This window comes from Hyaena hyaena, unplaced genomic scaffold, assembly GCF_003009895.1.
Source record: "Hyaena hyaena isolate Hyena2069 unplaced genomic scaffold, ASM300989v1 scaffold_874, whole genome shotgun sequence".
NCBI classification, from domain to species: domain Eukaryota; kingdom Metazoa; phylum Chordata; class Mammalia; order Carnivora; family Hyaenidae; genus Hyaena; species Hyaena hyaena.
Genome location: NW_024081504.1, coordinates 658,809 through 802,987, shown reverse-complemented (window position 1 = coordinate 802,987; position 144,179 = coordinate 658,809). Strand labels below are relative to the sequence as shown.

The following is a 144,179-nucleotide window of genomic DNA, read 5'->3' as shown; positions in this document are numbered from 1 at the left end:
CTGCCCTTTCCCTTGAAACTCCCACAGCGATCCTAGCATACTTAGTCCAAAGTTTTGCTTTGTTTGTTTTGTTTTCACGGGACATGTATGTGTTTCAAATAACTTATTAATTTTTAACTAAACAAAGGAGCAAAGCTCTCCAAAGTGCACTGCTTTGTGAGAACACCCCATCCACAGATGCAAGGTATAATAATTAAAGATCATGGGGATTATGACCAATGATATATTGTCCTATTTTAAATTAGAAGTGGAACCAGACAGACTGACTCAAGAGAGAGCCTGTCCCCTCTTGCACCTCATGCTAAGCTCTACTGGGAAGGCTGTGACCACCATAACACAAAATGAGCACTCTGGAAGTATAGGAGAAGCAGTGATTACTAAAATCTAGGGAGATACTGAAATTGGGAACATGGGTACAGCTGGAACTTTAAAGTTGGGTAGGATTTCAAACAGTAAAGAATAGAATAAAGGGCCTCCCAGGAAATGGAACAACACCTCCAGCCTGACACCATGGTAGAGAAAGACCTGCAAAAAAATTAGTCCATCAGTATTGTTGGAGAGGGAAGCTCTGGGTGCAGAAGGGCATTGAAGGAGGAGAGGCTAGGTAGTTGAGTCAGAGAAGACCATGTAGAGCTCTAGACAATGAGCTGGATGTGGACTTTATTCTGTATGGATTCCCATGATAAGTGACAGGTTTTGGAACTTAAACTAGGACATTTGCTGGTGAGAGGAGAGGAGGGGGAGGGGAACTTTGTAGCAAAGTGAGCAGATTGAAGTCAGGTTGGATTGGTAGAGTAGAGCTGAAATGCTGGTATGAAGACACAGCCAAAGCCAAAGATAAGGCAGTCCATATCAAAATATTTTCCCAGTGCAAGACCTAAGGCAGTCACTCAACAAATATTTACTGAAATTGATGGTTCCAGGATTTGGTGTATAAGTCACTGGTGATCACATTCACTGGGATCAGGAAGAGAAAACTGGGCACTGGGAGGGAGATAATGGGGTGAGCCATGGGCATGTTGCATTTGAGGTGCTTAAGAAACATCCAGTTAGAGATGACTAATTGGCATTGGAATACAAATCTGGAGCTCAGGGGAGAGGTGTAGGACAGAGAGGAAATCAATAGTGTTTACAGCATAGGTGAAATCATAAAAATAAATGATATCTTCTAATAACCAGAAAGCTCATGGTTCTTCTGGGATTCTTGTGTTTGTTCCTTTAATTGATTAATTCATCATTTTCTAAGAGCCCCCACTGTACAACATATGGGAAGAAGACATGGCTCAGCCCACAACAAGCTTGACATACGGCTCATTCATGTGCACACATGTGTGTGAATATTTAACTGTAGTATAACCCATAAGTAAGCACTGCATTGTGATGACACATAAAAATCAGGGAGCCTAGTTCTAACTTAGAAGTAAAGATAAAGGTGGGAGATCATGGAAGTGTTCACAAAAGAAAAAATACCAAAACAGAGCCTTGAAATCTAAATGGGTCTTGGGGATTTTTTTTTTTTTTTTTTTTTTTTTTTTTTGTCATTGTGGTGGGTGTTTTTCCCAGGCAGAAGGGGCCACCTAAGCAAAGATGATGAGATACAAGGTGGCCTGAGTTTGAACTGTTTGAAAGGTGGAGCAGCAGCCCAGAAGGGTTTTAGTGTGACATGACTGGATGTGTGTTTTGGGAAGGCACTTCTGGCAGCAAGTGTGGATGGTGGATTAGAGCCTGGAAAGATACCTTAACAAAGAGCTTCATGCCAGGGTGCCTTCCTTTTCATCCCCTTGTCTGCTTCCCAAAGGCCTCATGAGGGCTGGGCTTTGAAGACCCACATTTGTGAATGAGTTGATCCATTAGAATAGGCTGTAGACCTGAGCATACACATGAATTCCTTTGTGGCCAGCAGAATGCCAGGGAGGTACAGACTCAGCATTGGAGTCAAAATAAGCCTTCTCAAGAAAGTAGCTCAATGATTTGGTCCAATTTGTACTTATAACTTGATTTATCATAATGAGATTTCTTCCAATCATTACTAGGTTTGACTTAACTTCTAAGTTCCCTTCTGTGTTCTAAAGAATTGTTTCATTTGTCAACACTGGCCCTGGCTCCAGCCCCAGCCCCAGCCCCAGCTATAGGGAAAACGTAAGCTCCTAACATGGAGTGACCCAAAGGGAGAGCGCCTGAGCTCAGCATAGATGCTCTTGCCAGGCTTTCCACTCAATAACTTGCATTTTAACAGCTGTTAACACGGAACATCATGCTACAAAATTCAGGGGGATTTGCAAAGAACATTTTTGGCCTAATACAGTCCCGAAATTATATGTCAGAATATGAGATCAAAATTCAAGTTTTAACTATCCAAAACCATTTTCTAAGTGCTGATTTAATTGCCATTGTGCTTAGCTGCATTTTCACACATGTGCTTTAAGCATTTTGTACATATGTAACCAAATGAACTGGAGACTGAATTTCTACAGTAATTTCTTAAGAGCCAAGAAATGAGAATGAGGGAGTTCATTCCACAGTTTGAGATGCAACAGCTCTAGCATGTCTGGCAACAGAGAGAAGCACAAAAGAGAAAAGCCACAGAAAGGACTGTCCTGGGGCACCTGGGTGGCTCTGTTGGTTGGGCCTCCTACTTTGGCTCAGGTCATGATCTTGCATTCGTGGGTTCGAGCTCCATATCAGGCTCTGTTCTATAAGCACAGAGCCTGCTTTGGATTTTCCATCTCCCTCTCCCTCTCTCAAAAGTAAATAAACATTTAAAAAAAAAAATCCTTTGCAGCGCTGGGATACCCCTAACCTATGAATTTTCTCTCCAAGCATAAAAATGCATTTTTCAATCTGGGCTTTAGAAAGTGACCTCCATCCCACAGTGGATGATGGTGTTAGGCCAGGTTCTGCAACAGAAAATTTTCAAACAATGATGACAGTCTAGCATGTGCCTTCTGAGTCCCATCTCTGCCTTCCTTTGTTCTGAGCATCTCCTCTCCCCTGGTCTACAACCAATGCCCCAGAGGGAGGTTTCTAAAATTTCCTACTAAGTAGCAACCCACATTGGCTCTCCAGAGCACTGCTATCTATCCACCCGGTGCAGAGTGTGGAAGAGAGATGTTTCTTCTAGGAACTCCCAGCAAAGCCTAGCAGACTGGCACTTTCACTGTACATGGGAGTGTATGCTGAGGGTCTCCCCAGTAAGAGGTACTAGTAAGAAAATCCACCCTGCTAACCAGTAGAGTCAATATTACCATTTACTCCCTCACAGGAGTTTTTTATTTCACAAAGCTTATTTTCACCTTATATCTGAATTAAAAAAAAAAAAATTTTAACTCCAGAAGTCTATTATAATGTTCACCAAATTTATTACATTTAAAAAATTTTGTATATAAACCTACCATTTGTAACAACAGATGAAAGTGAACTTATTTACCTCTTTCTTTCTTCTTAGGTTTTATTTTCCTCTGATGTTAGAACAAGAAAGAGCACTGGATGAAGAGTCCAAAGTTCTGTATTTCAGTCTGAAATGTGCCAATAATGCTGGAAACCTTCTAAGGTCAATTAGCTCTTCTAAGGTTCAGATTCCTGGCCCCTCAAAAGGCACAGAAACTTTCGGAGTCACTTGCCCCACAAGACTTTTGTGAGCTTCAGACAGGAACCATGTCTGTGAAAACAACTCTAAAACCCGTCATGAGCCAGGGCAAAGAAAGGGAATCTCATATTTTCCACAGATATTCGATATCAAGCATTATGTCGGTTCAATGTACTTAGTTTCCTTTGATATTGTCCATAGCTTTGGCCCTAAATAGTTCACATTCTTAGAATTAATTTAATAATAATCTGATAGCTGTGTGTGCTTCTTGTAATATTTATAGCCAACTATGAAGACAATAACTTTCTCACCTGGGAACTAAAGACTGTGATGGTTATTTTTGCATATTTAAGTCCATTTAAATCATGTAGTATCAGACCGTCATTGAAACCATTTCAGATCTAAGAGATTTGCCAATGTGTCCTCATGTACCGTCTACTCCTGCTGGATTATTCTTTGAGTCCACCCACACTGACTAAGCAAATAGTCCACAGAGAACTAGCTACAGACACCATGCAGCCGCTGGGTGCTAAGAAGTGAGTGAAAAGGAGGCTAATAAGGAGCTTACCTTATGGATAGTGAATCTTTAGAGCATTTTGAGGGAAATCTTTTTTTTACACAAACCCTATTTTCAGATGTCCATACTTTATCATTAAAACAACGATTGCCAAAATGTGTCCTTGGCAGTGGAGATCATATTTGGTTTAGTAAAAATCTTAGCAGCTTTCTCTTTTAACCAACAGCTCATCTAAAACCTTTTACTAAATTCAGAATGTAAAAGAAGTTATAATGAAATCTGGAGGGTAGGAGACCCTAAATCAGCTGATAGAAAACTAAGCTTTGCCCCAAGCAACCTCCTGTGCAAAATCATCTTCTCAGAGCAATGTCTGTGGCCCTGAATGCAAAAGCTCCAGGTACAAGGAGCAATGATTAAACTAGATCAAATCCAGGAATGCATTCTGGAACTAGAAAGAGGAGTATTCCAAAAATCTGAGTTTTGCTTTCATCTATTATAGTTTTGCAAAGAAACAGAAATTCTATTACATGGGCACCTATTTGGCTGCAAAAGAAGCATGTGTACAATTACTATGAGCTATTATACCTAGTCAATTCTAGATCACAGAGAAAGAAGTATAGATGCCTTGTATTGCTTAATGATCTCCTAATGAAGTATCATTTCTGCACTTCATTGATAAGGACAGTTTACTATTTATAACTGGAGACACCTGGGTGGCTCAGTCAGCTAAGCATTCAACTTCCACTAAGGTCATGATCTCACAGTTTGAGAGTTGGAGTCCCACATCAGCCTCTGTGCTGACAGCTCGGAGCCTGGAGTCTGCTTCAGATTCTGTGTCTCCCTCTCCCTCTGTGCCTCCCTCACTTACACTCTGTCTTGGTCTCAAAAATAAATAAAAATTTAAAAATAAATAAGTATTTATAACTGATTTTTGCATTTAATTTATCTGTTAAACAAGTATCTGTAATACTGAAGACTACGCTCCTGTTTGGGTTTATATCTTGAGAAAAATTTGAATTGTCTTAATATTTGCTAATCATGTCTAAAATTCAAGCACAATGTTTTCAAATTAAGCTTGCTTTTGTTTGAGATCTTTCCTTTAAAAATATATAGATTTAGCTGAGTAATGTATATTTTATTGTATTTTAAGCAAATACAGAAGGAAGTTTTTAGGAAAAAGTTGCATGCACTGCTTTCTTCTTCTCAATAGCTTTAGAGGAAAATAGTGTGATCAGTCAAAAGCAAATGACTGAAAGGACTGACAGGTTGTAAGACTATGGGTTTAGGAGTTGGGGAAGTAAAGCACACTGTCTTCTTCAAGGACTGCAGAGAAGAGATTAGCTCTCTTGCATTTCTAGCAGCATGGTGGATTCAATCCTCTGAATGAAACACCCTGATAAACATCACTAAAATTTCTGAATAAAATATTTTAAGCACTTTTTTAAACTTTACAAAAGGTTAGGAATCTTCAGAAGAAAAAAATGGGGAACAAAATGAATACCAGAGTCAGCTATCCGAAACCACATAAGCACTAGAACACATGTGTGAGCTCCATTTTAACTTCAATGGAGAAAAAAAAAATGTCTTGCTGCAACTCAAAATCCAGAGGAAATAAAACTGGGGGAAAATATTCAGGACCATATCACCAACAAAGATAATTTTAAAGAACTCCTAAAATTTGGGAGAAAAAAATGGGTAGAAACACAGACAATTCACCAGAAGAGTTATAAAAATGGCACCAAAACATATGAAAACGTGTCCTTACTCATGATAGGAAGAATAGGAGTTAAACCCACACTGAAATAGCATTTCTTACCCAATAGATTAGCAAAATTTGAAAATGTGGCAATGTGCTCTGTTGGCAAGGCTATGGGAAGTTGATGGTTTCATACATTGCTGGTTGAGCTTCAAAAGGGGAAGTACTCTGTAGGAAGAGGAGTTTGGCAACATCTAACAGAGCCTCATATGTTCCTTCAATCGAGAAATCTCTCTGCTAGAAATTTACCTAGAGGATACCCCTCCAATCACAAGGTGCATGTGCTCCTTTGAGTCAGCATTTTTGTATCCTTTGGATAAATACCTAGTAGTGCAATTGCTGGGTTGTAGGGTAGTTCTATTTTTAATTTTTTGAGGAAACTCCACACTGTTTTCCAGAGTGGCTGCACCAGTTTGCATTCCCACCAGCAGTGCAAACGCGTTCCCCATTCTCCACATTCTCACCAACAGCTGTTGCTTCCTGAGTTGTTAATTTTAGCCATTCTGACAGGTGTGAGGTGGACTCTCATTGTGTTTTTGATTAGTATTTCCCTGACGCTGAATAATGTTAAGCATTTTTTCATGTGTCTGTTAGCCATCTGTATGTCCTCTTTGGAAAATGTCTGTTCGTGTCTTCTGCCCATTTCTTCATTGGATTATTTGTTTTTTGGGGTGTTGCGTTTGATAAGTTCTTTATAGATTTTGGAAACTAACCCTTTATCCAATATGTCATTTGCAAATATCTTCTTCCATTATAATAGTTGCCTTTTTTGTTGATTGTTTCCTTAGCTGTGCAGAAGCTTTTTATATTGATGGGGTCCCAATAGTTAATTTTTGCTTTTCTTTCCCTTGCCTCCTGAGACAGATCTTATAAGAAGTTGCTGAGGCCAAGGTCAAAGAGATTGCTGCCTATTTTCTCCTTTAGGATTTTGATGATTTCCTATCTCACATTTAGGTCTTTCATCCATTTTGAATTTATTTTTGTGTATGATGAAAGAAAGTGACCCAGTTTTATTTTTTTTCCATGTCGCTGTCCAGTTTTCCCAGCACCATTTGCTGAAGAGACTGTCTTTTTTCCCACTGGATATTCTTTCCTGCTTTGTTGAAGATCAGTTGGCCATATATTTGTAGGTCCATTACTGAGCTCTCTATTCTGTTCCATTGATCTCTATGTCTGTTTTTATGCCAATACCATACTTACTTGATGATTACAGTTTTATAATACAGCTTGAAGTCTGGAATTGTGATGCCTCCCACTTTGGTTTTCTTTTTCAGGATTTCTTTGGCTATTTGGGGTATTTTCTGGTTCCATGCACATTGCACAATTGTTTGGTCCAGCTCTGTGAAGAATACTGGTGTTCTTTTTGATAGAGATTGCATTGAATGTGTAGATTGTTTTGGGTACTATAGACATTTTAACATTTGTTCTTCCAATCCATGACCATGGAATGTTTTTCCATTTTTCCATGCCTTATTTAATTTCTTTCATAAGCTTTCTATAGTTTTCAGAACTTTTACCTCTTTGGTTAGGTTTGTTCCCAGGTACTTTATGGTTTTTAGTGCAGTTGTAAATGGGATCTATTTCTCGATTTCCCTTTCTGCTACTTCATTATTGGTGTATAGAAATGCAACCGATTTCTGTACATTGATTTTATACCCTGTGACTTTGCAAATTCATGTATCACTTCTAGCAATTTTTTGGTGGAGTCTTTCATTTTTTCCATGTACAGTATCATGTCATTTGTGAAGAATGAAAGTTTGACTTCCTCCTTGTCAATTTGTATGCCTTTTATTTCTTTCTGTTGTCAGATTGCTGAGGCCAGGACTTCCAGTACTATGTTGAACAACAGTGGTGAGAGTGGACCTCCCTGTCATGTTCCTGACCTTAGGGGGAAAGCTCTCAGTTTTTCCCCATTAAGGATAATAGCTGTGGGTCTTTTGTATATGGCCTTTATGATGTTGAGGTGTGTTCCCTCTATCCCTACTTTCTTTTATTTATTTATTTATTTAAATTCAAGTTAGTTAACATACAGTGTAGTATTGCTTTCAGTATTCATCACTCACATATAACACCCAGTGCTCATCCCAATAAGTGCCCTCCTTAATACCCATCACCCATTTAGCACATGCTCCTACCTACATCCTCTCCAGCAACCCTCAGTTTATTCTCTGTATTTAAGAGTCTCTTATGGTTTGTCTCCCTTTCCATTTTCATCTTATCTTTCCTTCCCTTTATCTATGTTTATCTGTTTTGTTCCTTAAATTCTACATATGATCCCTACTTTCTTGAGGGTTTTTATCAATTAAGGGTGCTATATTTCATAAAATTCTTTTTCTGCTTCTATTGAGAGGATCATACGGTTCTTATCCTTTCTTTTATAAACGTGTTGTTTCATACTGATTGATTTGTGAACTAAGGCAAGCAACAAAAACAAGAAACAAAAACAATAGGGTTTCTATGAATCTTAAGGGCCTTGTCCCATTGGTTGCAGTCTCTCAGGGAGTCTAGGTAGAGGAGGGCATGTCTAGAGATTTGTGGGTGTGACTTTGGCCTAATGGAGAGGCTTACAAATCGATACAAAAAAATCTCACAACATTTTAAAGGAAGTATATCAACTTGGACAAAAAAGAGTGATACTCAGTGGAGTGTCTGAGTAGCTCAGTCAGTTGAGTATCCAACTTCAGCTCAGGTCATGATCTTAGGGTTCATGTGTTTGAGCTCTATATTGGGCTTGCTGCTGTCAGTGCAGAGCCCACTTTAGATCCTCTTTCTGCCCCTCCTCCACTTGCTCTCCGCCCCCCCCCCATGAATAAAAACATTAAAACAAAATAAAAAGAATGATGCTCAAGGAATTGTACCTGAGGGATGATACCCCACGGTGGACCTTCATCTGCACCTAGACCCCATCTAGATGGTGAGATCCTGACTTCAAGCTGACTTTTTGTTTTAAATGTTTTATTTATTTCTAGGAGAGAGAGAGAGAGAGAGAGAGAGCGTGAACAGGGGAGGGTCAGAGAGAGAGGGAGTCACAGACTGAAACAGGCTCCAGGCTCTGAGCTGGCAGTCAGCACAGAGCCCGACGCGGGGCTCGAACCCACGAACCGCGAGATCATGACCTAAGTGAAAGTCGGACGCTCAACCGACTAAGCCACCCAGGCGCCCCTTCAAGCTGACTTTTAAAGGGATGAGGATAGATGGTCTTAGGGATAAGGGATGGGCATATTCTGCACATGTAAGGGATGGCAACTCTTGTAGCCAGAGGGCAGACTGGGACAGGCAGTCTTTTCCAAATATGGGAGCAATAATACTCTCATTCCATTTGGCCCCCTTAGAATGTGACTTTGACTCTTCTCCCATCAATAGAGGAGGTCTATAAGAGGTTTGCCAGATGTAACCAGTGGAAATACAGAAAACCCAAATAATTTTTTAGTATATGTGTGCCCCAAAAGTTGCATGGGACACACATAAGACTAAAAAATATAGTTATTTACCTGAAATTCAAATATAACTAAGCATTTTTGTATTTATTTGGCAACCCTAGATTTTCTCCCTGTTAAGTCTGGGTGGGCTATGATGCTAAGATTATGCTTTGTGAGTTCCTGGGGTAGGTCATAAAAGGTGGTACAGCTGCCTAGTTCTCTCTCTTAGGTTGTTTGCTGTTGGAAAACAGTCACTATGCTGTGAACATGCCCAAGTAGCCTGTGGCACACATGGAGAGGAATGGGGCTGCTGGCCAAGAGCTCTGGTTAAGCTACCAGACAGCAGTTGGTACCAGCTTGCTAGCCATGTGTGAGAGTGATCTTAAACGTGGATCTTGGAGTGCCTGACTGGCTGGGTCAGTGGAGCACATGACTCTTGATCTCAGGGTTGCGAGTTCAAGCTCTGCATGGTGTAGAGATTGCTTTAAAAAAAATAAAATCTTGGGGCACCTGCGTGGCTCAGTCAGTTAAGTGTCCAACTTCAGTTCAGGTCATGATCTCACGGTTTGCGGTCTCAAGTCCCACATCAGGCTCTGTGGTGACAGCTAGCTCAGAGCCTGGAGCCTGTCTTCAGATTCTGTGTCTCCCTCTCTCTCTGGCCCTCCCCTGCTCATGCTGTCTCTGTCTCTTAAAAATAAATAAAATATTTTTAAAAAATTTTTAATAAAATCTTTACAAAAAAGTCAGTCTTTACTCCAACGCATCACTGAGCCAGCCCAGCTCTGCCACTAAGTTTTAGGGCTGTTAGTTTTTTGTTTTGTTTTGTTTTTAAGTTTTAATTATTTATTTTGAGAGAGACAGAGAGAGCACAAGCAGGGGAGGGAGGACACAGAGAGAGTGAGAAAGAAAGAGAATCCCAAGTAGTTTCCGTGAGCAATCAGTATGCACAGCCCAATTCAGCACTCAAACTCATGAAGCCATGAAATCCTGACCTGAGCCAAAATCAAGAGTCGGTTGCTTAACCGAGGGAGCCACCCAGGCACCCTGAATTTTAGGGTTGTTTGTTATGTAACAATAAGGTAACTAGAAAAACAGGTCACATGTTATACCAATCAGGGTTCTCCAGAAAAATAAAACCAACAGTATAAATATATACACATGACATATAGAGAAAGACACACAGAGACAGAGAAGGAGAGACAGAGAGACAGGAAGAGAGAGAGATACAAAGAGACCAAGAAAGATTGAGAATTCAAGGAACTGGCTTAAATGATTATAGAGGCTTGGCAGGTCCTAAATCTATAGGGTAGGCCAGAGGATGGGGACCCAAAGAAGAGTTGCAGCTGGCATCCAAAGGCCAATCTTGTGGCAGAATTCTCTCTTGCTTGGAGGTAGGAGGAAGCCAGTCTTTATTCTATTAAAGCCTTCATCTGATTAGATGAGGCTTACCTATATTACAGAGGGTAACCCAAGTCTACCAACTTAAATGTTACTCTCATCCAAATAACATCTTCACAGAAATTATCCAGAATAATGTTTGACCAAATATCTTGGCACCATGGCCCAGCCAAGTTGACATATAAAATTAACCATCACATACATTAAAGGCTTGTAGCTCATGATTTGTCTAAACCAGCACTTCTCTTCTGGGCCTTAGAGAGGTCTTGACACTTTTGTATATATGACTCTATAGGAAAAGACAGAGTACATGCTCTCTGCTGCCAAAATTTACCATGATTGGCATTGAAATTGCAACCCTGGGATGTAACATTCATTAGATGACAGAACAGGTTTGAAAAATCCCTTTAACACCATACAGAAAATGACCCAAGTGGCAGGTATCTTCATCAGAACCCCATACACTATGAGAGGAGGGCAAGTTATAGCATTGATAAAAGGCATATGTGTTTCCAGGCTTCGACATTAATGACCAGTGTCCAGAGATGAAAATGGATGGGAGGGTTAATTAGAACTTCCACCTCCCTCAGTACTTCCACTTACCGCTGACCTGTGGGGATGGGGAGGTGAGAACATGCAGTGCTACTCCAGCAGTATTTCTGCAAACTATCTCACAAGGGGTGAACATCACAAGGGCATCTCTTCCCATCTCGCAAGAGTCACATGGTGGGTGGAAGAGTGTGTTGATTCAAGGAGGCCTTTCTATTGATCTCTTACCTCTCTGCATTTGTGCCTTATTCTGGCCCCATTCCTTATCTTGCTTAGCCAAATCAATTTCCCGTCTTTGACAGAAAAAAACGGGAACTCTTTTTGTTGTATACCAGAAAATATTTAAAAGCCTAAACCCAAGGTCACAAGACTTTTGCTCTTACTCACCACAAGACTTACGGACAAGGACACTGGCTTCCTTCAGAGGGATTGCAGATACCTAGAACATCAAGTTACGAGGTATTTCCACACAATGTGATCAGGTAGAGTCCAATCAAAAGCTCTGGAAAGAAAGTCACAACTATTCCTGGTACCATTGGTAGCATGTTAACTAATGCAAGAGAAATTCTCTTTAAGAAGTTAGCCCAGTGAGCAAGTGTCTTGGCTCCTCAACCCCAGGGATACTCAAAAGGAGACAAGACATCCTGTGAATACCCTCTTAACTCCTTTATGGCACGTGGGTGGTGAATACCTTGGCTGTTTGCTCCACTCAGCACTGAATGTTCTCCAGATGCCATCTTCCTTCCTCTACCATGGTCCATCCCATTTCCCCCAGGTTCTTCCCTAATTAATCATATCTTCTGTTCTCTCTCAATCCTCCTAGCCTGAGGGATGCTTCCAAGCCTTCTCACCATACAGGCTTCCAGTCTACAGTCCAGGTCCTATAGGGGCGTTCCTTCCCTTTCACTGAGACTTAGAGTTTTGAAACACAAAAGCAAGGATTGACTTCTTTCTGCTTTCTGCTGTGTCTTTCCTACCCTGCTGCGGGGAATATGGAGTGTCCACTTAACTGAGTGGGAGAAGGGCCAGAAGAACACCCGGAACAAAACTGGATTCGTTATTATTTCAACAGCAGGATACCACAGCATGCTGGTTTGGAGAGCAGGAAGTAGGTATGAGACACCAGTGACTCGGTCAAGGTGAACAGTGACTTAGTAGAATCCATCTGCAGCTACACCTGGACCCAGTGTTGCTCCTTCAAAATGCTGCTCTTTCATTCACTCACTCACTCACTCACTCAATGATGTTAACATTTTCAAATTTATTTTGTTAGCTATTTTGAATAAAGGAAGTGTAATGCATAAAATGTCTAATAAAGTAACTAAAGAAAAACCACTTTGGAAATAAGCATAATTTTCAGAGTCAGCATAGGTCAGAAATAATTTTGAATGAGCGAGCTACCGAGTTCAAATCACCATGCTGAACTGAGCAAACACTTGTAAAGAACAAAGGAAAATCTCAGAACTGACTGAAGAGCACCAGGCCTTTCAGCGCAGTCAGTGCTGACAGAATCTAATGTTCATGCATAGGCAGGTAGGATCAGATATGGAAAACCCACAAGCCTCTGAATTGAGCACCTATTGTAGTAAAGGTATTTTCCCCTCAAAGCCTTAGTTACAAGTATAGTGAGATATCAAGGGAAGAAGATTACAGTGAAAATAAAAGCTACTTTCCTTCAGGAGAAACTGCTTGGTGGATGGAGTTAGGGAGTGAGAAGGACTTGTCTTTTGGAATCTCATTCACAGGAACTTGAACAAACACAGGAAGAAGTTATTAAAATTGCCATTCTCCATCCATTTACTATTTGTGCTATGGCTCATGAATGCCCTTGCAAATCTGATTATTTTAGGGGTGCCTGGGTGGATCGTCAAACTAAGCATCCAACTTTTGGTTTCAGTTCAGGTCATGATCTTACAGTTCACGGGTTCGAGCCCCATGTTGGCAGCAATGCAAAGCCTGCTTGGGATTCTCTCTATCTCTTTCTCTCTGCCCCTCCCTTGCTTGCTCTCTCTCTCAAAATAAAATAAATAAATTTTAATTTTTTTTGACTTTTTAAAAACACCTGCGGCTTTCTTCTCCATAAACATACACAAACATGCAATTTTTAAAATTAATTTTTTTCACTGAAAATTGATTTGTTCAGTAACCTGATATCAATATTGCATAGTGGAAAGAACCTTGGATTGGCCCTGGCACTAACATAGACAACTTCATGTAACCTCTGTGGATCTCAGGTCCTCATCTATAAAATGAGAAGGTTGGACTAACTGACCTCCATGTGCCCTTCTATTATGATGTGTTCCTAACTGAAGGGAAGTTCAGTATTCCTTAATGGAGCGTCTTGCATTGGAAGCAACACTCTTGGTGAAAGGTATCTGGCTCCTTAATTTGCTTTCCTCATTCTTTCCTCTTGAGTTCTCTCTTATTCTTATGGACCCTGGACGATTCTTGCGGCTACCATCATACTACTTCAGAAGGACTCTACATGGACACAGGCCCTTGCCTTGGCACCTCTGAATATTACTAAGATAGGGAAGAAACATTTAAAGTGGAAATACACAGAAAGAGGAGCATGCATCTAGAGTGAATCAACTTACAAGCTATGGCTTACTCACTTTTAATCTGTGATGCACAACGAGGGTCCCACTTAGTCTGGGTCCCCATATGTCTTCTCACCTGATAACATCCTTATGGAAACCTAAACTCCTCATAATTCAGGCTCAGAGAGGATAAGAAAGGCCCAGTTATTTATCAACTGAGTTCTCTCTTACATATGTTCTGGTTTTAACTGAAGACTTTGCCTGTTCTCTAGATGATAGACACCAAGATGACCTTCTGGGAAGTCTCCACTCTCACCAGCACCACCAATTCAAGGGGCATGCCCTGACAGAACTCAGCATGATAGTCCTGTTATATTAGAACACAACACAGTAACCGTGGCTCTCCTGTGAAATAACAGAGCAGGAGAGATGTATGTGATAATAGACCACTATTATAACTTTGGTTATATGCAGATGCATATAGTCAAGATTAGAGTTGGTGAATATAAGAGAACACCCAACTAAAGAGTGCATTCCACAAGCATATTTGAAAAGCATGAAGTAGATAAATAAACTTTAATCTCTCAGGTAAAAGAAGTTCAGAAGTACATAGTCCAAGGCTGTTAAGACAGCCTTACAGTGCCAGCCTCAGAGTTTTGCATCTTTTTGCCCCACCATCTCTAATACATGGTGTTCATTCTCAAGGGAGCCTTCTGGCTCAAGATGGATGCTGGAGTTCCAGCCAATACATCCACATTCCAAGCAGTATGTAAATATAAAAAGGGTCAGTGCCAGATAACTGTCTGCCTTTTGAGATTTCTTAGAAGTTTCACCAGCATATATTTGTAGTTCATTGGCCAGAGATTGGTCACTTGGCCATAAGACATTTGGGAACTGGGCAAAGTAACACCACAAATAAAATTAGAAATTCTTTATGAGGGAAGGAGAAAAGAATGGATATTGGATTGACAGTAAATTAGCCATCTCTGCTTCAGTAGGTGTGTAACAAAGTATAGTAGGAATTCTGGAAGATGTCCCAGGCAAGTAAAAAGGGCTTCCCTGTAAAGGTTTAGCATTTGACCTAAAACAAAAGAATTAATTAGCCTCCTCAGTTGGTGAAGGCCACCCAAGACTAAACACATAGATGTGTAAATACAAAGTCATCAAAATATAGCTTGCAGAAAAACTCCAGATTGTTTAAACTCCTAGAGCAAGGGAGAGAAGACCAGAATGGAAGATTAGGGCCAGATCATGGAAACCTTACATGCTGGGTAGAGGAGTGTGGGTTTCATCCTGTAGGTAAGAGAGAGACAATGGGCAATTTTAAGCATGGGAGTGACACAGTCTGATTTGCACAACTGTAAGATTATTCAGCATTTGCACTAGGATATGTCCATAGGTGAGTGGTACAGGGGAATTCTGCCTTACAAATGGTTCACTTCAATAGAGAGTTACTAACAGATGTAATAAGGACATCTTTGGTAATGGGGGTGGGGGAAGGAGGAGCAAGGCATACAACTGGGCTAAAAATACTTTGCAAAATTTCCTTGCAAAGACAACACACAGCCCAGAAACCCAGTATAAACACATTCCAAATCTGCAGAAGTTGACAGGGAGTCTTGGGACTCAGATAAACATAAAGGAGGGAAAAAAATTAAGAGATGGATAAAAAAAGTCACAGATTTAATTCTGATCTATTCCTTTGTGCAGTCTTTTACAGATCAGTCTTCCCCCACCACTTAAATTCTATCTCACTCTTAACATAATAGAGAGCCAATTTTTTAATCAAAAGCCATTTTTAGGATCAAAGAGAAACATATTTCTAGGCGGATAGTATGTTAGTTATATCTTGTAATATCACATGGTGAGGGGTATTCAACTAAAATTAGAGATGATATTTGCTGAAATTCTCAAAAAATCAAATGCCTCCAAATCCAGGGGAGGCAAATTGAATCTTTTTTCTTTCAGGATATTTTTCTCAAGTACTAGCGGAAGTGCTAATGAGAGACAGGCCTCCTTGCCATCCAGTGACAAATGTAATAGGTTACATGAAACCACAGAAAATGAGTCTATTTAAAAATGTCAGATACAACACTAAAGGAAAACTCAGTCTTGTATTTTTTCCTCTTGATCATGGCCTAATAGAGACAATTCAGAAATGATTTCTTCTGAACTTGGTGATATTCATGATTGAAATAGTGTTGCTAATGATAACAATGTGTAGAATTATTACATGGAAAGTACTAATAATGCAAATCATATGGTCTGTAGATGCAGTTCCCCGCAGATTATTTTTTCCTAGGCATATTTGATTACTCAGAGATTAGCATACTAGAACTCAGATTTGTACTAATATATTGAGAATTGGGGTTTATAAGAACAAAATTAGGCATTTAAAAATTGCTTCTCAGCTTTTTAGCTAAGATCAAGTGTAAAATTAGACATGTAACCAAAATTTTTTATGCCACCTTTGCCATATACTTTGACAATACAGAGAAGGAGGTATTGAACTAAAATTAATATTCTCAAGTATTTTTGGATCTTATGTTTTTGCTTAGATCTACCACAGTGTTCTGTAAACCATAATGTTAAAATAATTATAAAATTATATGAGTACTTGCTAAATAAAAGCACAACTCTTAATCTGTGGTTTCAAAATGAAATGCATATTTTGGAGTCTTTAAATATTACCTGACTTCTTGATTATTGCTTCAAGAAAAAATGTTTTCTGGGGCGCCTGGGTGGCTTAGTCGGTTAAGCGTCCGACTTTCGCTTAGGTCACGATCTCACGGTTCGTGGGTTCGAGCCCCGCGTCAGGCTCTGTGCTGACTGCCAGCTCAGAGCCTGGAGCCTGTTTCAGTCTGTGACTCCCTCTCTCTCTGACCCTCCCCTGCTCACGCTGTCTGTCTCTCTCTCTCTCTCCTAGAAATAAATAAAAAAAAAAAAAAAAAAAAAAAAAAAAAAAAAAAAAAAAAAAAAAAAGAAAAAATGTTTTCTTCTTCATATTCAGAGGAGTTTTTTAAAACTATCTTCACATATCATGCTGATAGTTACAGGAAACACGTTTCTTCTGTAAGAGACAACATTTATAAAAATATGTTACTATGATTATGGGTTATTTCCACTCGTTTTAAGGAATAATGAAATTAGAACTTTAAAACTGCAAACAAGTAGAGCCAGCGTTTTATTTTCTGTTCTTTTCTTTTCTTTCATATTAGTAGCTTTCTAGAACCATGTCCCTAAGCTAATGGGTATAGAACAAAGAATTTTCTTAAAGAAAAAAAGTTGTAACAGAGGAATTTTCTGACCAAAGACTTGGCATCAAACAAATCATGGATATGACTATAGATGTGTCATAAAAGCAAAGACAGAACTATAAATTTTTGTAATGATTTAATTAGCAAATTTGCATCTGAAGTCCCATAAAATTTACTTGTACCCTATTTTTCAAAAGATGTTCCTATATCATATTTAGGTGTACATGATATATAGTATATAGTACATGAAGGCACATATGAAGGAATATAGAATATATCCCTATACGTGTCTGTATATATATTCAGTACATGCTGTAACAGACAGTTTTAATAGCTTATGATACAATAGCAAACAAATTAAAAATCTCAGCAATTTACAACAACAAAGATTTATTTTTTGCTCCTATTATATATCCTTCACTAGTTGGTTGCACCTCTATTCTATATCTTCTCCATTCTGGGACCCTGCTCAAATGAACAGTCCCAATCTGGGACATAACTGATCTTGGAGTACAGAGGAAAGAAAAATGGCAGAATGCTTCAATGAACCATCTGTTAACATTTCATTGTCCAAAACAATCCATGTAGCCAAGCTTGATACCAATGGGTCACCAAAACCAAGTCTCTCCGTGGAAGGGCAGGAAATTATTGGGAATAACTTTGATGCTTACATGACTTCCTGAAAACATATTTATCCAAACAATAGATCATTCAACTATCTCTTTCACAGGACAATAGATCTCTCAACTGGGCACATCTGCTTGTTTATCAAATAATTTTACCTATCAGAGTCATGGGATAAAAGCAAAGCTCAGGGGAAAATTCATAACTAAAAAATTTATATTTACAAATAAGACTCAAGTTAGGAGAAAGAATGCCAAGGAAAGCAGAAAGAAAGAATCATAAATAACACATATTCAATAATGAATTTAAAAGGAGAAACATATAAATCAAGGAATGCTTTTTCCAAAAAATCTTAAACCTACATTAACATAAATCTTTAGGTCATCTGATCAAGTGGGGAAATGGGCAATACCATAAAAGCACAAAAGGTGGAAGTGATAATGGAATAACCACAAATAGAAGAAATTGCAAGATTCATAAGTGAACATTTTGCTCAACTCTTAGTAAATTAATTGGATAACCTGAATTATCAGGATGATTTTAAGAAAATGTAAATTACTGTTAGTTCCAATACTACTCAAATTGTTCCAGAGCATAAAAAATAAAAAGAAAGAAAATGTCTAAATTCTTCTTGTGAAGCTAGTGTAATCCTGGTAACAAACCCTAAATGAAAGCCACATGTTAATCCCACTTATGAATATCAATATAAAATCCTACATAAGATATTAGCCAATATAGTAGTGTATTAACATAACATTTTATGATTGTTTATATTTTTACTCCCAAAATAGTACCCTTCATTTCTATCAGGGTTCTAAGAAAAATTGAGAAGGCTAGGAATAGAACATATGGAGACCAAAACAGCATCTGGATTTCCAATAGAGGCTATATTAGCTTTTATGGACTCCATAGCTGACATGTGAGTCCAAAGGGACTGCACAGTGAACCATGATTAGATTTACCCAAATAGCATTCAGTTAGCAGGGAGACTTGCCCAGGTAATATCATGGAGAAGCAAAGACCTCCTACATCCTGTGAGAAGCTAGCTCGGAGAAGAGAACAGAAACGAGATAAGCTTGCACATCTTAAACTTATATATCAGGCAAGCCACTCCACTTTCCTGGGGCAGAGAGAGGAAGGGATTGAGAGGAGCCAGGAATACTACATTCATTTAGATCCTTCAACTTGGAGAGAAACATTGGGAATGGAAAATATATTTCAGCTTTTTTTAAAAAAATTCATTTGGTTTGACCATGAGTCTATGGTCTACGTCCCTCAAGAAAGAGACCCATAAGGAGAGTCCTGCTCTTACCCTGAGGAGGCTATTCTACCTAGAACAACTCTTTTGAGTGACCTGGGGCTCCAATGAACAAGATGGATTTCTCCCCCAAAAGGCTATGAACCAGCTCAGGAGAGAATATTATATAATAAATCCAAAGCCATGCTGCCTTCAAAGTTGAAATTTTATTCTCCATTCTTTTTTCTATCCTAATTTTTGTCCCTGCTGTGCTAAAACAGAGGTTCTGCAATCAGTTTAAATGACAGTCTTAAGGTATTCCAATGGTAAAGCACAAATCCTTATGTCATCCTAGAAGCTCCCAACTGGAACCTTGAGGATGTAGTAAGCTAAATCCATTTTAGAGAAATTCAAGAAATTGAATAAGAACTGGGTAATAAAAAGATATTACAGAGTTATTGTTAATTTTATGAGATGTTATAACAGTGCTGCTGTTTCTGGTATTAAAAGTCCTTATCTGTTAGAGACTTATACTAAAATATTTAAGGTTAAGGTAATATCATTTCAAGAATTTTTATTTTTTTTCATTTTTAAAAGGTTATTTTTTTCTTCCTTAGTTTATTTTCAAGTTGGTTTCCATATAACAGCCAGTGCTCATCCCCACAAGTGCCCTCCTCCATGCCCACCACCCCCTTCCCCTCTCCCCCACCTCCATCAGCCCTCAGTTTGTTCTCAGCATTCAAGAGTCTCTCATGGTTTGCTTCCCTCTCTCTCCCCAACTATTTTTCCCCTTCTTCTCCCGCATCGTCCTCCGTTAACTTCCTCCTAATGCACTTATATGTGTAAACATATGTTATCTGCCTTCTCTGCCTGACTTATTTCGCTCAGCATAACACCCTCTAGTTCCATCCATGTTACTACACATGACCAGATTTCATTCTTTCTCATTGCTATATAGTATCCCATTGTATAAATATACCACATCTTCTTGATCAATTCATCAGTTGATGAACACTTATGTTCTTTCCATGTTTTGGCTATTGTTGAGAGTGCTGCTATGAACATTGGGGTACATGGGCCCCAATGCATCAGCACTCCTGTATCCCTTGGATAAATTCCTAGCAGTACTCCTGCTGGGTCACAGGGAAGTTCTATTGTTAATTTTTTGAGGAACCTCCACAGTGTTTTCCAGAGGGGCTGCACCAGTTTACATTCCCACAATAAAGACCCTTGAGAATGTCAAGATAGAAGGAACTTACCTAAACATAAAAGCCATCTATGAGAAGCCCTCAGCGAACATCATCCTCAATGGGGAAAAACTGAGAGCTTTCCCCCTGAGATCACAACAGGAACACGACAGGGATGTCCACTCTCACCACTGTTGTTTAACATAGTGCTGGAAGTTCTAGCATCAGCCATCAGACAACAAAAGGAAATAAAAGGCATCAGAATTGGTAAAGAAGAAGTCAAACTTTCACTTTTCACAGACGACATGATACTCTACATAGAAAACCCGACAGACTCCACCAGAAGCCTCCTAGAACTGATCCATGAATTCAGCAATGTTGCAGGATACAAAATCAACGTACAGAAATCAGTTGCATTTTTATATACCAATAATGAAGCAACAGAAAGAGAAATCAAGAAACTGATCCCATTCATAATTGCACAAAAAAAAACCAAAAAAAAAACAACCCACAAAATACCTAGGGATAAACCTAACCCAAGATACAGGAGATCTGTATAATGAAAACTATAGAAAACTTATAAAGGAAATTGAAGAAGACACAAAGAAATGGAAAAACATTCCATGCTCATGGGTCAGAAGAATAAATATTGTTAAAATGTCATTACTACCACAGCAATCTAAACATTCAATGCAATCCCAATCAAAATTGCACCAGCATTCTTCTCAAAACTAGAACAAACTATCCTAAAATTTGTATGGAACCACAAAAGACCCCGAATAGCCAGAGTAATATTGAAGAAGAAAACCAAAACAGGAGGCACCACCATCAAGAATTCTTTTAAATGTTCCAGCAAAAAAAGCAAACAAACAAAAGACAGTCATATAAACATACTGTAGATGTAGTAAATGCTAGATGGTTAGACATGTTCAAGGTATCTCAAAAGCCCAGGAGCCTAATTCTGCTGCCTGGGAAAATTAAGGCAGTGCTACTTGAGTATTGGAAAATGTGTAAAGACTTCTCTGGACTATTTGGGGGTAGGTAACCAAGGAAGAAACCTGTTTGCATCCTAAATCGAGGACATGGGATATGTAAGGGCACACAGGTTTGGAAGAGGATGTTGAAATAGACATGGAAGAACTCAGGGCAATTCTTTAGTAAAAAATGTACACAACCCTAGTGAAAACACATAAAGGAAAAAGTGCTATTTGTTTTGATTGTGCAGAGTTGTGACTAGAATCAACTTTTTTCCACTGGACCATGCCATTTCAGACCAGCTAATTTTGTTAAATTATTTCCTCATCTATAATGCCATTTTCCTTTTCCTTTATGAAAATACCAGCTATCTTTCAAGCTAGGACTCAAGAACTCCCTTCAGTCAAAAGCTCTAATTACCCAACATATAGTTAACTGAATTCCCCCTTTTCTGACTTAAGAGCATGCTATTCGATGTGGCACCGGATGATGAGTTCATCTACCATATCAGGATGGGTTTTATATGGGATAATCTCATCTCCTTGGCTAGAAGAAGTCACCTCAAACCAAGTCTAGAATAATACTTAAGATCTTCTAGGACTTATCTGTGGGGCATTTCCCCAGACAAAGGGAGAGGGTCAGATGTGAGCAGTCAGTTCATGCATCCACTCAATTCCCACAGATGCTCTTTGGGGTTGATATCTCAGTTTTACTATCTGGGGGGAAGAATCACCCCCAAAGGAATGTGGTTCTTTGACCTTAAATGTTATAAAAATGGATAATGCGAGAACTAAAAGCTGAGATGCTCTAGTAATATTGGAATTTCAATATTTCTTTTAAAAATCTTTGTTTAATTTTGTCAATTTCAGTTAAGAATTCTAAAGGAAAGCATGAATAAAAATGTAATCTAAGAATGGATTTGAACTCTATGCTAATAATGTGACTACGTTTTTTGTTTTTTTTTTGTTTATTTATTTATTTATTTTTTTTAGGAACTAGATTATGAAAAGACAGACAAGCATGAAACTCTTTTAAAGGTATCTAAATCTGGGGCACCGGTCAGTTAAGCATCCGAGTTAGGCTCAGGTCATGATCTCGATCCCCGTATTGGGCTCTGTGCTGACAGCTCAGAGCCTGGAGCCTGTTTCAGAGTCTGTGTCTCCCTCTTTCTCTCTGCCCCTTCCCCGCTCATACACTGTCTCTCTCTCCTTCAAAAATAAATAAACATTAAAAATTTTTTTTTTAAAAGGTATCTAAATCCTGGGGCGCCTGGGTGGCTTAGTCGGTTAAGGGTCCGACTTTCGCTTGGGTCATGATCTCGCTGTTCGTGGGTTCGAGCCCCGCATCGGGCTCTGTGCTGACTGCCAGCTCAGAGCCTGGAGGCTGTTTCAGTCTGTGACTCTCTCTCTCTCTGACCCTCCCCTGCTCACGCTGTCTCTCTCTCTCTCCTAGATATAAATAAAAACATTTAAAAAAAAAAGGTATCTAAATCCAATAAGGAAAAAGTTTAACAGAGAAACCATAATACAGGGCAGTAGAATAGTAGACATTTTAGTAGCTCTGTTATGTGTTACCCAGGGTCATATAGAGGGCAGTATCTCTGGTGGATAATTAGAGAGCTGAATTGTAGGCTTGGATCTCATCAAAGCTATTAAATATGTTAGCTTGGTTGGTTTGGGCTGAGAATAAAATGACTTTGCAATTTTTAAGGTCACAACATAATCCATTTTTAAATTATAAATTAAAAAAAACTAACACATGTGGCTAAACCCAAAGAAAGCTCAATATTAGAGAAAAACATAAGTTAGCTGAGTCAGTTGGTTTTCTCTCTGTTGAGACTAAATATTTGTCTAAAGTCACATCAGACAGGAATTTTCAGTCAATAGCAGGACAGAGATGTAGTGAGGGAAAATATTCAGTGGAAGAGAAGGCATAGTGTTTTGGCAATAGCTAATACTCTGAAGCTTGAAATCTACTTGTTTAATATTGTTCACTTGTTTATAAAACAGAAATTATCTAAGCCTTTATTTAGTCGGTATATTCCTTTCCTATTGCTGCTGCCACAAATTACCACAAATCTGTGGCTTAAAATAACCCAAACTTACCTTCTTACAGTTCTGGAGGTCAGAACTTCAAATTTAGCTTCACTTGGCTAAAATTAAGGTGTTGACAGGCTTTTGTTCTTTCTGGAAGATGTAGAAGAGAATCCATTTTCTTGTTTTGTCCAGAAATTGGCTGCCTACATTCCTTGGTTTGTGGCCCCTTCCTGCATCAAGAAGCCAGTACCTTCTTATCCGTTTCTCTGACTAGGACTGTTGCTTCCACCATCGCATTCTTCTCTCTGATTCTGCCCCCCTCCACTTTCCTCTCTTGTGGCTCCTTGGTATTACATCAGGTCCGACTGGATAATCCAAAATACTCTCCCCATCTCAAGATCCTTAACACATCTGCAAAGTCCTTTTTGTCATGTAAAGTAGCATATTCACAGGTTCCAGAGACTAGGACATGGACACATCTTTGGAGTACCATTTTTCAGTCCCAGACTGTTCAATAAATGGATGGTATGGGAAGACATTTTAATTTATGAAAAATTCCATTTGTATTTTACTAGGGAATTTCCATTAAAGTCTCCATTGAAAAATAAGAAGGGATAATTTGTAAGAGTAACAATATGATTAGTCTACAAAAACTAGGTTGAACAGAGCAATTCGTTTCTGAGGAATCCAATAAAATGGAAACATACTGTACTCTAAAGGAATATTCATGTGTAGCCAGTCTCAACCTCTACTTTGTCTTTAATTTATAATGATAGCTCAACTACATCTCCCATATTTTTCTTATCCTCACCATACCCTTCCCTGCCATTAAAAGCTTCTTTATGATATGGGCTTCATTGAGGGGAATTAATGGATCCTATTGATGGATTAAAACATTTGGAGTTGCAGTTACCTTATATATGGTGAATGACTTCGAAAGTCTTAAAAATATTATTTTAGTCTCTCTTTAATGTATATGCATGTGATATGTATCAAATATCTAAATGTTGATGTTTGCCAGATTTTTAAAAATTCATTCTTTTTATAAGCAACGAAGGCAATGCTATCACTGAATGGTCCTTTCACAAGAATTTCCAAGTTTCACAGCTCAAATGTGCTGGATTTTAGGGCCATCTATCTCTTTGGGTGTCTGCATAATTAAATGTCAGCTGGTACAGGATAGCTATAATATAGGAGTTAAATATGGCTTTATCAATGATTTACCTATTGATTTTTAACTTATGTTTAAGATAAATCATTATGTGGATCACTTTTCTTGATCTAAGGTGTTTGAAAAGATATTAATGTGGATCTCAGGGTATACCAGAGCTATCCTATAGAGGCTGCATGAAGCAATCGTATGTTTTACAAGCTTTTAGAATTGTCTATACTTAAAAATTTACAAAGATGAAAATTCACTATTAGAGCCAATGGAAAAACATAATTCAAAAGTCACTGATATTTATGACTAGTGGTTGTATCTCTAGAACATATACTGAGAATAATTTTTAGTTGTCTTTTACACTTAGAAAAAAAATATTTTCTTCTGTGTTGCTCTTTTTCTTCCTCTTGTTCCTGTTTACATACTCTTCACTCTACATATCCTAGTTCAAAGAGCATCTAACCAAAAGTTTCAACTTCATGTGCAATGGAATAATGAGTAAGAGGGGAACATATTTTACAAGTAAGTGCAGGTCCTTCTGACATCCTTATAACATCCACCAGAAGTATTCCTTCCTATCATAAATATCTAAGTGTTACACTTTTCTCGGTTTCATTCTCACTGCTATTGTGGGCTCTCCATCCCTTCTGCAGTGCCCCTAACTACTCTCTTACTTCCACAAAAGGGTCCTTAACAACTGTGACAGTTTCTAGTTGTCGTCGTCAAGTGTCCCCACACAGCTGATTGGGCCATATCAGAAATGCAACCATTTCCCCTCTTTCTCATCAGCAACATTGCCCATGAAATGCCAAGAGACACTATCTCCACTGCAATTTCTTCCTTGTAAGGGCTGCATGTGGTTGACAGTCCCCTGAAACCATTTCATGTCCATGGGACACTGTACAGACATTTCTCTGCTCAACAAAAGACATATTTCCTTGGTATATACTCTGCCATGGTAGTTCCTGAAAGGCACTACCTTAGGATCCCAAAATTTCTCATAGATTGTGTGGGAAAATTACTTCTGTCTGCTTCCTGCTATAATCCTTCTCTCTCTAGAACTCAGACGTGAATTTGAATGGACAGAGAAAAGAGGAGACCATTATTTGAGACCATCATCCTGAACTTTGTCTTCAAATTTATCTTCTTCTTCCAGAACTAAAGTGTCTGGCACAAAACTTGGCATGTAGTAAATGTTCAATCAATATTAGTTGACAAAAGTCTCTCTCTTTCCTTTTGGTCACTTACATTCCTTAGAGTTCCATAATTAGCCTATTCTACATAAGCCTCAATTTACATTTTGAAGCTTTCTTTCCATAAATGATTCTTTGCCACTCAGTCATAAAGGTATATAATCAGAAAATCTTGCATCGCATCTTTTTGTGGACATTGCTACATCAATGAAATGTGGAGTCAGCTCTTAAATGCTCTTATAAATGAGCCCCCAGATGTGTTTAGAGTAGGTCAGCCACTGGCCAATGGCCAGTGGGGAACAGTGACTGGCCAACAATCACACGATTGAGCTCAGCTGTGGATTCCCCAGCCCCAGTGGGGCTTTGAGATGTCTGCATCCCTGACCATTGAGCTTGGCTGCAACATCATGAAAGACTTTGAGCTAGATCCTCCCATGTATGCTACTCCTGGCTTCTTGACCCTCAGAAACTCTGTGAGATAATAAATGTCTGCTGTTTTAAGCTTCTTTGTCTTGGGTAATTTGTTAAGCAACAATAGGTAACTAATGCATTCCTCGCTCTTCATTCTTACCCTTTTAGCTCCCCATCATCAGACATCAATGCATTTCTTTTTTCTTTTTTTTTTTTTTTTTTTTTTTTTTTTTTTTTTTTTTTTTTTTTTTTTTTTTTTTACAAATAGTTTATTGTCAAATTAGTTCCCACATAACACTCAGTGCTCATCCCCACAAGTGTCCTCCTCCATGCCCATCCCCCCCATCAATGCATTTCATTTGTTTATTGTGTTTCTGTGAGACCAAAAGTTTTCTCTTCAGATTGCCTTTGTGCCCTCAGTGCCTGGAGGAGTTTGGAATGTAATAGGTGGTCAATAAAAATTGAATGAGTAAGGAGAGTCTAAAATTTTCAGTGTTAAAATGTTTCCATTTCATATACTGTTTTTAAATCAGTGTACAATTGTCTAATTTTATAGCCATGTGTGTTTACAGTAGACACTCTTGTGGAATGTTCGCTTACTCCCTATGATCCCCTTCACTGTAGCAGAGGGCTCCTCTACATAAGGTACAATATGACCCCTAGCCCTTGTCATTGATGATTGGACAATTGCTAAAAACCAGATCCAAGATGAGCCAATCAGAAATTCTCCCCCTGAGTATTTGGAATTAAAATCAAGAGAGTGAGAAGGAAGAGGCTCCCTGAGGGGCTGTACCTGTGTCACTCTGCACAGGCTACATTGTACTACCATAACCACACCAAAAATAACACAGAGGTGTATTTCTTTCTTCTATGTGCTTATCCCAGGATGATCAGTAGGCTTTATGCAACAGCAGCTACTCAAGGATACAGGCTGTTGGGACAGACACCATCTTGAATGTTGTCATCACCTTGCCAAAGAAAAAGCTGAAGCTTTGGAGGCTCTCACATGAGGAATCAGCTACTCAGCCTAGAAGTGACATAATATTTTTCCTCACAACTCATTGGACTGAGCTGCTCACATCCTCTTGGTCCCTCTCCCTCTCTCCTCCTCCCCACAGCTATAAGGGAGGTACATTCCTAGCAACTGCCTAGAAGGTAGGAAGTAGAAACTATTTGCACAGCACTAATCACTCCTCAATCTACAACATACATTGCATGAGTCATAAACAGCCATATTCTTTCATGCAGCCTAGGGATCAAAGAATGATGACAAAACAGATGCCCAGAGAGAAGTGAGGTCAGGAGAGAATTCTACCTTGGTTCCCAACTGTTTTTTTTTTCTTTTTCTTTTTTTTTTCCCCAGATCCAATTCCTGTGTTTGTTACAGCACTATGTACAAGAGCCACATTAGGGAAGCAGTCCATGTATCCATTGACAGATGAATGGATAAAGAAGATGTGGTATAGGGGCGCCTGGGTGGTTCAGTTGGTTGGGCGTCCAACTTTGGCTCAGGTCATGATCTCACAGTTCGTGGGTTCAAGCCCCGCGTTGGGCTCTATGCTGATGGCTAGCTCAGAGCCTAGAGCCTGTTTCGGATTCTGTATCTTCCTCTCTCTCTGACCCTCCCCTGCTCACGCTGTCTCTCTCCCTCTCTCAGAAATAAAACATTAAAAAAAAAAAGATGTGGCATATATATACAATGGAATATTATTCAGCCACAAAAAAGAATGACATCTTACCATCTGCAATAACATGGCTGGATCTAGAGAGTATAATGCTAAGCAAAATAAGCCAGTCAGAGAAAGACAAATACCATATGATTTCATTTATAGGTGGAATTTAAAAAATGAATGAACAAATGAAAAAAAAAGAGAAGAGTCAAGCCAAAAAAACAGACTCTTAACCATAGAGAACAAACTGATTCTCTATCAGTTTGTTCTTACCAGAGGGGAGGTAGGTGGGAGATGGGTGAAATAGGTGAAGGGGATTAAGGGTACACTTATCACAATGAGCACTGAGCACTATATGGAACTATTGAATCACTATATTGTACACCTGAAACTAATATAACACTGTATGTTAACTATAATGGAATTAAAACGTTTTTAAATAAATAAAATACACACAGGGAATGAGAAGGAATGCAAGAATTATCTTCCACTAGATCTTCTGGCTGATTTCTTACCATCTAGGTAAGATGCTTGCCTGACTACTCAACCTAATTTAGCCCCTCTCTTTCACATTGCCATTTAATTTCCTTTTATTACTTTCTTATTTCTTACTTCTCACTTATTATCTACTGTCCTTCAAGAAAGCAAAGATCTTTCTTGGAGAAGATATTTACAAATGACATTTCAGATAAAGAGTTAGTATCCAAAAATCTATGAAGAACTTATCAAACTCAACACACCCCAAAAACCAAATAATCCAGAGAAGAAATGGGCAAAAGACGCGAATAGACACTTTTCCAAAGAAGACATTCAGACGGTGAACAAACACATGAAAAAAATGCTCAGCATCACTCATCAGGGAAATACAAATTAAAACACCTCACACCAGTCAAAATGTCTAAAATTAACAACTCAGGCAACAATAGATGTTGGTGAGGATGCAGAGAAAGAAGATCTCTTTTGCATGCTGGTGGGAACACAAACACATGCAGCCACTCTGGAAAACAGTATGGAGATTCCTCAAAAAGTTAAAATAGAACTACCCTATGATCCAACAATTGCACTACTAGATACTTACCCAAGGGATACAGATGCGCTGTTTTGAAGGGGCATATGCACCCCAATGTTTATAGCAGTATTACCAACAATAGCCGAAGTATGGAAAGAGCCCAAATGTCCATTGATAGATGACTGGATAAAGAAGATGTGGTACATATATACAATGGAGTATTACTCAGCAATCAAAAAGAATGAAATCTTGCCATTTGCAACAATGTGAGTGGAACTGGAGGGTACATGTTAAGCAAAATACGTCAGTCAGAGAAAGACAAGTATCATATGACTTCAATCATATGAGGAATGTAAGAAACAAAACCAGATGAACATAAGGGAAGGGAAGCAAAAAGAGTATAAAAATGGGAGCAAGACAAAACAGAAGAGACTCTTAAATACAGAGAACATACTGAGGGTTGCTGGAAGAGTTGTGGGTGGGGGGATGGGCTAAATGGGTGAGGGGTATTAAGGAGGACACTTGTTGGGATGGGCACTGGGTGTTATACATAAGGGATGAATCACTGGAATCTACTCCTGAAAACATTATTGCACTATATGCTAACTAACTTGGGTGTTTATTAAAAATAAATAAACAGAAAGAAAGCAAAGATCTTTCTTTCTTGTCCTTAGCACCTGAAACAATATCTAGCACATAACAGGCACTCAATATATATATATTTGCAAGAATAAATAAATGAATGCTGCAGTGCAAATCCATTTCACAAAAATATTTTGTGGATCATCTGTTGTAAATGCTAGAAATGATGACCACTATACATATTCTTAGGTACAAATTACTATAAATCAAGACTATTGCCCTCCCACCAAGCATTTTTTCTAGGACTACCATAAAAGGCAGCGCCATGAAAAGTATGACCTGAGAAATAGCAGTAGCAGCAACATTATCTCTGAGTTTGTTTGAAATGCAAATTCTAGGCCCCACTAAAGGCCTACTAAATCAGTATCCCTGTTTTAACACTCTGGATGAATCTTATGCACATGAAATTTCAGAGGCAGTGATGGAGGATAAAACTAGAAAAGATGATTTGATTTCAAAATAACTAGACCTTCAAATAAATGAATATATGCATAAGAACACTGCACAGTCTTTATTCAAGGACTGTATGAAGCATAATTTGCAGGGAAATCTCTTTTTTATTTTTTAATTTTTTAAATGTTTTATTTATTTCTTAGGAGAGAGAGAGAGAGACAGCGCGAGCAGGGGAGGGTCAGAGAGAGAGGGAGTCAGACTGAAACAGGCTCCAGGCTCTGAGCTGGCAGTCAGCACAGGGCCCGACACGGGGCTCGAACCCACGAACCGCGAGATCATGACCTAAGCGAAAGTCGGACGCTTAACCGACTAAGCCACCCAGGCGCCCCGGAAATCTCTTTCTTAAGTAGATCTGGAAACCAGTGTGGAAAAGAAGATACCTATATAAAAACCCCATGATGCAAGTTCACCTGGAATATGTGCCAAATGGATCCTATATGCCTCACAGCACATTCCACTCCCACTACTTGAGTGGAATGATTTAAACATAGATTTACAGAACGCTCATCATGTCTCATACCCTACTCTAGATCTAGGGAATACAAAGATAAAAGACGGAGGGGGGTACTTGTTAGTCAAGGGATGGGGGTGGCGGTGGTGGAGGGATTAGGGAACAGAGGGAGAAGAGCAAACCAGGCAGAGGGAATAGTGTGCACAAAAATATGAAAGCTTTAGTGAAGAGAGCATGAGCATTCCAGAACCAGCAAGGAGAGAAGACGTGGAAAACAATGAGGCTGCTTCAAGTAATCAGGTATAGAAGAGTAAGTGCTTCAACAATAGCAGAGGGAGTGGGAACTCTTCCAAGCACGATGTACCATATAGAGTTGTAGAATCCAGCTCTGCCAAGTGAGGTTGGGCAAGTTAATTTTCTGTGCCTTACTTTATCCTGCAGATAAAAATGGAGATAATCATAGAGTGGCCATCAGTCTAAAAAGAGAGGTTTTTTTTTTTTTAATGATTGAACTTTCTTGGTTAGGTTTTCTGGCATAGGCTTATTTAATGAAACCAGAGACATAAATCACTTGAGCAGAGCACCACAAATGCATTCACAAGGATTAAAAAGGCTGCATTAGTTAATCATGTTCATTGATGTGTGCATTAGTAATGAGAAAAAATACATTGATGTGTGCATTAGTAATGAGAAAAAATACTTGAATATATCAAGTAACGCAATTGTAATGTAATCACTCATTTAGTTTGTGTATTTGTGTTGCCAGATTCTATGGTCACATGTTAATACTAACCTCATTGGGCTGCTGTCAGGATTAAAAATGAGTTAATTAAAAAAAAAAAACTCTTAGGCAGTGAGAGGCTTTTTCTAAACTCATTGTGTTAACTATTGTATTAAAAAATAAAACTGAAAAATGGAGAGGTAAATGAACAAGAGGTACCAGTCCACTGTCAACAACTCATTGGAGGGTCGTCCTATCACTGAAATGCTCAATTCAATACAGAAGGATCAAGGCTTCTTTCCTAACTGTAGGTAAGATTAACTGGTTTGCCAGTCTACCTGTCTGCTCTTCCCCCGGCTATAAAGCAATGTCACATTCACTACTGCATTTTTGGACAGATGAACACTAATCAGCTACTACGCGCTGGGTGCTGAGAATGCAACAGTTCACAAGACTAGTGTGATTTATGTCTTCCTGGAGCTTGGATACGTTAAGTTCGAAATACCTCTGGAATCGACGGTTTCCACATTTTGCTAAAATGTGGAGTAGCAGAGCCTGGCCCTATTAATGCTAATAAAGAAGGTCAACTGAGAATCAACCGTTAAAGGAGGAAGGGGGGGAAATGAGCGTGGACAAAGGGGTAGGGGAAGCGGAAGTATACGAGATTGATTGAAACAGGAGGCGGATAGCGTTCAAATGAAAAGGAAGACAGAATTCCTGAATATCTACCCCGCTCCGACGCTCTCACTGGAACTGGAACACACGCCCCCAGCCACCCACAAGGACCTCCCAAACCTGAGCACACCACCCGTCTTCAAGGGACCGCCTCTGCGCAGTGGAGGGCTGCGCCGCGCCGCGCCGCGCGGCGCTGTGACGTAAAGGTAGGCGGGACTTCCGTTCCCAGTGCTGTCTAGGAAGGAGCGTTGCGATAGAGCCAGCTACTTTCTAGGCCGACAGGTGAGGCACGGCCTTGAGGGGACGACTTTGCGTAAGAACTAACGGGCAAGCGGGCACCTGGGAGCCAGAGCCCTTCCTCTGTGTGGCCCCTCGCAGAGCCTGTGCTGCCCTGGGCCAGACGGCCCACAGGGTGTAAATAACTGCTGCGACCTCTCGGGGTTCGGATCCACTCTGGTCCTATCACAGCAGTGGCTCCTCTGGGCGTGGTGACGCGCCATTTGTACTAAACTGCAGCCTGCCTGCGGGACGTTTATGGCGGCCCTTTTGGGGAGTAGGGGCTCGCACATTGGGCATTTGGCCGGGAAGAAGTGACTAGCTGGGCTGGAGACCCCAACGATCAGAGTTCTTGTACCTCTAGGAAGTTCTAAGAGTTCTAAGCCTCTTTTCCTCTGGAAAAGTCTCTGACTTCTCTCTGTGCCTCAGTTTCCCCCACTTGTCCATCGGCGGGGTCATTAAAGGCTGTTTTGGTTTGATCTCAGTTTTCTCCGTCGGATCAACCTCTTCCCCCATCCTCTTCCAAATTTGTTACACCAGGTACCCTTGAGTTTTGATGCGTGGGCCATTCTCTGAACTCGACACTCCCCTACCACATGTTTGATGTTCAGTATTAATTGCTCAAGTATTTTAACGTGGCACCAAGGTCGGAGCCGAGCTCCTTTCCTTGAACTTAGAGTGCAGCGTGTTGGGGAAACCTTTGGGGCTTTCACTTGCCTCTACCGCTTGCCTTGCATCATGGTATTTTAAGGAAGGAGTTTTTGCCTGAATTTTTCCCATGTATAAAATGAAATACATTGATATCCTTTTGTTAAGATTGTTTTATCAAATGAGATCACTCATGTGGCACCAAGAACAGTGTTTTACACACAGTAAGCACTCAATAAATATCCACTGTTATGAATGACACATCCATACAACACCCACCTCACAGCTAGTGCTCACACTTCTTTATAATCACCCTTTACCCTAAGGCCTTAACTGTAAACTCTCACCCTTGGGGCTTTTTTATTTTTTTTATTTTTTTATTTTTTCACACAAGGCAAGATGAGACATGTGTTCCTTGATTCATAAATTTATTTCTTCCCTCAGGAGTCGTAACAGCACTTGCTTTGTGTCTTGTATGCCACACTGGAAGAGTTCATAGTCTAGTATGTGAACCCATAGTTTTAGCCACTTTTGTTCTAAGAGCAAATCCCTGTGGAGAAAGAGGTAAATGTAACAAAAAGAAACCCAGAAAAGTTAGGGGAAATCTCTGAAATCTTTATTCATGGGATTTTTTTTTTTAAAGCTTCTTTCCAAAATGATAAATAGGAAAGTCTCTTTTGGATTTTTTCCCCCGTGTTTCCACCGAAAGGTGAAGGCCTGCAGGATTTTGTTATAATGTGCATCATGCCCATTCCTTCTCTGACTTTCTCCTACAATACTGTGCTATTTATTCAAATTCCATAGTACTGCATACAATTTCAGAGTGATTTGTGACTGGAAAATACTGGAACAGGAGTCAGAAGACCATAGAATTGATTTTGCCATTTAAAAGCCTCATAACCTTAGACAAATAACATAACATCAGCTGTCCTGGCTGTCGTGTAGCCATTGTTAAGATCAGATGAGAGGATGAGAATGTCCTGCACAAATGAACTACAAAGAAGGTGGTTTTGTTGCGACTGGTGAGATTACCATCAATTCAATATAGAAATTGATGACTTCCTCTAATATGTTATTTGGAAAAAGATGAATATAAATTTAATGGTAAGCAGACTAAAAAAGGTTCTGTTTATGCATCTGTATTATGTGTTGACTTGCAGCTGTATGTTTTGAAGCTTACACATGACTGTGTGGTAAGATTCCCAGTTTTTCTCTATAATTCCACTTATACCAATTACAATTAAATAAATGTTTCAAAAACCTTTTTATTCTGACATAATTATAGATTGAGAGAAAGTTGCAAGAAAAAAATGTGTGAAGAGGTCCCCATGTGCCATTCAACTAACCTTCCCTGATGGTAGTATCTTGTATAACTATAATATAATTTTTAAACCAGAAAATTGACATTAATATATTCACAGAATTTATTGAGATTTCCCCCCATTTCACAAGCACTCATTTGTGTGTGTATATAGCTTCTTGTAACCACCATTTTCTTTATAGCCACAACCATCTTTTCCTACCCCAGTCCCTCACACGTGGCAGCCACTAGTCTGTTCTCCAACTCTTTAATTTTGTCTGTTTCAAGAATGTAGTATAAACACAATCATACAGTGTATAACTTTTTGAGATTACTTTGCATTAATTCCTTTGAGATCCATTCCAAGTTGGTTTGAAGGTTTTGTGTGAACATGTTTTTATTTCTCTGGGATAAATGCCCAAGAATGCAATTGTGCTGGGTCACATGGTGTATATTTAGTTAATTTATATGATATGCTTTTTCTTCTTTACCACCTTGATATGGAAGATTACATTGATTTTTTGATGTTAAATGTACCTGAAATAGATCCCACTTATTCATGGCATATAATACTTTATATACATTGCTGGGTTCTTTTTGCTAATATTTTATTAAGATATAGATATGACAGGCATTGATATGTAGGGGTTTTTTTTGTGTGCTATCTTTGTCTCGTTTTATCAGCACACTAGTATTCTATAGTCTTTAGTGATAAACCTGATATTAGTAATTTGTATTTTCTCTCTTTTTATCTTAGTGGAGTTTTATTGATTTTATTGATCTTTTTCAAAAAACTGTTCTTTATTTAATTCATTTTTCTCTACTTCCAATTTTTAAAAATTTTTAATGCTTATTTTTGAGAGAGAGTGAAAGAGCATGAGCAGTGAGCAGGTGGGGGCCAGGGAGAGAGGGAGACACAATCTGAAGCAGGCTTCAGGCTCTGAGCTGTCAGCACAGAGCCCAGCGCGGGGCTCCAACTCATGGACTGCAAGATCATGACCTGAGCCAAAGTGGGACGCTGAACCGACTGAGCCACCCAGGCATCCCTACTGTCTTCACATTTTATATATAATTGTCATATTTCCTCTATATACATTGAGCACCACATCAAATGATGCTATGAACTTTTGGTTCAACCATCAAATATGATTTAAGAGGTTCATAAGGAGAAAGATAGTCCCTTATATTTGCCATTGCTTTTAATCATTCCATTGTTCCTCCTTGTCTGAAGTTAAACCTTATTCACTTATTTCTTTCTGTTTAGAGAACTTCCTAAGGATATGTCTGTTAGCGACAAATCCTTTAGTTTTTCTTCATTTGAGGATATCTTTATTTCACCTTCATTCCTTGAGAGGTTGTTTTTCCTGATACGAGATTTGGGGTTGATAGTTATTTTCCTTCAGCACTTGAAAAATGTTGTGCCACATTTTCCTGGCCTCCCTGATTTCTAATGAGAAATCTGACATTCTAATTATTGTTCCCTTATAGATACTATGTCATTTCTCTGTGGTTTCTTTAAAGAGTTTTTTCCTTATTTTGGTTTTCTGAAGTTTGACTATAAGGTGCTTTGTATTTCTGTAGGTAAGAAGCTGTATCCCAGTAAGTATAAAGATTTATTATATGAAAAAGATTGTATTTTAATTCAGCAGAGGAAAGATGATTTCTTTACTAAATGGTATTGTCTTGAAGAAAACAAAGCGGATACTTACAGGTGGATGCAGGTGGATTAAAGGTTTAAATGTAAAAACTAGAATAACAAAAATAAACATCCAAGAAGCTAGATGTAAAATATAGGAATCCAGAAAAGAGGAAAGGATCAGCAATATACAAAATCTCTTACAAGCCAATAATAAAAAGATAAACCATTGTGAACGTTGGCAAAGGATATGAACAGACAGTTCATAGAAAAGAAAGTCCAGAAGCCCAGCAAACATGAGAGGATGTTCAAATGCACTAGCAGCCAGAGAAAAGCAAACTAAAGAGTGAGATATTTTATACCCGAAGACTTAAAAGAATTAAAAATAATAGTACCACTTATTGATGATAGGATTATAGAGGGAAAGATAGCTTCCTAGATTGCTAGAGGAAATATGATTCCTACACCCTTTTGAAAAGCAATCTGGCAAAACCTATTAAAATTCAACTCTTGTAATTCCACACTTGGGAATCTGGCCATTAGAAACAAAAGAACTGGTGTATGTGGATATATGTAAGAACATGGGGATTTAAGAGTACTTATTCCAACATTGTCTGAAAATACTGGGAGTTAATTGAGTGCCTGTCAGCAGGGAAATGGTCACATGAATTATAGTGTATCCATGTTATAGAACCATTAAAAATAATGAATTAGATATACTATTTGACTTGGCAGGATTTTTGTGTGTTCTTATGAAAGTCAAATGCATTGAAGTGTGTATAATATGCTCCTATTTATCAAACACTGACAGTTCATATTTATCAGAATGCATATAAATGTTTATGTATATTTGCATGTGATTAGAGAAAGATATGGAAAACTTTATACTGAATTAGTAACTTGAGTTTAGAAGTGATACGCATGGACGTGAAAAGGAGAGGTAGAGATGAGGCATATAGAAGATTAAAAAGTAACTGACTATTTTTTAAGAATCCTAGGATATATTATATCACATTTATACATTCAAATAAAATTGTGTGTGTGTATGTAAAATTTTTCAAAGAACATGACTTCTGGAGTCATTCAGACATCTGGGTTCAAATTCTGACTCTACCACAGTCCAGATTACTAGTTGTGTGAACTTCTACAAATTCCTTAATATCTTTCAGTTAATTTTCTTCTCACATGTTTTGTTGGGGTAGAGAGAGGAAATAGTAGTACCCATCTTGTAAGATGGATGCGAGGGTTAAGTGATAATGATACGTGTAAAGTGTTTAGCACAGTGCCTGGTTTATAGAAAGTACTCTTAAAACGTGAGTTCTTATTATTGCCTCACTTCTTTTGCTCTTTGACATTTATATTTTTTAAAAAGTTCATTACCAGCTCCTAACTTTCTCAAAACATTCCCCTGTGGCTTATATGAATTTACGTATCTTCTCAGGTTCATGCCTCTTTCTAATTGTTCCTTTTTAGTCTTTAACTGGCTTCTTTTTTCTTGCTTAGGGAAATTCCCCTCCCCCCAAATTCCAGCACGAACTGTCAAAGAATCTTTTGAGTTAGGTGACTAGGTGAATAATGATACTCTGTATGATAACAGAGAAGTCAGGATATAGGATAGGATCTATAATTTTTGAAATAAGATGATTTTTAATTTTTGACACTTATGAAAATTTGGTGTTTCAGTGAGGCACCCAGATGAAAATGCTCAGTAGTTGGCACTCAAAGGGATAAGAGGGCCCAGGAAGGAACCTTTAGGTACAGGGAATGGAGGAGGAAAAGTTCTCAGAGAAGATGGGAAGGTATCATAGAAGCCAAGATAAGGGAGCTCTTTAAGAAGAAGCTGGGCAAATCATATCTCTACTGTGACCTTTCTGGAGCTTTAGTTCTGTGGCTCCCACTTTCTTCTGATCTTGTCCCTTATTTTCTTGAAATTTACTGTGTTCTTTTTTTTTTTAATGTTTTTATTTACTTCTGAGAGAGAGAGAGAGAGAAAGTGTGAGCAGGGGAGGGTCAGAGAGAGAGGGAGACACAGAATCTGAAGCAGGCTCCAGGCTATGAGCTAGCTGTCAGCACAGAGCCCAACACGGGGCTCGAACCCACAAACAGTGAGATCATGACCTGAGCCGAAGTGGGACTCTTAACCGACTGAGCCACCCAGGCGCCCCGAAACTTACTGTGTTCTTAATGAATCCGCTTCCTTTCCTCCAACTAACTTCCTTTCCCCAGTAGTTCCCTTTTATGTAGAATAGTGCTTCCATTCTCCTCATCTTTAGCATCAGAATTGAAGTCATTGTCACTTACCCTTCCCTAGTTTCTCATACAGAATCAGTAATAAGACTTTCGTCTCTCATTCATTTCCTTTATTCCCACCCTCATTTCTTGCTTAGGTTATTTTGATAGTGTCCAAACTTTTAGTGTATTCTTCTGGGGTTTTTTCCCCCATCTTTCACAATCTTTTAAAAGAAGTACATTAATCAAATCCTTCCCATTATTTTAAACACCATCAGACTTCCTGTGCCTTCAACACTTTCCCAAACTGTTCAGAAAAAGAAAGTGAAATGAAGAAAGGGAAAGGTTAATAGGATCACCATTGACAAATTGGTTAAATCAGCTTTTAGAAGGTTGTATGTATATTTTGTCCCTCTCTTCAAGGTTCAGAAATTCTTATTAGTGTAATTTAAAGGTTCTGCAGAACTAAAATATATGTGTCTTTGTTTAACCTATTTTGGTAGGTTGTGTTTTCCAAAGTTGGCCACAATAACCCCACACCACATATTCTTCTTGCAATATGACTTTGACATGCTTCACTTTGAGAGAGGTTCATTTTTCCTCCCTTTGAATATGGGTAGGCTATGACTAACATGCCACTGTTGCTATGTGACTTATGAGGCTAGGTCTTACAAAGTTACAGTTTTAATTTGATCCTCTTGAGACAATTGCTGTTGAAACTCAGCCATCATGTTCTGAACAAGCCCAAAGTAGTCCATGTGGAAAGACAGTGTAGGTGTTCCTGGCCAACCTGTCTGACAGCAGCATCTATCATCAGAGATGTAAATAGAGTTACTTTCAGATGACAACATCTCCTGCCTCCACTGAACATGTCACACACCCAGCTGTTGAGTCTTCTCAGCAAAGGTCCCCAACATTATGGATTAGGGATAGGCTCTTCTTTTGCTGTGCCATTTGTCAACTCCTGACCCACAGAATCCAAGAATGTAGTAAACTGGTTGCTTTAAGCCACTAAGTTTTGGAGTAGTTGTTATTGTAACGGGTAACAATATTATTTATGAATAAGGACAGCTTGCTTCTTATCCAATCTGCATACTTTTATTTCTTTTCTGTGTCTTGTATTGGCCAGGACCTCAAGTACAGCCCAGAATAGAAGTGTTGATAGCAGATTTCTTTGTCTTGATCTCAAACTTTCAGGTGAAGTGGGGGAGGTGGTTTGCAGGATTTCACCCTTAGTAAAATGTTTGCTGTAGGTTTCTTTTAGAGATACTTATATTTCATCAAGGAAGATCACTCTATTTCTCCTTTTTTTTAAAAGAGTTTTTTCATGATTCTTTATTGGATTTTATCAAGTATATTTTCTGTATTTTGAGATGGCTTTATGGCTTTTCTCCTTTATTCTGTTAATGTGGTAAATTGACTAAATTTTGAATGTTTAAACAATATCACATTTCTGATATATACACAGTTTGGTCATATGTATCACTGGATTTGGTCTGCGAATATTTTGAATAGAGTTTTTGCATCTATGTTCATGAGCGAGGTTGGCCTGTAATTTTTCTTTCTTATAATGTCCTTCTCAGGTATTGATACCAAGATATGCTGGGCTCATAAAATGAGTTAGGAAGTGGTCCCTCTTTTTCTGTTTTCTGGGCAAGTTAGATTGGTGTTATTTCTTCTCTAAGTGTTGACTCTGATCTGGACCAGGAATTATGGACTCAATGTCTTTAATAGCTATTGGACTGTTAAGAGTCTTCTAGCCTTTTTGTGTTTGTTTGTCTTGGAATTTGCCCAAATCAAATGTATAAAGTTCTTCATAATGTTCTTTATCATATTCATGATATAACCCCATTATATTTTTAATGTTTGTAGAATCTAGAGTGATAGCTTCTTTTCCCATCCTATTGATTATTTGTGTCCTTTTTCCTTATGAGTTTTCTCAGGGGGTTATTCATTTATAACTCTTTTGAAAGGCTAGCCTTTTGACTTTGTTAATCCTCTCAAATATAAACTTTTTTCCTATTCCATTAATTTCTCTTCTTTATTATTTCCTTTTTTCTATTTTTCTTATTTGGATTCATTTAGTTTTCCTAACTCCTTAAGACAAATGATTAGATCTTCAGTGTCCAGCTCTTTTCCCCTAATATGTTAGAAAACATTTTAAGGCTTTAAATTTTTCTGCAATAATACCTTTATCTGCATCCCATACATCTTGATATGTCTTATTTTCATTATTATTTAGTTTTCAATTACGTTGTGAATTCTTCCCCCACTCATCAGTTATTTGGATGTTTGTTGCTTAATTTCCAAATATTGGGGGATTTTCTTATTATTTTTACTTTTATCTTATTTCCACTGTGGTTAGAAAAAATACTCTATTATTTCATTTTTTTGCAAATTTATTGATACTTGCTGTATGGCTCAGTATATGGTCAGTTTCGGTAAATGTATCATATGCACTTGAAAAGTATGTGCATTTTGTAATTATATGATATAGAATTCTACACATGATGATTGTGTTAAATATGTTAATATAAATATATTATTCAAATTTTCTATATTTTTATTGACTTATTTCTTTATTATTTCAGATACTGAGGTATATCAGAATGTTCTACCATGTTGTGGTCCCATCTACTTCTTCTTTTACATTTGTCAATTTTTAATTTATCTCTGGAGGCTAAAATATGTACATACTTATTTAGAATTGTTATGGTCTCCTGGTGGATTGAATTTATATATATATATATATACACACACACATATATATGTATATGTGTATATAACTATACCACCTCTTCTTTGACTAGTATTTCCATGGTTTATTGTTTCCATCCTTTTACTTTTATTCATTATGTATTTTTATTCTTAATGTGTATTATTTATAAGTAGCACACAATTACTTGTTTTATTTTTATCCAATCTGATCACCTTTGCCTTTATCTAATTAGCATAATTGGTCTATTTATTTACATTTAATTTATTACTGTTATACTTAGTTTTAAATATACAGTTTTACTGCTTTTTTAATTCATTTGTTACACTTGTTCTGTATTACTTCTCTGCTTTCTTATCTTTATATTAAATATATTCTCTATTTCCTCTTTTATTACACATTCTTGAGCAGTTCTTTTATTGGTTACTGATTTTTTTTAATATATTTTTTTATTTTTTATTTCTAGGAGAGAGAGAGAGAGAGAGACAGCGTGAGCAGGGGAGGGTCAGAGAGAGAGGGAGATACAGACTCTGAAATAGGCTCCAGGCTCTGAGCTGGCAGTCAGCACAGAGCTGGACGCGGGGCTCGAACCCACGAACCGCGAGATCATGACCTAAGCGAAAGTCGGACGCTTAACCGACTAAGCCACTCAGGCACCCCGGTTACTGATTTTTTTAACAGATTTTTTTTTTAGTACCATTTTTTTCCCTCTAGCTTTTCATATGGTTTCAACACAAGCAAGGCTTTCCTTACTAACATGGGATTGATTGGACTTAATTTTAATGTACATTTTAAACTAAATTTAAAACAACTCCCAGCCTCACCAGATTCATATAGCTCTCCAATATGTTAATATTCACTAATAGAGTTACTAAAAATTTACAGAACTTTCAATAAAGCTTCTGCTGCTGTTTTTGTAGATATTTGTACTTCTTTTGTTGTGTTTTGAAGACAGTTAGAAATTTTAAATCTCATCCCTGGGACTTAAAAAGTTCAATTTTCACTTGCTTAGTTACTAAATATTTTACAAGTAGTTTTAGGACTAGTGCCCAGAAACAACATTAATTAACTGTCAGTCAGGGCTCAGACACATGCAAAATATATGCTTTGCTCTGTGTAGTTGCAGGACATTAACACAGCCCACAACTTATATTTAATAATGTCATGTATAAAGTTTTTGTCATCTGAAAAAGCTTAAGAGCTTCTTAGCTACCTTGTTTGTATATATGATAAATTGTACAAGTTATTGTTACATAGTGTTAGTGTTTTAACTCTGAAAGAAAATCACCTCACTACCTCTGTTTCAAAGTTAATGTAGTTTAATTGAAGACTATCTGGACATTGCAACACACATTTGTTTTTTCATTTGTTTCAAGCTTTTATTTAAATTCCAGTTAGCATATAGTGTAATAATTAGTTTCAGGAGTAGAACGGAGTGTTCATAACTTATCTATACCTCCCAATGCTCATCACAACAAATGTCCTCCTTGATACCCATCACCCATTTGGCCCATCCTCCACCCACCTCCCTCCATCAACCCTCAGTTTATTCTCTATAGTTAAGAGTCTGTTTTATGATTTGCCACTTTTCCCCCCGTCATCTGTTTGATTTCTTAAATTCCATATATGAGTGAAATTATAGTATTTGTCTTTATCTGACTGACTGATTTCGCTTAGCATAGTATTCTATATATAGCTCCATCCATGTCATTGCAAATGGCAAGATTTCATTCTTTTTTATGTCTAAGTAATATTCCATTATATACATATACCACAACTTCTTTATCCATTCATCAGCTGATGGATATTTGGGCTCTTTCCATAATTTAGCTATTGTTGATAATGGTGCTATAATCATAGGGGTGCATGTGCCCCTTCAAATCAGTATTTTGTACCCTTTGGGTAAGTGCCTAGTAATGCAAATGCTAGATCATAGGGTAGTTCTACTTTTAACGTTTTGAGGAGCCTGCATACTGTTTTCCAGAGTAGCTATACCAGTTTGCATTCCCGTAACGGTGTAACGGAGAAAGAGGGTTCCTCTTTCTCACATCCTCACCAACATCTTTTGTTTCCTGTGTTGTTAATTTTAGCCATTCTGACAAGTGTGAGGTGATACTTGATTGTGTTTTGATTTGTATTACACAAGTTTTTTAAAAATACTTTTATCATTTGCAGTTCTTATATGTGTGAATAAAGCAGAATTCTTACTAAGTAGCCAAAATAAAATGCAAACATTATTTGGATTTGGATGCTAAAGCTAAATGAGACTCATTTATAACTCCACTTGCAAATATTTTTGTTCATTAATATAGCCACTGTTCTCATTGGCTGACCTTATAATAAATATTATAAATTTGAACCTCCAAAATTTATACTGATCAAATTCTGCTTTTCTATTTTATATGTTGCCTAGTTTGTGTAAGATTTATTGGCCCTCCTCTGAGGAGGGCAATTGTGGGGATGAGCACTGGGTATTATATGGAAACCAACTTGACAATAAACTATTAAAAAAAAAGATTTATTGGAAAAAAATTTTTACTAAATAAAATTAAACCCATTAATAAAAACAGGTGAACACCTGTATTTAGGTAAGTAAAGCTTACCTAAGTTACACAAATTGTATTCACACTTGGTGTATTCACGTGAACCCTAAGTCTTGCTGCTTATCAAAACTGATTGCATTTAAGATTGCTTAGAGGCTGTGTTTTGTAGGTGGGGCCATCAGCCTCTACAATTACATACTTAGAATACATTGTTCCTTCTTAATTGGACGCTTGTTTGCAGACCCAATTACTTTGGATTCTTAGGTAAGGAAGAACTTGAGGTTTCTTACTCTTAAGATTTCCTTTGCTTTTTATTTATTTATTATTTATATATTTATTTTTGGCTGTAGCAGAATCAGAAACATAAGAGCGAGTAAAATAAAAAGATGCTTTGTAATACATAGGTTTACTCCATGTTTCTTAGTTGTATTTTATTTGAGGTATTTTAGAAGCATAGTTCATTTTTTGTTTTCCAAATTTTATAGACTGATTGAGTTTCTTATCTACTTGAATTCTTATTAATATTGTAGCTAATCAAACTCCCAAAATGTCATTTGCTTAAAGTATTTATGAGTAGAATATAGTTACTAACTTTGGATTATCTTCTGGTGCAGGTATTTAGTTTAGCCAGTGTCTTCTCTGATGGTGCTCTAATTTAATGCAGTGTGGAACAGCTAAATCTCATTGTTTCCAACATTTTGTAAATGTCATAAGAGCTTTATAATATACTCTGTTTTGTGACAATTTCAGAGATTGGAGTACAGTGACATGTATTGGTGAACTAAAGATCAATCCTTAAGAAAATATGAGATGATACTTTTATTTATTTAGTCAATTTATTTTGAATGCAGAGGAGTCCCCACTTTTTGAGTGAGTTTTTTTTTTTTTTTTCTAAGTAATTTTATTTGGGAAAGTTTCAGACTTTTGGAGCTTTTTTGGAGTACACATGGAGATCGGGATATATGTTAACTTTTTCTTCCTTCCTGTATCCAAACCTTACCTTAACCTAAGGTGATTGTCAATCTGGGGAGGAATGTGTGGTACTGGCAGTGAGTTTGTTGACTGTTGTGCTGTGAGAGAGCACAGCATGACATGAATAACAAGTGCAAAGATTACTAGGTAAAGTTTACCTGGCTACCATTTCCACTGTTGACTTAATGATAAAGAAAGGTGCAGTGAGTGAGTTCAGAGTTTATTTGATGTGTTTAGGGAAGACCTCAAGTAGGAAGTAGAATTTGAGCTACCTCTAAGGTGGGAAAGATTTTAAGAGAAAAATTTAGATAGACAATGAAGGATGTAGCAGTCTAGATCCATTCAAGAGAGAGAAACCACACAGTAACTCAGAAGGTTAATTTAATAAAAGGAATTTTTAAGCTGTGGAAGAAGAGAAACTATAAAACTTTAGAAAACTCTAAAGATCGCCTAGGGAGAGGGAAAGTACCCAAGAAGAGACAAACTGGGAACGTGGCTTTAGATCTTACTGAAGAAGGTGTGGTGGCAGCCTATTGTGTGGTAGGGAAATTTGGTGGTTGCCTGGGCCAAAGCTGGTCCACAGTCATCGTGTCAGGACATGAACCAAGACTGGTAGGAGGGTGTGCAGAGTGAAGCAGGATGCTGGTGCAGGTGTGAGGTCTGAAGTGTGTGGAGCCTGCGTGGAAGGGCCACAGCAGCAACTCTGGGATCCAGGTGAGTTGAAGCTGATAGGCAGGTGCAGAGAAGGTTGGGCCACTGCTTTGGGCACTACTGGAATGGGGAGTTGGAGAAGCTTCCCTTTTTTTTTTTAAGCAACCCAGAGCTCTATTGGGCAAGGCCCTTCCAGGCTACTGTGTGCAACAGAGATCAGGTGGCTGGCTCCTTAGTGTGCATGTGGGCTGAGGAGAAGGTGCAAGGAGCAGCCATCTGGTCTGAGGCACACACCTGTGCTCTCTGGGACTCTTGCTACATTGCCGTTGCCACCAGAACAGAGAGCTAGAGAAAGAGGAAACACATTGCAGCCCGCCAAATGCTGGACAAACTGTACCCTATAGCCACCTAGTACTAGAGCAGGTTTGTTTTGTTTTGTTTTGTTTTGTTTTGACAGTCTTGGCGCTATTGATTTTTGGGCTAGAATATTCTTCTTTGTGAGTGCTGTCCTAGGCATTATAGGGTGTTTAGCAGGATCTCTGGCCAATCTGATCTTGATTCACACTCCTGTGGAGTCTTTCACTTCACTGAAGATGTGTCACTCTGTTTCTCCTTACTCTTGTGGTTTGTTTTAATTTTGTGTGTGTGACCCTATAATCCAGAATAGTTAAATGGTCATATACCCGCCATATTTCCTTGTGTGTATTGAAATTTGCCTTTTTTTAATTTCTTGAATATTGTCTTTGGCCCAAGGTTTTACACGTTAGCAACTCATTTTATTGTTTTTCTCCTCTCATTTAGAAATGGATTCCAATATCAAGGGAGAAATTCCTGTGCATGAGGAATTCATTTTATGTTGTGGAGTTGAAACCCAGGTTCTAAAATGTGGGCCCTGGACTAACCTCTTCAGTGAGCAGAGGACCAACAGGCCGAAGCTGCTTATTTTTATTATTACAGGTAACTTTAAAAATCTGGATGAGGAGGGGCGCCTGGGTGGCTTAGTCGGTTAAGCGTCCGACTTTCGCTCAGGTCATGATCTCACGGTTCGTGGGTTCGAGCCCCGCGTCGGGCTCTGTGCTGACTGCCAGCTCAGAACCTGGAGCCTGTTTCAGTCTGTGACTCCCTCTCTCTCTGACCCTCCCCTGCTCACGCTGTCTCTCTCTCTCTCTCCTAGAAATAAATAAAACATTAAAAAAAATTTTTTTAAATAAAATAAAATAAAAATCTGGATGAGGAGTCTTTACGCAGATACTTCTGTAACTTTTTCAGATTTTAAAGAGAATTTGATAAATTTAAAACTTTGTGGAAAGAAATAAAATTACTCACACCGTTGATAACAACCACTCTTAGTACTTTAGTGGCTGGGCTTTTTGTTTTTCTTCAGTGCATTTTATGTGTGTTATGTTTATGTGTGTTTTAAATCATAATTGGAAGTACACATGTAGTTTTGTAATCCACTTTTAACATTTCTTAATATTTAGAATAATTAGAACTATCAAATTTGTGACATTTTTCTAAATAATTTTTTTTGCCTCACTCCAAGATGATTATAAGTTTACTGTAGAACGTTTATTTATTCTGAGATGTGGCACCTGGGTCATTTGTGACTTTTGCAGGATGACTGTCAATAGAATGTCAGGGGTAGTTTCTTGATTGTAAATATTCAAAGCCCTTTTAAACTTGTGAGTTAGAACATATATATAACTACACACCCAAAAAACAAATCCAGTGAAGAAGTGGGCAGAAGACATGAACAGAAACTTCTCCAAAGAGGACATCCAGATGGCCAATAGGCACATGAAATGATGCTCAGCGTCCCACATCATCAGGGAAATACAAATCAGAACTACACTGAGATACCACCTCATGCCGATCAGAATGGCTAAAATGAACAAATCAGGAGACTCTAGATGCTGGCGAGGATGTGGAGAAACGGGCACCCTCCTACACTGTTGGTGGGAATGTAAACTGGTGCAGCCCATCTGGAAAACAGTGTGGAGGTTCCTCAAAAAACTAACAATAGAACTCCCCTATGACCCAGCAATAGCACTGCTAGGAATTTACCCAAGGGATACAGGAGTGCTGATGCACAGGGGCACATGGACCCCAGTGTTCACAGCAGCACTCTCAACAATAGCCAAAACATGGAAAGAACATTAAGTGTCTGTCAACTGATGAATGGATCAAGAAGATGTGGTTTATCTATGGAATACTACATGGCAATGAGAAACAATGAAATCTGGCCATGTGTAGCAACATGGATGGACCTTGAGGGTGTTATTCCGAGCGAAATAAGTCAGGCAGAGAAGGACAGATACCATATGTTTGCACGTACAGGTGGATTAGGAGGAATTTAATGGAGGACTATGGGGGAGAAAAAGGGGAAAAATAGTTGGGGAGATGGAGGGAGGCAAACCATGAGAGACTCTTGAATGCTGAGAACAACTGAGGTCTGATGGGGATGGGGAAGAGGGAAAATGTTTGGTAATCCTGATTACCCTTTCATTTTTAAGTGGAAGACACAAACAGCTAATCTTTGTGTTCAGGGATGAGGCTTGTCCTCAGGTTTGCCTAGAGTGACCAGCCATTGTAGTCTGAGAGATTTTCTGGGACACATGACTTTCAGTACTAAAACCACAATAGTCATATGCAAAACAGTGTGGCTGGTCACCCTAGGTAATCTTCATGCTAGGGCAATTGGGTAGGGACCCAGCATTTCACTAGAGAATTTCTAGCTTTCAGTTATCTGTACCTATTTCTTGAGTCATTCAGTTTTCCTAGGAAGGAATCTCCCTGTATCCTGTTTGATGAGTGGAAGCCTGTTTGTGAATATTCAGGGCTGAACAAGAGAAAGAAGGTAGGAAGTTTCAGTGTTTAGTAACAGTTAATCTAAACACTTCTCAGTATAGTGCTTCTGTTTTCAGTTGGCCTAAGATTCCTGATCCAAAACCTCTTCCATTTAACCTCTTGTCATGATTTAAGAAAGCAGTCTATTGGCATCTATTAAAATTAAAAATACACATGCCAGCAGCAAGGGACAGTTTGAAATTATAGACATGACAAATACTGTTTGATGGAGCAGAGATTTGAGGCCATGGCAGAGTATAGGATTGAGAAGGTAAGTCTTGGACTGGACACAGGATATTTCTTCAGAGGGTAGCATGAAGGGGGTGAAGTTAGTTACCGAAGTGGAGAAGTGTGAAAGCATATCAGAGAGTAATTTCCTGCCTCCTGAGCTCTGTTTTCTCTTCTAATTAAGAGTTGAAGTGATCTGTTGAGAATAAATATGGCAGAGGGTAGATAAGTTGTCAGTGTTGAGAATAGCAGATACACAGGATGAAAGGAATTATCAATTGAGAATAAGTAGATAGAGTTTGAGCAGCCCTGTGATGGAATAGCAGGTGTATTGGGAGTGAAGTCTAAAAGAGTAGAAGACCTATCAGAGGTAGAATGGTTTGAATGTTAACCATTTTTGGGTAATGGAAAAATCTAAGCCAGTGGTTCTTAAAGTTGGTGTTGGAACCAGCAGTATCATCTGAGAACTCGTTAGACATGCAGGTTCTGCGTCGCATCCCAGACCTTCTGAACTAGAAAATCTGGGGGTGGAGCGGTGTGTGTTTTAACATGCCTTCCAGGAGATTGTGATATACTTACCACTGATCCTAAGGTGTGGCTGTCAGAATTAGTTGCTTAAGTTTCATTTGCATGAAGTTCTTTGAATTTGATCAGGGTAATGAATTATAGGAGAAAGGTGTTGGCTCAGTGAATCTACCCAGATTTTGAAATCTCCTCATAAGGAATGGCAACTGAAACTGTCATTTAAGGGTCAAGGTTTTTGGAGAATATGTGAGAATGACTAAAAAGTTGATAGATGGAGGTGGAGGAGGAGAGGTTGTTGCAACAAGGTAGACGGGTAAGTGGAAATGACAGTTCCCTGTGCTTCCCTACTCAGAGGTGTCTGTTCACTCATTCATTTACCCTCAGAGCTGGGAAGCCTGTGTTGCAAAAGTCTTTGCTATCCTTGAGGTATATGAGGTGTTAGAGAGGAGTGCGGGCTCTACTGCAGAGGCTGGAAAGGAAGAGTCCACCAGAGGGGAGAGCCAGGTTTAATATATGATGAAGAGACGGATAGAGGGAGCATTCAAGGAAGACACTGTGAAGAAAGGGAAGCTTAGAACATTTGTTGCTTTGTGGTGTCATTGTTTTGTGGCACTTTGACATTTTCAGATCATTTTTAGTTTTTTAGTGTTCTTTTATGTTTGCCTTTCTATTCTTATTGCCCTTTTCCTTGGAGTTCATGGGAGCTGTAGGCTGGTGCTGCTCATTAGTTTTTGGAGTTCAGAATTGTATTGTATATTTGGGCTTAATCTGTTTATACTGTCGGGAAAATTAGGATGACAGTATTTCAAGGATTGTTAAACCACTAAAGACATCATATTTAATCCATCTCTGATAGACTGATGTAGCATTTCATTTTAAACCACTTTGCTTTTACAGCTAGCAAAATTAATCACTTTTAAGTGGGTAATGATACTGAGGAGTGATTTATTAGAATCCACAGATTGAGGAACTTTCAATTTAATTTTGTCTTTTCCACTGAAGCTCTGTTGTAGATTTTCTGTTAAGTAACAATATCCTTGGATTTTCTTTAAATAGAGAAATGATGAAAGGGAACCAATTTGAGAACTAACTATAGAATATATTGAGTCATTATAACTCTCCAGTGGTCGTATGGGGATAATAAAGTCATGTAATGTGTCTTAGATTTGAGTACAGTGATCAGAAATGGAGTAGACTAGGCTCCATGTGCAAGTCCAGCATTCTTTCCATTTGACAACCTTCTGTATAGATGCTATGCCACATTAACTTTATATGTGGCAGTTTTTGTCTCCTACAAGGTTAAGTGGAAGGCATAAGTCTACAATTGCAATGTTGAATAGTTTATTGGAAGTTGGAGTCTAGAGATGGTCACCACACCCTCTGTTATATGTTACTCAGGCATTTGACTATATGTTTGATCAAGCGTGTGTTTATATCACATTCTGATATCTTTTTATAAAAAGTTTTACTAGCATTTTTGTGTTGGAATGCTTTCAAACATCCCTATTGCTGAAGAAACGCATGTACGTACATGTGTGAATGTGTGTATATCTGATTTTAGCTGTATAAATGAGACCCTTTAAGTTTTTTGTGGTTTCTTAACCAAGAAGTTAAATTCATGGTTCATAAAGTGTAACATAAGCCATAATATTTAAGTGGTGAAGTATGCAATGACATTTAAACGGTTTGCATTACATTTTCAACTTCTCTCACCTGTCAGTTGGATCTTCATGATACATACTGGCTATGGTGGACTCTTCTGTTTCTTCAGGAGCCAAGCTCTTCATTGCTTAAGGGCTTTTGCACCTGTTCTTCTCCTGTCCTGGTATCTTCTTTCCTCAAAATTTTACAAGGTTGATTTCTTTTCATCTTTTGGGTCTTGGCTAAAGGCCATCTCCTCAAAAATTGTTCTCAGGCCACCCTAATCTCTTCTCTTGAGGATCCTCTCACGATCCTCATATAACTTATCCCACTCTTGAATTATCTTATTTACTTATTTAGTCATATGTATATATTTTCCCACTGAATATGAATTACAAAAAGGCCTTTAACTGTCCTGTGCCTGGCACAGTGACTTCCATGTAGTAAGTGATCGGTAAATAATTGATAACTAAAATAATATACAAAAGAAACAATAGTACTGAATAGAATGAAATGAACATGAAGTAGTTGAAAGTATCATTTACTTAATGATTATAAAATCGTGAACAAGAAAGCTACAAGGTATTTGCTTAAGATCTTATAGTCATTAAGTGAAAGAACTCAGAACCCAGAGATAGGTGGAAAAAAATGTTTTGTAGCAGTTCATAACTAGTACTTTTCAGTTTTATGTTGTAACTCATTGTAATTTATAGTAATTATTGCATCTAGTTCATGTAGGTGTTGTCTTTGGATTCTCCTTAAACCAATTTTAATACACTGTACACCTTAAACTTACAGAACATGACATGTTAGATTTATTCAATACAAAATAAATATGTAATAACAATTTTAGTAACAACAGCTATGATTTATTCAGCACTTACTATGTGCCAGGTATTGTGCAAGTGCTTGCCCATTCATTGTCCCTAATGATAAGGCCAGCTACTTTGTGAGGCTTTGGTAAGATTAACTAAAACAAGGTATGCAAAAGATCCTAAGCTCGGTAGTTTATGTTCTTTTATAAACTCAGTATTATTATTTTCTTTTGTATACTCTTACAGTCATCAAATATTTATGGAGCACTTATCATCTGTGTGATCTTGGGAAATTCGTTTAACCTCTTTGTACTTCGGTTTTCTCATCCATAAAATGGAAATAATAATAGTACTACCTTAGGTGGGGACTAAATGAATTAATATGTGTAAAGCACTCAAATGCTACCTAGCATGTTGTTAAGTTCTAGCACTTTAAGATGTTGACAGTTATTATTTTCTACCTATGTGAAAAAAAAGGTAAAACTTACCTGAGAGACATAAAACATTTAAATATGAGACATAACTCATTCCCAGATTTTACTCAGTAATATGAAAAACATCAAATCTTTCTAAATTAATGTATAAATGAGGTGATTTTGTCAGAATTCCAAAAAAATTTTTTTTTAAATTGAAGCTGGTGGAAATAATTCTAAAGGTTATGAGACCAACCTAGAAAAGTTAGGGGAAAAAATTAAAAGAAGGGATTTGCCCTTTCAGTTACCGAAACATTAAAAACAAAACAAAACAAAACAATGTAGTAATCAAGGCAGTATGGTGCTGGCAGAGAAGAAAAGGAAAAAAAGTAAATGGAATTATTTGGAATCAGAATTAGCAAGCTAATGTAAGAATTCAGGGTTGAATTCAGAAGACATTTCAAATCAATGCAGAAAGAACGGGTTATATAATAAATGGTCTTGGGACACTTGGCTAAGCATTTGGAAAGAAGTTGGATTGCTACTTAGTACAATTTTATACTAAAAAATATTCCAAACTTATTAAAGATTTAAATATAAAACATAAAACAGTGCTATCCATATCCACCATACATGTTACTGCCCCAGTGCTGTGCACCCCTCCTCTCTTCGTTCTCAGAACTACACCGTGGCCAGTCAGCTGACCGGAGAACATATTACTTCATTTAAAGAAGTTTCTGTATTATTTAGCAAAAGATGACCCTGGCACAATTACAAAATGGAATTTAGAACTCCGGTCATTAGGTCAGAATGCAACAGAAGCCGGGCGCCTGGGTGGCTGGTCTGTTGGGCGTCCAACTTCCGCTCAGGTCTTGATCTCACAGTTCATGGGTTCGAGCCCCACGTCGGGCTCTGTGCTGACAGCTCAGAGCCTGGAGCCTGCTTTAGATTCTGTGTCTCCCTCTCTCTCTCTCTGCCCCTCCCCCACTTGTGCGCTCGCTCTCTCTCTCTCTCTCTCTCTCTCAAAAATAAATAAACATTAAAAATATTTTTTTAATTAAAAAAAAGAGAATGCAGCAGAAGCAAACTTGCAGTTTGGATGACAAGGCCATTCATTGCCATCATGGCTAGACATGACACGTCTGAGTAGCTTACATTTATACAGCACTTGTGCATCAAGCAGTGTTTAGGTGCTTTACGTAAATTAATTCACTTATTCTCACATCAGGTAATGTGATTATTATCCTCATTTTGAAGACAAACCAATGCCCAGAGAGGTTAAATAACTTTCCAAAGGTCACACACTTAATAAGTGCAAAGCCGGGATTCCAGCTCATACAGTCTGGCTCCAGACTCTGTGTCCTTAACCACTTTGCTACATTTCCTATTGAGGAAACTGCAATGATGAAGAAATCAGTGTCATTTGATAAGTGTGGCAGAGGTTATCTCAGTGCAATGAAATCCATGTCATGTAATCAGAAAGAAACTAATAGCATGAAAAAATCATAACTTGGACATAGACATTGCTGGAAATGAAGCAGTATCTGTGAAAGCATTATACAGATGATGACTGCAAGATGAAACCCCATTTCACTGTCTTTTCCCCGTAAAGATGTATCAGATTGACTCTTTTTTCTAAAAGGTCATTATTCATTCCATTTCTCTATAGCAAACTCATGTCAAAAATACCTTCTGTACATACACAAAAATCTATATGTTGGTGGTCTTTTTCCCAAAAGGTCAAACTATACATCTGTTTACAATAGAAGTACTGTGATAAATGACAAGGAAACACTCCGTACACTCCTCAAAGTACTCTTTGTGAATGATTCTTACACTGACTTGTTTTCATGCAGCTTGGTAACTGAGCACAATAATATCTTGAAGGGCTTTAGAGGCAGAATTAATGACTTCAGACCAATAGGTTGATAATGGGAAGCCACTGGAAGGTATTTAAATAGAATCTGACTATGATTTGATTTGAAGTTTGAAGCTGTCTCTCTGGGTACCCTGAAGGTTGGATTCCCAGGGGACAGGAGGAGCTAGAAGGCCCGTTGAGAGATGTGCATAAAACTCAATGAGAGCTGATAATACTAATGGAAAGAAGTAGACAGTGTTGGGATATATTTTGGAAGCAAAGTTGGCAGGACTTATTAGTCAATTGGCTGTGAAGAACAGAAAGAAACCTGATGTTAGGACTTGAGTATTTGGTTTAGGATTGATGGTTCCATTTATTAAATTAAGGAATAAGGAGGAAGAATTTATCTTGAAACAGTTGGAGAACAAAGCAGGAGCAAGAATCTTCTGAGTGATCATTCCCAGACTTAAGGCAGAAAGGATATTAAAATTGAAGTGTATGTGTCAATGTTAGTAGCTTTGTAGAAGAAAGTGTGAGGACAAATAGATACATCTTTTCCACTCTGCACATCTTACATGAGCTTAGCTTTGGTTAACTAAGGTCTCTGTTTCTTTTCTTAGGTAATCCAGGTTTTTGTTCCTTTTATGTACCATTTGCAAAGGCTTTGCACTCCGCAACAAACAGACGCTTTCCAGTTTGGGTTATCAGTCATGCTGGACATGCTTTGGCCCCCAAAGACAAGAAGATTCTTACAACCTCAGACGGTATGTCTTTATTAACATCTGCCTTTCTTTACAGTGAGTGGATGTTCATGTATCTGGAAAGCCTGCTAAGGTTAAGGGTTACATCATTGGAGACCTCTGCTTGTGGCATTGGGCCCAGGCTGTCACATTTTGGAAATTTTGGGATTTTTAGAGTCATTTTCATTTTTGAAGGTAATTTTCTCAGAAAATTTGAGCAGATCAATTTGTCCAAAACTTGCCTTTACTGTTTACTAGCTAGTAATCAGCTATATATTTATTGATCAAGCATTACATTTCCAGGATTGTACCAAGAGGTGGTGGGAATAAAAAGTATTGTAAGCCACGGTCTTTACTCTAAAGAGGCCCTTACTCTAACATTTAGAGAATGATTAAGTGATAAACCGTGGCCTGCTAATCATGTAGATATTGAAGAAGTAAATAAAAGAAAGAACACAGTATCAGTTTAAAAAGACTTTGTGGAGTAGATGGGTTTTGACGGTTGAGTAGAATTTGGATATAGGGGGTGAGGTGAATGCACAGGTGTTAACAGGCAGAAAGAATTAGCATAACAGGGAGAGAGATTCAGTAGGTGTGCTAGTTCTGGGCAGAGCCAGACGTGGAGGAGCCTGTGGTATGAGCATTTTACTGAGCATCTGATTATAGGGGAAACCACATGTGGGTAGGGAGGGAGAAAGGGGCAGGTGATAAGGGAACTCTGTACTAATCTGTTCAAATTTTCTATAAATCTAAAACCATTCTTAAGACCTGTTAAAAATTACTGGAATTTAAAGATAATTTAATATTTACTTTTTGCTTTTTATCACTGTTTTAGCTTGGTCTGCCAGAACAGAAACCATAGACTAGGAAGCTTGGTTAATAGGAATTTTCTAGTAGTCTGGAGGCTATATATACGCCCAACATGAGGGTTTCAGCATGGTTAAATTCAGGGGAGAGCCCTCCTCCTGGCTTACAAATGGCCTCTTTGTCCTTGTGTCCTCATATACAGGGAAGGAGACAGAACACTTTCATCCGCTCCAGGAAGCTCTCTGATGTCTCCCCTTGCAAGGCCACTAATCCCATCATTAGGGCTCCACCCTTATGACCACCTCTAATCCTAATTACCTCCCAAAGCTCCTATAACCCAGTACTATCACATGGGGGTTATGGATTCAATATAAGAATTTTAAGGGACACAAACATTTAGTCCAGGACAGTCATTAGTAAGAATGTTTTATATATATGTATTTTTAAGTTTGTTTATTTATTTATTTTGAGAGAGCGCGCGCGCAGATGAGGAGCCAAGAGAGAGGGAATGAGAGAGAATCCTAAGAGGCTCCACACTGTCATCACAGAGCCCAACTCAGGGCTCAATTTCACGAACCTTGAGATCATGACCTGAGCGAAATCAAGAGTCAGACACTCAACCAACTGAGCCATCCAGGTGCCCCAGGAATGCTATATATTGATATTCCGAATCTGATCACAATGTATAGGTCGGCATATACATATGAATATTGCACCTGAGTAATAGTAAAATGTACCAGTTACTACTTGAAATATTTTTACTAAATATATAATCAGGTTTTAATAGTTGCCTTTGGTCTATCCTCGGAAGTATTTCAAAACTGATCCTTTGGGGGCACCAGAGTGACTCAGTCAATTAAGGCCCTAACTCTTGATTTCAGGTCAGGTCATGATCTCACGGTCCATAGGATTGAGCCCTGAGTCAGGCTCTGTGCTTAACAGTATGGAGCCTGCTTGGGATTCTCTCCTCCCACCCCACCTCTCTCTCTCTCTCTCTCTCTCTCTCTGTCTCTCAAAATAAATAAATAAACATAAAAAAAGAAACCCGTTCTTTGAAGCCTTGAGTAACAAGGGAAGTTTCTCTTTTAAGTGGAATTTCTTCCTAGATCCATGAGCATCTACAGGTGTGCTAAATTTGTAATCATTGCTTTATATGAAGAAGCGGGTGACAGTTAAGAGGTGATTCTTATTTTTATCCACATCCTGTTTTTGCTGTTAACTGGAACATAGGGTCAAAACACAATGTACTTTTTGCAGAATTTAGGAACCAGAACCACCCTGTGACTACAAGGTAGATGCTCTTTGGTTCTGTAATCAGTATGGAATTTGGTTCTCTTTTCTTTTCCCTCCTAAAGCCATAGCTCAAACTTTTTGTGTCACCTCACTGTGAACATCTCAATTCCCTGGCTCTTGACCTCCCCGCTCTACTCTCACATATGGTAGTAAAGATCAGCTTCCTGAAATGTTAGTTCTGGTTCCAGAATCCTGTGTTAACTTTAAACTGATTTTAACATGAGATACCAACTCTTGAGAATGGAATTTAATCTCCTTTCCTGCCCCCCCCCACCATCCCACTTCATTTATGTCATTTTAACTTGCCTCTTTGCTAGCACTTGGGGAAAAATGCACCTGTACTTAAATCTGTTGGACTTACATCAATTATTGTTAGGTAAGTCACCAGCCAGACTTTCTATGTCCTCCTCTTTAAGGCATCACATGTAAGATTGCCCTCCTCTCAGGGGTGCCTGGGTGACTCAGTGGTTGAACATCAGATTTTCGATTTCAGCTCAAGTCATGATCTCATGGTTGGTGAGATCAAGCCCCCCAACCCCCCCCCCCCCAGACTCTGTGCTGACAAGCGTGGAACCTGCTTGGGATTCTGGATCCCCCTTCCTTTCTCTCTGCCCCTCCTCAGCTTGCTCTAAGCAAACAAACATTTAAAAAAAAAAATTACCCTCATCTCAGGAAACCCTTTACTCCTCTCTGCTCAGTTTCCACTCTCAATGCCTCAGTGCTCAGGCCTTAGGTAAGCCAGACTTCGCTTCAGTACTTCAGTCACTCAGATTTCTTCTACTATACCTCTACCATCTTTTTTCACTTCCCTAATTACATTCTATTTAGAATTATAGATCTACAGATTCAGTGTAATCCCTGTATAAATTTCCACCAAAATTCCAATAGCATTTTTCACAGAAATAGAAAAAAATATAAAACTTATATGGAATCATAAAAGGCACCAAATAACCAAACTAATCTTGAGAAAGAAGAACAAAGCTGAAGGCATCATACTTTATGATGTCAAACTATCTTGCAAAGCTGGTAATCAAAACAGTGTTGCATTGGCATAAAAACAAACCAGTGGAACAGAATAGAGAGCCCAGAAATAAACATACACATTGAGAGTCAGTTAATTTTCAACAGGGGCTCTAAGAATGCACAATGAAGAAAGAGATAGTATCTTCAGTAAATGGTGTTCAGAAAACTAGATATCCAAATGTGGAAGAATAAACCAAAATATGCATAAAATTAATTCAAAATGGATTAAATACTTACATTAAGGGCTGACACCATAAAACTTCTAGAAGAAAACATAAGGAAAAATACTCCTTGACAGTAGTCTTGGTGGTGATTTTTTTTTTTTTAATGTTTTATTTATTTCTAGGAGAGAGAGAGAGACAGCGTGAGCAGGGGAGGGTCAGAGAGAGAGGGATTCACAGATTGAAACAGGCTCCAGGCTCTGAGCTGCCAGTCAGCACAGAGCCCAACGTGGGGCTCGAACCCATGAACCGCGAGATCATGACCTAAGCGAAAGTCGGATGCTTAACCGACTAAGCCACCCAGGCGCCCCGAGGTGGTGATTTTTTTAATATGACACTAGAAGTATAGGTAAGAAAAGCAAAAATAAATAGTGGGACTATCTCAAACTAAAAACCTTCTGCACACCAAAGGAAACAATCAACAAAGTGAAAAGATAACATGGGAATGGGACAAAATATTTATAAACCATACATCTGATCCACAATATATAAGGAACTTATACACCTTGATAGCAAAAAAAACTAAAAGTCTGATTTACAGATGGACAGATTTTTCCAGTGACCAACAAGTATATGAAAAGATGTTCAACTTCTCTAATCATTAGGGAACTGCAAATCAGAGCCACAGTGAGACTCACTTCACACTTGTTAGGATGACTATTATCAAAAAAATTAAAAATAACAAGTATTGCCAATGGCATGGAGAAAAGGGAACTCTTGGGCACTGTTGGTACAACCATTATAGAAAACAATATATAAGTTGAAGTTCCTCAAAAATTGAAAATAGAACTTCCATATGATCCAGTAATCCCAGTCCTAGATATATATCTTTTTTTTTTAAATGTTTATTTACTTATTTTGAGAGAAAGAGAGGGAGAGCATGCGCACACATGCAAGTAAGCTTGGGGGAGGGGCAGAGAGAAAGAAAAGAGAGAGAATGAGAGAATCCCAAGCAGGCTCCACACAGAGCAGAGCCTGATACCAGCCTCGATCTCATGAACAGTGAGATCATGATCTGAACCAAAATCAAGAGTTGGATTCTTAACCTACCAAGCCTCCCAGGTGCCCTGGATATATATCTAAAGGAAATGAAATCAGTATCTCAGATATCTGATATCTGATATGATACCCATATTCATTGCAGCAGTATTTACAGTCTATAGATAATTCCAAGATATTGAAACAACTTAGTGTCTGTTAATGGATGAATAGATCAAGAAAATGTGTATTTAGACACAATGAGCTATTATTCAGCTGTAAGAAAGAAGGAAATCCTACCATTTTCAACATATTGTTAAACCTGGAGGGTATGCTAAGTGAAATAAACCAGACACAGAAAGAGAAATACTGTATGATCTCAGTTATATGTGGAAGTGAAAGAAGGCAGCCTCCCAGAACAGCAGAGTAGAATTTTAGTTGCCAAGATTTGAGGGATGGGGAGAATTGGGGAGACATTGGTCAAAGGGTACAAACTTTCAGTTGTAAGATGAATAAGTTCTGGGGATCTAACATACAGCGTGATGATTCTAGTTAATAATACTATATTGTGTCATTGCAATTTGCTATGAGTACATCTTAGTGTTCACACCATCACAAAAAAGAGAAGAGGTGATTATTCCCTGCATCCCAAGCCTACTGATGGCAGTGCCCTCACTTAGGGATGCCTGCAGCACTTTCCCAGGCTCACATTGGAGCTCCACAGGCATTTCCTCCATCAGGGCCTGTATTTATGGCTATGCTGGCTCTTGTGGTTCTTACTGTGGTCTGCAGGATGCACTTAAGCAAGAAACCATCAGGAAATTCTGAGGAACTAGATTTATTACCTATAGTTCCTGGAAGGGACATGGCACGGGAACAGACCTGGGGCTCTGCCTTTATTAGGGTCCATGGGTGGGGTGTCTACAATTTTGGAGGCTTACTCTCTAGAACCAGAATTAGGACTTGGGAAGGGAGAAGTGGGTCACACAACAGTTAGTTAAGTTACTCAAGACTTTCTGAAAGGTACCTTCATGGGTGGCGGTGGTCTAGTTCCTTATCTGGTTGTTTTGCTAGCAGCTGTGTCCTACAGATGGCAATATATTTATTGAAGATAGATGTCTTTTGAAACAGATGCCTCAGCACTTAAAAGCTTAATGTCAGGCACTTACACTACACTGCATAGGCGGTGGATATATTCATTTGATTGTGGTAATCGTTTCACATTGTATACATATATCAAATCATCACATAAAAACAATCATGTACAACCTAAATATATACAATTTTTACTTGTTAATGATACTTCAATAAAGCTGAAGAAAAACAATTATAGAAAGTGGATGATGAGTACTTGAGGATTTATTGTGCTATTCTCTCTACTTTTGTATGTTTGAAAGTTTCCACTCTTGAAAAAAAATTTAAAGAAATAAAAAGAATTATAGAATCTTATATCTAAAAATCTTATATCTAAAAGATCTAAATCAATCCTACCGTGAACCCTTATTTTTTAAGGAAAGAAAGTGAGGCCCAACAGGGCTAAATCACCTTCTGCCGGTGAATGACAGAACCTTGACAGGAAGTGCCTTTTTCATAGTGTCTCTTTCTCTGTTATTGCATGTGCTTGCGTGTGTGTGTGTGTACGCGTGTGCGCGTATGTCCCTGTGTCCTTCTATGAGTGCAGTTCACCTGAGATTGAGAGTCTTACGCTTTGTGTAAAGAGTAGGGTATACTTTGAAAGGTAAATCAATACTGATTACCTAGCATGAGAGATTTTCAGAGCAGTAGTAAGTGAAACTAAATACACAGATCTTGTTGCCTTGGTTAAAAACATCTATTTCAACAGCCACTGTATTGAAATGTAACTGAAGGTGGACAGAATGTGGAGCAGATACTTGCTCTGTGATGAAATATTTTTAAAGATGCATCTTTATTGTTTTAAGCTATTTCTTCATACATGCCCAAAGAAATTTTGGGATTCAATACCATAGTTTTTCCTTTGTCAGGAAATTTGTATCGTTTGCTCGGAGTGTGTTTTTGCTATCTGTTTGGAAAACAGAGGTGTTAGAAGAATTCTTCTTAGAAAACAGACTTGGTTAACATGCTAACCCTCCAGAAGCTGCCAGCTATTCTGGCCTGTTATCTTACCTCTGGCAAGAGAAGAGACAAGCCTGCAACAGAGGGAGCCAAGAAGTAGTGGAAGTATCTTGGGATACTCAGGGAAGGATAATACATCTTTTCTGTAATGTAATGGTGATAACATGTCTGATTCCTACATTCTTAACCTGGGTGAGAAAGGCCATCTACAATAGAAGCTGTGTACTGAATTACCTAATGAGAGCAGAATTCAACTTAGTTATCAACAGTAAGTCCTTAAATGAAGACAAAAGCAAGCATTTTACCATGAAGAGCAACTCTGAGAGTTAAAAATGGATTCAAAGGGTAACCCTGGATTAGGGCTTCTCAAATTGTGGCTGGCATCAGAATCACCTGGAGGACTCGTTAAAACACAAATAGTGGGTTTCACTCCACATTGTTGATTCACATAGTCGTGGGGTGGGATCTGAGAATTTGTATTTTTAACAAGTTCCTGGGTCATGTTGATGTTGTTAGTCCCAGGACCCCATTTTCAGAACTGCTACTGTAGATCTTCACCAGTAACCACTAGTGAGGAAAATGAGTAGAAATTAACTGTTGTATGTCTGGATTTCTGGGAAATGTCTTTAGTTCTTGTTTTATTGTTTATTTATAACTTTGAGTGTGCTTGTTGCTTTGGCTGCTTGTGGACTATTGAATTAAAAACTTAGTAATTAGAGCCTGGTTCCCTAATGAGAACAGTGCCATCTAGAGGCATTAGCCCAGAGGGCCACCAGAGGGCCAGAGGAAGCTGTGGTTTCTAGAGAGGGTGAATGAATGGGCAACTCATCATCATCAGGGGTTTACTGACAACCTACTTGGTTATTACATGAAATTCCAGTATCCGCCTTTTAGGTTAGTGCCTTTCTAAAAATTTGTTTAAATGTGTATTTTATTTTCGAAAAAGAGAGCATGCGAGCAGGAGAGGGACAGGAAGGGAGTGAGACAGAGGATCTGAAGCAGGCTCTGTGCCAACAGCAGAGAGCTCAATGTAGGGCTCAAACTCACAAAGAGTGAGACCGTGACCTGAGCTCAAGTCAGATGGTCAACCAACTGAACCACCCAGGTGCCCCAGGTTAGTGCCTTTCTCTCTGTGTTCTGAGGAGCCAAAACTTCTGTGCAGGGCAGTGGGAGTGAGCTCTGGGCCCCACTAGCACCCTCATTTAACCAGAACAGTTCTGCTTTCATCTGTTTTACATAGTGAAGGTTATGTTTGCAAATGCATGCCACAGTAGATTGCTTTGGATAGGCAGGACAGATATATTATTCATCATCCAAGATTATTGCTCCAAAGTACAGGTTTTTTGACATGCAAAATATGGTGTGAAAAAGATGTAATCATTGAGAGAAAGGACATAAGCTATAACCACCCATCAAATGTTGAAAGTATGTTTTGCTTCATATTAGCACATGTTAAAATTATGAACAGTTGGAAATAATATTCTAGTTGCACCACATTATCACAATCATAAATTGAGTATAATTGGGAGAACAGATGTTCACCGATGTCAGGAGGGGGTGATTCAAGACCAAAAAAAAAAGCGTGAAAAGAAAATGTGAGGAATTAGAAGTGTAAACTCTTTCTGGCTTTGATTTACTATAGAGTCAGCTTACTTGATGGCAGATTCATTATCAACTATTTTAAGTCATTTGTTCAAAAAGTCTAACATAAAAGCTAGAAATCACAGTGGTTTAGTTTCAGCTGATAAAACATTACCTAAAAAAGTTATACAGTCTTTCAAGTAATGATGAATTTGGGTCATGCTTATCCAAAGAAACAATAAACCACTCCCATTCCAGCAAACAGAAGGAAAGAGAGAAAAATGGAGTTTTCTCTCTTCCCAGAACCTTGATTGGCAGAGGAACATGGAGGTAGAATGGAATGGCCAGATGAGCCCAAGGCAAGGACAGTCAGTCAAGGCTCAGGGCTCACAGTCATTGGAAATAAACAAGTCTGTATATGGGAAGAAACAGAAAACCCAAGGGCAAAGCAAGAGAGGAAGTTAAGAATGAAGCAAATTATAGAATCTTGGGGAAAACGAAGTAAAAAGCACAGCAGAACTAAAGAGAGTGGCATGACAGTTAGTGTCCTGTTACCAGGTCCCTGCCCCTTTCTCTGTGCATCTTCAGGATCTTCTCACCGCTCATGCAGTAGAACCCAGACTCTTGGTGATGTTCAGTGTCCTCCTTGATCTAGTCCTCCTCGGTCCTCCTTCCTGACCTCATTTGTGTCACCTCTCTATAACCACAGACAGCCACAGAGCTCATCACTGTCCAGAATTACACCTCAGACTTTGATGCCTTTGACCTTTGTTATCTGCTGTCACTAACAATATGTTCTCCTTGCTGAATCAATCTCTCTGTCTCTCTCTTGCTCTCTTTCTCTCTCATTTCTTATATTTTCCCACCATTGAAAACTTTAGCAGATCATTGGGTTTTGTCAGGTGGAAAGCATAATTTGATGACCCTGGTTTTCACCAACTATTTGGAGAATAATAATTAAAAATTATTTTACAAGGCATGTTTATGGTTTACAAAGGTTTTTCTTTGATAGTGGTTTTTAAAAAAAAAATTTTAAAGTTTGTTATTTATTTCTGAGAGAGGGAGAGAGGCAGCGTGTGCAGGGGAGGATCAGAGAGAGAGAGGGAGACACAGAATCTGAAGCAGGCTCCAGGCTCTGAGCTAGCTGCGGGGCTCGAATTCACGAACTGTGAGATCATGACCTGAGCCAAAGTTGGATGCTTAACCGACTGAGCCACCCAGTTGCCCCGATAGCAGTTTTAAATAGAGTGCCTACCTACATAACTTCACTGTGTTACATACCTCAAAGGCTCACAGAGTCATACTAATGTTTAGATACAGGCAGCTTATGGAAATACTTAGGGGGACAGTCAGGGCCTAAACTATGAGAGTATGCTTTCACATCGACTTAGTAAACTCAGGGCACCATTATAAAAGGAAGGCCTTTGGATCAGTAAATTAAATAAGCATAAAGAATTAGAGACAGTTCTCATCCACTCTTTCACTGATGTTTGGCATAAACCTAGATAAAATCCTTTGGGGCCTTTGTATTCCATTGAGAATAATGAAGAAGTGAAGAGTAGTTTTCCTTGTAAAACTAATGGAAGATAGGTAGGAACAGTATGCCAAAGCATTCTTAATTAAAACCTTTTATTTTGAGAAAAAAAATTTTAATGTAGAAAAGTACAAATAATAAGTCCAAGATTCTGTTAGTTGATTTTCTCTTGATAGTTAACACTTTGCCATAATTGTCATATTTGCCATAATTGCCCAATTTTTTCTGTTAATAAATAAAACAATGCAGAAAAATTTCCATTTTTATATACTATCTCTAGTTTTACTGTGATATATTTAGAGTAAATTATATATATAGTGATATGTATGTAATGATGCCCAACATATGTTTTATGTTTTTAAAGCTTTACCTGAAAAGTAAGTTGTATAGATCTTCCTCAAAGCATTCTTTAAAATATGAAGTGCTATTTTTAGTCGTTTAATCTCCATATGCAAGTTGTTTAATTGAAGCTATTATTAAGAAATAGCTTTGAATGGGCATGGAGGAGGGCACTTGTTGGGATGAGCACTGGGTGTTATATGGAAACCAACTTGACAATAAACTACATAAAAAAAAAAAAAAGAAAAGAAATAACATTGGAGTAATGATGGGAGCAGATTGGAAGAGTCCGCTAGTTGAGAACTTCTGGTGTGAGAGTGGAGAGCTACTGCCTGTAGACTCAGTTCCAGCAAAAGGCTCAGGCAGCACCAGTCTCCAATTTTATTAGTTCTGTGGTCACAGATGACTTGTAAATAAATACCCATTCTGTGACCATATACAGTAAAACTTCCACATTTCTATTTGATGCATATGTAGACGTACATATATCTGTATGTATAGTAATATATCTTGTTAAATTTAGACCATATGATTGTACTCAAATACATAGAGTTATACATTTATAGTAATAGGCATTAGTAAAGAATATTTTCTGTGTGTTTATCTCGGTTTATTTGGAGAACACAGTAATTTTCATGAATCCAGTGTGCATTACCTTTCAACTGTGATGTAGAAAAAATGTGTTCTTTTCTCCAGGAAATGCTTGCTATATACTTACTTCAGTGTTGTACAATTGTGTTTTTATCTATTTCTGTTTGCTTTTATTAGATTGTGAACTCCTTAAAGGCAATGGGAGTATATTGTATTTATATCTGTATTTTCAAAGTCACCATGAGCCAAGTAGTCACTGTTCTCTGTCAGAGTGGTCAATTCAGTTAATGTGAAATGGAACAAAATAATAGTTATCGGATTTACCTGTCTCCTGAAGCTGTCAGGGATACATATTTTATTTATTTATTTATTTATTTATTTATTTAGAGTGGGGAGGAGGTGCAAAGGGAGAAAGAGAGAGGGAGACGAAGAATCCCAAGCAGGCTCCACACAGCCAGCGCAGAGCCCAGTACGGGACTTGAGCTCACAAACTGTGAGATCATGACTTGAGCCTATATCAAGAGTCGAATACTTAACTGATGAGCCACCCAGGCACTCCCATATTTTGATCTAAAATTGGCAAAATTTTAATAACTGGATCGACTTGAATAACTAGATGAAAATTAAATATGAAGTACTAATATTTCTTTATTCCTCTATTAACTTTGTAGAAATAGATCATAGGTACCTTTGGAAACAAACTCCAGCATCAATAAATGAGCTATAAAGTAAATTTCATAGAAATAGGCCTAATAAATGGGACCAGGTTCTAAAATGGAATTGTCAGCATCATATTTATCTTGGTAAAGATTATGTTCCAAACATATTTTGTTGATTGTAATTTGGAGTGCATTTTTCTAAAGAAAGAATAGCTTAAGTAATTTCTATATTATTATTCTTCTGATTTGAGTACAACTGAATATAATTTTTTACTGTATTTTGGGAGAATAAGTTAATGATTTTCAGTATTTTTTTCACAGTATATTAATATAATAATTAGCTTGAAAATATGTAGTGAAGTATACAGCTTTTTAACTTCTAGTTTTTGCTAGTAGAATAATGTCAGATAGCACATTTAAATTTGCTATCAATATTATTTCTAGAAAGTGCTTTCTCATTTAAATTTTTTTATTTTAAATTTTTTTTAAATGCTTATTTATTTTTGAGAGAGAGAGAGAGCAGAGGCAGAGAGAGAGGGAGACGAAGAATCTGAAGCAGGCTCTAAGCTGTCAGCACAGAGCCTGACGCGGGGCTTGAACCCATGAACTCTTGAGATCATGACCAGAGCTGAAGTCAGATGCTCAACCAACTGAGCCACCCAGGCGCCCCGAGTGCTTTCTCCTTTTTTTTTTTTTTTTCATTTTTTTAACGTTTTATTTATTTCTGAGAGAGAGAGAGAGACAGCATGAGCAGGGGAGGGTCAGAGAGAGAGGGAGAAACAGAATCTGAAGCAGGGTCCAGGCTCTGAGCTAGCTGTCAGTACAGAGCCTGACATGGGTCTCAAACCCACAAACAATGAGATCATGACCTGAGCCGAAGTCAGATGCTTAACCAACTGAGCCACCCAGGCGCCCTTGCTTTCTCCTTTAATCTTATTATGACAACAGACACTAATAAGTGATGTGTTTATCTTGGGAATCTACTGAGCAGTTCCCAGAGGTAAAGCCAGATTTACTTCTGAAATATTCATTTGAGTAATCTTTTGAATTTTAATATTCATTAAAGCTTATCCAAAATATAATCTTTTAGAACCTTATTTCTGCTGTCAGTGAAGTTTTAAATGTTCACTGCATTTAGCTCGTTCCCTTTATGTTTACATTAGCCACATAAGTATCCTTGGTAATAAGGATCCTTGGTGTACATTCGAGGGAGGACATAAATGACAGGAACTGAAGTGACAGCAGTCATAACTATCATTTCTGTCAGTTTATTCCAGACACCTGTGTTCTGTGCTTGAAGAGTGTTGTGCTTACACTCCCGAGGCCACCTCTGTTATGTATGAGGACACTTAAGCCAAGTTAAGGGACTTGCCCTAGCCACTCTCTTAGTGAGGTGCTCAGCTGGAATTTAGACCCAGATTTATCTTGCCCCTAGCACCTATGATGTTTACTACACTGTGCTGTCCCAACCAAAGGAAGATTTTGACATTTTCAAACATTGTGTATTTTGAAAAATAAATAACTTGGTTTTAGGTATTATAAATGCTTATTTTGGAGTATCTGAGAACAATATGATCCCTTCTGGGTAGACTGATCAGAGAAGATAACCTGAGAGGGAAACGTGAACTACTTAGACTTAAGTGTAATATTAAACAAACATTAGCATTTGGAGCCATCAGGGGTCCTACCAACGTTAGACTTCCAGATTCTCTCTCTTCCCAATTCTGTGTTTTATGCTGGAACTCCCTGTTAAACAGAGAATGGATTTGAGGCTGACATAGGAAGAAGGATTAGGGCAGAACACGTCTTACCCAAGAGATCAGTAATACCATGGAAAAAGGGAACTAAGCCTCACTGACTGGGTAGAAAGGTCTTTAATAACTGTATGCCAGGCATTGAGAGACAGAGATAAGAGACATTATAAAATTATAAAGTAGGGATAAATCAGGAGTAGTGTGGTGAGATAAACATGGTTAGGATGTTGTGGGAACTGAAAGGAAGGCTACTTTACTCCTCGCCTACTGAATCATAAAAACAGCTTCTCAGAGGAGATAACACTTGTTGGGAGTTTGAAGGATGAAGAGGAGTTAGCCAGATTAACAGGGGGAACTGAGCACCGAAGGAAATGAAAACAGCACATACAGTAAAACTGAAGAGCAGTCCTTTGCAATGAGTTTCAGGTACCTTTCGAATTAAAGTTCACATAAGTAACTTGTAGGAGTCAAAGGCAAGAAATTTAGTATTCCAGTAATCCAAATGTTAACAAACAGTTTATTATACCTTGTGATACTTTGAAATATTACACATAAGTTCATAGGGAAAACCTATTGACGTTTTCTATATGTATAGACAATCAGTGCTGGCAGCATCCTCAGAGAATGTCTAGTCAGTACATATTTTCATTCCACATGAATATTTACTGCGTGCTAGTCACAGAGGACACAGATGAAAAGATGGACCTTGCCTTCAAGGAGCTCACAGACTACAAGAGGAAATAAGCAGACAATGACACAAGTATGATAAGGTGTTGTAACAAGGATAGAGATTACTGGTTAAACACAAAGGAAGGCTCATTCATTTTTCTTGAAGATTAGCTAAAGTTTTAATTAGCTCTTGAAGATTCTAGAAGACAGTTCATTTAAGGAAGGAAAGGAAGAAAGGATATTTCAGGTTAAGACTGCAGGTTAAAAGGAACAACTTACATTTCTTTCTCCTTAAGCCCTTCAGTGAAAGTTCTTCAGCAAACAAAGATTATCTCAAATAATGAAGCACTGTCATGGGTAGTTGTCTATTAATAAGATAAACTGGCCTAACCAGTGATTCTCAGTGTGTGGTCCTGGGACCAGCAATGTCAACATGTCCTGGAAGCTTAGGAATGCAAGTTCTCGGGCCCCAACCCAGACCTACTGAACCAGGGAGTTTGGTGGTAGGGCCCTACAGTCACTGCTTTCATATGTCCTGCAGAGGATTCTGATACCTGATCATGTTTGAGAAGTAGTGGCCTAAGCGAACTGCAGTTCATGGAATAGTTGAAAGTTCTTAGGCTTTGAGGACAGAGACACCTAGGTTTGAATCTCGCCTTTCTCACTTAATAGGTGTGTGACTGTCAGCCTATCACTTAATATCTGTGAGCTTTGGGATTTTCATCTATAAAATGAAAACACTAATACTTCCTTTCCAGGACTATTGTGTAGACTGGTTGATGTAATTTAAATGAAGTGTTTAACACTGTAGCTAGCATATTAGTAGGCTTTAAATAAATGGTGACTGCTACTGTTACTAGTTTTTAAAGATATTTTTCCCAGTGAATTTATTACTTTCACTTATTAAGTGAAAACATATTCATATTTTTTGCTTTTAGATTCAAATGCTCAAGGAATTAAAGACATCTATGGACTACAAGGTCAAGTGGAACACAAGCTAGCTTTCCTGAGAACCCATGTGCCAAAGGAAATGAAACTTGTGGTCATCGGCCATTCAATAGGCTGCTATATTTCCCTTGAGATTTTGAAGCTTGCTCCTGAACTCCCAGTAAGTACGGGAAGTGCTTGGTGATTCTTTTGCACAAATCCTCCCTAGCTTTCCTTTCCCCTTTTGTCTCTTGTTTAATTGATCAGTATAACAGAGAGAGAGGTTATTTGGGAGCTGCCTTTATTTTTGTATTACTGTGGGCCTGTGTGAGTATATATATGTTCATACAATTTTCATGTGTTTCAAAAAAATAATATGGTAAAAGGCAGGAATTTTTCCAGATGAATGCCGTTTAATCCTAGGGTTATCAAATGTACGGCCAACTAATCTTTGACAAAGCGGGAAAAAGTCCCCAATGGTTGTCTGGAATTCTTAAGTTATATGTAACTTGTTGTCTTTTATAAAAAAATATTTAAGAGTAGTTACCAGCCATGACCCAGACAAGAATCTGTCTTTATTGGGACAGTATTTTGCAAATGTTCATGCCTCCTTTCAAAAGGAAGAAAATTTAGCAGCAGCAGCAGCAACATCAGTAGGCAAACAACAGCTGTCCTTATGGAACACTAAATCTTTATTTAGTCCTAAGTCTGGATCCTTATCTGTTCTATAGCTTGACATTCATTTATTCATTCACAAATTATTGGGTGCCACTGGGTGTCAGATATTAAATGAGACACTGGAGACACAAAGACCTATTTAAAATGCCCAAGAAAGCTAGTGAGCTAGAAGAGACTTAAAACAGAAACTCGTACTTTCACTAGCATGTACCATTGAAATGACCTATTGAATGGATGCAATTCACAACATAAAGTATTTCTTTATTTGACAAACATATATTAAACACTGGCCATGTGTCAGGCCCTGAGCTGTGTTTTGAGGACATCCCAGTGAATAAGACAGCCTTTGAGGTAAGAGAGTCCAAAGTCTAATGGAGGAGACACCCTAACCCATAAGTATGATAACTATGATCTTGGGGTGTGAGGGAGTACTATTTAACGTTGTAATCTGAATGCAAGATTGGAAGTGATTCCTTCCTGGAATCTCATTCCATATGATAAAATATATCTAGCAGAGATTCGGAGCTCACTAGGCATTTTCTTTTTCTACCAGCTTGGCACAATAATTGCCCTTAGGAAATATACAACTATAGCCTTCACAGCTGTGGTTTTTAACACCAAATGAAAGTTGTTAATTTTCTTTTATTGGATATAAGAAAATGTATTTTTCATTTCTGAATGTAATTTCGATAAATTCAGGATTGCAGTCCATTCACTGTATTACTATTTCTATTCCTTTTTTCCCCATGGATAAGGCATCTTATTCAGAAAGAAGAGCCTTTATTTTCGTTTTAAGCATTTGGCTTGTCTTCTAATCTCTTTTGTGCCTTCTAACTCTCCTCCTGTGCTGTGTGATGAGGTTACCATCTTCACGGTGCCCAGCCTTGCCACTCGGTGCTTCTGTTTGCACACTTGCCACAAGCCTTGGTCACAGAGCTAAGACACTGTGTTCAGGTTCAGACAGTCGATGTTGTATTTTGTGTGACCTATGTCAAATTATGGAGTATATCTGTACCTCTGTTTCCTAATGTGTGAAATGAGGATAATAATATGTTCCCCAAAGGATTTTTGTGAGTATTTACATAAAGAAGTAAGAATGGTGTCTAGACCTTAGAAGTTCCCTAATAGTTATTAGCTATTATTATGATGATGGATGACAGTGGAACCATTGGCTAACTCATTAGGTTAAGTACTATATTAGTTATCAACAGCTGTATAATAAATTGCCCCGAAGTATAATAGTGTAAAACCATACACATTTATCCTCTCACAGTTTCTGTGGGTCTGGGATCTGGCTGATCTTATGATCTCATAAGACTGCAGTCAAGGTGTCTTCCAGGGCAACAGGTCATCTGAAGATTTGAATTGAAACAGATGAGCTTCTAAACTCACAGGGTTTGTTGGCAGGACTCTGCTCCTTGAGGGTTGTTGGACTGATGACCTTGGTTAATCGTTGGCACTTAGGTGGAGGTCACCCACAGTTCCTTAACATGGGAGGGTCTTTATAACTTGCTTCAATAGAGCAAGTATGGTAGAAGAGCCAGAGGAAGAGTCTGATGGAAGATGGAAGTCACAGACTATAACCTCATTACAGAAATCATATCCCATTGGTTTTACAGTATTCCATTTGTTAGAAGTAAATCACTAGGTCCAGCCCCCGACTCAAGAGGAGCAGATTACACTAAAGGATGAATATTAGAAAGTAAGGATCACTGGGAGCCATGTCAGAGGCTGCCTACCCCACCACTACTACAGTTAGGATTTCACTTGTGTGGTGTATAATCAAGTATATAGACACATAGATATATATACATTAAAATACTGAGTTTATTTCCCAGGATGGGGGGTGAGTTGATCATGTCAGATAGATTATAGCAAACTGATATAAAATAGTTATATGAAATAGTTATCCTAGGTATTTTAAAAAGTTAAAAAATAGGGGTACCTGGGTGGCTCAGTAAGTTGGGCACCCGACTTCAGCTCAGGTCATGATCTCACCACTCATGAGTTCAAGCCTTGCGTTGGGCTCTGTGCTGACAGCTCGAAGCCTGGAGCCTGCTTCTGATTCGGTGTCTTTCTCTCCCTCTCTGCCCATCTCCCACTCACACTCTGTCTCTTTCTCTCAAAAATAAATAAATCTTAAAAAATAAAAAAATAATAAAAAATAAAAATAAAAAAATATATTTTAAAGAAAAGAGTACTTGCATATTTGAAATAATAATAGCATTACCATTTGTGATGGTTAATTTTTATTTTATTTTATTTTTTTACATTTATTTCTTTTTGAGAGACAGAGACAGACAGAACACAAGTGGGGGAGAGGCAGAGAGGAGACACAGAATCCAAAGCAGGCTCAGACACTTAACCGACTGAGCTACCCAGGTGCCCTAAAGTTAATTTTTTTTTAAGTTTATTTGTTTATTTTGAGAGAGAGAGAGAACATGTGTGCACAAGTGGGGCTGAAGGGTAGGCAAAGAGAGGGAGAGAGAGAACCCCAAGCAGGCTCTGTGTTGGGTATGGCGCTCAATCTCACAAACCATAAGATCATGACCCAAGCCAACATCAAGAGTCAGATGCTTAACTAACTGAGCCACCTAGGCGACCCCATTTGTGGTGGCTAATTTTATGTGTCAACTTGACTGGGCTAAGAGAAAGCCAGATAGCTGGTAAAACACTTCTCAGTGTGTCTGAGGATGTTTCCAGAAGAGATTAGCATTTCAATCAGTCGACTGAGAAAAGATTTGCTCTGTTCATTGTGAGTAGGCATACTCCAATCCATCGTAGTCCCAAATAGAATGAAACTCAGGAAAGGGGGATTCTATATCTCTCTTCTTCAGCTGAGACACACATCTTTTCCTAACCTCTGACACTGGAGCTCTGGGTTCACTGGCCTTCGACTCTGGGCCTTACACCATCAGCTCCTCTGGTTCTCAGGCCTTCAAACTCAGACCAAATCATTCCATTGTTTTCCGGGTTCCCAGCTTGCAGGTGGCATATTGTGGGACTTTTTAAAGGCCTCCATAATCATGTGAACCAATTGCTATAATAAATCTCCTTTTATATATATATAAAAGATAGATATATATATATAATTATATAGAGATATATATAAAGAGAGAGATAAACATAAATATATACATATATACACATCTCTCTCTATATATATATATATACACACATATGTATACATATGTGTGTATACATATATACACATATGTGTATATATATATATATTTATTTTTCCCTCTGGGGAACCTTGAAAAATACACTGTTCTATAAACATAGAGAAGAAAATATTCTTTTCCGAGTCCTTCAGTCTGTTAACTTAATCACTGATATGTCTTTTTGGTTTTTGTTTGCTTTTCATTGATTCTGCATGTATGTACGGTTTCTCTTGTGCATATTTGAAACCAGTTGTTGAACACATTTGTTTTGAACTCATCTCTCCTTTTTGGCATGCATTCACATGTCTATTGGGAAAGAAATACAAATGCATCTTAAGGTTAATGCAGCTTCCTACAGCTCCTTTAGCTTTAGAGCTTTCTAATTATTGTTCTACTTCCAGGTGTTCTTGCCCTTGGACTAGTGGTGAAAATGGGAAAGGAAGATGAAACATGTGCTTAACATAGTCTGTTTGTGGAGACATAACTCATACTGTGATTATAGAGTTTTCAGAGAGACACGTGAAACTGTGTTTTCTTAAACAGGGTGTTTTCTAGAAAATAACGTGTGTGATAAATTGTCCATAAAGGTCACCCCGGGGAAGAGGGTGAACATCTGTGTGATTTTTTTTTTATTATTATTCAAAAGCTTTATCTGGTTTCAATTAACTGCATTGTTGAAGTCCCCACCCCTCTTTAAACACCTGGCCCAGTTAATATCGGTGGTGTGATCCCCTCTGAAGTGTTGAAATTTCAGTGTCTCTGGGCTACTCTAAGACGGCACAGTGCCTGCGTGCCTGAAGTTAGCATGACACGCTCCATTTAAGACGCATTGGACAATCAAGTAAGTTTGTGTAAGCCAGAGTGTTGCAATCCCTAATCATTTTGCCAAAAATAAGTTAGCTGTTATGTTTTATAACATATGAAGTGTGATAATAAGAAACTTGTGTTTCCATCTCTTCTGTTATTTTTACTGGAATATTTGACTCCCATAAGATTTTGAAGACATATGTGTAGTTTAGTAGCTGGTTTATTGGTTTTATTTTGGTTCAGTTCCTTATAATATTTTTATTACTAATTATAGGAAACTTTGGTCTTAAAATCATTTTAAGATACTTATTGCACACTTTAGATGTATTATCTGACCCATATTTCAATATACTAAAAAAAAAAAGGCTTCTTTAAAAATCTGGTAATAAAAATTTTTTTGTTTCTTTAAGCAAATTTGGTGCATAGAATTATAAAAGTTCTTCCTATGTTTTGACAGTAATGTCCAGAATAAAGAATTTAAATAGAAGCTGGAGAAAATAGATAATTGGAAGACTGTTAAATAGTAGCTATCATGACTTCTAATAATAAACATAGTTTTAGACTCATAGGATCTTAGAACTGAGATGGGCTTTAGGAACAGTCTCATCCCATCTTTCATTTCATGGATGGGAAGTGAGAGCACAGTCCCCTGCCAGGATGCAACCTCAGCTCTGTCTGAATGCAGAGGTGGGGTACAGTTACATTAGCTGCGGGTATAAAGAGAGTCTAAGAAGATATTTGATGGTTCTTTCAAACTCTGGATGGTAGCAGAACCTGCAGATAGCACACTATACTCCTGGACTATATGCAGCAAGCTTCATGTGGCCCATTATATTGCAGCTCAAGGAACAGGAGACCCCATGAATGAATGCTGTTTTAGCAGTTTGGGGCTAGAGGTGGAGTCACCAGGACAGAAGTAGTAGTCTTATCCCCACTAATTAGAATCTTCTTTCAACATTGATCCTCTCTCTGTTAAAAATGTGCCATCTAATTTTGCCAATAAATTGTTTGCATAAAGTTCAAGGTTGGGAGTTGAAAGCCCTTGATTCTTAAGTGGACTCAGCACTGAGTCTTGAGGTGAACCTCAAGTAGTTTAACTTTTATTTTCCTCTAAGTATTTATATAGCATTTTATGAAAACACTTCATTCCCTTCCAGGGATAGCAGATCCTTTAAAACCTTAATTTTTTTATATCATTTGGCTTTTCATGGGGAAAATGCACAATAACATAGAGCTTCCTTTGTCTGTCTGGTTGGCAAAAATATCTTCTCTCTAGATGAAATTTCCAGATTACTTAAACTCACTTTTTGAAACACTAGATTATTTTATCCAGTTGGATAAAACTGTGTCTAAAATGCACTATTTACTTATCTGTATCCTTCAACAATGCATATTGATTATGGAGGAATTAATGGTTCAAGGACATCATTTGGATAAGACATCATTATACTACAGTAAAATACAATCAAAGGAATTTTCCTGTGTCCTGAAGTTTCTTATATGAGAGTGCTTTTAAAAAATAAAAATAAAAACTTGCATGTTTATTTTACAGTTTCCCTGTCGCCTCCCTCAATGTTAGGCTCCATTTTTCTTCCCTATTACAATTTGTTACTACAGTTCGCTGCTAGTAGAAAAAAAAAAAAATAATCATGTTAGAATTCTGTCTTGAGTATGAATGAACAGGTCTTAAATGAATATACAAGAGTAAAATTGATGAAATTAAGTACATGGATTTTGTTACTGCTCAGAGCTTTCCTTTCATTTGTTTCTTTTGGGATCCCCAGTGGTGTTTTAGATACTCGAAATTTGAGAGACTCAAAACACACCACAAGTTCAGCTGAGAAGCTTGAAAATTTTTACTGAAAGAGTTAAAATAGCATGTTAAATCATGTGTGTGTGGATTTAAGAGCACCTCTTGTCTATAGTAAGGGGAAAAAAATCAAATATTCTGCAAACAGTGAGATTATTTAGATAGTGGTGCGCTTCCACTATTCTGATGAACCTTCATGTATGCAGTCACTGTTAGATATGCTTGTGAGAAACATGCCTATAACATCACTACATTGTGTTCAGCAATCAATAAACACTGGAGGGAGGGGTAAGAAGAGGAGATCAAGAGGAGATCATTCACATGTCAAAGTAACTGTTGTCAGAATCCTGTCCCTAGATTAAGCATTAAGAAATGGAAGGCAAAATGAGGAGGTACCATAAGTCTCTGAATGTTTTGAAGAAAAAGATGGCTTCTCACTGGGAATATCAGAAAAAGTTTTGTGAAGAGCTGGTATTTGAGCAGGGAAAGACGGAGTCAGCACTTAGAAACATATAAAGGTACAGAATTTGATGTTTAGGTGGTAGAGGGTGTTACATATTCTAAGCAGTGGGAACAGTATGAAAAACAAACTGGACACATGAAGAGAGCAATGAGTGATCTGATTTGGATGCAGATAGTGTGCGTGAAGGGAGCAGTGGCAAGTGAACACCGAGGTCGATAGAAGTGGGGACAAGAAAATTTGGACTCAGGGGTTTGGACTCTATTTCTTGGACAGCAAGGAGCCACTGAAGGCCTGTGATTATAATAGTCCTGATCAGGTACATTAATGTCTCAATAAATGGGAGAGTGAACTGGGGAGAAAAAGTGTAGACTAAGAAGCTAACAACCAAGTGATAGGCAAGTTTACTACTAGTTCAGGTGAGAAATAATGAAGACAGTATATAGAATTTGCCAAGGGAAATTGTTAAGAGAAGAAAGAAACAGGTCATAGATATTCATGAGAATGACTTAATTTGATAGAAAGGAGGATAAAGAAGAAGAGGAAGAGGCAAAAGATGTAATAATTTTCCAAACTAACAACTGCAGTCCGTTCATGGATTCTGAATCACTGCAGTGGCTCTCATGGCAGAAGTGGTGTCGTTGCAAAGATACAAAGGAAATAATGAACCAGACACGGCATTTAAAAACCACTGGCTGGAAGTGACATTTGTCACTCTTCACACAGCATTGGACACAGCAAGTTATATGACCAAGTCTACCATCAACACACGGTAGAGTGTAAGGAGGCTGCAAAGTGTAATCCTTCTCAGAGCAGAGAAACATATATTTGTGAACAATAAAATAGCATTTGTAAAAATAAATGTAATAAGGGGCGCCTGGGTGGCTTAGTCAGTTAAGCGTCCGACTTTCGCTTAGGTCATGATCTTGCAGTTCATGGGTTCGAGCCCCGTGTCGGGCTCTGTGCTGACTGCCAGCTCAGAGCCTGGAGCCTGTTTCAGTCTGTGATTCCCTCTTTCTCTCTGACCCTCCCCTGCTCACACTGTCTCTCTCTCTCTCTCCTAGAAATAAATAAAACATTTAAAAATAAATAAATAAATGTAATAAAGTAAAATAGAATAGAAAGTATTAGAGTGTATTGTATTGTGAAACTTCTGTTTCACTTTTTATGGGGTATATTGATATCCTACATTACAATGTAGAATGTGTATCTTACTGTAGGTTAAGGTTTAAAAAAAAAAAATTGAAAGCCATTACCCTAAGCTAGAGTGTACCTCTCACTAAGAGAAGAGAAAGGAGAATGTCAAGAAAGATGTAGACACATGGTGAATTAAAGATGGTCAAAGATTCTTTGCCATTCCTCTCTCAAGAGGTGAAGTTTCTTTCCCTTCTCTTTTGAATTTGGGCTGGGCATGTGACTTTCCCCAGTGGGATACAGTGAAAGTGATATTCTGATAATTCTAAGCTTAAAGGAACTGGGAGTTTCTTCCCTCTTGGAAGCCAGCTGCCATATACAAAGGTCTAACTGCCTGAGACCACCATGCTATGAAAAAGCCCACACTGGCCACATAGGAGGATCATGAGGAACCAGATGTGAGTGAAACTTGGACCTTTCAGCCTATCTCATCTGCTAGTGAATGCAGCCCAGGGAGTGACCAGCCAATGCCATGTAGAACAGAAGTCCAGCTGAGCCCTATTTGAATTCCTAACCTCACAGAATAAGAAAGAGTAATCACTGTGGTTTTAACCCGTAAGTTTGGGGATGGTACTATATGTAAAAATAGATAACTGAAACAGGATAGCAGATTGAGTTCAAAGAGAACGTAAAGCTTCTAGTATTGGTAATCAGAAGGTCATTAATGACCTGTACGAGAGAATTTTTAGTGAAATAGTGGGAAAAGGAGATTGGAAGCAGTTAGGTGATAAATGTTCCAGAAATTGGTCAGTAAACAGGAAGAGACAAGATGATAACTTAAAGAGGAGACTGGTCAAGAGAACATTTTTTTTCCCTATAAGTGGGAGAGAATTTCACATGCTGAGAGGAATATCCCATGCAGAGAGCAGTGCTGAAAATGAAAGAGAAACAGGAACATTTGTTGGAGGAACATCATCATCTATTTGTCTCTTAAACTTGCACAGTTGAAAACTAGAAAAATTGAATTTTTCTTAATCTTGGACTACACCCTTGCGAAAGTGTTTTTGTGATTTAACTTGGTTCTTCGTTTGATACATGGGCCTCATATTTGGTTCTTCATTTGAGTCTAGAAACCCAAAACAATTTTTAAAATTGATCTATTGTCATCGCTAACAATTATACCCAACATTCATTTGAAATTTGCAAAAAACTGACCTATATGTGAGTTAGCCTTGAAGCGGTTGAACCAGGACTCTGCCTTCTGTTTTCTAACTTTCCCCTTTATCTGTTTTCCAGGTGAAGTAGCTAGGGAAGTCATGATGATAAGGGGTATAGTAAGTTACTTTGACAAACCACCAAAACCTATTTGACCTAAATGTAAGATTTCTACTGCTGTTTCTTTAATACTTGAGCTCTCCAAATACACAAGGAAAACTTTAATGGGAAGCAGGTTGATGCTTTTGTGGGGAGTTCAGAGACAATTAGGAGGGATGAGAACCTGTGTGTTTTCTAGAGCAGGGAAGATAAAGGGACTTGGTGTTCAGGCATGGGCCAAGGGCAGAAATTGAACTCAGAAGACAATGAATCAGAATTCTAGGATTGAGCTGGGGACAGAGGGGAGATGGAGTATGGAAAGAAGTGAATGGTTCTGTAGACACTGTGCACAGGAGTGCCAGGCATGTGTCCTCGTGAACCATGAGTGACCCCTGGTATGTGAATAACCATAGAAGTCAGGCAGTCAACAGCTAGCTACTCTGCTTGGTGAAAGACTCCATTTCAGAAAACCATAAATCCCCTATTCTGAGGAAGGTTTATATTGAATATGATGAAATGCTATTTTGCCAATCACTTATGCATTTATTTAAATGTATTTATTTATCTGTTTATGTGTGTGCACACACATTATCTTTTCTGAATTACCCAGGAGACTACCTTGCTGAAAGCTGAACACATGGAAAGTTTCAACTTTTTGACTTCAGCCATTTTTTAGTCATCTGCATATTTTTTAAAAAATCCTAAAATTGCTTTCAAAGTGGAAAAATTGTGTGGGCTTTTTTCATCTTTTCATAACTCAAAAACTATTTAATATATTTTTCTCAAACTTTGCAAAAAAAAAAATCACCTTTGGGCTGAAACCAAGCATGGAAAATTTCACCACAAAGGGCTAATTTTTTGGAAAGCTGCAAGAAAGTGAAAACAGGGGTTTATAATAAAACATTCTTCATGCATGTTAATACTTAGTACTTTATCTAATGCATTTCATCTGAGTATTTCTGAGCACTTTTCTGATTTAAATATTGAACCATTTTAGTATTTGTGTATCCATGATACTGTCAAATATGGAAAATTCTCCCCATCCTCTCACAGATCCAGTATATTGGGAGTTAATGAGATGTGTTTAAGGGAACAGTAACACAAGTGAAGTGAAGTGCTGCCCACACTCATGTTATCACCACCTCTTCCTGGCCCGAGCATAGTTGTGAGTAGAATATAATAGATGATACGAGGCACTCATTCACATATCTAAGCCAGCATCTCTCAAAGCAGCATCAGCGTTACTTGGGGTCTTGTTAGAAATGGAGATTATTGGGGCCCACTCAGATGTACTGAATCTGAGACTTTAGGGCTAAGACCCAGCTATCCGTGTTGCAGGTGATGCTAATACATGCTCCCCCCTAAGCTTTCCAGAAGCTGGGAACACAGAATGTATAGAGATTCCATGGACAATTAAATCTGCCCCTGGTCTTTTGGGAACATGTCAGCTCTGTCTTCTCACATTATCCCTTGGAAGCAGGAGGAATGCCAATCGGGTTCTCTAAAGGAAAGCTCTTTTTTTCTGTATTTCATGTATCCTAGCTCTTTCTGCCTATGATTCAATCCACAAACACAGTTACCCTCTCGAGTAGAGATGTGGATATCCAGATCGTTCAGGGAAACAACACTCCCAAGAAGTATTTTCTCATTTCCTTGAGTTATCAAGGTCGAACCTGGGGCCGGACTGTATACTTCACTGTCATTTCTTTGATTTAAGTGGCAAGGTAGCAGAAGTCTGTCAGCAGAAGCTGACTTAAGCCTCACATTTCTGGGTGCAGGTTCTCAATCTTACATTTTGCAATGGCCTCTGCATTCTGGCAAACCCCATTGCCTATGTTATTGTGTTTCTAGGCACTGAAACAGCTACATTTGTGGTATTGTAACAAATTCTGAGAATATTCTTCTGGTGACAGAAGTCATCAGTCAACTGTTGTATGTGGGCCTTCAGCTAATCACCTTGTTTTAAGGATAGGAAATTGAGACATAGCCTGGGAGAGCTGTTTAAGCAGTTTAAAGCAGTGTAAAGGTAGGGCGCTTGGGTAACTCGGTTGGCTGAGCATCCAACTCTTTTTTTTTTTTTTAAATGTTTATTTATTTTTGAGACAGAGACAGCATGAGTAGGGGAGGAGCAAAAAGAGAGAGGGAGGCACAGAATCCGAAGCAGGCTCCAGCCTCTGAGCTGTCAGCACAGAGCCTGACACAGTGCTTAAACTCACTGACCATGAGATCATGACCTGAGCAGAAGTCCAACACTAAACCAACTGAGCCACCCAGGCGCCCTGAACATCTAACTCTTGATTTCAGCTCAGGTCATGATCCCATGCTTCATGGGATTGAGCCCCACATTGGGCTCTGCACTGTCAGTGGAGTGTGCTTGGGATTCTCTCTCTCCCTCTCTCTCTGCCCCTCCCTCGCTTTCTCCTTCTTTCTCTCTCTCTCTCAAAATAAGTAAACATTAAAAAAATCAAAAAGCAGTTTAAAATTATATTCAATTGCAGTCCAGCAAAGCATGAATACAGCTATCTAAGCCAGTATAGATGGAAAGGAAAGAGACTCCTTTTTAAATTTAAAAATCATTTAAAATTTCTATCATGAAAAACTTGAAACAGAAAAATTTTTTAAAATGATAATTGTATAATGAATCTACAGAACCTATTATCCAGATTAATATAGCTACTAATATTTTGTTACCTTTACTTAGTTTTTTCTTAAATACTTTCAGTTGAATTGTAATCCTCATGGTATTTCACCCATAAATACTTCATTGTGCATCTTTAAAAAGGGACTTTTTCTTATATACTTACCATGTCATTGTCACAGCTAACAAAATGATAATTCTTTGATATCATCTAATATAGTCAATATTCAGATTTTCTTTGTCCCTAAAATGTTTTTTCAGAGTTGGTTATAAGATCTTAAATTTCAGGAAGGTAAAAAAGTAAAAAGTAAATGTAACTTTGAAGGTTGATGTAGTAGTCAGAGAGGCTTAACATAGTAAATGCACCATGCATTGCTCTTGTAACTCAACATTTAGCTTTTTAAACTGAACACTAAATTGTTTAAAGTATGGATAGATCATGATTTTATATAGGTCATTTTAAACCTATCTAACTTGAGTTTCTATGCTTAGATCAGAGAGTAACACAGCGCCTCCTCTCAATATTGTTTTTATTTAATAAGAAAACAATGAAAATTGGAACTATTTTTGCATTGTTGCGTATTAAAAAAATTTATAGAAGATACTTAGTTCTCTTATATATATTTAGAGTTATTAAAGATTAAATTATGAACTATTTTTTCTATGACAGTTACTATATACTGTTGTTACCATTTGTGGGTCTTAATCCACCCAGCAACTCTTTGAGGGGCTCCTGTTCCCATTTTCTACATTAGGAAACTGAGACCTTGGACAGAAGTAACTTACTCAGGGTTAGACATCTGGTAAGTGCCTGTGGTAGGATGTGAACCCATGTGTCTTTGACTCCAAAGTCCATACTCCTAGCCACTAAGCTAGAAGTTTAGCTTCTTATTACAGAGAATTTGTAGAAATCAATAAAAAGAACATCAGCTTTTCCAATAAAGGCACAGAGGACATGAACAGATAATTCACTAAAGAAGAGCTAATAAAATCTATCAAAAAATATGTACCTAGCACAATACGTGACACAGTGCTTAATAAATTAGTATATGGTAGTACTTAATAATTTCTGCTTATTGAGTATACAGAAGCACTTAATAATGCTTGATGAATGGGCCTCAACAGTTATCAAAATGAGCTGCTACAACAGTAGCAGTATTTAAAAGAAAAGTTTAATGTTGTATATGTATATACTTCTGTATACACTTTTAGAAAGTCTAAATGGGTAAATACTGGGTGGCTTATGTTAGTGATCTCTGGGGTTAGAGGTAAGGGTATCATGGAGGTAGAAACTCATATTTTCTACTATTTTACAATGACTGCATGTTATCAGAAAAAAATAATTCCTATAAAAAACATCCATACCCTTTGAACCTACTAATTCTTTTCTTTGGAATCTGTATTAAGAAAAAAATCTCGGGGAACCTGAGTGACTCAGTTGGTTGAGCATCCGACTTTGGATCAGGTCATGATCTCACGGTTCATGGGTTCAAGCCCTGTGCTAGGCTCTGTATTCACAGCTCAGAGCCTGGAGCCTGCTTCAGATTCTGTGGCACCCTCTCTCTCTGCCCCTCCCCTGCTCGTGCTGTCTCTCTCTCTCTCTCAGAAATAAACATTAAAAATTTTTTTCAATTTCCTTTAATGGCATATGTTTCTTTACTTCATTAAATGATTATATATTTTCTTTGTTTCTCCAAAAAGCAATTTGTAAGAGTTCATAACAGAAAGTTGGTTCAGGAGAGAAAATTTTTGGTAATTTGTTGTTAGACAGCATTCAATAACAAATAAAAGGGTAAAAAGTAAAAAGGTGAGGTGACCTTTGTGGTCTCTCTGCAGGAAAACCCACCACTAAGACCAGGACTGTCACCAAGTCGGTAAGCAGCAATGCTTGGGTCTTACCTCATCTTACCTACTCTTCATCCTCTACTCAGTCAGCTAGGCTTTTGTCCTTCCTGGTGATTTTTTATTAACCTGGCTCCCCCCAACCGCCGCCCCCACTGCTCCCAGAATAAGTGGATTGTTGATAGATACGTGTTTTTGATGGTCTCTTCATGATTGTTATTTGAATGTGATTTTTTTTTTAAAAGAAAACCACGGTTGGGATTAGTGTCATCGTTCATTATACTGCTAGAGTGAAGAAGGTTCTTTTTCAGCACAGTACAGCCCTATTCAAATCTCATCATACCATGAAGTTCACAGTGGTTAGGACTCTAGGGGGCTCTGGGGTATGAGTGAGCACCAGTGCTAAGGCGCTAAGGCTAGTGCTATATATATCATTGTAAATACTCTCACAGATGGATACAGGTCTGAAAAATATCTCTCATACCTTGCTACATTTAGACTGTCATGCCACTGAACTGGGTGTTCACACACGTACAGACTCGTAGAGCCTTAGTGGATGGAGCACCACAGTCAGAGAAGAGAGAACCTCCAAGAGTGTTAAAACAGATGAACAAGATTCTGTGAAGTTGTTCTTCTGTGGCTATTGTTCATTTTAGCCAGAAGATTTCTTTTTGGGTCTGTCAGTTTGTGGAGATGAGAACTGCGAACACGGTCTTTAAGGAAGAACAAGGCTCTCTAGTATAGTTGTCCAGTGTGCACAAGGCTCTTTCACCCCTCCTTCTTGCTCTGATGGAAAATCTGTGAGCAATATGCAACGTAGGCCACAACAATTCCCTCAAGTGGAAAAAGCCTAGCAGGCACTGAAGGAGAGATGCTTCATGAGAAGAAAATGTGGTTGCCTTGAGATCTTGCATTCCAAGCCAGTTCAGACTAACTGCATTTGGTTGGGAAGAAGCCAGATTATCAGGTGTCAGAAAGATATACTAATGAATGGATAAAGATTGAAGCCAGCGTCATTTCTGGCAGCCTGTCCCTAGGAAAGCAGACAATACAGAATCCTACAGAGACCAGAGGGAGCACGCATAAATGAAGTCTGTAGACAGTCCAGAAAGTCCATGTCAACAAATAATTTTAACTTATCTCCTCACAGGTAGAGTACTGGGAGCTTCTATAGGAAATCAAATTGAGTGTTAAGAGATTCAGCCTTTTCCTTTCCCATAGCCCAGTACCTTTAGGGAAATGCTGAGGAGTTTTGTGAGCCCCGCTGCAGGGGAGAAAGTCTCTGAGGGCTTCCATAATATTATATGAATGTTGACTGATGCCGATTCAGAAGTGATTTCATGAATCTTAGGGGCAGATTCTGGTTATCTGAGTTGCAAGGGAGTGCTCCTCAAGGTCCTCTGAGAGAGATGGTCTCCCTTGGCTGTAGACCCTGCACCTGCCCAGGGCATACCTAGTGCTCCCTCCTAGCTATTATCACTTCTTATCTACTTCCTCTCTCCTTTTTCCCCCACCACGCAACAGATGCCTTCTGTCTATATTCTTTTTTTTTTTTTTTTGACCACAAAGCATCTCTATTTTATTGGAGTTATATTTGCACCACATCTAATTCAGCTCAAGAAACACCATTACAAGTCACTTTTTTGGGGAAGTCACAGGTTCGGGGATGGATATATAAAGAAAACATGGATCTTGTCCATTAGTCCATTGAGTGGGGTGATGTTCTTTGAGAAAAATTAATGATAAGCTGTCCTTCTGTCTATATTCTAAAATCATCTCAGATGCAAACTCCTGTGAGAACTCTTTCCTGATTCTTCTCGGTCATTTTTATTGTCCTTCCTTTGAAACCTTTTTCTCAATTCTTATATATTCCACCTTGTATCATAGGTATTGTAATTCATTTGATTCTCCCTATTAGATTTTTAAACTTTTCTTTTTTTAAGTTGAGGTATAATTTACACACAAGAACTCTTTCTTTTCTCTCCCCGCCTCAATCTGCATATTTTCTCCTACACTGCTTTTCAGTTCAGCAATCTTCACTTCAGCTGTGTATAAACTTTTAAACCCAACTTTTGCACTCTCAATTCAGTTATTCTAATTTTTGCTTATAAAATTTCCATTTTTTAATTTTTATTGTTACCAATTCTTAAATTCTGTTGTGTCTGATAATCTCAGTATCCGTCTCATGTAGTTGCATTTGGCCTCTGCTTTCCCCTTCTTTGTTTTTGGTCATGTCTTCTTGCCCCTCATTGTGTTTGTGTAGGAGTCAGAGTTCTCCAGAGAAACAGGCCAGTGGGATGTGTGTGCAATAGAAGGGGATTAACTCTCAGGAATTGGCTAACCCAGTCCTGGAGGCTGACAAGTCCTAAGAGCTGTAGTCGATAAACTGGAGACACAGGAGGGGCAGGCGATGTAGAGTTCTAGTCCCAAAGCAGGCAAGCTAGAACCCAGCAAGGACTCACGTCCAAAGGCAGGAGAAAAAAACAATGTCTAGGCCCAGAAACAGTCATCAGAAGGAATTCACTCTTACTCAGCCCGTTTTAGTCAGGCCTTCAGCTGACTGGATGAGGCCAACTAACATCAGGGAAGGCAGTCTGCTTGACATGGTCTACTGATTCAAATATTTATCTCATTCAAAATACCCTCACAGATGCTCCCAGAATAATGTTTGACTAAATATCTGATCACCCCCATGGCTTGCCAAGTTGGCATGGAAAATAAACCATCACTGCTTAGTAAGCTTTTCTTTTTTTAATTGAATACCTGACATTATAGGTGAAACATTGTTAAGACAATATGAGGCTTTTAGGTTCCTCCATGAAGAATTTCCTTTTGCTTGTGACCAGCAATTATGTTAAGGACTGATCACTTTTTTTTTTTTTTTTTAATGTTGTATTTATTTCTTTTCTTTTTTTTTTTTTTTTTTACAAATAGTTTATTGTCAAATTAGTTTCTACATAACACTCAGTGCTCATCCCCAAAGTGCCCTCCTTCATGCCCATCCCCCCCTCCCCCCCACATCCATCAGTCCTCAGTTTTTGTCAGCATTCAAGAGTCTCTCATGGTTTGCCTCTCTCCCTTTCCCCCACCATTTCCGCCCTTCTTCTCCCCCTTGGTCCTCCGTCAAGTTCCTCCTAATCCTCCTATACGTGCAAACATATGGTATTTGTCCTTCTCTGCCTGACTTATTTCGCTCAGCATAACACCCTCAAGGTCCATCCATGTTGCTACACATGGCCAGATTTCATTGTTTCTCATTGCCATGTAGTATTCCATGGTATAGATAAACCACATCTTCTTGATCCATTCATCTGTTGATGGACACTTAGGCTCTTTCCATGTTTTAGCTATTGTGGAGAGTGCTGCTATGAACATTGGGGTACATGTGCTCCTATGCCTCAGCATTTCTGTATCCCTTGGGTAAATTCCTAGCAGTGCTATTGCTGGGTCATAAGGGAGTTCTATTGTTAGTTTCCTGAGGAACCTCCACACTGTTTTCCAGAGGGGCTGTACCAGTTTACATTCCCACCAACAGTGCAGGAGGGTGCCCGTTTCTCCACATCCTCGCCAGCATCTAGAGAAGGACTGATCACTTTAATGCTATCTGGAATCAGGCTGCACCAATCATATCTTTGTGAAAGCTGGTCTATTTCCAGTTGGTTACTACTTCTAGGACGTAGTCCTTTAGTAGTTCCCACTGAAAGGGTAGGGTGCCTTCTCTTTAATGGGCATCAGATGCCCAAATGTAGACCATTGAGGCATAGTATATTTCAGCCTCTTGTCCTCTTAGCTACTGCTCACAAGTTGGTAAATAAGAAAAGCTGTTTCAACACACCTCTCTTGAGTTTCCTTTTTCTCTAGAATTTTGGCCCTTTCAGTCTCTTCTGCCTTTGATGCTTTCAGAGGCACTTTACGAAAATGCTTTTTCCAGCTTTTCTAATTGTTCTTGGCCGGAAGATTGCTCTGCAATAAGCTAGTCTGCCCTCCCCGCTCCCCATCTCCACCATGACCGGCTGTTGCCTGGCTTCAAGTTCTTCAAGCTTCACTCTTGAAAAATATGCCATTCTGAGTTTTTTATGTGACTTGTTTTTTTCTCTGGACAGTTTTAGAATCTTTACTTTATCCTCATTATTACATTTTATGATGATATTCTTTGGACTGTATCCTTTTTAATTTGAAAACTGGCATCCTTATGTACCAAAAACCTCTCCTACACGTTTTTTCTCCTGGTTTTCTCATTATTTACATGTTAAACATCCAAAAATTATTCTCTTGATTTATTTTATTTTACATTATCAATCTCTTTCTCCTCCCTCCCCCCTTTTCATTCTAGACAGTGAGAAATATGGGATATTTTTCCAACTTTTTCTTATAACTTGTATTACTAAACTTTTAACTTCAGCCTTCATGCAAATAATATCTAAGATAACTTCTTGTTCTTTTTATCCTTTTTGTAGTGTCCCTTTTATTTTATGGCTCACTTGCTTTCTCTCTCTCTCTGAGGAGAACAAATTTTTGGAGTTTTGTTGTAATTTTTGTACTGTCGTGATTCATTCTGAATTCCTTTTTTCATGTTTTGTTTATGTCGATCTGTCTACTATAATTGAAGCTTTGCTCAAATGTCTGACATTCCTTTGTTATCTCTTCATATTTAAGAATGAAGCACCAAAAATCCTCGGAGGTTTTGTGTGAGAGTGGGTCTTATCAGCGAGTCAGCCTCGCTGCAGGGTGATTGGACAGGTATCCTGACATTTTTTGTGTGGTATTTGTCAATGTCACTGTCTATATGGTATTTCTCTGGAGCCATTCAGTTTCTCCAAAACGGTCTCCAAATCTCCCGCTTAAGGGCGGCATCATCGGTGCAAAGCAGCACGAGAGGCTGATGTTTGCATGCAAGAATGTCTGCACTTAGTGTGTAGGCTTTCATTTAATTAATCCCTCTTTCCTGTGGGCTCTTTCCTCTGCCTTTCTCTGTGCCTGACCTAGCTCTGAAAGCTCTTTCCTTCAAGTTTCTATACAAAATAAACCTGCAGTCCCGAGCTGGGCTTTCAGAGGAGGAGTTGCTTGGATGAGGCAGTCATCTTAGAAGATTCACTGCCCCTCAGCCAGATCCGCATTCATTCAGTCATCAAGGTGCCCTGCACTGTCACCAAGCACCTGTACTAGACATGAAGGTACTCGTGAACAAAACAGAAAGGAAGCTCTGCCCTCTCAGAGTCCCCTGATAAGAGGAAATGGTAATAAACAGGAAAAATGCCTAAATTAATATGTTCAGTGGTGACACTAGCTCGATAAAGAGTGGAGCAAGATCAAGGGGATCGAAAGTGCCTCAGCTGGGGGATAGAGGGCAGTGGTGGGCTATACTTAATTATTTAACGCTTTATTTGGAAACAATTTCAAACTTAAAGAAGAGTTGGAAGAATAAGAATAGTACAAGGAACACCATATACACAGGGCGCCTGGGTGGCTCAGTCAGCTAAGCATCTGACTTTGGCTCAGGTCATGATTTCATGGTTTGTGAGTTTGAGCCCCATGTAGTGCTCTGTGCTGACAGCTCAGAACCTGGAGCCTGCTTCAGATTCTGTGGCTCCCTCTCTCTCTGCCCTTCTCCTGCCACTTCTCTCTCTCTTTCTCTCAAAATAAATAAACTTAAAAAAAAAAACACCATATACACTTTACCTACATTTACAGTTAGTATTTTACCTCATTTCCTTTTTTATTTGTTCTCCCTCTCCTCACCCTCTCACACTCCATCTGTCTCTGTCTCTCATATATATAGTGTAGAGGTGTATATATACTATATATATATTTATATGTGTGTATACACACACAGAGATATATGTAGAATATTAGTTGCTGGGTAAAATCTGAGCTGATAACAGAGTACAGCAAAATCTTGGTTTGTGAGCATAACTGACTGTTGGATGTGCTTTTTACCATATAAAATGAAACTTGAAAGCCATACTGTGAGCCTTCCTTTTGATTTCTGAGAAGCTAGAAGTGTTTACTGGGACAGCTTCCGGGCAGAAATCTCTGGTGTGCTGCGTTGGCATGCACCCAGCATGCACCTCCAGCCTTGGGCCTCTCCAGTGTTATGCTCTCCCTTAGTCTGGAAACCTATGATGGATACCTTTGCTCATCTTAGTTCAGGTATTAAAATGGCATTTTAATATTTGAAACTGAAGTATACATGTTTCCCAGTGTCTTTCAGCAAAGTTAAATGGGGAGGAGTCTTTTGTACAGATTTCCTTGAATAACCTTGAGCAAAGTCGTCAGCACTTTGTTCCTATAGGTATTCAGTGAATATTTGTCAACTTCTCTTTCCAAAGCCCCTTTCAAAGATGCTAGGCCATGATGAATCAGAGGTTTCGGGTGCCCGTTGTATGCTTTTGTTGTGCTCTTTCTTTCCCATAGCATACTACCCATCCTGCATTATTATAAATGTCTCTCTGCTTAGACTTAAGTTCTCTGAAAGCAGAGACTCTGTCTTGTTCATCATTGAGTCTCCTGCACTCACCTAGCGTTGGTGTATTGTAGGTGCCAATTTATCTTGAATCAATCAGTCAATCAAAAAACAAGCAATAGTCCTAATGAATGACTCTTCCTTCTCCATTATTCTTGGCTTAAGCCTCTAAAGACCGGAGTTTTTAATTTTGGAAAGTCCCAACCCCACTGCTGAACAATTGGGATTCTTTTGGTTTCCTGACCCACATAGACTACGCCAGTTCCAAGTTTAGGGAATTGCCAAGTAGCAGGTTTTTGGTCAGTAAAACCATCCTTTTTGAGTCTGTGTAGCTTTGCCATTGGAAACCAAGAAAGAGCTGAAATTGCCAAAAGCCCCTGGTAGTCATGTAGACATTGCTGAATTCTGAGCCTACCTGGAAGACGCACTTTAGTTCAGAACAACAGGTGCTATGTCATGGAGGCTATACTGCAAGGGTCTGTGAGCATCATTATCTTCTGTTTGAGTGCTTTGTGGTTCTGAATCTGAAAGACTCAACAGAAAGTGAATTCCAAGAGATAGTAAGCTGAATAGAAGAGAATCTTTGCATTCAAAATAAATATGAAGTGTATAAAATGACAAAAGCTTGTGAAGAATGGGCTATCAGAAGATTTTGAACCCACGTTTCAAATGTTTAAGTATAATAAGATGTAAGTATATCTGCAAATATACAAGCATTCCTTGTAATTAGCAACACTGACATGTAGATTAAATGCATGGAATGGCCCTTTTTTTTTTTTACATTCAGATAATTAAAGTGTATAAAAATCCCTGTCCCAGAAAGTCATGACTATAATTCAAATTCATAGAAACAGTAAAAGTAGTCATTTTCTTGAATGCCATTTTTTTTCTTAAGCAAAACATGTTGAAGTGGCATAATTTTTTTCAGCAATCAATAGTTGAAGGATTCCATGCTCTATTTCTTAGGATATAAGGTTAGTTATTTCTGAAGCTCAGTGGTTCAAAACACTTATAAATATTGGCCTTCCTCTAACAATAATGATAGTGGCTGGCTCAAACATAAGAAATTATGTCACCAGATAATAATGATTGCTAAGAAATTATTTTGTATGCAAGTATATAGTGTATATAGTCATTAATGGCACGGACTCTGAAGTTATGCTTGAGTGCATACCTCATCTTTGTCACCATGTATGGAATGAAGAAACTTACTTGATAAGGTTGTTACAGGTATTAAATGAGATAATGTGCACAGGGTGCATTAGCATAGTTCCTAGGAAGTAGTAAGCTAACACTACTACTATTATTGTAAGCACTTTCCTACTGTGGGGCATATTCCTATCTTACTCATGTATGAAATTGTTAAGCAGAATATAAGATCTCAAAAACCAAGCACTTGATCATTAGAATAGAATGGCATCTGCCGTTTATAAACTGCGTACGTATGATTAAATAAGCTGAATAGTCTTATCTTCAGGAGAGGAAAACTTGGCCTTATGGAAAGAGAGAGGAACAGGTTTAAACTAGAATTATTTCTAGGTCTATGCTTTGATTGCTAGCAACTTTATCTTTGAAGGTTCTGTGGTTTATTGTGCATATTCTATATGTGCATTCATATAAAAGGTATGCTATCCATTCTTGTTTTCAACATGTGCAGTGGAGAAGCACCCTGCCATTATGACAGAAGGTGGGCTCAGCTAATAAACAAATGGGGAACATAACAGTTCCCCATGCTGTTCTTTTGACCACTTCTCTTGGCTTCATGTCATCCTAACCTAGAGGCATCCTTGCTGCATCCCAGAAAAATGGATGTGTCTATAGTACACTATCTGAACACTTAAATTTATTGATAATTTTCTTGGATTTTACTCTTCATCTTAAAAAAAAAATACCTATTTGGGGTGCCTGGGTGGCTTAGTCGGTTAAGCGTCCGACTTTTGCTTGGGTCATGATCTCGCGGTTCGTGGGTTCGGGCCCCGCGTCGGGCTCTGTGCTGACTGCCAGCTCAGAGCCTGGAGCCTGTTTCAGTCTGTGACTCCCTCTCTCTCTGACCCTCCCCTGCTCACGCTGTCTCTCTCTCTCTCTCCTAGAAATAAAAAAAAAAAAAATACCTATTTAATGAAACAGATTGCATACAACCCACACTTGAACATCATACATCTTACCTTATGGCTATAGTTCAAGTTGTCCCTAACTTCCTTTCTGTAATTAATAAAAATAATAAATTCAGGAAAAATAAACATCAAAATGCTATCTCTCATCCCCCAAAATGTACCTCTCTAAAAAGTCCCAATGTGTATATTTACTTTCCTGTACTAGTCAAGAGAACATGGTTGTGCTTCATCATCAGAGTTGACTCTGGTAGATTTCAAAGGAGAATGTGAAATATATGAAAATGCCCTCCTCCATGGCACTTGTGGTGATGAGCACTGGGTGTTATATGGAAACCAACTTGGCAATAAACTATTAAAAAAAAGCTAAAAAACAGAAATATATGAAAATACTTCCTTAGAGTAGAATGAATTGTCCAGCCTAGAAGTTTTCTTTAATGAGACAGTAACATAAGAAAATGTTTTGTCATGTACACAGATTTGGAAACCTTCACTGCACAGCTGTGTTATAAAATTGGGTATACTTCCTTGATCTTGGTGATTTTTTTGCCAATAGATTTCTATATAAATAAAAAAATTTTATTACTGCGGCTTATCCTATCAAATTTGGACTATAAATTTCATTGAAGTTACTATTATGGTATCTAAGGAAAAGTATAAGTTTCACCCAACAGGTAATAACTGTTGTTCTCCAAAGGCAAGAGAGGAAAACCAAGTCTCATCAACTAAGTATTAGTTGTGATAAACAATCTTTGGTCTTCTTCTAGTTTTGAGAGGCAATGATGCATTCAGAGTATATATTAGAACTTCCTTATTGTTTCGGTACATTCCCATGATTTCAGAGTACACTTTAATTCTCATTTTGTTATTGATATAAATCAACCACATGTAACCCTGTAGTTGCTTGTGGAGTTTCCCTTGCATGCAGTTTTGTTTAACATGGGTCACAGTAATGGATCATTTATACAAAGTAACAAATTGCTTCCTCTTTCTGCCAGCTGATTTGATCAGTCCAAAGTTCCTTTGTACTAAGGGTTACATAACTAGTATGGAATCTGTATGGTATATTTTTTAGTAGGACAGTAACTGTATTAACCATTTATATTCTCTAAATCTTTTAAAGACATTTTAGTAAACAGAAGCAAGCCATTGTTTTGAAGTGAATAAACTTGAAACTAAAATGAGCAATAAGTTATCATAAAGGACTGAACTACTAGATTTCTTAGAAAATAGATCATTTTCAGGGCACCTGAATGGCTCAGTAGGTTAAGCATCCATCTTTGGCTCATGTCATGATTTTGCAGTTTGTGGGTGCAAGCCCCGCATCGGGCTCTGTACTGACAGCTCAGCCTGGAGCCTCCTTCAGATTCTGTGTCTCCCTGTCTGCTTCTCCCCTCCTTACACTGTCTCTCTCTCTCTCTCTCTCTCTCTCTCTCTCTCAAAAATAAATAAACATAAAGAAAAGACAAGACATCATTTTTATTAGGTGATTGTTCTGGTTTAACTGTGGATTGGCCAAGGGAAAAAAAAAACAAAAGCATTTTGTTCTAGCTTTCCCATTTAAGATATTTTTCTGCTTTGATAAACAGAGTACAATAGAACATATTAGTTTTACTTTCCTAATGAAGAATTCGTAACACTTGAAAGTCCTGGTTCTGCATATTTTCCTTTATCATCCACGGTGCTATTTTAGAAATGGCAGAAGATTTGGGAGATTAGGATTAAAGGTAGTGATCTCACATTATTCCCTGGAATTATTTTTTTTTTTAACCAAATCCCTGATGACGGTTGGTTTGGTTATTTACTAACATGATGCTAAAGTTGCCCAGAGGAGAAAATAAGATTGAGAGCTGAACAGTTAAATTCCAGTTAGTAGAGACTGCATTATCCAGTGACATCTCCAGGTATCATTTATAGGACATTGTTGAGGAATCTGAAAATAAGCAAAATCGCCTTTCTGTTTTCATAATTAAAAGCCCAAAGAGCATGTGAGCCCAAATGCAAAGAATGTCTCATTTAAAGCTTGCTAAATCCCAACCAGCTGATTTCAAAGAAAAGAGAGAAATTGGAAATCCTTGTTGTCCTCATGTGCAAATCTACCTGATGTCTCATTGTAGTATAATGTTCCATGGTATGGGCACACCACAGTATTGGGGGCCACTCCTCATTATGAACTCTCATCTCTGTTCCAAATAATTCTTTTTCATTTTTATTTTTCCCTACTACATTTAATGAACAACTCCTTTTTTTCCCCACCAATGGCCTTTATCCTAAATTTAATTCCCACATGTATTCAGGTTTGTTTTGAGACTCCTTTTTGTTCCACTGAACTGTGTGATCCTTTTCTGATATCATAGAGTTTTACTTATTGTAGATTCATAATCGGTCTAGTATTTAGGAGAGCTAATCTCTTTCTCTTCTTTTTCTGAATTCCTAGGTGGTTAATGCATTTCATTTTCCAAATGAACATTAATATAATTCATTAAATTTTAAAATAATAACATTGTTTTAGTATGTTAATTGGGATTGAGTTAATAAATTAGCTTAGTGGAAGAATTTATATCTCTTTCGCTACAGAAGAACAAAGAAATTCCCCTTTGTGTATAAAAATTTTCTTTAGATAAGTGCCCTATATTTTTCTCTTACATTTGTACTTAGCTATTATTCTTATACATGAGATTTTTAAAAATATTTCAAACAAATATGGTAATTTTGCCTTTCCAATATTCAGAACTCATTTTTCTATCTCGTCTGATTTCATTGATTTAGTACGTTTGAGATAATATTAACAATACAATCACCAGAGTAATTCTATTAAAATGGAAGTCAGACCTATCACCTGTTTCCAGAACCCTTCAAAGGCTTCTCAGCTACTCAAAGTAAAAGCCAAAGTCCTATTAGACCCTACATCCTCTGTCCCCTTTCTGCCTCTGTGATCACAATGTAAGCCGCTCTCCTTTTATACAGCCCGCCGCAGTGATACTATTCTCCTTGCTTTTGCTCAACACACCAAATTAGGTTCTGTTTTATGGCCTTTGCACTTGACTTGCTCCTCCCTCTCCCAGAAAACCTTTTTTTCCCCCAAATATTTCCCAGCTTATTCCATGACTGACTTTGCACAAATGTCATTTTTCATTGAAGCCTTCCGTCAACACCCTGTTTAAGGGTATACTACCACTTCCACCAAGTCCTAGTCTTCTTTCATTAGTTTATTTCCTCCCTAAGCTACCATGGACATTTTACTAACATATGCATTTTTGTTTATTATATTATTCATTTTTATTTACTCCTTAAACTGTCATATAGTTACTTTAGAATTATTAATCATTTTTGTGATTTACTGACATACATGCTTTATTCATTTGTTGTGTGGCTCACTCAATTACTTAATACTTACTATCAATTATATTTTTATTATTTGTATCTCATGAAAAAAATAGTAAGAAAGAAAAATAAGGTGAGGATATACAAACAATAAAAAGCAATAACATAGGATTTGGGGGTTATATTTTAGATTTAGCTCCAAAATATTAGGAATTATTTAAGTAAAAATGTAGTAAATGTATTAAGCATATTAGTTAAGCATAATAGTTTAAAATTAGTTAAAAGACAAAGATATTCAGATTAGATAGAGAAAAAAATCCAAGTATATTCTCTAAATGTAAGGCCATAGAAAGGTAGAAAATAAAAGAATAGGAAAAGTTATATCTTGAAAATTCTCACCAAAAGAAAGCTGGTGTAGCTACGTTAATATTAAAATAAGCCCTAAGGGTAAAGCATTACCAGAAGTGAACAGAGTCCCTTCATGATTATAAAGGTTTACTCTATCTGGTACGAGTAGTATCAGTAATGAAAGAAGCAGTATTGCTACTGGCTGTCCAGAGATGAAGTATAATTGTGGGATACTATAAATAATTTTATGCTAATACATTTTGAAGTTTAAATGAAATAGACAACTCCATAGAAAAAGTTAACATCAAATAGATTCAAGAAGAATTTTTAAAAGCCTGAATGGTCCTAAGCCATTAAAGAAATTGAATCCATCAATAGGCAAAACTTTGTTTTTCTAGTAGGCAAAACTTTCTAAAACTAAACTCTAGGCTTCACTGATGAGTTCTATCAAATATTTGGAAATTAAATCATTATTATTTTACAAAATTCTCTAGACCATGGAAGAGAAGACCATACTCTCCAACTCAGTTTCCTCAAACTAACAAATCCTTTACATCCAAACCTGGAAAAAAGTAAAATAAGAAAAGAAAGTTAGAGACCAGACTCACTTATCAACATGCAAAAGTTCTACACAAAATATTAGGAAACCATGTAAAAAAGATGTATCATGACCATGGTGGGTTTATCCCAAGAATCAAAAGTTAGTTTCACATTAGAAAATCAATTGATGGTTTACCACATTAATGAATGAAAGAAGAAAAATCATATGATCATCCCAATAGGTACAAAAAGGGTAATTGATAAAATTCAGCATCCATTTTTTTATTTTAAAAACCACCAACAAACTAGAAATAGAGGAAATGTTTTCAATACAACAAAGTTTATCTCTAGAAAACGTTTAGTACACATCATGCTTCTTAGTGATTAATTATATTGGGAAAAAATTTTTTTTGTTTGGACACAAGAATTATTTCTGTCAGCATTGTATTAAAGTTTTGGCTAACTCAGGTAATATAAGAGAAAAGATAAAAGGACTTGAAGAAACAACACTGGATAATATGAGTGTGTACTTAGAAAATTCAACAAAATCTACAGATTAGTTATCAGAACTAATAAGTGACTTTAATAAACTTGCTGGACACAAAATCAACATGTAAATATTATTTATATCACATATAAGCAACAAACACTTAGAAAATGAAATTTTTAAAAATATTCTATTTACAATAGCATAAAAAATAAGTACCTAATACTCTGACAAAGTTGTGCAAGATGACTATATGTAAAATGTATAAAACATTTTTAGAGACACATAAAAGGAGAGCTATCCCATGTTCATGGGTTGGAAAACTCAATATTGTAAAGATATTACTTCTCAAATTAGTTTATAGATTTAGTATAATCAGAATCTCAACGAGATGTTCGTGGAACCTGAATAGGCAGTTCTCAAATGTTTATGGAACTGCAGAGAGCCAAAAATACTCAAGGCATTTTTGAAGAACAACAAGGTGGTGTTTAACTTATTCTACCAAATATCAAAAGATATTATGAAACTTTTATTAGATAAGACATTGTGGTTTTGGCACAGTTAGATAAGTAGGCCGGGTCTGAGAGCCCTGAAAAGGACCCATTCACATCTACACGGGATTCACAACAGGAGTGTCATTGCAGAAAAGCAGGGAAGGGGCAGCCTTTGCAGTTAATAATGCTGGGACAATCGAGTTTCCATATGGAAAGAAATTAAATTAGACCCATATTTCACAGTACACATAACAATCAGTCTCAGGTAGATTATGAACCTAAATGTGGACAGCTAGACCGCAGAGCTTTTGGAGACACTATTAAAGAATGCTGGCTGCCGGGGAGCCTGCTGTGACTGAGGAGTGTGGCCGGCCTGGCTTCCTCAGCATGGTGTGTTCCTATAGCTCTTGGTGAGACTGGCCAGCGAGAGCCTAGCTGAAGCCAAGAAGTCAGTTCCTTCATCTTTTCCTTTGCGGCCACTGCAGCTGCTAACACACCTGCTTCCAGCCTCAAGGGAGAACTCTTCCTGTGGTTGGGGAAAGTAGCTCCTTCGTGGTCCTTCAGCTGAGAGGCCTCAGCAGGGCAGTGGGAAACCTGCCTCTCCCTGCACCGAAGACTGCTTTGCGTAAATCCACCCTGTTTGAATCTCTCGAGCCTTGTTAAGTCCAATAGAACATTGGTAGCACTTACAGTAGTAAAAGGACTCATGATGGTAGAACTACCCAAAAGAGAGGGAAAGACTTCTGAGTTTGAAGGTGTAGAATCAATGGCTAATTGTAACACCACTCCGGTTGCTGAGAGAGTTCATCGTTTCTACCTCTTGAACTCAGCGCATGCTGCTTAGTATCCAAGGGAAGTGCCAGGTCCCTAATTTAAACTGCTAACATTCAACAGAATGATAAAAGTGTACTTTCTGTGTGAGTTCCAGGCACCCACGAAAGTGCTTGTACTTTCAAAAACAGAGGAGGAAAGTCTAATAGTTAATGCCATGTTGTGTAAGAGTTATTGTTGATCCACATCTTTAATACTTGGTGTTGTTAGACTACTTTAATTTTTGCCGGTCTAGGGGTATATTCCATGTCTCTAAGAGACAGCAGTCACACTTGACTTACAGCCTCTGATCACAGTCCTAAAGAATGTCTTTGGACAGAAAGGCAAAGGTGAAGTAGAGGCATACAACTGCTCACCAAATACAAGGACAGGGAGGCCTGTCTGAGGACCCAGAGATGTTGGAAAGCTGTTGGATTCTTTACAGGTGCCTCCTGCAGCAGAAGAGGCCTGATGCTGGTGCTGCACGCCCTGCTCACCCTAATCCTCACCCCATGGTGGTTACAGCTGAATCAGGAATGCTGTATCCCAGTGTTACACCAGAAGGGGTAGAAGACCAAGTATCAGAAAAGTCCTGGGATTCCAGAGCTGATCTCATTCCTGTCTGTGTTTGAATACACAGAATTGGAGTTCACACTGAAAATGGCATCCAGGAAGAAGGATTCCTTTAACTGACTTTTCTCAGTCATTCAGACTTCACAGAGATCCCATAACCATTAAGTGAATCTTTGTATATTATCTTTGTATAAACCCATTGCAGTACAGGCAGCTGGCTGTGATTGGAGGGTTCTGGATCATCTCTGACATTCTGGAGCCCACAGTCATCTACATCACAAGTCCCCATGAGTGCATTGATTAAACATGCACAGTCCATCTTGTATCTTGTCTGAGTTGTACTTAAGAAGATGCTAAGGTGGCGGAAATCCCCATATTCTAGCTGAGACCCTGCATTCATTCCAAATTCATGTTCTGAGCATTGTGCATGTATTGTTGCCAGTGCAGCATTTTAAAAATCATCTGAAAGACTGTGGCTCCCTGCTCCCAAAGAGTGTCTTTTATTCACCACCAAGGCCACAAGGAATAGTACATTCTTACTTATGTGACAGAGGAGAAGATCTAGTAGAGGTCAAATTATTTATAAGCAAAAAAGAAACAGCTAAAATATCTCAGCTCCTGTTGAGAGAAAAGGAAAAGTCTACAGGAAATGGCAGAGCACTCAGCTGACAGATAATGACCAAGGAAAAACAAGAACGGTGATTCTTCAACTCTTGAAGAAAGGAGTCCTCCATAGTTTCACCTTCAAATCCCTGTTATTGTGACACCTGGGTGGCTCAGTTAGTTAAGTGTCTGACTCTTGATTTCAGCTCCGGTCATGCTCTTACAGTTTCTTAGATCAAGCCCCGTATTGGGCTCCACACAGAGCCTAGAACCTGCTTCAGATTCTCTCTCTCTCTCCTCAAAATATTTTAAATAAACTTTATAAAAAAAATCCCTGTTCACTATTAGTAATAGAGACACTAATAGAGAGACCATATATTAGTTCAAATTACAGATCAACTTGAACATTTGGGCAGTGTCACCCAATGTTACTATGACTGTCAATGGTAGAGAATGAAAAAGAGTCCACAAAAACCCACTTTTACTGTCAGCTCCTACCAGGAAAAGTGCATTCAGTTCATCCAGAAGGAGGAATGTAAATACATAAGAGAAATGGCAAGTTACTGATACCTGAAACCAAAGGAACACATTGACAACTGTAGTTAAACACAACCAGAAGCTTAAACATACATTGTAGAACAGCTCAGAGGTAGCATTACCTAATTTCTTTTAAAAAGGCATTTTGAATGAAAAAAGTAATATCTTCATAATATGAGGTTGCACAAGAATTTTTTGAACTAGTCACAAAGAGGCACCTGGGTGGCTCAGTCGATTGAGCATCCAACTCTGATTTCGGCTCAGGTCATGATCCCAGGGTTGTGGGATCAAGCCCCATGTTGGGCTCTTCACTGAGCATGGAGCCTTCTTGTTCTTTCTCCCTCTCCCTCTCCTCTGCTCACTCACGCTCTCTCAAACAAATTTTTTTTTAATTTTTTAAAAAAGAACTAGGCACAAAGTACAATCAGTATAAAAGACTTAAAATCAACTTCATCAAACTTAAGAACTTATGTCCACTAAAAAAAAAAAAAAAAAAAAAAGATGAACAGGCAAGCCAAGGACTGCAACATGACAAAGGACTAGAATCTAGAATTCAAAAAACAGAAAACTACAAATCAGGAAGGAAAAATGGCAGGCAACCTAACAGAAAAGTGTGCAAGAGACATGAATAAGTACTTCAGGGGATAGAAAATGTCCAGTAAACACATAAAAGCTGTTCAACCTTACTGGTCATCAGAGAAAAAAAAGTCATAGTGAAAATATATCAGAGTAGTCGAAATTACAAAGTTTGCCAATACCAAATGTAGTGTGGATTTGTAACAATATAAACTCTCATGTCTGTTGGCATGAGAATCATTTAGAATCATCTACTAAAGCTGAACTATGCATACCATATGACATAGTAGTTCTACTTTGAGTGATATCATCAACAAAAATACATGCACACATGCATCAAGAGACACATATAAAAATGTTCCTAGCAGCATGTTTGTAATACCTCTGGACTGAAAACAACCCAGATATCTATCAGATAAAATAAGTAGTATGTGCATGCAATGGAAAACTATATAGCAAAGCTAATAAGCTATTGCTGCATATATCAACATGGGATGGATCTTACAGTGTTCAGAGAAGTAAAACACAAAAACATACTACATGATTGCATTTATATAAAGTTCATTAACACACAAAATTAAAGTGTTAAGAAATATGTATTAGCCTGCTCAAACTGCCATAAGAAAATACCATAGACTAGGTGGCTTAAACAACTGACATTTACTTTCTCACAGCTCTAGTAGCTGGAAGTCAAAGATCAACCTGCCAGCATAGACAGTTTCCCCTGAGACTTCCTGGCTAGTAGATAGCTACTTTCTTGTGTGTTCAGCAGACCTCTTCTTTGTGTGTGCCTGGGAAGAGAGAATGAATTTCCTGGTCAGTCTCCTTATAAGGTATTAATCCTATCTATCACAGCCCCACCTTGTGACCTCCTTTAACCTTAATTACCTATCTCTACATATAATCGCAGTGGAAGTTAGGGCTTCAACTTGTGAATTTGGGAGAGACACAGTTCAGTCTATAACAGGACAATAAGTATTAATGTAAAGTTAAATAAGGAAGTGATTATAGCATTAAGGAATGGTAAGTATTGATATAAAGCAAAGTAAGGAAGTCAGGATAGAAGTTACCTAAGATATGAGGAGAGGTAGGAGTTGGGATTAGAAAATGCCATGCTGGCAGTGTTTTGCTTCTGGAGCCACATAGCTGTTCATTTTATACATCATTTATTAAATTGCATATTAATGTTTTATATGCTTTTCTGTATGTATCTTATATTTAACTTAAACTTTTTTTAAAAAAGTAAAGCCTTTGTGTCCATTCTCGTTTCCTGGTCTATAATCTGTTAACATTGGTGATCTATTCCATTCATATTACTGTATTATTCATAGGGACTGTGCTTAACTATTTGCCTTTTCTGATCCCCCATAGAAATTATTTTCATTAATTTTTAAAACATTTATGGTAGGTAATGGTAAATTCCAAATGTTTTAGCAGTGCTCTTGTGGAGTATTATTAAAATATATTTCTTGGGGCGCCTGGGTGGCTTAGTCGGTTAAGCGTCCGACTTTCGCTTAGGTCATGATCTCGCGGTTCGTGGGTTCGGGCCCCGCGTCGGGCTCTGTGCTGACTGCCAGCTCAGAGCCTGGAGCCTATTTCAGAGTCTGTCACTCCCTCTCTCTCTGACCCTCCCCTGCTCGCGCTGTCTCTCTCTCTCTCTCTCCTAGAAATAAATAAAAAAAAAAAATTAAAAAAAAATAAAATAAAATATATTTCTTGACATCCTGATGAATTCAATTAATTATATTTTTGTCCTCAAATATTTTCCTGTGTATGAGATTCCAGCTTTGCTTGTTTCTAGCCTACACATTATTAAGGTTAAATCGTTTGTTAGAAATATATGTGGTTCTGTTAAAGATGATCTTTTACTGGTAATAGTAAGAAATAGGGGAGTTTTTCAAAAAGTGAACTATCCCCAGATATAATCAGTAAAAGAAATGCTGACTAGAAACAATTCTCCTTTTTTTTTTAAGTTTACTTATTTATTTTGGGGTGACTGGGTGGCTCAGTTGGCGGAGTGTCCAACTTTGGCTCAGGTCATGATCTCACAGTTCGTGGATTCGGGGCCCATGTTGGGCCCTTTGCAGACAGCTAGCTCAGAACCTGGAGGCTGCTTTGGATTCTGTGTCTTCCTCTCTCTCTCTCTGCCCCTCCCCTGCTCATGCTCTCGCTGTCAAAAACAAATATTTTAGGGACACCTGGGTGGATCAGTCGGTTAAGCATCCAACTTCAGCTCAAGTCATGATCTCACAGTTCATGAGTTCGAGCCTCACATCAGGCTCTGTGCTGACAGCTAGGTCAGAGCCTGGAGCCTGTTTCGGATTCTGTATCTCCCTTTCTCTCTGACCCTCCCCTGCTCACGCTGTCTCCCTCTCTCTCAGAAATAAGTAAAACATTTAAATAAATAAATAAATGATAAATAAATAAATTTTTTAAAAAAATAATAAAGCATATTTATTTATTTTGAGAGAGCAAGCAGGGGAGGGACAGACAGAGGAAGAGAGGGAGAATCCCAAGCATGCTCCACACTGTCAGCACAGAGCCTGATGCCAGGGCTCAAACTCACAAACCATGAGATCACAACCTGAGCTGAAGTCAGACACTTAACCATCTAAGCCACCCAAGTGCCCTTAGAAATAGAGTTTTTTACATAGCTCTACTTTCTTCTAGTATCATTAGTCAAGGTGGTATGACTACTGAAATGGCATATGAATTCCTAATTCGGCAATCCTTCAAAGGGAGTATGAATTTCTGTCATAATCAGGAAGTTATCTAGGAATCTGATTTGTTCCTTACCCTGGAAATTAACCCCAATAACTCAAGGGATATCCTTCTCTGCCCCCCAGATTGTTTGTGCACTGAGAAGACAGCAGATAGTGGTTCTTCTCATTCAGTCATATTCAGTCATTTGTCTATACCATACAGAAGAAACAGTAAAACCGTGGGTTATCCCTTAAGAATATTTCTCATAAAAGTATTTTTTTATTGCAGGTAATTCGCTCCTTTCTGCTTTTTCCAACAATCGAGCGACTGTCGGAGTCACCAAACGGCAGGATTGCCACTCCACTTCTGTGCTGGCTTCGATATGCTCTCTATGCTCTTGGCTACCTTTTACTTAAACCATGTCCTGAGAAAATCAGGTCCCTGATATTAAGAATCAGTCTTCAGATGATGAACCTGCAGAACGAATTTTCGGTCCAGAATATATTGGAACCATTCTGCCTTGGTAAGCACGTTTTAAAAGGTTTATGTTTATTCTTGTATCAGAAAGTACTAGGAGAACAACTTCAGACAGTCAATGAATATCAAGCAAGGAATTATTTGTTGCTTTTCTCCCCAAAGCTTAAAACCAGACATAAAATAAAAATAGAAATAGGAACTTTAATTTTAATTTCATCAAGCTTTAATTGTAAACCTTACCCTTCTGATTCTCCCCTCTCGCTGCTAGATGGTAGGAAGGAGTATTTACAGGAGTACAGCGTGTGCCCTGTTCGTCCAGTGTAAGAACCTAACAGAAACCAGCCAAGGAAACCAGGCCCAATATCTTCTCCTAGAATGAGCAGGCTGTGCTTTTGTTTTCCTCTTTAAATGTTTTTGGAGGAGTTTACATGATAAAATTAATAAATAATAGTCATGGTAATACAACACTGGATGTTGTGCTGATTATATTTTGTGAAATGTTCCAGGGAATGTTTGCTACTTTACCTTTTGGCTTCAACCTTGGTTTTTAAATATAATCTGTCTTTGTATGTAATACTAATTCATAGGATGATTGTAAATTATTTTCATAATAAAATAATCCTTTCTTAATCTATACCTCAAGAGGTTATTGTAGGATTAAATATAATATATGCAATGTTTCTATATAATATTTTATTTATAATAAACCTTCAGTGAATGATATAACAACAGTTGCAGCAGCACCTACTGGCACCGTTCTAACCTTTTATTTGTAGTTCTCAAAACTAATCAGGTTTGAGTATTTTACTGTCCCCGTTTTACAGATAAAGATACTGAGATACAGAGAAGTTACGTGATTGGCTCAGTCACACAACTAGTGAGTAGTGTTCAAACTTCGGCAATCTACCACAGTGCTAAGCTTCTTTTCACCATAGTTGCTACTATTATCTTTTTGCCCCAGTCAGCCATAGTGGCAAGACTCCTGAATAAAGTTTACCATGTTCACCTATGTTAAGAGTGCCACACAGTCATGTACATAATGAATCCAGAAACAAGTCACAGCCCCATTGTACAGCTACAGATTGATTATACAAGGTTATTTTTCCAAATATGTAGCAATAAGCAATCATTACAAATACAGACTTCAATATATTTTCTATTTTGTATGGATTTTTGTCTCCTCCATACTTTCCCCAACATCCATTCTTTATTATAGCCTTAACATAGCAGTGGAAGAAGATGAGATAGGAAGAAAGGAAGCAAAGATAAGGACAGTTATAAAAATCACCAAAGATTGAAGTTGGAGAGGTCCTTTAAAGAAGGATAAGGTCCAGCCCTTTATCCTTCCCTCATATTATAGAAGAGAAAGAGATGGCCTAAGGGAAAATAGTATTGACTGCCAATCAGAAACCCTCAATTCTCATTTTGGTTTTGCTCCCAACCTACTCTGTGACTTCAATTTAGTCCCTTCCCCTGTCTGGCCCTCAGTCATTGCTCTAAACAAAAGTGAGACTAGATGATCTTTAAAGGACCAATACACTTTGGAAATATTTGAAACCAAAATGGAAGTTATGTGAAATTCTGGCAAACATGTATAAAATTACTCCACATTTACTTCAATAAGTCATTTTATTTTCCTATCATTTTTTTTTTACTTTGGTATTTTTCTTTTTACCCTATAGGGGAGATTATAAAATGCATTTTCCAGTTAGGGACTCCATTTTCCTACGAGGAATTCTGCTTCCAGGAGGATTGAATAGATGTATCTTTCTCTGCTTTTCCTACCAAGTACTAAAACCCCTGAATATTAGGGAACACAGACAAAAAACCATAAGAAACAGAAAACAAATAATAAAATGGCATACAAGCTCTAACATACCAATAATTACATTAAATGTAAATAGTCAAAACATACCATATAAAAGACAAATATCGGCAACGTGGATTAAAAAGTATTACCTAAGTATATGCTGTCTTCAGACAATTCAGTTCAAATATAATTATATATAAGTAGATTGAAAGTAAAAGAATGGACAAAGATACATCATGTAAACAATAATCAAAAGGAACTAGGAATGACTGTATCAATATCAGATAGAGTAGACTTCAGAGCAAAAAAAAAATTACCAGGGACAGAGAGGGACATTGCATAACAATAATAAAAGGTTCAGTCTACCAAGAAGACAGAAGACAGCAATCCTAAACATGTGTGCACCAAACAAGAGACCTGCAAAATATATGAAGCAAACACAATAGAAATGAAAGAAATAATGGACAAATCCACAGTTACAGGTGGATACTTAAGCACACCTCTCTTAACAGTTGATGGAACAAGACAGAAAATGAGCAAGGATATAGAAGAATTCAATCACAGTGTTCACTAACAGAATTTAATAGACATTTATAGAACACTTTGCCCAAAACATACGAGTTTCTGATAGGCATTGGATAGTCAGCTACATGTGCTTTTCTTTTTTTTTTAATATTTTTATTTATTTCTAGGAGAGAGAGAGAGACAGTGTGAGCAGGGGAGGGTCAGAGAGAGGGAGTCACAGACTGAAACAGGCTCCAGGCTCTGAGCTGGCAGTCAGCACAGAGCCCGACGCGGGGCCCGAACCCACGAACCGTGAGATCATGACCTAAGCGAAAGTCGGACGCTTAACCGACTAAGCCACCCAGGCGCCCCTACATGTGCTTTTTTTTTTTTTTTTTTTTTTTTTTTTTACAAATAGTTTATTGTCAAATTAGTTTCCACATAACACCCAGTGCTCATCCCCACAAGTGCCCTCCTCCATGCCCATCCCCCCCTCCCCCCCACATCCATCAGTCCTCAGTTTTTGTCAGCATTCAAGAGTCTCTCATGGTTTGCCTCTCTCCCTTTCCACACCATTTCCCCCCTTTTTCTCCCCCATGGTCCTCAGTAGTTCCTCCTAATCCTTCTATACGTGCAAACATATGATATTTGTCCTTCTCTGCCTGACTTGTTTCGCTCAGCATAACACCCTCAAGGTCCATCCATGTTGCTACACATGGCCAGATTTCATTGTTTCTCATTGCCACCTACATGTGCTTTTCTTATACCTCTTTAGAAATATGTTCTATGAGCACCTGGGTGGCTCAGTCGGTTAAGCATCCCACTTCAGCTCAGGTCCTGATCTCGCAGTTTGTGGGTTCAAGCCCTGCATTGCGCTCTGTGCGGACAGCTCAGAGCCTGGAGCCTGCTTCAGATTCTGTGTCTCCCTCTCTCTCTGCCCCTCCCCCACTTGTGCTCTGTCTCTGTCTCAAAAATGAATAAACATTTAAAAAAAAGAGAAATATATTCTAAACCCAAACCAGGACACAGAGTATACAAAAGTTGTATTTGTTTTTCTACATACATTTTAGAGAAGTGAGCTGTATAAGCTGCACTTGAGAGAAAGGACTCTTCCTTTCAGCTGTAGTAATTTACCTCCTGCTGCGTCTTTCGGTGGCCCCAGGGGCAGGCATTCAGGAGCAAGACAGTTTGGACATGACACACTATCCTCCCTGGCTCAAGGAAATCAGAACCTTTTAGCCACATTGCTGCCTGGGGAGCCCTGAGATTCCTTTTCCACACAACCCTTGTAAAGTTATACTATGTGCAAATTAGACTCTAAACCAGACTGAGCTCTCAGCTGCCTTACCTCATCTCCATTCCAAACAACCAACATGCAAACAAACTTTTGGAACACAGCTCTCCTATTTCTGACACCCTTCCTTCTCTAATATTCTGTTCCCTTTGTTCTAGATCAGGCCTTCTGATGTCCAAGTAAGCAGTACTTTGGTGGTCTCTTTTTTCTCCATTCCCTACTCAATCTGTAACCTTGGGTAAAGGGAAAGCAGGTGAAAATTACTTGTTTTTCTTCTTTGGGTCCTTGGCTCATTGTCTACTTGGGTTTTAGTTAAGTCTCGTAGTCGTGACCCTAGGCTGATCCCTAACCAAGTATTTTAATCATGCTAGCCAGTCTCCTCCTACCTGTCCCCTTTGGGTCCCATGTCACCCTTGCCTCCTCTTGCAGCAAGTACCACAGACGCTGCTTTGCTCAGGTTGCCCTGGCAGTCCCCTAGACGATTCCTATTACCTCGCTTACTACAAAAGGAAGAAGCTCTCGGCTAAGAGAGACCCATACTCGTAAGACCCTGGCTTTTGCAGGTGATTAGCGAACTCCTTCCAAGCTTATATCCCATGAATGGTAAAGGTAATCAGTATTCAAAAAAAAAAAAAAAAAGAAAAAGGTAATCAGTATTCAGACCAGCCACTTGAGTCAGCAGCATGATTTTTAGGTTACACAAAGAGATGGTTTATCAAGAAAAAAGAAGAGCAGCTCCAAGGTCATTCTCAGTGGTCTGTGTCATCTGTGACATCCCTGTAGACCTGTTTTTCTGGCTTTACTGTCATCCAAAGAGTGACCTTGAACATGCCAGCTTGACTTTTAGGAGGCCTTGCAGTGTTTGCACATTATGTAATGTCTGTGCTTTAGTAGAAATCTTACAGAAACAAACGGAGGAAGTTTGCTAGTCCAAGTAGTGGATAATAAATCCTGCCCTATCTAGATAGAAACTGATTTTCTGTATCCTTTAGTTTATACACATATTTTTTTGTTGTAGTAAAGTCTGAAAACTTCAGGGAACCAAAATATTCAAGCATCTCAAATGCTGCTGCCCTTTTGGCAAAGATGGCAATTCCTGTAGGCTAAGATTCTATGTATTAGCCTCCTTCACCAAACTGAGTAAAAAAAACCACTTCCTCTCCAGCATTCAAAGAGTAGCCCTAATTCAATTAGCATACTTTATAAACTTTACCACAGTGTCCATCAGATGAATTTACATAATTAGATTGTTTTAAGTGTTGTTTTCAAAGAAAATATATGGGGTTTTTTACTTTAGTTCTGGAATGTTTGCTACTACATATTTTCTTTACAATAGATGTTCTTCTATTTCATTAGAAATAGGCTTTTCACTGAGACAGCTAAATTGGATTTCCTGATCAAAGCCGAAAGCAAATATATTTTAGCTTAGCAGTATCACAGGTCAAGATAATTAACTTTAAAAAATATTCTGGGGTCTTTTCATTAGGCCGAATGGATGTTCTAATTCCTCTCAGTTACCTAACTAGAAAAAACAGTGCAGAGACAAAGGTTATTCCTGATAGGTTATGTTACTTTGTTGCATACATTCTTGTAAAAACCAAAAGAAAAAACAAACAAAAAGCTTTCATTATCTTTCCTTTACTTGATCTATATGGAAATCATGTACAATGATTTGAAATGAACTCTTCAATGAACTGAAACATAAGCTTTACTACAGAATCACAAGTTGCTTCTCCGAATATTTTTAATTCAATCTCAGAATAATTTTTTGAATAAGACAAAATCAGGCTCCCTTGTTACCTCTCCTCTCATTTATGTGTGTAGCTTAGAAACTTTGTGTTTATAAAAGGCAACTCCAGCTTTAATAATTCACAGACATTTAGCCTAAAATACAGCATGAAGAAGTTGTGTGTGTGTGTGTGTGTGTGTGTGTGTGTGTGTGTGTGTGTGTTGGTCAGTATTAGGATTTAGGACAAAAGGTGATTGGATACAACACTAGAATATCATCTCTGGTTTAGAATTAGGTCATTCAATGAAGATTTTACTACGTTTTTCTAAAGAAATTTATATATGTGTGTGTATAAATGTATATAATCTGCCGCTCTAAAAAGCTCTATTACTTTTTTCTAAAAAAAAAAAATACACCTTCAGTTGTGTTTTTCACTTTGGTGAACTTAGTGTCACAGAAATAAGATGACCTATTTGTGGACTAAATGGATAGTTATAATAACCAGTATAATGGCAACACCAGACAAACTGGGACATTCTGTGGAGCCTTACTAGTGGTATAGGGCCACCTGCCACCACAACATCAGGACTTGGCTTCCAGTCCCCAAGCTCTTCTTCAGACAACTATGTATGCATCTCCCCCAAACTTCCTATTATATCATTAATTATGGGTTTACTTCCCTCTGCATTGTCCCCCACTGCTGAGACCAGTGCTGTATGAGGCCTAATTTTCGGCCGGTTTCAGCAGAAGCTCTTAGACTGTCCCCCATGCCTGGAGTGATTTGTCCCAGTCTTATACCAGTACCTTCCCACCAGACTCACCAGTGTCAGTGTGCTTCTGCCTCCACTTCCGGCCTCCATTGTGAGGTCACCTCTTGCAGCAGGTTTTTTCTCCCACCTCCCATCGCCCCCAAAATACCCAACACCAGCTCAGTCCCATCCCATTTCATTTAACAACCCTCACTGATACCTGTCATGAACCGAATACTCTGATAAGCACTGGAGAGAGTAATAAATGAAATATAGCCCCTGCCTTTAATATAACTTCCAGCGTGGAAGAATTTTAATACATCACCCTTAGGGCCATCATGAGAACAGCCACAGGGCATGAGTGGTACCAATAAAGCAGAAATCAGTTCTACCTAGGTACAGAAGGGAAGAGAAGAGAAATGAATTTGGACTTGAAGATGACTTGGGATTTTTCCAGAGAGATGAAAAATCACATCGGTACATGTGACTGAGGTCAGCAAAAGGCAGTCTTCTGTCGTACATTACATGTAATTGGAAGAGCTTAGTGACACTTAGTCTGGCCTGTGAGATGCAAGTCCCACGGGTCCCTCCAGTGCCAGCCCCCACTCCTTTTCCATTAGCCACTGTCCTGTGACGTGAAGGCCTGTAGTGACACTTGAACACCAAGCAGGTTCAAAGATATGATAGCTAAGGAAATAGAGTATCAGACTCCGTGGCAAGTTTTTTTACACCTGCATTTAGATTTGTAATGGGGAAAAAAAGTAAACAACTCATACTCTCCCAAATCATTCTCTTTCCTTCATGTTTTTCTTTCCATTACTCCTGCTCCTGGATATTTCCTTCACTGTGGTGCTTGAAACTCTGAATTCTGCTGGGTTTCCAGGAATGCTGTTGACAGCCATTGCCAAGAGAAATGTGTTTTCCCCTTAGGAAATTACATGTCCATTTGGTATTATTATTTCTGACCACTGTGTTGTGTTACAAGCATTTCTGAGGAATGAAAAAAAATGGCTTCCTTGGAGCAATTACTGGAAAGGAAACTGGTATGTTACTTTCTTAAAAAAGTATACTTAGAAATTATCAGAAAAAAAATAGAAGTAAAGGAAGGGTGAGATACATTCCCTGATAAAAATTTTACTTTTAGAAATATAAAATTCCTTACCAAGTTATTCAGATTTTTAAGTTGTTTCTAATTGAAGAATGACATACAGAAAAGTGATTAAAACATCAATGCTTTTACTTCCACGAACTATCCCAAAGCAAACTCCCATATAGCTCCCACTCAGCTCAACATGACTGCCTGGATCTCAGAAACCTCCCTGATGGCCCTGCACATCCAGAATTCCACTTCAGAGCTCATTCAGATTGTTGGCAAAGTCCAGTTTATGTGGCTTTGTGACTGAGGTCCCCATTCTCTTGCTCACTCTGAGCCAGTGGTCCCTCTCAGCTCCTAGTGGTCACTCTCCATTCCTTTCTAAATGCTCCTTCTTCAAACCAGCAGTGGTACTTCTAATCCAGTTAGCACTTTGAGTTTCTAATTTCCTCTTCTCCCCCCAGCCAGAGGAAAACTCAGATTTTGAAGGACTTCTATGATTAGGTTAGACTCACCAGGATAATTACCTTTAAAGTCATCTCTGCTCTATAACGTAACCTAGTCATGGGGGTAATATGTCATCAGATTTATAGGTTCCATCCACACTCAAAAGGGAACGAATCCCAGGAGGGCAAGGATTATTTGTTTCATCTTAGAATTCTACCTGCCACAGACCACCTATTTTCTGCTGCTCTTGAATGCTATCTCTGTCAGAAATCCAGTATCCATATACGTGTAGTCATTTCCGGAAGAGTTTTTGTAGAGTCACTATTATTTCTTCCTTAAATATTTGGTAGAGTGGACCAATGAAGTCCTCGTGCCCTGGAGTTTTCTTTGTGAAAAGGCTTTAAATTACAAATTTAATTTCTTTCATATAAGACTTTTCAGGTTATCTGTTTTCAAGTAAGCTTAAAATTTTGTCTTTGTTGTAGATTTTATTCGATTTTATCTAAGTTGTTGAATTTCTTGGCATAAAATTGTTCCCAAAATTACTTTGATTATCCTTTTGGTGTCTGTAAAATCTATAGGAGGTCACTTCTCTTTCCTGATATTTGGTAATGTTTTATGTCTCATGTCTTCCCACATGTTTTTTCCTGATCAGTCTGGCTAAAAGTTTATCAATTTTACTGAAATTATTCTTGGTGTTATTTATTTTCTCAGTTGTTTTTCTGGCTTCTAATTAATTAATTTCTGCTATGAGCGTTCGTGTTTATTCTGCCTACTTTCAGGTTAATTTTCTTTTTCTAGTTTCTTACGGTGGAACAGAGGTCATTTAGTTGAGATCTTTTTCCACTTATAAAATAGGGTTTTGGTGCTTTATAAACTGCTCTCTAAATACTGCTGTGGTCATGTTCCACAAATTTTGATATGTTGTATTTTTCTTTTTATTCACTTCACAATACTCTTTTATTTCCCTTTAGATTTCTTCTTTGACCCAGGGGTTATTTAGAAATGTGTTACTTCATTTCTAGATATCTGGAGCTTTTCCAGATATCTTTCTGTTATTGATTTCTAATTTGGTTCCATTATGGCCAGAGAACGTATTTTGTATGATTTTATTTAAATGGATTGATACATGTTTTATGGACCAGGATATAGCTTAACTTGGGAAATGCTCTGTGGATACTTTAAAAGAATGTATATTCTGTTCTTATTGGATAGACTGTTCTATAGATGTCACTTTGGTCAGGTTGATTGATGATGTCATTTTCTGTATCCTTAGTGATTTTCCTCCCTAACTTTTCTATCAATTATTAGAATATGTTAAAGCGCCTGGGTGGTTCAGTCAGTCAGTTAAGTGTTCGACTTAGGCTCAGGTCATGATCTCACAGTCCATGAGTTCCAGCCCCGTGTTGGGCTCTGTGCTGACAGCTCAGAGCCTGGAGCCTGCTTCGGATTCTGTGTCTCTTTCTCTCTCTCTGCCCCTCCCCAGCTTGTGCTCTGTCTCTCTGTTTAAAAAAATAAATAAATAAAAATAAAAGTTTATAGAAGATGTCAGGGCACCTGGGTGGAAACATCCAACTCTCAGTTTCAGTTTCAGCTCAGGACATGATCTTGCAGTTTGTAAGTTCAAGCCCTCCATCAGACTCCACACTGAGAGTGTGGATTTTCTCTTTCTCTCTGCCCCTCCCCTGTATGTGCTCTCTAAATAAATAAATAAACAAACTTTTAAAATTTAATTATTAGAGGATGAGTATTGAAGTCTCTGACTATATTTGTGGATTTGTCAATTTCTTTTTATATTTCTGTTAGTTCTTACTTCACATACTTTGAAGTTCAAACATACCAGGTGCATGACCATTTAGGACTTTTATATATTCCTATATATATAAATATATATTTATCACTACAGAATCGCCCTCTTTATCTCTGGTAATATTATTGGCTCTGACATCCATTTTGTTTAATATTAATATAGTCATTCCACTTTTCTTTTGACTAATGTTGCATGATTTATCTTTTTCTGTCTTTTTACTTTTAGCTTATTTGTGTCTTTATATTAAGATCCATTTCTTGTTGGCAGCAAATAGTTGAATCTTGCTTTCTTACCCACTCTGCTTTTTGATTTTAATGTTAAGACAATTTATATTTAGTGTAGTTATGAATAGGGCTGGGCTTAAATCTTCAATCTTGATATATATTTTCTATTTGTCTCCTATGTTCTTTGTTCCATTTTGCTTTTTTCTACCCTCCTATGAATTAATTGGACATTTTATCTCCTTCATTGGATGATTAGTTATTCTTTGTTTTGCTGTTTCAGAGGTTGCTTTAGGGTTTGCAATGAACATTTTTAACTTTTACAGTCTGCAAATGACATACCACTTGAAGTATGCCATAAGAAACTTAACTACAGTAAGCCTTTTCTCCTTCCTAGCATTTGTGATATTGTTGTCATATATTTTACTTTGATATGGTATTACTATTTTTTAAAGTCAATTGTCCTATAAAAAGATATAAATAACAGAAAAATTGTATTTTAAATTTACCCACATAATTACTATTTCTCCTTTTTTAATTTTTTTATTTTTGAGAGAGAGAAAATCCCAAGCAGGCTCTTGGGTAGGAAAAGTCTACCATCTTTTTGCTTCAAGTATTTCTCATAACATTTCTTTTAGTTTCAATGGTAGTTAATTCTTTTAGTTTTTGTATACCTGAAAGCCAATTTTACTAACTATAAAATTCTAGATTGGCAAGGCTTTTTTTTTTCCCTTTCATTACTTTAAAAGTGTTCTTCTGCTGTCTCCTAGTTACATCATTTTTAGAAGAAATCTTCTGTCATTTTATGTCTTGGTCCCTCTATAAGTAATACAGTTGACCCTTAAACAATGTGGGCAGTAGGGGCACCAACCCCCCAAGCAGTCAAAATTCTTTATCTAACTTTTGACTCCCCCAAAATTTAACTATTAATAGCCTGTTGAGCAGAAGCCTTACAGATAACAGAAACAGTCAGTTAACACATATTTTGTAGATTATATACTATATTCATACAAGAAAGTAAGCTAGAGAAAAGAAAATCATAAGGAAGAGAAAATATATTTCCAGTACTGTCCTGTATTTATCAAAAAGAATCTATGTATAAGTGAACCCACACAATTCAAACCCATGTTGATCAAGTGTCAACTGTGTGTCATTTTTCTCTGTCTACTTTTAAGATTTTCTCTTTATCACTAGTTTGAAGGAATTCATTAGGTACTTTAATATAATTTTCTTCATGGTTCTTGTGCTTTGGGATTCTTTGAGCTTCTTGGATTTGTGGGTTTATGGCTTTAATATTTTAATATTTTTTCTGATTTTTTTTTGTACCTCCCTCCTTCAAAGACTCCAATCACGTAGTATATGACGCCACTTGGAAGTTCACTTGTGGGTCATTGATGTTCTGTCCTTCCCCTCCTCCTCCTCTCCCCCACTTTCTTTCTCTCTGTGTTTTCTTTTGGATAGTTTCTATTTCTGTCTTCAATTCACTAAATTTTTTTATGATGTCTACTCTACTCTTATCCCATCCAGTGTTTTTTTCATCTGTAGAAGTTTGATATGAGTCTTTCTTATATCTTCCATAATTTGATTTAACATGTTCAATATTTCTCACTTCTCAAATATATGGTATAGGTTATAAAACTTTCAATATCTGAAAATACCAATTTTTTAAATAGGTTAATTTTGATATAATTAAAATGCCATAAAACTCACTCCTTTAAAGTGCACAATTCAGTGGGGTTTTTTTAGTATAATCTTAAGAGTAGTGCAACCATGACAACCAGTCTGACTTTAAAATATTTTCATCACCTCAAAGGAAGCCCTATGCCCATCACTTCCCGTTTCTCCCTTCCCCCAGTCCCTGACAACCACTCATCTACTTTCTCAATGTATTTGCCTATAGTGCACATTTAATTATAAAAGGAATTATACAATATGTAGCCTTTTGTGGCTTGTTTCTTTCATTTAGCATGATGTGTCCAGAGTTCATTCATGTTGTAGCATATATTAGTACTTCATTATTGCTCAATAATATCCTATTGTATGGCAGTAGCATATGTTTATTTTCCATTTCTCATTTGATAGCCATGCATTTGTTTCTACTTTTTGGTTATCACAAACAATGCTGCTATACACATTAACGCAAAGCTTTGTGTGGACCTCTGTTTTCAGTTCTCTTGGGTTTGTTGACACCTACAATCGCAATCACTGGATGTATGAGGTAACTCGATATTTAACATTTTGAGGAACTGTCCAACTGTTTCCACAGTGCCTGTACCAAGTTACAGTGCTACCCACAATGTACGAGGGTTTCAGTTTCTCTGCATCCCTGTCAACACTGGCTTTTGTTTGTCTTTTATCTTGTAGCATCCTAGTAGTGATGTGTGATGTGGTATCTCATAGTTTTGATTGCATTTCATTGATGGCTCATGATGTTGAGCATCTTTTTACATGCTTATTGGCCATTTGTACATCTTTAGAGTAATGCCTGTTTAAATCCTTTGCCCACTTTTAATAAACTTTTTGTCTTTTTGTTGTTAAATTGTAGGAGTTCTTTATATATTCTGGATACTAGATCCTTATTAGATGTACAATTTTCTTTCATTCTGTGGGTTGTCTTTCACTTTCATGACAGTGTCCTGTAAAGCTCAAGCAGTGTTAATTTTTATGAAAACCTGTTTAATTTCCCTTTTGTCACTTGTGCTTTTAATGCCATATTTTAGAACCCATTGCCTAATCTGAGATCATAAAGATTTTTCTTATGTTTCCTTCCAAGAGTTTTATAGATTTAGTTGTTAAATTTAGGACTGTGATCCATTTTAAATTAATTTCTGTGTATAGTATGAGATAGTGGTCCAGCTCATCCCTTTGCATGTGTATATCCAATTTTCCCAGCACCATTTCTTGAATGTTAACCAATTTTATTATCTTTGTCACTTTGGGGTCAGTTTTTATTAATTTTTTTTTCTTATCTTGGGTTGTATTTTCCTGCCTTTCATACTCAATAGCTATTTATGGGATGCTTTACATTGTTAATTTTACTTTGTTGGATGCTGGGTACTTTTGTATTTATGGTGATGTTCTTAAGCTTTGCTATGGGACAGTTATGTTACTTGGAAATAGTTGGATCCTTTCTGTTCTTGCTTTTAAGCTTTGTTAGTTGGTCGCAGAACAGCATTTAGTTTAGGTCCTTCTGCAGATCTCTGGATCTTGCTCCCTACCCGCTCCTTCAGCAGCTCTCCCCGCTCCACTACTCTGCCCTACAAAACCACTACACTGACCTTCCCATACCAGCTCTGCCTCCTTGTTTGAAAATGTGCCCAGAATGTGTTTTAATCAGCTGTGGCAATATGACAGACATGGAGGACAGCTGCCTTTGGAATAAGAGTTTATACCCACAGCTCCAAGAGGAGTCAGGGTAGAAGGAAGGTATGAGGAAGGTGCAGGGATGCTAAGAGTCATCTTATTTGGAAGGAGAGGTTATAGGCACTGATTAATTCTAGACCACAATAGAAAAAAATATGTCTTACAAAATTTTAGGTATAGCTAACCAGTGAATAAAAACAGAATGTATGCACTCAGACTATTAGTGAAAAGAAATTTTTCAAAGATAGTAAAGGGGCTCCTGTGGCTCAGTTGGAAGAGCATTCAACTCTTGATCTCAGGGTTCAAGCCCCACGCTGAGTGTGAAGATTACTTACATGAATAAATAAACTTTAAATAAATAGGAAAAGAAAACATCATTCACGTGAAAGGGTGTGGAAAGAAGTGTTATAAATCACAAGGAAGTAAAGCATATACAAAACAGGATGACGGGAGTCAGACCAAAATATCTTTTTGATCAATAGATATGACTATGTTAAATCCTTTATTTAAGAGATACTTTCAAATTGCATTTTTAAAGAAGTCTACATATGATTTAAAGAGACATACTTAAAATGAGAAAAGATTGAAAATAAAGAAAAGGAGATATATACCAGGCAATGATGACCAAAAAAAAAAAAAAAAAAAAAAGCAAAGTGACAATAATAATACCAATCAAATGAAAAGGCACACAGTGTCGAATGAAAATTTTCATAGTAGTACAAGTAAGCCATGTAAATTAATATTGTCTCTCATTTTCGTCTTCTTTCTTAGGTATGTGACATCTTAAAAGAGAGAGGGTCAATTTTGCTCATTATGCAGTCAGTACAATGGGACTAACCCTCATTAAAAGTGCTTAGCCTTTAAACCTACTTTAAACCCTTTTAGTTGTATCTTTAATTTTTTAAAAAAGGTCAGGATAGCTTCACATTAGTAACTGCATGCAGTTTCCCTGGTATATATGATTTATCTGTGAAAGTCTGTGCTTCTAATCCTTAAATCGTAAAAACACACTGATCAGGTGCACCACACACCATCCGCTGCTGTGTCTGATGTCAGGCCATCATACTGCTGTGTGTTGCTTTTGAGAAAGGCAAGTGAGGAGAAGAGCAGGTTCTTTTGTAGGACGTGCTCTTGCTTCCAGAGGCCTTGCCCGTTGCCTGACTCACACACCTCTGTTGGCCTCAGTGATATCTCACATCATATGATGCTTGCTGAAAGGAAAAGGGGGAACAGGAATTAAATACAGTGAATTTGATATGTGTGTTTGCTCTGCATATTCCCAGTGTTTGACTTTTTTTTTTCTTTTTTTTTTAATGTAGCTAATGCTGCCTACCTTGGAGCCCAAGAAATGATGAAGGTGGTAGAGAGAGATAACGAAACCATAAGGACACATTTATCTAAGGTAATCACTTTCATGCTGCAAAGTAGTAAGTAGATGGGCAGCAAAATTTACTAAGCATGAAGGACTAGAACTGGTTAGAGTCTATAAGACCACAAGGGTTTGTAGATTTTTATACAGAGTTCTACTTCTAGTTAAAATAAGGCAGTTCTGGGGTGCCTGGGTGGCTCAGCCTGGGTGGCTTCCGACTTCAGCTCAGGTCATGATCTCATGGTTCGTGAGTTCGAGCCCCGTGTTGGGCTCTGGGCTGACAGCTAGCTCAGAGCCTGGAGCCTGCTTCACATTCTGTGTCTCCATCTCTCGCTCTCTGACCCTTCCCTGCTCATGCTGTCTCTCTCTCTCTCTCAGAAATAAATAAAAACATTTAAAAAAATTTTTTTTAATAAAATAAGGCAGTTCTGAAAGTTGCGTAGGAAGGAAGTAAAGCTGACTACATACTTAAATATATACTTAAATATACTTTACCACCTGTTTTTGTTAGTTTTTTTTTTTTTTTTCCAGAATCAATGATTCTCTCTAGGGCCTTATACTGAGAAGACTCTCAATAATATTTATAGAATAAATGAGTTATATTAATATGTGAGTAAAACACTGGACAAGAACTGACATCACTATGGCCTGTTGACTCAGCCTGTCTTTCTTTATTCCCCAGCACATTAGAGTAGGAGTGTCCAGCTCCGACACCAAGACCAGATTTCTATACAAGCAGATGCAGAAAGGCAAAGATTGAAATATTTAGCACTTGGGAGTTACTGCTGCAGCTTAACTAGAGTCTTCCACAAACACATTTGGAAACACCAGTCTCCAAAACTGTGAGGGTGCCATAGCCTAGAATATGTCTAAGTACCTTGAATTTAGGTGGCCCCAGTACCCCTGTGGCATCACTTGTCTGTCTGTCCATCCTGAATAGGATAGAGCTGCACTGTCTAAATAGGATAGCCGCCAGCCACGTGTGGTTATTCGTGGCTGGTCTGAAGAGAGATGTGCTGTGAGTGTAACACACACATTGGATTTCAGAAACATAGTACCCCAAAGGGATAAAATATTTCATTACTACCTTTATATCAATTACATATTGAAATGATACTATTTTAGACTATTGAGTTAAATAAAACAGATTATTAAAAGTAATTTCGTCCATTCCTTTATAAATTTTTTAATGCAATTACTAGAAAAATTTAAATTACATCTGTGCCTTTATATTTCTGTTGGGATGTGCTAACACAGAGCTTTATAGTCAGTGCTGAACCGTGACATCTGCTGGGTATAATGCAGCGAGCCCTGCTGAGTGACCAGCACACCAGGCCCAGGAGGCTACAGACTACAAGTAAAATCTTAGATACCCTCCCCTGGGGTTAGAATGTCTCGATAATCTTTGAGACATTTGACTTAAACTTGCCACAGTGTTAATTCATATTTCTAGAACCTCCCAATACCATGATCTTAAAGCATAAAATGTATACTTGTTCTTTAAAAAAATATTCTCAGAATATTGATCTATAGTAGCTTCACTCAGAGAAAGACTTTTGAAAAATCTGTGTTTGTCTTTATGGCCATAGTGGTCATCATTTTCTAAAATAGCATTTGGCTAGAGATTGAAATTTTGAAGCCAGAAGGAAACCCTCACTCGCTGAATGGGGAAGGTTGGGGCCTCAGAAGGACACTCTCTCCAAGCCTTTCAGCTGTTTCCAGTCATTGAAGGATGTAAAAATACAAGAAAAACAGTATTTTATTTTTCAGCTAAATTATAAGTGAATTTGTTTCAAAAATGAATTTAATTTCTCAAGGCTAGAAGTTCATAAAAACAACTCAGTTCCCAGTTAATAATAAGACTGGCGGATGCTCACTTCCAAAATTCACACTTGCTGAATGACTAGACCCATCATGTGTCAAAGCCCATCTTACCACCTGTGGAAGCCAGCTGCTGTAAAAGACTCATCATATCTGGATTCTGTTTGTATGTTGTGCTCCGAAAGAGGTCAAAAGAAGGTGCTAACTTATTCCTGGCCTAAGTTAAATCCATATGCAAGTGTAATCATTCCCAGATCGAAGTCTGCTTACGGTAACTGTGTGAGGACTGTAAGTTTACTGAAACTTTCAGGAGAGAAATATGGGAGTATAATGGTAGATGGCAGGCACTTCAAGGTTAATATTAACACAGTCACAGGAATAAACTTTTCCAACTACAGAAAATTGTTTTAAGATAGCATTAAATGTACTTTGGAATATGGGAGAGTAAGGCATTGTTTAGTTTAATGATGCAAAACTACCTTGCAGTTAATTGATTATCGTTTGTACTGGCTAAGTTTGATCTCTCCAATAGAATAATACAGTTGCAATTCCTAAGTGAAACGAGGTGCAGAGAGGAAGTTTATTGCAACTTTTTTTTTCTGTAATGAAAAAAGAGGAAACATGCTGTAATTTAATATTGGTAAAAGTTGAATCAACATATGCCTCAGTCTTGCTTAGCAAAATAAGGAAACTTTAAAGGGCACATACTTTTAGGAAGATGGTAGGCATTGCCTTTGCCTTCCAAACAACCCTGATAAGTAGTTCAGCTTGAAAACCGATTTCCAAGACTAAATCTATCCCTTTTTAGATACTCTAGTCAAGGATACCCTGTCCCATTTCAGCCCAAACATAGGCACTCAAAAACTTCATACCTATCCAGGACTTGTCCAGTGTGAAGATTTTTTGAGCATAAATTTTGTTGCAAAGACCTTTCAGTGTGTCTCAAATATTCCACTAATTTTAAAAACAGTTCTAAAAATGCATCTTTGTTAGCTAAAACATGGAAAGAGCCTAAGTGTCCATCAACAGATGAATGGATCAAGAAGATGTGGTTTATCTATACCATGGAATACTACATGGCAATGAGAAACAATGAAATCTGGCCATGTGTAGCAACATGGATGGACCTTGAGGGTGTTATGCTGAGCGAAATAAGTCAGGCAGAGAAGGACAAATATCATACGTTTGCATGTATAGGAGGATTAGGAGGAACTTGATGGAGGAACAAGGGGGAGAAGAAGGGCGGAAATGGTGGGGGAAAGGGAGAGAGGCAAACCATGAGAGACTCTTGAATGCTGACAAAAACTGAGGACTGATGGATGTGGGGGGGAGGGGAGGATGGGCATGGAGGAGGGCACTTGTGGGGATGAGCACTGGGTATTATGTGGAAACTAATTTGACAATAAACTATTTGTAAAAATAAAATAAAATAAAATAAAATAAAATAAAATAAAATAAAATAAAAATAAATAAAATGTGCAAAGAGGGAAAAAAAAATAAAAATGCATCTTTGTGCCATCCACTCAGGAAGCCATAAGATAGTCTAAAATAGTCTCTCTGCTATATTATGTGGATGGCTCTTGGATTCTTTCTCATCTCCTAGAAAACTGTCATACTGTAATCACCAGGCTTTGGTTCTAAATTCAAATTTTCTACCACTGGATTTCCATTGTCCATATGAAGAGAATTTTTTTTATCTTTTTGAGGAAAATGGACCTTTTCAACTTTGAAAAATCTACTGGGCTGATTGCCTGCCTTTCTTTCCTTCCTTCCTTCCTTCCCTCCTTCCCTCCTTCCCTCCTTCCCTCCTTCCCTCCTTCCCTCCTTCCCTCCTTCCCTCCTTCCTTCCTTCCTTCCTTCCTTCCTTCCTTCCTTCCTTCCTTCCTTCCTTCCTTCCTTCCTTCCTCTCTCCCTCCCAGGTCTATAGACTTTATATACAGTATCAGACAGTTATGTTTGTTAACAGTGCTTTAATACTATATAAAATTATTTCCCTTTCCTGAAGCAAATATACCAGACTCATAGTTGTTGCCAAAAGACTATACTGTGGTCTGTGGCATCATAGGTTGTGTTCTTTCTTCACCTGACTGAATCCTATCTGCCCTTTAAAGTTTATTTATTTAGGGGCACCCGGTGGCTCAGTCAGTAGAGTGTCTGGTTTCTGGTTTCGACTCAGATCAGGATCTCATGATCCTGAGGATTCATGAGTTCAAGCCTCACATCCACCTTCACGCTGACAACACAGAGCCTGCTTGGGATTCTGTTCCTCCCCTCCCCCCCACTCTTCCCCCACTCAAGCTGCTGTTCTCCCTCAAAATAAATAAACTTTCAAAAATATATTTAAAAAATAAAGTTTATTCATTTATTTTGAGAGAGAAAGGTGAGAAAGATAGAAAGAATCCCGAGGAGGTTCCATGCTATCAGTGCAGAGCCTGACATGAGACTCAATCCCATGAAACATGAGATCATGACCTGAGCCAAAATCAAGAATTGGACACTTGACTGACTGAGCCACCCAGGCACCTTTGGATCCTATCTGTTCTTTAAACCTTGGCTCCATTGTCATCTCCAGGAAGCCTTCCCCAGCCCCTGGTTTTGGTTAGGTGTCCCTCTCCCAGTTCACCTGGCTTCCTGTGTAGTTATAATATGACATTTATCACAGAATATTTTAGTGGTCGGGTTTGCCCTTTCCTCCACTTGCAGGTCAGGAACTATGTTTTTCTCATCTTGATATCTCTAAGACTCAGGACAGTGTATGACACCTGCTGAGTGATCAACAAATGTGCATTGGATGGATGGATGGATGGATGGATGGATGGATGGATGGGGAAGCCACCAGCGTAGAGAATCTAAGCCTTCTCTGTGCCATGCATCTTGTTGGCTCTCTCATGTATGGATCCCTATGCAAAATAATTTGTTTAAGTGCATGAAATACATATATGAAATTACTACAAAAAAGCAATTATACTGAAGTAGTACTTATCAAAATACTTAAAAACAAATTTGTGATAGATAGTATGTGCACCTTTATTAACACATTAAATAATGAGATATAATAGCAGTCAGAACTAATATTGAAAATATTTACTTATTTTGAGAGAGAACATGTGCATGAGTGGGGGAGGGGCAGAGAGAAAGAAAAAGAGAATCCTAAGTAGTCTCTGCACTGACATCGATAGCAAGGAGCCTGATGCACAGCCCAGTCTCACAAACTGTGACGTCATGACCTGAGCCAAAATCAAGAGTCGGATGCTTAACTGACTGAGCCACCCAGGGTAAATTTGTAGCAATGAGGATAAATAACTTTTTAGTTATCTTCAACAAGTTTACTGTGATTTGAAAATTTCCATAATTTTATAGGTGACAAAGTATAGGTGTTCCTCATACTACTATCATTTATTGCCTGTATACATATTTGAAGGAAATACTAAATCATAGTTAGAGGTTAGCAAAAATAAAGATGTCCTCTTTTCCCCAACCAAGTGTACTTTACCCCTCCCCCACTGCCACCACTTGTACACAAACCCACATGGACACACAGACCCCAGTGAGAAGCCCTGTCTGGGAGACACAGGAATATAGGTTAGGCAGCACGGTGTTGTGGCTTGCACGCTGGCCTGAACACAAGAAGCCATGAGACGTTACACTAAAAAGACGAGATTATTTTGAGCTGCTAGAGAACCAGTGTAGGGTTTAAGCAAGGGATGGTATTCAAAATGACAACTGTATTCACAGACACTGACTCATCAGACACGTGTCATCTGTGAACAGCCAGCCAGTTGAGAGCTACCAGTTCATACCAGTCAGCCCTAGGAATGTGGCTGGATTGACAAATGAGAGGGATTATTTGAGGGCGGAGGGAGTGTATGAAAATATGGAAGAAGAATGAAATTTGAGATAGAGAGATCATTCAGAAGGCTTTAACAAGGACTCAGGCAGTGGGATGGGAGCAGAGAGGAGGTAAGATAGGGAAAATTTAGGAAGTAGAATCAGAAGCACTTAGTACTTGGGAGCAGACTCTATAACTACTGACCTGCATTGCTGTGGGCCAACATAAAGATGCCCTTCGTGTGTGCATGTTGGTTCACTGATTAAAGTTTTGAGTCTATAAAACAAGAAGAAGAAGGAACAGCAGTAGCAGCAGCACTTAGTACTGATAGGACATGAGAGAATGGAGACGGAAGAATCTCAGATGATTTCTCTGTATTGAGATCGGTGACAAGGTAGGGAAGGAGGAGGAGGAGCAAGTTGGGGGAGATGGTTGAAAGAGTAGTTCCTTTGGGTACTTTGTTTGAGATACCTGTGGGACACCCAAGTGGACACATGTCTAGCAGGTAGCAGGCCAACGGGCTGTGAAGCTTAGAACAGTAGTCTGGGCTGAATTTTGATTTGGAAATGATAAGGATAGAGTTGAAGCCATGAGCTGGGATAATAGTAAGAGTAGGAAGTAGCATGTGGAGAGAAGACATCTAAAGGTTGATCCTTGGGGAGCACAGCTCAAAACGTTGGGAGGAAGTAGAGGAGCTAATGAAGAAGATGGGAGTGGAGGGGGGGTGACAGCAGTGAGAACCAGAATAGAAATAAACTCAAGGAAGAGAATCAACTGGACATTTTCACCACCCCTGTCTCAATTCTTTGGGGGAACCCCTGGGGTATGTTCTGCTTTATGAGGCACCTGGTGTGTCTGAGGCAAATAGGAGGTCAGCATTCCCGTGTTCTGTCATTGTTCTAAACTGTAAGGGAATATATGTCTCATTCACAGAAAAGTGAATTAGGGTTTGGTTTAGAAACTTGAAGTTTTCATTTAAAACTCACTTAGGAGGGAAATTCTAAACTGCCGTGACCATCTCTGGCCTAGGCGTATGGAAACAGCTGGTGTGTGCTACTGCCAGACCAAATCTGAGCATCACTGTCGGTCCGCAGGGGTCTAAAACTGTTCCCAGCGAGAACACATGAGGTGCCACTTTCTGACAAAGGCAGGTAGCAGTAGAAGGGCCACCCCTGCGCCCAGAGGGCCAGGCCAGGTGACAGTGTGGTTTGGGAAAAGGGGCAAAGCGTCCTCAGGAACAAGAACCCCTCTGCTACGGCTTTTCCCCCATCCTGCTTAGCCCACCTGAGCCCAGAGGTGCTCGTTGCCCTTGGAAACAAACGCTGTGCAGTTGTTTGCAGATCTGGGCATGCAAATCCTTCAGACATGCACACATCCTGCTCGGCGGAGCATGGGAAGTGCTGCCTGGACCAGCTAACCAGGACCGCCTTCCGCCATGCCTCAGTCTGAAACTGATTGTGTTAGTTCTGCCTGTTTCACTTGAAGCCTGTTCAGAATATCATAATCATCCTGGAAATACATAGGTTTGTTTTTATCTCAATCATTTTGACCTTGAGAGCTTCATGGTATATATGTGAGCACACCCTGAGTTCTCAGGTGAAGGGTGATTGAAAGGGGTGGGTATGCACTGGGGAGCAGAGTCCCAGCCTGGGGTTCAAACCCCAGCTCTGCCGCTTGCTTACTTATGTGACCTTGGTTAAGTTACTTGACCTCACTCTGCCTCCTTTTCTCATCAATAAAATGGGTTAGTAGTAGCATCTAGTATCATACATTTGTTACAAAAATATAATGCTATAATAATTCATATAAAGACCTTTTAAGAGTATCTGTCATGCACTAAGTATTCAACTAGAAGTTTATTACTATTATTATAAACTTAGTTACACCCTAGATGTGCCTCTGAGTGCTTTAAAAAGACTATTTGCTTAACTTCTCCTCTCCCCTACCCCACCACACACACACTTCTTCCTAGATATTTTCATTCTATAGTTAAAGATTTTGGTAATATTAAATATATAGCCAAGAGACCCTGGAATGCCTTAATCCCATTCTAGATCCCAGCCACTGCTTCCTTTGAGATGCCTGAGGGAAATGTCGTACAGGAATGAACAGTGAGAAAGGAATGCACAGGAGCACTTCATCTTTACCAGGACTTGGGCCAGTACCCTCATGGAGAAAATTTGGATGAGCTTGGCCATTTCTCTAAGTTAGTTAAACAGGACCCTTCGGCACATCTGCCAGTTTCCCGAGGCATATGACCAGGGAGAAACACAAACACAGGTGGATAAATTTGTTCCCAATGCCTCATGCTCTGTAGCCTCACCAGAGGGAAATTGATGCCTCAGGTCAGCTTCTTAGTCTAGTCCCTGGTAAGAAAGAGACAAAGCTAATCACTGGCTGGTCCAGTGCCTTCCATCTGGGAGTGAGTGGGTTCTAGCCCTTTCTGCTTGAGTGACACGGAAAGGAGAGAGCCCCACTTTGCAAGCCTGTTGATGCACACTCATTCCACTCACTGGAGAAGAGTCTGGTCAGTAACCCGCCGGCCCTCCACCTCCTCTGGTGGCTTGACTTCCCACCTACTCCCCGAGGTGCCTGTAGAAGGGAGAGGGCTCAGTGGTGTTCCCCCATCCTCAGCCACTTTTCTTAATCTTTGGGGATTTTAATCCTCATGTTTTCAAGAATGGTAATTGAGCCAATTCTGGATAAAAGAAAGAAAGGACACAAGGTAAATTGGAAAATGAATTTCCTAAACTACCTCCCTTTCTTTAACAACTCTTCAAGTCCTTAAAAAAAAAATGGTTGCTCAGAAAGACTACAGTGAAATTGTAAAGTTTTGAGACTGTTCTGATCCCAAGAGGAATATGATTTTTAAATAACTGAAGTGAAGAGGCTTATGTTACAGAACAGGTCTCCTTCACACGTGCCGGTATGACTTGGGGGAGGGGATGAGCAGCAAGCAGCCTGTTCTGGACTCCCCAGGGAGAGATGCAGTGCAGGAGGGTTAAGTACCCTGATCCCGGGAAAGCTGGAGGGGGTGAAAACAGGGAAATAAAGGCAGGACAGGGAGATCTCACTGGGAAGTACCTAAATGTGTATGGGTACTAATTCAACCCCTTGGTAAGCAACTGGCTGCCCCATATCTGATCTTTTGCTTCTTTGATCAAAAACAAAATAAATACAAAAAACAAACCCATACCTTTCAGGTGGCAGTTGTTTCTGAAAAGGAAGGAAAAAGTGGAGAGATTAGGAATGACATAAGTTTCTTGACTTCTCAGAGCATGGTAGAGAAAACACGTCTCCTCCCTGAACATCTACACCATTGCTCTTTGATTACTTTCTCATGGCGGCTGCTTCCCCTGCCATGCGGCTCCAGCTCTGGGTACTCTTTCTAAAGAAACCTGCATGTGAACATACTGGGAAGCATGTTCATTCAGCACCCAGGAAAGCAGTGGGCCTTATCTCTGCTGCCCAAGGGCTCCGTCTGTGAGCCCTCTCAGGAGGTGAAGGGACGGTCTCAGAATGCTGGTGCCCTCCTTCATTTTGGAAGATACTCAATCACAAATACCCAGATGGCACTGCAGTGTAGGCTCCAGGTCTCAGTTATAAGTAAAAGTGGCTGAGAGTCTGCTCGGTGAGCTGAGCATGAGTGGCAGCTTGAAGACAGGGGTGTGCTTCACTGTTTGCTTGATGACTAATCTTGGATCTTCTACTAATGTCTTTCCCCATGATCTTTTCAGGGGAGTACAGTGTGTGTGTGTGTGTGTGTGTGTGTAGAGAGAGAGTGCATGTGTGCTATACATGATAATGTATATAATAAGACACTATGCTTTAGGCTTAAAGAAAGTGTATATTACTTCCATAGTTTCTGAGCCTGACTTATATCAAAAGCAGCTCTCTGAAGGAAATATATTTTCTCAAAAATTAATTTAAGGTCCTGTGGCTATTTTTCCTCTGACCTGAGCGCAACTCTCACTGTAAGGAAGAATCTAGACAGATTTTGCCCCCACAGGAGATCCGTTTGTCCGCATTGTCATCACCAGTATAACACCATCTGTCCATTAAGAGTGCTTACAATATGTCAAGTGCTTGATATGCTTTATTTTCTAATCCTTACCACCTGCAAGGTGGCTGTTCTATCCCACTTTGCTGAGGAGGAAACAGGCACAGAGAGGCTAAGAAACTAGTCTAAGTAACAACGCTAGTAGATAGAAGATCCAAAATTCCAGTCTAGGCAGGTGTGGGTCAGGGCTCTGCACGCTGCACCATGTTCGCTTCCTATAACTGCACAATCAGCTTGAGCAGTTTCACAGATTATTTTACCATAATAGAACACAAAGGCTTTATGAGAAGCCCTTTCAGTCTGAGCGTGATGGCCTGGAAACACGATTTACCCCCTGCTCTGGTCTACACTGTATCATGAAACAGACTGCCCGAAGACCACTTGAAGAGAGGAAGTTCGCTTTAACTGCCAAGAAGAACTGGCTTATACCAAACTTGGCTGCATGGTAAATTATATTCTAAGGAGCTTCTAAAATTCGCTTATCCATAAGGTTAATAGAATGAATGAATGAATGAATGAATGAATGAATGAATGAATAAATAACAGAAAGAAGTAACATTCCAGGACTATGAAACACTTTTATTAGGCCTGTGATTCCTATAATGCCGATGGTCCTCTGGATTGTTGAATAGAGAAAAGTAATACAAATAGGGATTTTTTTTCCAGTTTTATTGAGTTATAATTGACATAAAACACTATATTAATTTAAGATATACAACATAATGAATTTGATATATTTATACATTGCAAAATAATTACTACAATAAGTTTAGTTAACATAATCACCTCACATAGTTACAAATTTAAAGTTCTTGCTATGAAAGCTTTTAAGGTATACTGTCTTAGCAACTTTTTTTTCTTTTTTTTGTCTTAGCAACTTTTAAATATGCAGGACAATGCTGTTAACTATAGTCACCAGGCCCTGCATTAGACCCCCCCCAGGGCTTACTCATAACTGGAAGTTTGTACCTTTTGACCACCTTTACCCAATCCTTCAAGTCCTCCCCACTGTCCCTCCCATCCCTGGCAACTACCACTCTGCTCTCTGTTTCTGTGAGTTCCTTTTATTGTTAGATTCCACATACAAGTGAAATCATAGAGTATTTGTCTTTCTATGACTTACTTTACTTAGCATAACACCTTCAAGGTCCATCCATATAGTCACAGACAGCAGGATTCCTTTTTATAGCTGAATAGTATTTGTGTGTGTGTGTGTGTGTGTGTGTGTGTGTGTGTGTGTGTACACCACCAGATAAGAGATTTTTGTGGGCTTTTTCATGTTCAGTATTTTAAGATATTATCATTGAAAATGATTTTTGTTTGCTATCAGCTAAATCAAATATATAAACTTAGATCATAAGATGGCTTCTAGTATTTCTTTTGTTCTTTTTTAAAAAAATTTTAATGTTTTATTTCTGAGAGAGAGAGCATGAGCAGGGGAGGGTCAGAGAGAGAGGGAGACACAGAATCTGAAGCAGGCTCCAGGCTCTGAGCTACCTGTCAGCGCAGAACCCGACACAGGGCTCAAACCCACGAACTGTGAGAACATGACCTGAGCCAAAGTCGGACGCTTAACTGACTGAGCCACCCAGGCGCCCCATAGTATTTCTTTTGTTCTTAAATCCTCTGTTAGTAATGCATAAAAGCCAACAACTCAAAATGTGTTCTTAAAAAAAGGTTTGTTGGAGCACCTGGGTGGCTCAGTCAGTTGAGCATCAGACTCTTGATTTCAGCTCAAGTCATGATCCCAGGGTTGTGGGATTGAGCCCCATGTCAGGCTCTGCACTGAGCATGAAGCCTGCTTAAGATTCTCTCTCTCTCTCTCTCTCTCTCTCTCTCTCCCACCACCCCCCTTGGCCCTTCCCCTGCTCACCCTCTCTCTTGCTCTTTCTCTAAAATAAAAAATAAAAATAAATAAATATATATAAAATAAAAATAAACAAATTTTTTTTTAAAAAAATGTTTGTTGACTCCTTCAGACAGAATCCATAGTTTCCTACTTTGGACTCCAACAGTACCCCATACCTCTCTCTGCCTGTTGTGTTTAAGGGCCAGCATGTACATGCCCGTGTTCTTCCCTAGTCTGGCAGCTTCTCCAGAAGTGGGATTACTCACTTGTGAATCTCAGCCACTTAGCCAATGGCAGATGGGAAATAGGGTTAAAGTCATTTTTGGTGAGACTGCTTTGAATCTGTTAGTTTCAGCAGCAAAAAGTGAGAGAAAAAAACCACCCACATGAGAAAAGACAAATGTGGCTTCTTGATGGTAGCAAACTGCAACAATTTGCAGGGACATAGCTCCTTAGGGGCATGCCGAAATGTTTAAGGAAAATACGTCTGTAAGCACAGACACTCTAGTAACCATAATTCCACCTTACTGCAGAACACACGGAAGAAAAGCAAAAACCACAGTGCTGAGAAGTCAAAATGTACAAAAACTGGGAGAATTAAATTTTGCATTTAATAGAGAAACAGATGACTTAACATGACAGCAGTTTGGAAACATGGAATAATTTCCATTCAGTAATGTGTACTTTTTATCAACGCTCATGCATATCAAAGCTAGTGCCAGGGAAGAATAAAGCTACATGAAATAATTTATCTTCTTATAAACCTTTGAATTCAAACATCCTGCTGATAACCTGAGATTCTTAGTTAATAGTTCCAGCCATGTCCCAACACTTACAACACCCGTGACATGCAGAGCCCCAGAACTACATAGACTTCGAGAAGGCTGTATGTGAAGGTGGTTGGGTTTGCTCTTGCCCTCGATTGTCAGTTTTCATGGCCAGTTGAAGACTGCCCAGTCTTTCGGTTTTGTGTCTTCATAACATGGGTCAGTTCACTGTTAATTGTAAATAGTAGCAAAGGGTACAGATTAGGAATGTTGTCTCTGGATTTATACCCCAGCTTTACAACCCCCTAATTGTTTGAACTTAAACAACTTAATCTCACTATGCCTCAGTTTCCTTTTCTATAAAATGAGGATGAAATACCTTCCTCAGTATTGTTGTAAGGATTCAGTGAGTACAGAGCTTAGCATGTTTTTCTCCATTTTTAGCAGCTCATTATTATATGTTGTGATGGTTATTTGTTTTGATACATCAATATTATACTAGTACACATTCTTAACTACCATGCTTTGGTGTCTAGTTCTTTCTTTCTTTCTGCTTCACCTGACTCCCCCCACCCCCACTAGTACCTCCACACACCCCATACTTTTTCTGTTTCCTGTTTAGGGTTACAGATGCAGGGTCTTCTGTCCAGATCTATTGCCTGTGACTTATAATCTATAGGGACAGAAAGTATCTGGAGCCAGTGTATGTAAAGGCATTAGACTAACCACATGTTTTACTTGTAAGCCAAGATTTTCATAGAAGGCCACCCTTCAGTGAATATAGCCTAAAGAAGAACTTTAAAAAACCCCAAACAAAAAGACCTTACCCCACCATTACTTAGAGATTTAATGAAATACAGCCCACTCTAAATGGTTACTGGTCAGGGAGGATTGAGAAATAAAATTAGATGAACCTGTGGAAAATCTGGAATCCTCGCTGGTGATGCTGTCGTTACACTTTGTGTTAAGGTTCCTAGAACATGCCTTGGGTAGCTTAACTACGTGGACATGACTTGTCTCTGGACGCCCTGAAGTAGGTATAAGGCCTTTGTAACCCATGTGTGTTATTCCTGCTCAACTGTCCACACCTTCATTCATGAGGGAAGGGATGGTGTTTCCCAGCTCATGAAGCTGGACTTCTCAGTGGAGACATTTCAAGTTGTAATTCCCTCACTGAAAAGCAAGTGCTAAGCTCTCCATAGAAATAGTCTTTGAAATCTGAGGCAGAAAGCAGCAGCAGGTGCACACAGTGATGAGCCCTCCTTGTCAGAGACCCCTGGGGAGCTCTTTCTGTCTTGCTCTCCCTCTAGTTTGTCTTTCTGTGGTAGGGCTTTTCACAAGACTTCTTCAGCTTGGGCTGGTGTGAGGGCTCCCAGAGTACCTTTCTTGGCATTCAGAAATCTTCAGGCAAGAGAGTGCTCTGGGGTAGAGGAACACACATGACCGACACAGGCCCAAGTCAGTACTTCGAGATTTCTCAGCAGTTTCATACTCTGAGGCAGTGCTGAACCACTGGGCATGATGACTGTTCTGTAGACTACTTCCTGGATATAATTTAAAAGATTCTTGCGGGTAAGGATAGGTTATGCTTTAGAGAGAACCTAAAGTTATTAGCCCTATTGGTAGGTAATTAATGTCTGCAGGCAGGGTGCTGCTGGCTAGAATCATCACCCTCTGCTGATGGGGTTGCAGTATGGCAGAGCTGTAGAGAGACTGCTTCCCAGGGGAAAGAACCAGGCAGCTGCCAGATTCCCTGTTCTCCAGCAACAGAAAGGACTTCATATGCCGCTAGGAGCCGCGACAAAATGAAGTTTGGTTTTAGAGGCTTTGGAGTACCCAGAAATGGATGTAGTAGGCAAAACACAGGAGAACAGGAAGAAGTGAGCAGCCTGTGAGCCACAGATCCTCTGCAGCTTTCAAAACTAAAACCTCAGGTGACACCCAGAAAAATCTCTATGAAGTAATTCAGAGTTAAGTCTGCAACTCAAAGTTTAGTTGTTAGTAACTGACTCTCTGGAGTACTGTCTGCATACTTTCCTCTTTAAAGTATTGTTTTAACTGTTCCTTTAAATATTGGTTAAGTCATAAGGTTATTGTAATAAAGACTGGTGTCTTTATCAGAGGAGTCTCCCTTGCCCACATTCAGATAATGGGTTTAATGACTATCAGAGCAAAATCACCTAGTGGGCAATAACACACGTGTCCCCCATCGTCTTCCCAACACACCTTGACTGCTCCCATCTCTCTTTGCCATTGTAGCCAGAGTACGTGACCTACAGTGCAGACGTGATCATGTCACTTCATTGTGTGAAGTTTTTTGTTAGCTCCTGTGAACTTCAGGTTCCCCCCACTCACTATCCAAAAGTAGAGCATTCCTATAAAACCTTTCAGAAGCTGAAATGGTGTAAAGCAAAGAAGTAATTACCTTATTTTATATGGAAAATTTTTTGAGTGTTCCCAGACCCAAAAATTAACCTCGCTTAGGCTTTTCAGATACTTTAGGACACATCTTGCTAGTGGATGCCCAAAATAAGTCCAGGTAAAGCCCACATGCTTGCAGACACAGTTCAAAGCTATAGTGGCTTGATGTGAAATGTAGTTCCGGGGGAAGGAGCTTGGTGGAGCCACTCTCCTTCTTCCAGGTGCGTGCTGCCTCTGGACCTGCCCACTGCCAAACACACACTGAACACAATTTCCACTTTTAGAATTATTCATAAAGATGAAAATCCTCTTTGGATGTCTTTCAGTTAATGAAAACAGGTACTAATATAGGTGTTTCATAAAAGCAAAGTGGCATAACATGAACTTTGGAAAAGCAGGAGACACCTGTATGTGCATATATACGTATGTACCTATACACATATACACATTCATGTATCTACATACATACACATGTTGGTGCGTGTGCATGCGTGTATGTGTGTGTGTGTGTGTGTGTGTGTGTGTGTGTGTGTGTATCATGGGCAAGTACAGATCAGTATCCTGTAAGGGTCTTAGTAATGTCTTAAAGGAGGCTTTGTCTCCATGCAGCTGCTTGCTGGCACCTGAAGCATGATTAGATCACCTGCCCACTGAATCTGCATACTCTTCTACTGTGTGGAGCCTGTTCATAGAAATTTTACAGACCCTCTCAGGATTCTGGTCATTTTCATCTGCTTCATTGCGAAGCTTGAGTCTCTCTGAATCCCTTTTCGATGCATTCAACAAACATATCCTTATGCCTACCATGTGGCTGCATGAAAACTGTGAAGTGTGTATGAATGGTCACTAGCCCCTCAGTGATTATGTCTCAGTAACTCTTCCTTGTCCTCCGCAGCCATCTCTCCCATGTCCATCCCACCCTCGATATACACAACTTTGCTGGCACATCCTTTTAGTGAATCATGAGGGATCTGTCACTAAGACTCTCCCTCTGTGGGCATGGGTTTCTTTCCATCAGATGCCTCTTGATTCACTCTCATAAACCATCAAGGTCACTTCCTTAAGAGAGCCATGGTCTGGAGGGAGACTTGAGGCTGTCTTATAGGGCCAGGTACAGGGTCTGTCACCAAAGCCTTGCAGGTTGATGGTATCATGTTTCTGTTGGCAGAGGAAAGTGTTTTCTAATAAAATGTTTTTGTCTTGTGTTTTAGCTTACGTTTTACTATGGTACTATAGATGCTTGGTGTCCAAAGAAATACTATGAAGACATAAAGAGAGATTTTCCAGAAGGAGATATTCGACTGTGCGAGAAAAATTTACGTCATGCTTTTATCCTCCATTCTTCTGGAGAAATGGCTGACATGATAGCTGACTGGCTAAAGGATGATCTGTCCAAAATATAAGTCCTGACACGTGGAAGCATCACTGACCGCTAGTACATAGGAGTGGTAGGTGTGCTGTCTCTTAGTAGTGTACTTAGTAGGTAAGTGTCCAGTGTTAATGTTTGATGCTAGAAGACTTGGCTTGATGTCAGCTCCACACTAGCTCCCCATACTACAGGCTGACATAAGCACAATTGATGAAATATGCCATAGATTTAACAGAATCATTTTCCAAGACTCAGGGAACACAGTGGTCAGTGATGTAAACAAGACCTCTTCTGTTTGCACGGGATACCCATTTGGCACTGGGCAGTTTATTCTAGTGGGCAGGATCCTTGCAGACAAAAGGAGGTCTAAATTTCGTTGGTTTTAATTGAGTTACCTTGTAGAATAGGCTCTCCTAGAGGAAATTATGAAAATATAAAAGAGATCAGTGAATGCTAAGTCAGATATGTAAGTGTATATGATTATGAGGACACACATTCCAGTAGCAGAAAGTGATAACTGGGGGGTCTTGGCAGTGGACCTGGGTCTCCCTTAAGCACAGAAGCTAAAGATCAGCTCAGACTAACCTTGTACGGGTCTGTCTGAGGTCATCAGAATCCAACTGGATGCCAGGCAGCCTGCAGGAGCTCCCACACACACCCCAACCCCCAGCTCCTACCCATTACTACCTTGCATCGTGTCACAGGCCCCACAGCAGGGCCAACATCAGGGGACGTACTGCTTGTCTCTATCTCTAAAAAGCTTCCCTGCGGAGGGAGACTTCCTGATCTTCCTGCATTGCACAGAGGATAAAGTTCACCAGACATTCCGCTGTTGAAGGAACCCAGTAAGAGCTGTTGAAGGATCCTGACTGTTCCTCCTGCCACAAGACAACCAGCAAGCTCTGGGCCAAGTCTGCCAGGTTGTGAGCTCGCTGCAGGCCCCTCTTCTGAAGGGCCCGGATGGGGAGGCCCTGGGTTGTCCCAAAGCTGGTCTATCCCTGCCTCGTGGACTTGCCTTTTCTGCGATTTTTTTCTAATAAAACTACACTGAGGGCCAGCCATGAGCTAAATACTGTGCTAGGCATTGAGGATAGAGTTCTTAGCCATGCCATGATTCTTTTCTTCTTCTGAAAATCATCTAGTAAGTAATTTTTGAGAGGGCATCTTTCAGTTGCTGAATAGAGAATGACCATAAATGAGTTCTACATTTCTGCCTTGGCTTTGTGAGTTGGAAAGAAACTGTTTTACTAATGCACCAAAACAAGCCATTCAATTATGTGAATTCACCTTCTCTGGATGCCTTGAGGACCAGTAGAGAAGAAGCTTGCTCTCCTGCCTATAGTAGGCTCACGATATTTCTGTCTTCCCTAAAATGACCCAATCCTGGGATCCTAGGAACCAGTAAATCCCACTGACAGCAGTAATAGTTGACAGTTGATCAAAAACATTCAGTTTTCTCCTAGAGGGACCCTCATGGCGTTATCATTCCTAAAGAACGATAGAATGCTGTCCTTCCTTTCAAAGCCTAAAGCCCCCTGATGAAAGCTCTGGCTCTGATATGCTGCCAACCCAGTGGTGAGGGGTGAACGAGTTACTGTCCCTTGGCACAGCTTCTGCATTGGAGCAAATGACTTCTCAGAGGGGAAGAGCCAAGCCCCAGGCAAGGAGTGCTCCTGGCCCTGGAGATAAACCAGGAGACACACAGGCCACTGGCACAGGGCTACACATGAAATCCTGATTGGCGGCTGTGTGAGTGGGCCTTCCAGAAATCTGGTGTTAGAAGCTCAGATTCACAGCTCTGAAGTGCCTTGCACATAGGAGATGCTCATAGTGCTAACTTGAAGCCCTTGACCAAGTCCTGGGTGAATCACACCTATTCAGAAAATAACATCCCCAGCTGTTCTTTCAACATTAGTTTGTATTACTCCGTCCACATGTATGGCATTATGTCTTACTGCAGTTTTTCAGAGCTTTAAAAAAATGATAAAAAATAGAAGAAGATACTGGCGTGTTTTCTGTTTATCATCTAATCACCAAATGAATTTTCAAAATAAATGTTTTACCAGCACTTCGGACTGCCTGGTCTGACCTCTGTGTGGGGGACAGGGGGCAGAGGGTGCATGGTACAGCCTGAACAGTCCTCCTGAGTTAGACTTGGACCCAAGTCTCTCTGTTGAATTTTCTCAATACTCCCTTTAGAGAAGGAAGAATCTAATTTCAGGAGATTGAAGTTCATTTTATTTCCTTAGGAAGCAAACACAGTACTTCATGTTTCCATGCATGTGTGTGACGTGGTAAGGTATGCAGGGACTCTGGAGGCTTCATCATCTGTGTGATTTTTAGACAACTTTCTCTAATTTCTCCATACATCAATGTCCTCACTTATAGGATTAAAAATAATGTGTACCTCATTGTTGGAAAAATTAAATGGGATGGTAAAATTAAAGCATTTAGCACAATTCTTGACCAAGAGGATCTTCTTAATAAAGATTGGCTATAGTAATAATTATTATTATTAAACATCATTGTCATAAATAAACAAAAGACAAAATTGCTAAGCAGTAGATGAAATCCATTTTCCAGAAGCATTTCAGCCACATGAATGGTCCCTGTCAAAGATTTCACTTCAGGGATGCCTGGATGACTCAGTCCGTTAAGTACCTGACTTCAGCTCAGATCATGATCATGCGTTCATGGGTTCCAGCTCCGCGTCAGGCTCTGTGCTGACAGCTCCGAGCCTGGAACCTGCTTCAGATTCTGCGTCTCCTTCTCTCTCTGCCTCTCCCCCACTCACATTCTGTGTGTGTGTCTTTCTCTCTTCTCTCAAAAATAAACAGTAAAAAAAAAAAAAAAAAAAAAAAAGATATTGCTTTATATGGGTTTATCTAATGCTGAGTGAAAAGTCTACACTGGAGTCATGACCAGTGCCCATGGTCAGGCTGTGCTGGGCCAGGGGACAGAGAGAATCTTCAGAGGGAGCTCCTGGGGCTCTCATATTCAAGGTGGCCAGGGACCTCTCACTACCCACTTCTCCACCCAACCCTTGGAGAGCCAGGGGCCTCTGAACACTTGATTTTTTTTCTTCACTCTACATCATATTAAAATTAATTCCATATTAAAGGAGACTAAAAAGACATGGTAACTTAGTGCAGTGCTTCGTTCGGGATTAGATACTTTCTTATACAAAACATTGTTGGGAAGTTTGCACAACTTGACTGGGATCTACAGATGAACTGGGAGTAAGAGATCTGTGTTCATTTTCTAGAGAGTAAGGTTCTTTGGGGCGCATGCGTGGCTCAGTCGGTTAAGCATCCAACTCTTGGTTTTGGCTCTGGTCATGATCTCACATTTTGTGAGTTCGAGCCCTGCATCGGGCTCTGCACTGATGGGATTTTAGATTTGAGTAGGTTTTTGTTTGTTTTTGATGGGGTTAATTGAGGTCATGCATATAGCATCTAGCACCCTGTCTGGCTTATGGTAGATGCTCTGCAAAGTGGTACCTAAGAGAAAAGGCTAGCAAACTTGTGCTTCTTTTACTGTGTCTTCTCTTTGGTGCAGCGAAGGACCCGGTGACATCTCAGCTTCTTCATTGTTTCACCCAGCCTGCAACTGGATTCTTGCAGTCTTAGCATTTTCGGTTCATACTGGGAGGGGGAGAGGGGAGCAGTTGCCTGCCCTTCCCGCCCCCCCCCCACGCTAATCTTTCTGGCCCTGGGCCACACAGTCCTCCCACACAGAGCACAGGATGCAGGATGCTCCAACAGCACCTTGAGGACCTTACGGTAAATTTAGAAAAGATGCAGGAAGCAAAACATTCCTTAATGTGAGACATCATCTTTGTTCCTGGCCTTCTCTTGCAGGAGAAAAGAGGGCATACTTGGGCCACTCTGTCCCATGGGAGGTGGGGTATAAAGAGAGGTCAGTAGGGGCACCTGAGTGACTCAGCTAAACATCTGACTTTGGCTCAGGTCATGATTTGTGGGTTCAAGCCCCACGTCAGGCTCTGTGCTGACAGTTCAGAGCCTGGAGCCTGCTTTGAATTCTGTGTCTCCCTCTCTCTGCCCCTCCCGTGCTCATGCTGTGTCTCTCTTTGTCTCTCTCCTTCAGACATAAAGTAAAGATTAAAAAATTTTTAGGAGGGGGCGCCTGGGTGGCTCGGTCGGTTAAGCGTCCGACTTTCGCTTAGGTCATGATCTCGCGGTTTGTGGGTTCGAGCCCCGCGTCAGGCTCTGTGCTGACTGCCAGCTCAGAACCTGGAGCCTGTTTCAGTCTGTGACACCCTCTCTCTCTGACCCTCCNTTTTTTTACAAATAGTTTATTGTCAAATTAGTTTCTACATAACACTCAGTGCTTATCCCCAAAGTGCCCTCCTCCATGCCCATCCCCCCCTCCCCCCCACATCCATCAGTCCTCAGTTTTTGTCAGCATTCAAGAGTCTCTCATGGTTTGCCGGGCTCTGTGCTGACTGCCAGCTCAGAACCTGGAGCCTGTTTCAGTCTGTGACACCCTCTCTCTCTGACCCTCCCCTGCTCACGCTGTCGCTCACGCTGTCTCTCTCTCTCTCTCTCCTAGAAATAAATAAAAATATTAAAAAAAAAAAATTTTTTAGGAGGCGCCTGGGTGGCTCAGTCGGTTAAACATCCGACTTCGGCTCAGGTCATGATCTCACAGTCCATGAGTTCGAGCCCTGCATCAGGCTCTGTGCTGACAGCTCAGAGCCTGGAGCCTTCTTCAGATTGTGTCTCCCTCTCTTTCCGCCCCTCCCCTGTTCATACTCTGTCTCTTTGTCTCTCAAAAGTAAACATTAAACAAATATTTTTAAAATTTTGTTTTTTAAATAAATAAACAGGAGTCGGTGGCTGGAACTAAGTGTGCTCTGTGAACACATCTGTCTCTGAGGTCTTAAGGCTGAAGCTCTCTGGCAGGAGTCCATTTCCAAAGGAACTGAGATTCCTGCTTGTTGAGCCCAATAGAGATGTAGGTGAGCGACGGCTCTGGGCCATGTGGGGAGCCGCTGTGGGATATGGGTCTGGCCTCTCCCGCCAGACTGAATGCCCTGGGCTGCCGTAGTTCTGTGAGGAGGAAACCGCCAGAGGGAGAGAAGAGGAGGCTGCTCCTAGTGCCAGAAGGACAAGTGGGAGAGAGGAGAGAGCCCGCAGAAAGAAGCCACCACCCTCCCTTCACAGTGTCTCATGTGGGCCTCGCAGTCCCATGAGGTTATGGCCATACTCACTAAGGATCACCACAGAGGTGAGAGGTAAGTGACTGGCTCAAGATCTCACAGCTGAGAGGCAGCAGGAATTCAAAGGCAGCCGCTCCTCCAGAGCCAAGATTCCTCCCCTTCCCATGGCACCATGCTGCCTCCTGGAGGCACCAGTAAGCAGCCCAACGAGAGTGCAGGGCTGGACACGGGAGTGGAGGGAAGGGCCAATGAGGGCCAGGCTGGCCGGTCACGGGAAGAGCAGCTGTCTGGCAGCAATGGAGTAGTTCGAGAAGAATGAAAGAGCAGAGTGTCTTGCAGGGAGTGGAGGTGGGGGGTGCATAGGGTAGTAGATTGCAAGGAGTCACAGCAGAGGCTGCTGTCCCCTGTTCTGACCCCTGTTCTCTGCCACAGCTGCTTTGGCCCTCCGGGCGCTGGTGTCTCAGACCGCACCTGCGCCCTGAGAACTGTGGAGTCACCTGCTCCAGCTCTGAGAACGCCCATGTCTCTACTGCCCACCCCCAGACTCGGCCCCCAACACCAACTACTCCTGTCTCCCAGTGTAGACCCTTCCTCCCCCCACAGGGAGGGAGCCGTCATGGTTCCCTGGCCAGGTCTCTACTGGACTACTTACCAGCTATTCCCAGAATTCTACTTTCCCAGTATGCTCCTCCCACCCTACTGCCAAGCTCCTTCCTGGCCTTAAAAGGAAAGTTCAAGAACCATGGGACTTGTGTCTTCCTCATCTCTGTGTTCTCGGGGCTTATAGAATAGGACCTGCCACACAGAATATTCAGTAAGTTTTACCTAAATTAATAAAAGTTTCTACCATGCCTGAGAGTCAAGCTCTCAAGAAACACAATCCTCTCAGTTGGTCAGACTCTCAGGGAGTCACATCACAGGGACTCTTCATTCCTCACAACTGAATGTGTAAATGGAAATGTAAAGTGGACCAGCTCTTTTATTCCTTTAGCCTTTCCTCAGCTGAGCTGTGCACAACTGGGATGGACAGACTCGAGGACATTGACTGTTGGCCTTCTGGCTCTGGCGACTGCAGAAAGCGAGGCCCCCACATTTCATGGCCATTCTGCCCCCCTCCCCCCCAGATGCAACTGTTATTTCCATTCTTCTATGGTTGGAAATCCTCTGGAGTTTGGATATTAGCAACTACCAAATATGCGGTTATTATTTGCTGAGCGCGAGCCCCGTGCAGCACCCCTGAGCGGGAATTACAGCAACAATACACAGGACTATGCTCCAGGACAGCAAAGCGTTTTCATTTTGTGGTGCATTCCTCAGACATTCTGGCAAAGGGACCTGTGCTGACCTCCCTACATTGGGACAGACTTCCTCGCTGGGTTAAGTCTATGGGAAAATTCCTCTTCCCTGGGATGGGAATGTGACCCTGTGACTGGGCGTCCATTACAGCCAGGGGGTGCGGGTGCACCTGCGGGGCCTCCCTCCTCACAGGGGGACTGCGATCCCGCCTCTGCAAATCCACCCTGCTCAGGCCCCGCACCGCAGCTGGGCTCCCTCCTAATGACCACTGCCGAAGGGCCGTGCACCTGCATGCTATTAGGACTGGCAGACACCCACAGCCTCGCAGGCGGTGGCTGCACACTGGTGACACGTTGCAACGGATGAGCTCCTCCCCAGATCACTGTTCCTTCTGTAGAGAAGAGTGTGGGATCCCCGGGGGATACAGGGGCACGACGCATCCACAACTGCTTCAGGCAGCACCACCCTCAGCGTGTGCCTTGGCTGCTGGGCAGTGAGCGAGCACTGGGCACACCAGGGTGCACGGGAGGGAGTGCGGCTGGAAGTCTCCACCTCTTGTTAGCATCAGTCACTGTGGACCTTTCCGGCTTGCTCTCATCAGTGTTTGGGGAACAGGATAAAATGCTAAATGCCACCCCTGACTTTGCTTTCTCCCTGTAACTTACCCCTTCTCTGCTCACCGGGTAATTCCCAACCACCGAAGGCCAGGGTAAGCCAAGTGGAGACAGAAATAGGAAAATGAAGAACTGGCCAAGGATTGTTACAAACACTGCATGATGAGACTACACTTTCCAACGGCAGAGTCACAAGTCTTATACTTTCACATACCTACCAAATGAGTTAGCTGAAAGGTGAATATAATTCTCTTCCTAAGAAAAAGACTCTTTCATGTAGTAGTATTGAAATTAAGAAGCAAAAGGGGAGCAGACTTTCTTGAGCTACCTTTCACCAGAGAGAGACCAGCATGACCGTAGGGACTAACATTAACACGTTGCAGGAACAGCCAATTACAGCAGACGTGTGCTGCCATTGCTCTGCAAAAAGCTGGGTCCCACTGGCCATATCCATATCCCAGAGGAGGTCATTCTGGTAACAAGTCATTAGTAAGGGCAAGTCCCTGTCACTTTCCCACAACTGCTGCTCTGTCACTAATCCTCTCCCAGAAATACTTAGGGAACAGATGAAATCACATTCTCCTTCCTCTGTTGTAGAAAAAGTTGTCAGGGCGGGACAGCTGTAGAATGCTGTGTGGCTGCTGCTCTCCTGCCTGGTCCGGGACAGGTACTGAAGGATCCAAGGTGGTGCCGCTGAGTACAGATCTTTGTGCTTGTCTGACAGTACTGAGCCGAAGTGGCCCATCCAATTGCTGTAGGACTTCACTGGTGTCCCTAAAATGTAATTGGCCTTGCAGAGCAAGCTGCTACTATTGGGTGTTCTGCCTCTGGATTTCTGAGACTCTGCAGTGCCACTTCCAGAATGGGAGTGCTCAGGCTTTCTGACGTGAGACAGATCCCACAGCAGCCTGGCCTATATAGAGCAAAACCTTTCACCCAGACTGTGTTTGCAATGATGACGCGCTCACTTGTCACAAATGGCAATGTTCTGGGGTGCCTGGGTGGCTCAGGCAGTTAAGTGTCCGACTTCAGATCAGGTCATGATCTCACAGTTCATGGGTTTGAGCCCCGTGTCGGGCTCTGTGTTGACAAGCCTGGAGCCTGTTTTGGATTCTGTGTCCCCCCCCCCCTCTGCTCCTCCCCCACTCACTCTCTCTCAAAAATAAATAAAACATATAAATAAATAAATATGGCAGTGTTCGTTTTCCAAAGGGAAAATGTCATCCACTGCATTTTGGCCTCTTTGTCCCTGAACCCAAGCTCGGATACCTCCCCATGCAGTGGCTTCATGCGGTGCAGGGCTATGCAGTGTCCTGCAGTCGCACCAGTCACAGAGCCCCAGGGAGCAGCAGCCGCATGCTGACGCCCCCATCTGCATGCACATGACAGCCTGAGGTGTGTCAAGGGGGAACGGTCCGCATAAAGACAGACCCGGAGATCCCACACAGCCCTGTTTCCACACAGTCGTCCTAAGGCCTAACAGGTTGGCTTCTGTTCTTAGTGTGAAGAGGTAGGCGCCAACCATGAGAGAAGGGCTGAATAAGAAGACAAAAAACTGTTCTCTAAAGACCAGCCAGGAGCAGGTTTCTCAATAAAATATTTAATCAGCTTATCTGTACAAAATATTAAAATGGTTAATGAAGAGTATACAAGCATGTTTAACAAATATATACTGCTATAGAAATGTCCAGAAAAATAGAGATTGCTGTTTTACAGTTCATTTACATTCCAGTATGTACAATCTATTTAAACTTGAGAATACATATACACAGTGGATTTGTACCTGACCTTGAAGAGCTCCCTGCCCACCGCCCTGGGCATGGGCAGCCTTCACGACATCAGTTCATGCTGCCCCAGCGGCCCGTGGAGCAGCAGAGAGACAGCCCGGTCTCCAGCCTCCAAGCCTCAGAGCTCTGCTCTGGCCAAACCAGAGCTGGAAGACTGCCAGCAAAGGAGAGTTCAACTTGCATTAAATGAGTTTAAAATTCTCACCACTTTTCCTGTTTTACTCCCGAGCCAAGCTGAGAAATAGTGGGTATCACTGCGAAATGAAAGAGACTTCAACCCCCCAAAATAATCAATTTTGGTACGTATTGAGCTGTGATGGCATTACTGTCACTTTGAGTTTTGCCCGTTTCCTTAAAAAATCACAGTATTGGCAGCAGGGTCACGGTGGCTCGCTAAGGAACTGGGGGTCTATCATGCCAGGAGCTGCTGGCCACCTTAATGCAGAGCCTGCTGAAACAGGCATGCTATAAGCTGGTGCAAGAATTCTGCAGAAACCTCTTCATACACACACACATACATATGTATGTGTAGTAAAAGTTTTCCAAACTTTTCAGAATCTCCTATTCTCATGTGCTGAAGGGCAAGTGCAGTCACCATGCTAATCCTTGTAAAAAATCCATTAACTTTTCATTTGGGGCAAAATACTTTCAGCTGAAAGGCGTAAGGTGACTCAGTTATGATTCTTTGTCACAGAAAACATAAAAGCCGTTTGCACTACCGTTAAAAAGTGTAATACAAAAAACAAACAAACGAACAACACAAAAATCCAAAACAACAGCAACGACAAACCAGCAATTATTGTAAGGAAGCTTATGTTCAAGCTGTGATTTATTCAAGGCAGAGAATGCCAGAGAAATTCCGCTTTCCAGAGTCTCTGTTCCTGGCTCGGAACACTTGAGTATCTCCCAGCCAGAAAATACATTCTTGCTTTCTCCCTGAACATGCATCATCATTTTCTAAACAGAATACTGAATGGCTGGCTTTCCTCGGACTCTGACCGGCCCTGACCCGGAAATATAAGTTGCAAGGAAAAATAAGCCCTGCTTGTGGATGCACCCCTTCCTCAAACCAGCCTGCCCAACCTCAAGCCAAGTTATTACTGTCCCGGGCCCCAGGCGAACCTCGGACCCATGTGTCTTTTTCTGCCCTCGGCAGCCTTCGTTCACTCCGACATACACACGCAGACCAGGAAAGGCTTTCCGTGCACCTTGTCAGACTCGCTTTTCAGACTCACTCCGCTGAGAAATCCAGGCTAGGGCTGCCCAGGTGTACGGGGTCTGAGAGAAGCCAGACTCGTCAGGAAGATGAGCAAGTATGTAAAACAGCTACGAACTGTGTGCAGATGCACCAAACCACCATGCCCTTTCCCATCTTGCAGCCCGGGGAGGGCCCTCAGGGGAAGCGCAGCCTGTGTCCCTCCCATCGGTTTGTGGTTGCCTCCAATTCAGCAAGACTCCGATGAATATGCCTTACAGGGAATCTGGTTTTTGTCAGCCACAAGGACACCTCAGCACCAGAGGGTTCAGATGAGGTTCTAGATTCTTGCAGCCAAGTGTCTGAGCAGAGCATCAGCTCAGAACAGGCATCTTGCCGCGCGGTAGGAGGGAGTGTTTGTTGCCACTGCTAGTTGGAGCAGTGCAGAGATGATTTTGCAAAGAAGACAGCCACTGGCCCACGTCCTGCCTGGTCAAATCTCCAGGTACCACTGCACTACCCTCCTGTTTGCCAATCGCTCAAAAGATCGTGAACTAGAAACAGAGAAACAAAGCAGCTGGCCGCATCCCGAGAGGTCTGTACTGCCAGGCTGAAAGGTGCCTGGGACTGGACGACCAGAAGCTTTTCCTTGTTTTTCTAGATAACTTATTTCAGCTTCCTATAACGGACTTAGAAAAAGGGTACAAAGTTTCTGCACCACAGCTTTTATCCCGGACCCTCTCTGGAATGAAGTTTCTAAACTAGCAGAAGGAAGTGCTTCATAGGCCAGCGTGCAAGGCTGTCTGTCCTGCTAACAGACCCACCTGACTACAGAAACCCCCTCTGGAAGTTTCCACACATGCTGCAGCCCTCTTGCCATTGTAGGGGGAGGCACGAGAGAGAAACCAGCCCTTTCTCTTCAGCCCAGACGCGGACGCTGACACCCACAGAAACTGGAGGGGCCCCCAGGATCGCTCCCGGCAGACCTGCACAGGCAGAAGCGAGCGGACCGTCGCCTTCCACTCATGCTGCTGGAGGACGTGCTTGTATTTTTAACAACTCTAAGCACAGCTCAAAATTCAGACCAGTTTTGAGGCGCCTGGGTGGCTCAGTCAGTGAGCATCCAACTTCGGCTCATGATTTCACAGTTCATGGGTTCAAGCCCTGCATTGGGCTCTGTGCTGACAGCCGGGAGCCTGGAGCCTGCTTCGGATTCTGTGTCTCCTTCTCTCTGCCCCTCCCTGCTCACACTCTCTCAAAATAAACATTAAAGAAAAGAAATGCAGACCAGTTTTTTGATGACCTCACACTCTTCGACTCCACCCTCCCTGGGTTGCTCTGTAGAAATTGCTGCTGCCACTGTGAAGCCCCAAGCCGAAGTCTGCTCAGTCGGATGGTCTAGAGCAGTCCCAGGCCAGCTGCAAGTACAGCGCCTATACTGGCAGCTTTGGGGGTAGGCGGGGAGAGGCCGAGCTCTGGGGAAGCTGGGTGTGTGCACATCACGAGCAGAGAGTATCCCCAAACCAATGATCAGAGCCAACTCCCAACCCTCCTGCAGCTACATCCAGGTAGGGGACTCCACAAAAGTGAAGTGTGGCCTTCCTGACAAGAACAGGCATCTCTTGCCTTGAGCTCCATCAAGATTTAACTATTTAACAGATTCAAGTCCAGAAATGGCACAAAAGGAGGAAGAAGCTTGTTCTAGCTGAAATGGCCAGAAGGCTCCAGGCA

The 144,179-nt window shown here is 39.3% G+C and overlaps 1 protein-coding gene and 1 pseudogene across 3 annotated transcripts; both read left to right on the top strand.

The window, feature by feature from the left end:
* The first annotated feature begins 16,164 nt into the window (after positions 1-16,164).
* LOC120222396 lies at positions 16,165-16,300 on the top strand (annotated as a pseudogene).
* A 15,396-nt stretch (positions 16,301-31,696) lies between these two features.
* Positions 31,697-132,541, top strand: LDAH (lipid droplet associated hydrolase). 3 transcript variants are annotated; one of them, XM_039220202.1, is made up of 8 exons: positions 31,704-31,750; positions 33,197-33,496; positions 45,241-45,396; positions 53,387-53,530; positions 67,988-68,157; positions 101,681-101,915; positions 116,209-116,291; positions 132,217-132,541. In XM_039220202.1, exons 3-8 carry the CDS (start codon positions 45,243-45,245, stop codon positions 132,406-132,408), a joined length of 978 nt encoding a protein of 325 aa, XP_039076133.1. In that variant the 5' UTR covers positions 31,704-31,750; positions 33,197-33,496; positions 45,241-45,242; the 3' UTR covers positions 132,409-132,541. The 3 variants fall into 3 exon arrangements, with proteins under 3 accessions (XP_039076131.1, XP_039076134.1, XP_039076133.1); XM_039220200.1 differs by lacking the exon at positions 33,197-33,496 and having other exon boundaries at positions 31,697-31,750; XM_039220203.1 differs by lacking the exons at positions 33,197-33,496; positions 116,209-116,291; positions 132,217-132,541 and adding an exon at positions 102,138-102,247 and having other exon boundaries at positions 31,697-31,750.
* Positions 132,542-144,179: the final 11,638 nt, after the last annotated feature.

Coding starts and splice junctions, on each gene's coding strand:
- LDAH (XM_039220200.1), top strand. CDS start 45,243: ATGGATTCCAATATCAAGGGAGAAATTCCTGTGCATGAGGAATTCATT. Junction 53,531..67,987: donor GATTCTTACAACCTCAGACG/GTATGTCTTTAT, acceptor TTTTGCTTTTAG/ATTCAAATGCTCAAGGAATT. Junction 101,916..116,208: donor ATTGGAACCATTCTGCCTTG/GTAAGCACGTTT, acceptor TTTTTAATGTAG/CTAATGCTGCCTACCTTGGA.